At 39.9% G+C, this 144,179-nt stretch overlaps 2 protein-coding genes across 2 annotated transcripts; one reads left to right on the top strand and one right to left on the bottom strand.

The window, feature by feature from the left end:
- Positions 1–50,018: 50,018 nt before the first annotated feature.
- Positions 50,019–118,356, bottom strand: LOC149276769 (selenocysteine-specific elongation factor-like). The gene is made up of 7 exons (XM_089503301.1): positions 118,077–118,356; positions 103,712–103,919; positions 101,807–101,903; positions 100,260–100,424; positions 80,179–80,820; positions 73,555–73,711; positions 50,019–50,203 (listed from the first exon to the last, which is right to left on the bottom strand). Exons 1-7 carry the CDS (start codon positions 118,354–118,356, stop codon positions 50,019–50,021), a joined length of 1,734 nt encoding a protein of 577 aa, XP_089359427.1.
- Positions 118,357–121,977: 3,621 nt separating this feature from the next.
- LOC149276768 (ruvB-like 1) lies at positions 121,978–134,574 on the top strand. Its single transcript, XM_089503288.1, has 11 exons — positions 121,978–122,124; positions 125,013–125,099; positions 125,487–125,619; positions 129,232–129,383; positions 130,156–130,245; positions 130,460–130,609; positions 131,071–131,134; positions 131,527–131,725; positions 132,050–132,152; positions 133,817–133,908; positions 134,415–134,574. Exons 1-11 carry the CDS (start codon positions 121,984–121,986, stop codon positions 134,572–134,574), a joined length of 1,371 nt encoding a protein of 456 aa, XP_089359414.1. The 5' UTR covers positions 121,978–121,983.
- Positions 134,575–144,179: the final 9,605 nt, after the last annotated feature.

Below are 144,179 nucleotides of genomic sequence, written 5' to 3'. Positions count from 1 at the left end.
TATATATATATATATATACCGTGTATATATATATATATATATATATATATTTCAATAAATTCAGACTGGTTATTATTATTTATTGATTTATATGGCGCCATCATATCCCACAGAGCTGTACAATAGACAAACGAGTCCTAACAAGAAATAGCACATCACATTACAACTGGGAAGCAAATTCTTAGAAACAAAAGGTTAAATACACGTAACTTTAAAATTCATTTTACTAACTTTTTTTTAAAAAACTAATAAAAATAAGTATTAACTTGAGAGCTTTAATCTGACATATTTATAAGAAAATTTTTTTTTTGATGGAACAAAATATAGATTTTTTTTTACATATTTTTGCGGCGATGGAAGAATTTTTTTTTAATTACGCCTCAGTTAGAAATAAAGATGAGTTTGGATTAAAAGCAAAGCTTTGAGTTTGGCGAACTGGAGATTTAAATAGAAAATTGAGGTATGCATATCCCAAATTCAGCTGGCAGCCAGCAAAGGAGCTGTCAGATTAAAATCTGAATGAAGGAGATAACCAGCTTATCTTCATAAGAAAAGACTCTTAGGGGCAAACTATTCAAGGCAAATGTTTATGTTTGTTTTAACCTGGGGACTGCGCAGTGCAATATTTCAGATGGCTGCTTTCTCATTAGCCTTTAGAAGAAGACAAGAGTGTCTATTTGCACTGAGTAACAAAGGGAATTGCAATGAAGGGGAAAAAAAATGTCAGCTTGGTTGAGCGGAGAGGGGTGTTTGAAAAAAGTGAGCGAAAGGGGTAGAGAGATCACCCCTCACCTTCTATAGGCTACTAAGCTTGCAGCTGCAGGGAGCGCGCCCAGGGAGTACGGCTAGAAGGACTCCAGGCGTAAATTTATTCCTCTCGCACGTGAGCTCCGGACCCAGACAGATCAGCTGTATTTGGACAGTGAAAAGGCAGAGAAGCTGGAAAAAAAGGCAGTTGCAGGTGTCCGTGACTGCCGAGAGAGGGGCTCAGTGTTAAACCGAGTAGGGGGGGGGGGGTCGCTTGTGCGCTTGACATTACACACGACAATAATTAGCATCCTTGGAACAGCGCCCTTACAAAAAAATTACTGCAGTTTTCTTATTTTTTTTTTATTTTTTTTATGTTTTTGTGCTGGTTGATCCATAATTATCCAACCCCGCCCCTACAAAAAAATTACTGCAGTTTTTCTGAAGTAATACTGCTGTTTTTTGGACATGAAAAAACTGCAATACTGCACTTTTACTGCAGTTTTACTGCACATTTACTGCACTTTTACTACAGTGTTACTGCACATTTACCGCAGTTTTACTGCATTTGTACTTCACTGTACTGCAGTTTTACTGCAGTTATTTTTGTAAGGAAGCACAAATGCAATAAAGCTGCGGTACATTGAATTACAACTGTAGGTTTGCAATATAAAAAAAAAAAGTGCAGTAAATGTGCAGTAAAACTGCAGTACAGTGAAGTACAAATGCAGTAAAACTGCAGTAAATGTGCAGTAAAACTGCAGTAAAAGTGCCGTATTGCAATTTTTTCATGTCCAAAAAACTGCAGTAATTTTTTTGTAAGGGCGGGGTTGGATAATTATGGATCAACCAGCACAAAAATATAAAAAAAATGTAAAAAATGGCTAACAATCCTTGTAGGGACTGTGTAAACAGATTGGACTTTTTACCACGCGTGAGACTTCTGTATTTGTTGTTTGCCGAGGAGATTAAGCCTTCCACTAATGTTTAGAACCCGTAAACCCCTGATGTAGTGAATGTAACCCGGCAGTGTATCGCTAAGACAATTTACCTGCGGTTTCTAGTTAATCTTAAAAAAAAATATTGATCCGACGGACGAAGTCAAAGTTGTGATAGTCGGTTGATGAAATGTAAGCAGCCAAACAATGCCAGGTCCTCATTGTCGTGTAAATTCGGCACGCCGCGTCGGCTCTTAATCTGCACGCAGTCGGCTTCTGTGGAAAACTTTCCGATTTTGTTACTGTTTCAGTAAAGATAGATTGGTGAATGGAGGGAGTGATTTCTAACATAACCAGCAGTCATTTTCTAATAAACACTACCCCTGTTGAAATTTTAATGTAAGGCGATGACATCATATCACAATGCCCCCCATGATTACCAGAATACAGATTAATTATAATCCATAAAATTTTAAAATTATACATTCAAGTGGATTTAGAGAAACACTAGGGTTGAATGAAACTTTACAATGTGATTTCAAAACCATTTCTTGCTCAAAATCAAAAGGTTGAAGAGTACCTAAAAAGAGTCTAGATATATGAAGTGCTTGCGTTGCCAAGTGTCTCCGACATTTTGTAATGCAGGACAAGCAAATAATGTTTCCTGTTCTCCTAAATAATTATACAAGAGAAATAAAGACAAAAGGACCCAAAATGTCTGCCCCAAAAACTGACCATCTCATTATACAGTGCTGCGGGATATGCTAAATCAACCAATAAATAATTATATTTATCACCAAGACTCTAAATGCGTTTTTTGGAAAACTCAGCTGGATCGTTTTCAGGCCGGAGTTCCTGATTTATTGTGCATAAAATCCCATTTTTGAGCCTGAAGCAATGAGAGATGACATGAAAAAGGTAACAAAGAGCAAAGGAATTAAACCATGTTTGCTGGTTAAACTAAAGTTGTATTACTAACTGACCTTCTTCCTAACTCACCCCATATTTTCCACTAGAGGATAAACTGGTTGATTATTTTTCCTGTACTGTATAAGACGAGGCCGAGTTATCTGACGGAGTGATAAATCACCTGGTCCTGTTTTCTCACCAAATGACCTATAAGTGTTGTATACTTAGAGGGGAAGTCTATACCACTTTCTCTTTAACGTTTATTGATGGCCACACTATACGGTCATGTGTGGTCAAGGTCATACCTTTATTGGCTGCCTGACGATTAGAGTGCAAGCCTTCAAGACTTACTTAAGGTTCTTCTTCAGGAATTGAGATCAAACTCCTGTTTATCGAACCCATCTTTACTTTTTTTATCCCCTGCTGGCAAAGAGACACTTCTCTGTTTCTTCGCAGATGTTTGTTAACGAAAAAGCATCCTACTGGAAAAGGCCGTAGAACTCTTACCGTAGATATTCAGAGAAAATAAGTGGTTAACAAGTTAAATAATTTCTGCCGCTTTGCACGGTCTGATACACTAAATACAGATATTATTATTTATTATTTCTAGCCATTAATATTTTATATTTTTTTTAAATCCTTATTTTGTTTTAATATTGTGTACTGTCATCCCCTACTTTGATCATCACAAAAAAACAAAATCCTGATAAAATGATTCATATATTTGCTATTCTTTTATTCTTTCTTTATTTGAATGAAAGACTATTTACTTAGGAAGTAAAAGCTGGTTAAACCCCTTAAATCGGAGCACAGCTCACAAAAATGTTTGTACACATCAGAATGCTAAAAAAAAATACATTTCGGACTTTCTTTTATTTCTGAAGAATGTACTTTTTTAAATAAAACATCCTTTCAAAAAAGTTAAAAAAAAAATAAAAATCTTATACTCCGGAATATACAATACCTTATCTAAAGCGTCTAGTCAACTTAAATAGTAATAATAAAAAAATGAGGGCAAATGACGCTCCCTGGGCATTTAGTGTGGTGTGAATGGGAGAGACTGTAATTTGTTTCGAGCAAAAACAAAGGACGGGTGGCTTAAATCATGTTAGAGGGTGTAATTACACGGAATTATCTAGGTTAAAGCCTATGTAGCGTCTGGGACCAGGAACAACATAGCGAGTAACCAAAGGGACACGTCAGGTGAACAGGAGCCGGGTGGGATCAGGTAGGACCTGCCTTAGGCTCACCCAGGGGTCAGTATGTCCCAATAACTCGATTCAACCTACAGGTCAGAAGGACACTCCGAGACATCCCAGAATCCTCCTTATAAATAAACACAATTCACATGGCCAGAGGGATATAAAGTAGCAGAGAAAAGATTACGCAGAGACTTTCCGGCAACTAACTGTTTTTTGGGGGTTTTTTGCCTTCTTTATACTGTTTTTAGGGACTAGCGAGGTGCTTGCCTAAAGGGAATAGCCAATTTGTGGCCAGGATTTTACAACGTGGCACATCAGCCGGTTTCATTTATAGATATTAGGGCTCCTTTAAGTAAGAATCAATGCCCCAGAGATAAGAAAGGCACAGATAAGAGGGAAAATGGTAACAAACTCCTATGTCCTGGTGGCTGCGGAAGGAAATTAGTCTACTTGTACAGATCTAAAGAGATCTGAGTTTACTTTGATGTAGACTATATATCAGCGACTTCAGCTATAAATGTACACATGTATACGTATGTGTCTGCGTATATATATATATATATATATATCTATATATCTATAGATATATATATATTTATATATCTCAATGTCAAAAAAACCTTGCACTCATCTAGATTAAGGACTGAAACAATGACATAATAAACTGCATTTTGGATCATTAATTCTGTAAAACAGAGGCGACAACTGTTTTTTTTAAAACATATATTATTTATATTTATTTATATATTTATATGTTTATAACGTTTATATATATATTCCAAAATTCTGTTAGTCCAATAAAAAAGGTATTATCACAAGATACTTATTCCATCTGTTTTTTGATATATATATATATATATATATATATATATATATATATATATATAAAACACGTCTAACCATTGCCAGTTAACTATGATTAAAGGTGTGATGTCACATTACTATCAATGAGTTTATAATCACACGCATACGATCAGCCCACAGCAGCAGAGGATTCTGGGTAAAGGAATGCAAATGAGATTTCAAAGCTGGTTAATTCCGAACCAGCCTGCGTTATTGCTTTGTTTGTCAAATGGCTCCAGCTTAATTAGCTTGAACTCATAATAAGACGCAAGAACGAGCCAGAGTCTCAAATAAGAATGGAACCCTTAGGTTCTGATGTAGAATGTTACTAATAAATCAGGTCGCATTCCTTTAAGTAAAGTAAATAAATATACAGGGATTTCTGGTTTTTATAAGGATGTTGTGTGTATACAAACGATGGCAAAAAACCCAAAAAACTTTAAATTTAGATTTTTAAAATGAATTAAAAGTAAAACTGCCACCTATGCAGTTCATTTCATTTGACTTTAATGAACTAAGAATTAAATAAACTATTTTGGGTTTTGGGTTTTGGGAGAAATCAGTCAAATTGTTCAAGACAAATAGCAGGCTAATACAGCGGTAGCTAGGAAAAATATAAAACATATTTATTTGATGTGTTTTGGGGGTTTTTTTTGGGGGGGTGCTGGTTTTTTGGTGCATCTTGATTTGTGATTGTAAGAAAGTAGCATGTTGGTCTGATTATATTACCAACTTGATCTTAATGTTCTCTGATCAAAGGGAATTAACCCCTTCCACGCCAAAGAGGTCAGCGGGGTAACATGCTGCCAAATAATGCCCTTTGACAGTCAAAACATTAAGTAAAAAAAGGGTAGCAATAAAATTGTTTGAGGATATCCTGTTCTGCTAAATTCTGCATCTGTATGTTTTATGCCTGTTCTGTGCTTCTGAAACTATAGGATGAAGTTCACTCATTGATAAGACATTAATAATCTGACCGGACACTTTAATAATGGGGTAAGAATGGTCTAGATTAGACCATAAATAAAAAAATAAAAAATGTCATAAGCAGTTTTTAAATGTATTTCGGCATCAGAATTACAACCAACCTATTCTTCACATTTATTATTATTATTATGTTAGATATTATATTCAATAATAAATATTATTGGATGCTGAACGTGATAAAGAACGGGAGCTCTTATTATATGATGGCATTATACCAATAAATGAAGTACTTTGACGTATACTTTCTCGAAAAGGAGGTATGTAAGCGTATTTTTTGGGAAACTTAGGATCCGGGAGCATGAGATTTTAGCCTAAAATTGGGGACAAATCATAATCAAAGTATAATATTGAAATTTCTGTTTTTACGCCGACAGAGGCTGCTTACTGGTGCCTTGGAACAAAAAAAATGTGAAAGTAAATTTATTCTATGATTAACACCAATATCAGCAAAGAAAGTTTACAGGATAAAGGGGGGGGGGACAAAATGATCGCGAAAAATTCTTAGAATTTTCCCTGGGTATTTCTTACAGAGATGCAGTCTATTCTTCCAGCCAAATGTCAGATGAATGATCACTCCGAGTATCTAGTTTCAAAGAAGTGTGTTTGCTACAAATTTGTTAATTTGATTCAGGGCCTTAACAGATACTACCATAGCACAGCTGATGGATACACTGGGGACTAAAGTGATTTAAACATATGTACCAATTTAATTATACAGTGTCAGACGTGTACGCAGCACTTCCCAAGACTCTGACTCTGATCATCGAAGAAGAAGAAGACACTATCCTATTTAAAAGCTCCAGTTATTTACCCAACTATTCGGGGAATGAAGGTGATTCCGGTGCAACGTTTGAAAAGTGGTCTTCTTGCCATAGCAAACAATGGTATGATCCAGATTGGATCATTTTTAACTCATTTTAGCCATGCCCTTCACACCTATTGTTTCTGTAAGTCAAATTGTTATGTTATATACTATGTGTAATGTCCTGTCTACCCATTGTACAGCGCTACAGAATATAATGGCGCTATATAATAATAAATAATAATAATAATTGCATTTGTTGCTATAGCGATAAGAGCATTTTTAGAACTTTGGACAAGAATCCTTTTTTTCTATACATTACCCCCAATGCCCGATATAATAAAGAACGCTACTGGCAAGGTGTAAGAGTCACTAAGAAAAATAATGTTATCATTATTACATTTTAATGATAGAGCATCGGCAGATTCCCGAACCGAGTAGAGGAGTGCGAAAATGAACAATAATATTAAAATTGACAATATACAAAATTGACCAAAAACAGAACAATCATAAGACATACCGTACAGAAAGAGGAAGGTTCCTGGTGATTTTTCCACATGGGAAAATTGACACAATGGCTGCTTCTTAAACAAAGCAAAGTAAATAAAATGTCAGCGTTTATCTGAGTATCTGGAAAGTAAATCATAATTAAAAAAAACAAGGTTTAAATGTATGGGTTTCAGATTTTAATGACTTATCTCAGCAACGGAATCGCGACAGTTTTGGTTTTAGTACATTACTAATATATGCCTTTATCTGAATTATTAAATATTAATATTTAAAGGTTATTTAAACATCTAGCAGACCAATGGGCACCAATGAGATTTGTCTCTGCTCCACAGAAACCATTTCTCTTTAAATGCGTGACCCGGTACGGCACATGACGTACAAAGTTTCCAGAAGTGAAAACCAAATATTATAAAAAAAGCAGGAAGGAGCCATTGGACTAGGATTCAAACCCATCCTTGTTAGTCCGCCGTCAGCATTTAATGGGTTAACTCCCTATAAGGTTCATTTTCTTTTTTGCTGTTCAATTAAAAAAAACGAGCATGTGTTAAGTATTACTTCAGGAAAAAGAAGGAAAAAAAACCTCAAAAAGATTGTCATCAGCACTGTATGTAACATGAGATGACTTGTAATGTTTGAAATGAAAGATTCTGTTCTCTGGGAGCAAAGGGAACAGCAGTACAGCCTGAGTTACAGCACGGCACAGAAGGGTTAATATGACTGTTAACCCAATCAGGGCCAGAAGGCTCTGTTCTGCTTTGTGCCTAAAGGTCATGTTTTTTTTCAAATAGAATCACTTAATCTTTGCGAACACGCAGTGTTGTTCTACTATGCGGATATAAGATAATGTATTGCTGTGTATTGCTGAGACCTTTCTAAATGAGCTTGATGAGATCCTTGAACTATTAACCCTTTCATAGCCCACCATAAAGATTTTAAGTAATGACATGTCTCTAATACCAGTCCTCATGGAAACCTTGGCTTGGTATTGTTTAAAAATGCACTTAATTGAGTCACCTGCATTCAAGCGGGGACATCAACCATATAATACTGGTTGCAAAAGCATGGATTGGTAATCTTATATATAATCACAAAAGTGTAGAATAATGAGTCAGTTCCAGATTGTGTGACCCTGAGTATCTGCCCCTTCACCCTTAGATTGGAGCAAAAAAGAGACTCAGAGGCAAACCCTGAGAATTCCCAGGTATGTACATGGGGCTTGTGAAACACCATTGCCATTGAGCTATCCAACAAGGCACATTATTTTTATAAGCATGCAACAGGCAGGCAATATGAGACCAATAGAGTCGCACGTACGGACCTTTAACGCCTGATGGCGGAACTTGGCCTGGTAAGACCATTGGTCTCCCTGCTCCAAGAGTTAAAGGTCCGTACGACAACTCTATTGGTCGCCGGCAGGGAGAACGTCTGGGGAGGGAACAGGAGTTAAATATCCATGCGAGCGACTCTATTGGTCGCCGGCAGGGGCCTCCTGTAGCATCAACCAATTGATTGATGCCAGAGGAGGCCCCGATAGAGTTGCTCGTACGGACCTTTAACTCCTCGCTCAATCCCACGGATTTCCGCTCCCTTTAACTCCTGCGATGCTGCTTAGGTAAGGTAGGCTAGATGGGGATAGACTCTAGACTGTAAGCTCGTTTGAGTAGGGCCTTCCTCACCTGTTGTCTCTGTTATTCAATTTGTTATGTTACATACTATTTGTTATGTCTTGCCTACCCATTGTACAGCTCTACAGAATTTGATGGCGCTATATAAAACAATAAATAATAATATTAACAAAGACGAAGGTGAACATGAAGATTCTTAGTGTTGTGTGTCTTCGTATACGTTTTGCCGCCGCCATGTTCGTTTTTTCAGTATTCGGGCTGAACAACGAAAACACACCCTTTGTGTTCGTTTTCATGTTCGTCCAAATACGAATGCACAAGTCTAGTTGCTATATGACAATCTCCACCACCATGGTTGCATGACCATCAGTGAGACAGAAGGGATAGATAAAGATGGTTCTCCGTTACTGCTGGGAAGGAGAGTGAAACGTCCATAATGGCTGAAGGTGTCAGGCTATGATGTCACATCATGACTTCTTGAGTCACCCATCAATGGATAAAGAGAGATGATATCTGTTGGACCCCACAACTCCCCCCAATTTCCCTTCCATCATTATTTACAAAAAAAGAGCCCAATTAATGAACCATAAATAATCCTCAACATCTTCAAACAGAATCACTGGTACAACCATAAGACAAAAAGACTAATTCTAACTTTATTCCTACTTAAAATATGCCAGTCTTTGTAAACAAACAGCCGCAAAGACATATTACAAATAAGCAAACCTTATCTTTCCATTAAAAACAAAGATCTGGAATGAGTATCTACACTGTGCATTGACTTTTCACTTCCATCAGATATCCCCCATGCTCAAACCTTTACTTTCATTCCAGCTGGCGCGCTTCCCATTAATCAACGTCAGTCGCCCGAAGAACCCTCGTCTTCCACTAGGGCCAGTCGGATTCCCTTCACTTACAGAAGAGCCAAATCCATCTGCAGTACTTTAATGAAAATCCACAGCTAATTCCAATTAGAGAGAAGCAGAAAAAAAACACAGTAGTTCAATATTTCACTGGAGAGAACAAAACATCTTAAAAATCTTTCAAAAATCTTTAAAACCTTTAAATAAAAAAGCAAAGCCGATGTGCACTCAAAGTAAACATTTAGACTGGAAACTGATTTACGCCTGACGTCTCTGTTTTAAAACTTCAAATTATAATTTAATTTTGATTTTAAAATATCCAACAATATAATATAGTTTGCAACACCCTTGGAAACTGTTACAAAGTTGCCTGCCATACCTAGAATAAAATATACAATAAAAGTATTTAAAAAAAAATTTTTGTGTGGACATAGTTTGGTGGTTTTTAGAGGTTTTTTTTTTATATTACTACATTTGATGATTCCTGCCATTTAAATTATGATATTTTAGAGTTTTGGGGGCAATTGTTCTCAAAATTTCTGCCATAATTAAAAAAAAAAAAAACTAAGAAAATGTTAAAATACTCAGAATTAGCAGCCATTTAGGAAGGTGTGTCTGAACACTAAAATAATTAACATATGTATAGACGTGTTACTGGAAATAACCGGAATATAGCTGATTGAATTAAAACATTTCACAAAACACAAAGTTTGCTATGTTCCAATATTTCTAATATTTTTATTTTATGTTATTGTTAATATTCTATTACATTCAGCTATGGTCTATTTTAATCAAGTACATTCAAATCTTGGGTATCAAGCCCATTCATGTATAATACACAAGCTTGATATTCCAAGAAATAATTTACATCAAGGTCATATATTTTGTCCTTGTGCTTAAAGCACGTCGGCACATTCCCCAATAATAGGGGGGAATGTTAATATTACATTATATAAATATATATATTATACAGTATTTTCTGGAATATAACAGAAGCTAAACAGGTGTTTATTTAATGATTTAATCATGCATCGTAAAACGAGCTGCTTCTTACATTCCGAAGGTATGTTGTCATGGCTTATTGATACTTTTATTAATTAATTTTTATCATTAATATTATTTTTTTTTTCATATAGCACCAACAATTTACGCAGCGCTTCTTACCATACATTCAAATGGTCTGACAAAACTAGAACTGGCCATATACATCGAACCAATATACAACCTAACAAGACTAAGACCAACTGATACATTAGGTAAAGAGGGTTCGGCTCAGAAGCTTACAATCTAAATTGTCTGATGAATCAACAGAAAACCAACACCTTATAAATACACATAAAGTCTTCTGTTTGGTGACCATGCTATACACTACATGCATTATTCAGTGATTCATACAATTTTTGAAATAAAGAATAGTAGTTTATAATAATTATAGATTATGGCCATAATTGACAATAACTTTGTTGCCTAAACAAAAGAGAAATCGGCAAAAATTCAAACACCCTATTTTCTTGTAATCTTAAAAAAATTTATTCCAAAAATACAATGAGAACAGTTGGCTAATTTCAAAAAGTCAAAACTGTATATTTTATTTAAAATCAAGGTAAGAATTCCCACCGATGTTAGGATTTGCACAGAGAAAATGAATGCTGTACTATTAAGGTCTTGAATATCTCAGGCTAGGAAATCACTATGTTTGTCTCTGTTTAACCATTTACACAACAGCTTAAAGTGTTTGATTTTCCAATCCCTAATACCTCCTGACAATAAACACAAACAGTTCTCTACTGCCCTCTATTGGTCACTGGAAGCAACTGCCTAGCTAATACCGATGCCACCCCATAAGGGTCTCGGTGGACCAAGAAATTTGGTGTGGACATAGTTTGGTGGTTTTAAGCGTTTTTTTTATATTACTACAATTGACGATTCCTACCATTTAAATCATAATATTTTATGGTTTTGGGGGAACTCGGTTAACTCCTCTTCTCAAACTTCTGCACTAATAAAAAAAAAAAAAAACTAAGAAAAAGTAAAAATACTCAAAATTAGCAGCCATTTAGAAAGGTGTGTCAGGTGCATGCCTGAAATTCTTAATACTAAAATAATTAACATATGTGTAGCCGTGTTACTGGGAATAACCGGAAAACAGGAATTTGGCATTTTTAGTAAGAGTATTTCATTTGGGTTAAAAACTGGTAGCACAAAAGCATTGATGATTGGGGTTTTTATATGAAAATGTAAATTGCTGAAAAGCATTTCATGTAACAGAAGCACAGGCATAAAAAGACAGTAACACCCTATAGGTAACCTTGAAATAAACAGCCTTTGTAAGTATGTATATCAGGGGTACGGCTATACACTTGTAATGTGCCGTCCGCACACGGGGTTGAGTTTATAATTATAATGGCTGTTTGTTTCTCGATGACTTTTTTCAAGTACAGCGTCGGTAAACTTTTGATTGTGTGAACTGTTAAACTCCGATGGAATGAATGGATCTTTATGTAAAACAGAGAAAGAGAGAAAGATAAATTCTGCACATTCTGTTCAGTGTCAGACAGAAACAAATGGGACATTGCTGCATCCAGTGAAGGTCTATTCATCTAAACTTCGAGTACCAATACCACTAGAAAAAGATAAAACAAAATTAACTAAAAAGAAATCCCGACCATTTAGTAAACATGTCATTTCAAGTATTCTTAGCTTTTATGTCAGACCTTGCTGTTAATGTTTAGCAGATAAGACCCATTTCTTTGCTTCTGCTCAGGGCCGGACTAGCGATGACGGGGCAACACTGGTACTTTAAGGCCAGCGGCCACCTGATGACGTAAGTGCAGCCGATAGCTTGTGGAGGCGCTTCCAGCCCTGCCTGCTTCTGGGTTGGCCCCACCTGAACACAGGTGTCCCGATTTGGACACCTGAAGTGCTGAGGGGGGGTGGTATGTAATTCAAGAGGTACAGTCATGTTCCAATCCAAACTTATATATTTGTAAAACGCATTGGGTTCTTCCTGCTTGGGCTGACATTTGTAGGATTCCGATGGAATCTTCTCTGATGCATCATGGGAAATATAGGACATTTTGGATAAAGTATACTGGCGTTGATGGATTCCAGTGTTGGAAAATATAAATGTGAAAAAAGCTAAAAAAAAACCCCAGAAGATTAAATAAGTATCATAATTGCAAATTTGTTTTCAGTGCTTTATTTAGTTTCATGGATTTACTAAAGCATGAAATCGGCTCAGGGCTAGAAATTGTTACTGGTCTACTAGCCAATGGCTGTTAAGACGTAAAAATCTGCAGAGAAATAAAACGTACGACTATAATGGCTCGGTCTTTCCCCACCGGCTGGTGGACATTAGTGATATTTCGCCAGCGTTGTGTGGGCTGCTATGCGATGTACGTCTTTGCTCTTCTAGCTGTGCGTGCCATGGAGTATGATGAAGATATGAAGAAATCAATCTTGGCGCTTTGATAAGAATCACCGCTCTGATTGGTCGTCCTACGCGTTATCTGAAAAGGCAGCATAACGGATTAAACAGTGTGTTTTACTTAGAGATCAATGTTACATAGAGATCGGATCTATGCTTATACAAGTGTTTGGATAAAGTCATAGAGTTCGCTTCTTTTTTTAATGGTTTCCACAAACTGCCAAAAGTTCAGGCCATAGAGAAGAAGATAATCGGCCAAATGATCACCGGCGCCTAGCAAAGTGCGAAGGGTGTTTTCTTTAAGGCAGGGGGACAAGACATCACAGATCCGAGAACATCGCAACAGACGGGAAGAATTACAGTGGTTCAGGCCGATCGAAAGTACAGACTAACCCTTTAAGAAATACAATTGGAAAATATAATTAAATTCAATGGCATTTTTTTCCACTTTTTTTCCCCCAAAACATTTTCAAAGTAGCTAGAAAATAGAGATAAAAAAATGTTAAAAAAATGTTTTTGAAATGCAAGCTATTCACTAGTAAATTCAACATATATATATATATATATATATATATATAGTGAGATAAAAAAAAAATATATTTGATATAAGTACCAAAAACTGAACATTAAAATAATCACATGATAAATAAGCACATATAATAATGATAATATTATAATATTATATTTAATCACATTATAACTTTATCATAATAATTATAATAATCACATTTGAATTTTTTGTAGAAAATTGGATATTTTCAGACAGTCTTAAAGCAACAAGGTTATCCAAAAGTCAGCAACAGCCAGGGTTAACACCAAACATTATTAGTCTTAAGTACTTTTCTCTTTCAATGTCATCATGGTATTTGTTTTAATAAAATTTAAAAACTTTCAAAAAAATGCTGTGTACACTGTCAACATTTTAAACTTCGCCGACGGCATAATCTACGACCCCCCCCCGGTACTTACCTTTAAACAGTCCTGCGGCGAGTCTCCCTGCTCTGCCACGGTGCCGGCTTGTAATGCTGAGCGCCGGAAATTGACGTCACTTCCGGCGCTCTGCATTACAAGCCGGGACCGAACAGGGAGACTCGCCGCAGAGGAGAGAGAGAGAGGGGCGCCGAGCGGGTAAGCTAAAACCACTCGGTGCCCCTCTCTCTCTCCTCCGCTTCAAAAAAAAAAAAGCGCTTGGGGCGGCAAAGTGCCGCCCCTTCTAAAGTGCCGCCTGGGGCAATTGCCCCAGTCTGCCCCATTATAGGGCCGGCCCTGGATGTCTCCTATGATCTATAGAAACAACTCTTTGGTACATCTCATAGTAGCCCCTGAGCTATCACTTGTGTCCCTTGACCACTCTGCTAGTGATATGTTGTACGGGGGGGGGGGATACTCATTTGGACTTTAGTCCCACTGGGTGACCCTTAGACCACCATTCCTGCCTGGAATTGAAACAGTAGAGCGCATGCTTTTTTTCTATGAGACTCTCCTGTTAAAATGTGAATATTTCATGGGGAAATAGCTAGACCCTGATCATCTTACTTTCTCAAACCCGCCGGTCCAAGACAAACAGTAAGATTTTCACAACGTAGCAAGTAACCCACACGCTTCACAAACCATTTAAGTTTTAGTCTATGGCATCTGCTTCTTCACCCCGAGGCCTACAGGTCCGACTCTTACCAATCCTCGATAATTTGATGCTACGCTGGGAAGTTTTTATTTGGTTTTTCTTACATAGCACTTTATTTTATCCTGGCAATGACACTAGGTTTAGGGTGTCTCAAAGTGCCCGAGGGTTGAGTAGGACAGTGTACTCCTACCTGACTCCAATGCACAAAGGCCCATGAAATGCAATCTCCAGTCTGTTAAGCAAATATACCTTCTAGATCTGTCATTTTATTCTTTCCTCCGAAAATGTAATCACACAAAAACAGCATTTCTCAGTTTCTATGGAAACAACCTATGGGTGCCTGTTTTTTTGTGTCACATGACGATTCACTGTTCCCAGCAAATAGTATGAAGCAACATTTTTCGGGGCTAGAGAATTACTTCTGGGAAGAATTTGGGCCATACGATCAATGTTTCTAACTATGTTTCTAATGCTACATTTAGTTACAAATGTGTCCGCTTCAGCAGTGTATCACATTATTTAACAAAATTATTATTATGCGAGACACGTTTCCTTCACATTGTCTCACGGACAAGGTAACGTTCCATAAAATGATTTTCTGGGAAATGTAGGTATGTCTTAATAATTTTACTGAGTACAAGGCTACCCCCACGTGAAAAAGAACAGAGGCTCTAAAAGTATGTTTAACCCTCTGAGCACCTGGCATACAAGTGGTTAACGCAATGCCTTTAAAGAGCACTTTGACCATCTATCTAAATAGATAGGTTATCCAATTTTTGTGTTAAAATCCATGTATTTACCTCTTTCTCTGTCAAAGGGGGTGATGTACGCTTCTCGCAAAGCTCTCCCGCTTTATATTCGTGGCTTTAGGAAAGTTTTTTTAAAAGTGGGTTACTTTGGCACCAACCGATGCCAAGCGTCCACTTCTAACATGCGTTCAGTGCCTGCGTGAAAAGGCTCGGCAGCAATAACCTCACTCCTTGCGGAATACATTAGGCTCCGGCTCGTGAAACGCTCTAAAGAGGGAGTTTATTTTTCACTGAACATAATACCGGGTTCTCAACATACGGAGCCACGCAAGATGTGTCGGAGGAGCGAGACCACACGCTAAGGATGCTGCAGGCAGAGTTTGCGAGCCCATGAAATATATGAGCAATGAGACATGACAGGCAGTGGGTTGCAATCCAGCAATGAAATGCCTTTGGGTGACTTGCAAACCGCAAGCAGTCAGATTTCTATAAACCCCCCCCTCCCGTCAATAAAACGCAAATGTAAAGAGTGATGGAGCTGCTACACAGAAACACATTGTGCGAGAGGATGACGCTAATACTGATGCAGTTCCACTAACACATCATAAATTTTAGAGGAGTGATTTTTAGTTGGGTTTTGCCAACTCGACGACCAGGTTTCTTTTAGTTGCGAGTCCGTGGCTGCCAACAGTCCTGAATTCACCAGCGCCGTCCCAACAACTGGGCTTATGTCGTATTGGAGCCGTCAACAGCTTAGCAGGCCCTGTGCCCCGTAGACAGCGCCTGCTGAAAGAACGGAGGAGAAGGAGCTCTTCCCCACACACAATGGCATGGCTTTGCCTGGCGTTTTGTGAGCAGAAAGGCGGGTGGTGTGATAAGCCATAGTGCCCCGGAGTGAGGAATTGAAATCTAGGTAAGTATGCATTTCTGGGAGTAGCTGGAAGACATCAGCGTCTTTACCTATGACACAGATGGAGGTCTCAGACCTCACCTGGCCTACAAAGTAAGAGGGAACCAACAGGAATACCATAAATGCAATCCAAATGCACGGTGCTATAACCATTGTGTATTCCAACAATGAAAAAAGTCGAATAAACGCACAATATAGGATCTTCACAATAGGTGGGTCAGACCTGCCATAAGAAATGTCCGAAGTAAGACGTGTTAAATAACAAGAGTCCGGGGGCTGGTAGGAGCCTCTGTAAGGCTGGCAGGCTGGATGAGTTGCGACGAAGTAAAACGATATCCCCAAAATCGCTTAGCACTTTTTACCAAATCCCACGGCACTCATTCTACAAAATATTATAAAGACCTTTAAAAAAGTCAGATGTAGCAGCTCATCGGGTTTGGGAAGGTTTGGTGAATGCTGGGAATTACTTCCTAAACACCAGAAAGGCATATTCTAGAGTTTTATTAAATCACACTTAAAAATGCCGAGCCGTAAATAAGGGACATTCAGCTTTTATGGGTTATTTTTTTGTTTTGTTTAATCCACAAAAAATTAATAAATTACAGGATTTAGTATTTTACATCCCGAGCACTTGATTAACATACAGGGTTAAACACCCTATGTCTTTCTCTTTTAACCTATAAGGAGTAGTCATTCCTAATTATCATCATGGCATAAAACGTGAGAATTACATTATTTTACTCTCTTCCGCTTAACGGATTAATAAAGAATGATGAACATTTGAAGTTGCGGAGCTGCCACTTTTGTTCTTTCCATCCTAGAAAGACGTCTTTCTCCGGAGAACCATTACCCGACCCCGAGCATGCTGGAGGGGTTAATGTCAGCTTGTCTGCTATGTTCAGTAGCCGGGAGTTTGACTGAAATTGTATCCCGCGTTTTAGTCTGCATGTCTCTGACGCCTTGTCATTCCTTCCCCGGGTAGCAAACCTTCTCTGTGACCCATTTGGAGTTTTTTACTCTGTGGCGATGTCACTCAAAGTTTGAAAAAGTCTTTATGGCTCCCCCCAGACGGCTCAAGCCCTCTTATTCTGCCACTCGAAATACTTACAGTCTCTCCTCACTGAACAGCCATTACAAAGAGGTATATTGAGAGGCATAACAAAAAGCCAATGGTCCATTTACATCGTAACGTAATATAGAGCCTCAATTATCAGAACAGAAGGAAAGATGGAAACTGATTCCATATCTATCATTTTTTTTTTATTGAAGCCCACCTTGGGCTTTCATTTAAGGTAAAGAAAGTGGGGGTGAAAAAAAGTGCCCAAGAAGGGCCACAGTTGATCCAAAATATTCATGTTCTGGGTCTGCACTACATGAAGGTATATGGAATCCCATCCTATCCTCTGCAGCCAAAAGGCCTGTGGAACGACAGGGTCTTCTTGGCCCCCTTCGAAGATTGGAACCACCAGGTAACGGACCGTATACCCCACCAGATCACAAACAGTAGGGCATACCCAAGGTTTGACCTCCATGGGCACTCAGATGTTTCAGCCTGCCTTGACCTTAAGGCCAGAAGATCAAGCTCTTCCCTGCGCTCAGTTACTTGCCCGATTTTAGCCAAATATATCAAAATTATTGTGTTCAGATTAAAAAATGTTGTATGCCAGTGATGACTTTTACAAAATCTATGATTTAAATTAGAATTGAGATAATCTAGAATCCCCCCTGATATAGTTATGCTGCTAGAGTGTAAGCTCCTGCGAACCGCATATAGCGGAGGATCAGGTCCGTCTGCCGTGCGCGCTTGCTATATTTAAATTGCAGTTTCTTATCGCTGATTCCATTCTCCTGCACAATTGTAATGGAAGCATGAAAAGAAAATGCCGCAGGAAAGACGTTCTCATTACCAACAAGTTTCAAAAATGGGAATAATTACATCTTTTTTATGATGGTATTTGTGTGTAAACGGCCAGCTTGTGGAGGTAGGAAAAGAGAGTCACAACTCAGAGGGAGGATGCCTGCTACCCGCGGCTAATTACAGAGCTTTTGATCGGAAATTCATACCTTGGGCAGATTTTACTGTTGGATGCGTGACTGAGGGTTGGATGTGAAGTAGAAACATTAATAAGATACACTTTGATAATTACTTACAATTTTAGGCTTTTATTGTGCCATTTATTTGTGCAAAGGAATAAAAATCAGGGTCTTGGCACATTTAACGCAAATTGTACAGGTTAAAAAAACAGGAAATAATTCACAGTTTCTAGAGAATAACACACCATTCAGCTCGTCTTCTAAGTGACCGTATCAAACTTATTAGTGGACGAGATGGCTATTTGTACACCACGAGCCAATCAGAAGCCAAGGAAGATCCCGAGAATCAAGTCAGACTATTCCATGGTATATGGGAAGACCTTCATAGGGATGCCCCGAAAGATGAACAGAAACACTGATGAGAAAAAGGAGAATTAATTGACTTGGATGTGTTGGCTGTCACAAGTTGAGCCAAGCCAGACCTTTACCTAAAGCCCATGCTAGCTCACCGAGCTTGAATGAAAACGGGCGACTTAAAGCATAATACCTGTCTTCTTGATGACAATACAAGTTCAGTAGGAACCACATCCAACCTGGAGAATGTGTCCTTTAAAGTATTTAATGCTAAAGTCATCAGGATCCTTTACCACCATAGACACTGGGAATTTAAGTTGAAAGTGTTGTCAACATGGGCATAATAATCAATACGGACTGAACTCAGGCTAGCTGGAGAAAACCTGGGGATGCCCATTAAAGTTCAAAATTTGCAGAGGCTTTGAACTTGAAAGCACTCAGGGGACAGATCCTTCAACAAATAGTATAAGTAGAAACCTAAATTGTTCTCTTTGTGAAACTTGTGAATATTATACCTAGGCAGATAACCTGAAAGAAAATATTATTTTTTTATGTAGCAACAATAGATTATTTTATTGTAGAACCCTATTTTGATAGCCTACTTAAATTCAGGAGATGTCACTGTGTGAAGTCTACCTGGGCTGTCCTACCATGCAAAAGTTGAGATGTTCCACCATTAGGACTGGTGTTTTCCTGGGTATATCGGTCATGTTCCTTGATAATGAAGCTGCCATAGAGTGCTAAGGATCCTGGGACTTTGTCTATCATCCCACAGCTGCTTAGCCACGATGGTTCAATTTTAGAAAATAAAATTATTAAGTAGTAAATTGCTTACTGTCCTTCCTCTATTCAGAACCAATAATGAAGGTTCCGTATGCTGTACCCACATCCGCTGCGGTTTCTTTTTTTTCACCATCAGTTCCCCTACCTCTTTTCTTGTTTTCCGGCGCACAAGGGGCTGGCATATTGGAAATTAACCCTTTTATTTCCGATAAATGGGTACCACCTAGCTTTTAACGTGGCCCTATATTCTAAATAGAACTTTGCTTAATTCTTTGGAATGCTACAAAATATTTTCCACCCATCTGCCACGAAAGGCACAGTCTTAGTTTCTTGACAACCTTGTTGTTAAAATACAGATTATTGAAATGTAATCGTTAAATATATATATTTAGTATTAAAACATAAAAAATTTAGGAATATGCTGACAAAGTGAAACTTAGTTTTGCAACCTAGAGAACTCGCTTAAATGTCATAGTTTCTAAATTAATAAGTGATGACATAAATTGGTTACAAAAAGATTCAAGGTCTAAGACGTTTTATGTGATTGGTAGCTATTTATGTTTAGTTAAAAGAAATATGTTATTTTATTTACACTGTTTAACTGGTAAACACTTCCGTTTAGACCTTTAGGACTGTAGAACCCTGAGATACCCTCATACCCAGCAAACATTCCAAGCTCCTAGAAAAGAGGGGCATCAGGGGAGGAAAGAGGGATGGAGGAATTTCAGTCCTAAAGACAGAGCGAACCTTCTAAAGAGAGACACTTGGAGGCTATGGCTATAGGCGCTAACCATATAATGGATATGTTTATAGTCTGGCTCCTAAATCCTCAGCCCTGATGGCCATGAATATAATAATTTATAACTCCAATCCATTTTAAGATTGAGATACGAAACCATTTTAATACAGTAAATGATCGGCCCGGACTGGCCATCTCTCACACTGGGCAAAGGCTAAGTGGGCCGCTGGCCAACAGCCCTAACATATGCTGCTTGAGCAACAGATTGGGTGAATTTGTGTCCCAATCATCAGGTGGCCATTAGCCTTAAAGTGCCAGGGCCATTCCATCTTCACGAGTCAAGCCCTGGAACATGCATGGAATAGGCAAATGGTTCTTGGATCCAAGAGGAGACCAACAACTGATTAAGGGCCATATGTTTTGTATCTGCCGTCAAATTCTGTTTTTTGTGTTTTATTTTGTTCATTTTGGGGTCTTAGAAGAATATGGTTCCAACATTTGATGCTCAGCCAAATTGCTCGATGTAACCTTTGCTGGTGGGCAGAGGCTTTAGGCGACTACCCAGAGAGACAGAAATGACAAATCCACCTTCTACATATAACAAAGGGGTTTGGAAATACCAGAAATCCTCTGATTTACCCTACAATGACTATGAGGTTGTGCAGAAAAGGGGTTAAGAAAACAATCTCCCTTTCCTCCCTCGGCCCCCCACCCCCCCACGACTTAAATTCCAGTAAGACTGATTTTACATTATCATAACGCAGAAAGATTGCCGTATAAATTACATTGCTACAGGAGCAAAATGACACACGGAAAAATGAAAGGTGTCTTCGTGCAAGCGGCTGTGATTAGCTGCGTGTGAAACCTAGAATTTATTACCAGTCATTACCCGTATAATTTCGGCGAAGAAAATTAACGATTTTCTTCACCCCAAGATGGAAATAAAGATTAATTTTTAATTTCCTCGCACAGTGAACATTTAAGAGCGCAGGAGAGCTTCACAAAATGCAGGTCGAAATAGTTTTATGGATGCACAAGAATGTTACTGACGCAGAATAAATTAATTTTCTTTGTGTCTGCTGTCTTATATATATGGATAGATAAATATATGTGCATTTTCAAAGCTATGTAGCAAAAAAAATCCTGCAAAAGACAGTAGAAAATGTTTAGGTCAAAGGAACGTTGGTAAGTATAAAAAATAAACTTTTTTGTTTTATTGTTTTAAACAAATCCTTTGAAATAAATAAATAAATAAAAAACAATGAATCCTAATTATTGACGAACAGAGTGCATCAGTCTCGGCCGAGGGAAAAGAGTGTGCCAGAAAGCAGAGGCATCATAAAGCTTTCCTTCTTGTCATAAACCGCAGTGCTGTAAACAATTACGTAGGTAAAAAAAAAACTGGTTTTATCTTATTTTGGTCCAATAAAAATCCCTTGTCCGCCATTGTTGTCGGTCATGTGATATCTTGGGTAACTTTCCCTGCTCAAACAGCACACTGAGCTGATTCTTTATGGCAATGCTGATGAAGACCTTCCCTCCATATACTTTCATTACATTGAGTGTCATTGAGTGATTAAGACCCGGCCATTCTATTGGTTCTTACAGCCAGTCAGATAAGGACTCAGGGTGTTTGTTTAATAAATTAGACAGCTTACAGAGCAAGAACAAATGGCTACTTATTTCTAATCTGATACTAGTAATAAAAAGTGGTGGAAATTCACCATTACATGGGGAAAGTAGCACTTTGTATCCCGTGGTCATGTATGTCATGACTTCACGTGACCGCACAATGTTTCAGGAAATGTTGAGTACGTTGTGACAGTAGCAGACAGAAGCCGTCAGATTCCACCTGTTTTCAGCTGCGTCTTTGTTCCTGTGGAATTTCCCACAAAAACCATAGGGTTTTTCTGGATATTCCCCATTTTTCACTTTTTCGTCATCCCCTGTAATCAGATGCACCAAAATAACAAAAAAGTTCTCTTTTAAATCCTATTAGTCACGGCTAGACGTGTTTGGATTCTACAATTGACAATTCTAATGTAATAAGGACAACGCAGGACAGACGTAAAAAAATTATATTTCTGTTATGGTCGCAGGAATGTGATTTTTACATTGCAATTATTAATATTATTATTATTATTATTATATGTAGCATCATCGTATTTCACAGCACTGCTCACCTAAATGTGATGTATTTATTACTTCATCATATTTATGCTATTAAGACCATTCGGTTGTGGTCTTCTACTGAGTTTTAGCACTTAGGCACTCAAACTGTTAAAGCCCTTTGGATAGCTCTATGAGGCCGGTGGTTCCAGATGTCTCAGGAGAAGCTTGTCTCTGCCCTTTCGGGGGGATAGAGTAACATAGTGCAGTGTCTGTGTCATGGATTTAAATTCTCACTTCATCTGAGGTTAGGATAAGGCCTTAATCCTTCAGAGCAGGTGAACTTCAGCACCAAAGACTCCACATCTGCCAACCTTCAAACCTATCTTCTGGTGCGACAGACCGGCATGAGAAATGTTGGCTTCACGTCAGGTGTATTGGGTGTCTCTCGCTTCTGATTACTTGCAACTCCCTCAGTTGTTTTTTTTTACCTGGACGAGGAACTACGCTGATAATCTGGATACCAGAAAGTTGCGAAGACAACATCTATTTTTTAATTAATTCTTCAAATATTAAAAGAAACGAAATTCTAAACGTTTCAGTACAATAATTGTGCACTTTATAAGAATATATGCAAACCATAAAAAGTTGTAGTAAAAAAAACTTTTTTTCTGTATCACATGTAATGCAAAATAATACGTTTCTAAAAAATAAGTTTCTAAAAAGAGATACATTTCTAAACCCACCCTTAAACCGCTCTGATCCATTGGGTTACCCATTACTATGTAAAGGACTTTTTCATATCATCAAAGTGTTGTCAATTCTATTTTTTGGTTGGCATGTCTGCTTGAGATAACCAGTCCTCCCGTTTTTTACTTGTGTGGTGAGCATGATCCCTGATATGAAAGACAGTGTTTTGACCACTTGTGGTGGACAAGGATGAAAAGGAAGAACTGATGTGTGGCACAATGCTTATCACAAAGAAGTGTCACTCTCTCCTGTCCAGAAAGACCAAGCCCTCCACCTCAAATATGACAACATGAACTCATATGAAACCGGTGGCTTCCCTAGAACGACTACTGCAGTGCAGCAGATAAAATTCAGTAGTTGTAGATACCATCAGGATTGGGGTGAGCTGCCGCTGATGGAATGGCCGTCAGCGAAGAAATACAAAATTACAAGGTAGAATCTTTGGTGATGGCCAGCTGGTGCCCGTAGAACCTGTGGAAATAAACACAGACCAAAAGATCCCGTTTAGAATGTTCAGAAGTATGATGTTTGTCAATTGTCTTAAGGATATCTTTCCTTGTATAGCAGATGGATACTGACAAGGCGAGTGAAAGAGAAGAAACATTTTGCATCCAATTGTTTCAAAAGTTCCGTCTTCCTAGTTCTTTAACATGATATGACCTGTTCTCTCTGTGCAGCCGCTCTCCACGAATCACGTACCAACCAGGCTTCGGTCTTTCTAATTAAAAGACATCTACAGACTCTTACCATGTAAATTTCAGAAATCAGAAAAACAGAAATTAGCATCACACATTAACTCCTATAAAATGTATTATTTTTTTTTAGGAACTGGTTGAAGCGGACTTGTAATTCATGCCTCACTTCGATAATGCCATATATGCTTACTATTATTTTTTATTATCCCAGGTTATTTCCAGACTGAAATGATGTCGTATCACAACTAAACCCCCATGTATGACACATAGCTGCATCACAAAGTCATGTCATAAACACATTTCTTTTATACAAGACTGAAAACATACATTTGTATATATTGTGCATGTTATTGTCACTTATCTCTTATATTTTCTTTTACACGTTCAACCACTATTAATTTTAATATTTTGTATACTCTTGATAAATTTAATGTTTATTTTTTTCTGTATTGTTTAGACAATATTTTACTAAATTCCAGCTGGCTCCAAAAGTCTCCATAAACGTGTCCATCCCCAGTGGCTTCTGTGATGTCTGGATGCTGACAGCAGAGATAAAGCAGATGTCACTAAAGGTTCCTTTTATGATATTAAAAATAAATAATAAACAATTATCTCTTGTACTTTTAAGACATATAGCCTTTTGCCCCTGTACTCCCCCCACCGCCCAAAAAAAGCCGGACACATATATATAAAAGAGCCCATAGAAAAACTCCCAGTAGCCCTCAGCCATGATTAGTGGATAACAGAGGCTCCAAGCTGTTTTCCTTTGACTTACAAGGCAGCGTGTCGTGAATCAGATTAAAGCTGCTCTATTAGATAAGGAGATGCCCCCTCTCTTAGTTCTGATAATCTCTGGCTTGATTCTCCTGCGCTGAATCTGAAAGGGAGATCATGGTGTTTTCAGAGAGAGACGTAGAACAGAGATAAGAATTAGACCTATTATGGTAACCGTCTATTCCATCAGATTTGTGCCTGAAGAAGATGCTAGTTCTACTGATAAAAAAATAAAATCCGCTGTGATCCGGCGATAGGGCTCTGTGACTGCATACGGTTCAATCCTAATTATTCAGGTCTTAAAAGCTGGCTTCCTAAACAAGTTGCTCCATTTTCAGCTAATGCTGGTCTCCAGAAGAATTATGCCAACTTGGCAAGCAGGTTCCATTTAGGAACAGAATTTTAGGAGAAGCGGCGGAAAAAGGGTTTTCATGAGCCATACAGGATTGTCCTACCTATTGTTATTTTTCACAAGTCCTACTTTCATACGTGGGATCTTCCCAGGCCAGGCTACCTGGAGCTCTGCCTGTTCTGGGGCAGTGGCTTCACATGGTGATGGGGTTTTCCATTAGAGGGATATGGATGGAGATTAGGGAATGAAGGTGGGGAGTAGGGTGGACATGGGTGGGATGTCCATGACCCCATGCCTATCCCCTACTAGAAGAAACTGACCCAGACCACCAGGGAAGCAGGGCTTAATCCAAAGACTCCAGGTCAAAACCAGAGAGTTCCCTGGTATTATTATTACTTACTTACTATTAATTACAGGTCATTACATAAAGTAGTAATAATTAAATATTTTTTTCAAAAATGTAAAATGGCATATATATACATATATTAGTAGCCAACTTCATGTGTATCCCATGGAAGCAGCCAACTTAAAGTCCTGTTCCCAGGATCTGACTGATTATTCCTCTCTATTAAATGATCTCTCCTCTCTTGTAAAATTGCTGATTGTCGCTGGAGGGCTGAGAAGAGAGATTAAATTGGGTTAGTAAATTAATGGATATGCTAATTTTGCCATCTTTTGCCAGTGATATAAGCTTCTTTGGGTTAGTTAATAAATGATTTTAGCTTTGTTGAAAGTTGGGAAGGTGGCCGTTCCCCTTTAATTATATTTTTAAATCAAATTACGTTTTCTTTTAAATCTTCCTTTTTTTCTTGTATGTGGCTACAATTTTAACATATTTATTAGAAAAATCTCCAGCACGAGGCTGAAGTTGTGCGGTTTTTCTTTCCTTTTCAGAACTCCTCAGTAAAACATTATCTCAAATGAAAAATAAATCACTTAATCTCCATTGTGTTATCATTCATTGGGAGATACTCTTTGAACAGGGATTTAAGTAAAAGCAGCTCCCTATCTGTTTATTCAACACTTTACAACAATGTTATCGGAAAAACATTAAATCATTTATTTTTCACTTAAGATAAGTGCTCCATGAAGCACCGCTTAAAAATGGCTGCTGGCATCAGTGATGTTAGGCTGGTTTTGCTATACCTAAAATATGAAATATGGCCCAATATGGCCCAAAAACGACTATTAAAAATAATGCCGCAGAAGCCTCTGTTCATTATGTACTCCTTCTATAGGGTTTCTACGCAGTTGTGTATTCTGGTCTAGGGCTGCAGATCTGGCAGGCAAGCAGCCCCTCTACGGCATAACAAGAAGCCAATTACCCTTTTGGGTGATCAGGCTGGCCGTACCGCCACTCTTGAATGAGCCAATTAAAAGTGAGATCACTGAACTCCTCAACCGCCCTTAAACACTAAGGAGAACTGTGATAAGTAAACATGGCCTCCATAGTTTACTCCTGCCTTGCATGCTTAAATGGAGAAGTGCCAGGATATGACATCATACCCTAGCGCTCACCAGTAAGGGAGATGGTGGGTGAGTGGGCTGGTGGAACTGTCCGAAGTTAAGTACGGAACTTGCCAGCATACCCTCATCGGCTTTCTAAACATAGCTGTCCAGATAAGTATAATATGTTGCATATCCCAACCGTAGGTGCCAAAACCCTGTCAATTCTCTTAAATCCCATTGATGAAAATTCCAGTTTTTGGTTTTGTTTATGCTAATAAAAAGCCTCCTGATTTTTGACAGCTAAAAATTGAAAAGTATGATCCAGGAAAATTAACTCCAGCTGTAAAAATGTACTCCGAAACAGCTTTTTCGGTTGAAAAAGCATATAATATACACACATACAGTATATACAGTATACCAGCTCAAACGAAGACAAAGCAGCGATATGTTAGCGAGAGCCAAGCTCTGTGTCCTAGTGGTGAAATCTTATATTCCTCCACCAATCAGAGTTCTGCATTAATAACATTTAGCCAATGACGTAAAGCTACTAATGGAGGAATGAAAATATACATTAATTACCAACGAATTAGTAACATTTTAAGATGACAGTATCCTAATTTGAATTTAATAAGCACCCTTGTCTCTTTCTCTGTGAGAGATGTAGACGTTATGCTAACCATGAGCTCAATGATCAAGACAAATATTAAATACAAAACAGTGATGGAGTTGACTGGTTGAAGGACGTAGAAAGTTGATTATAGAGAATAGTTGTCCACTGTAACCAACAGATTCAATAAATGGTGTCAGCGATCTCTTTTTTTGTTGGGGAGGATATCAACTAGTAATTGAAGCATGCATGGAGTGCCCATTGCAACTGATCTCGCTAACCCGAATGAGAATATCCGTTAAAGTCGGCTTCCTTCCGCTACTCCAACCGCTGAGCCTCTCGCTTACTATCGGACGCTACCGCCTTCCCCTCAAGAAACATCAGCCGAGACTAGATGCTTGAGGGTAAAATAATAAACTCTGGGGGTCATTTACATACAATAGTCACAGAAAAAAACACAGTTGTCAATCAGGCCCTTCTTTGCACACAGCGCAGAATTTGCACTCGGCCAACCTTAGCCCAGTAGGGGGTGACTATTGTGGCCTGTGGGGAAGTAAACACGGTGGTTCCCTGACTTCTGTCTGAAACTGGCTGGATATCAGATCTTGGTGCAAATACTAGCCATAGAGGTCTCTGTCCTGTGAGTCCTGACCTGATGGTGATTAAAACCACATATAAAACCCCTCCGAAAATGGAGGTGCCCCAAATCTGTGTCCAAACCCCACAGTCTTTAGAGTCTCTGGTAAGTGGGGTAACGTGGCACTCTGTACCATGCACAATGAAGTAGTTCCAACAGACCCCTTGTACACACCTCCCCAAAAATAGGCCAGGGACCATAGTCTGTAGGGAGAAACCTGGCCCTTTGGCCCCTCCAGTAGTCCAGGGCACGGAGGCTTCTAGTTATATATTATACCGCTTCATTCAGGGCCCAAGGTGGTTCTGGGATTTCCTTCATTGTCTCTGGCTGGATCAGACATTCCTACCCCTGTCCCAGGCCGGCTTAGACATCTCCACCTGACCTCCTTCAAACCATTTCCTAGGCCTGTGCACAACCCTGCACTTTTCCAGCCTATAGTGATACAAATCACATAAAAGTCTGCGTTCCTCATGAACTTAGGTCTTTAAAAAGTATGGAATCTCACATTGCCGCCCCTCACCATCACAAATAATGATAATAGAGGGCATCCGGCGATTCATTAACAGAGTGAAACCGGCTTCTTGCTACCTGTAAACATGAAATCACATTTTCCGCGACACAGCTGCTGCTCTCTATATCCTAAGCCTTCTGCTCCGTCGGTGGAAAAAGGCGGGGGGCAAATATAGGCAGGCAAGAGAAGTTTATGCAGTGTTAGGTTTCATTGCCTTTTAATGTGATTACTTTTTATCGTGGCTCAGAGTATAATAATTCTATGTAACAGTAACGTTCTTCCACCCACTTCCTATTAATGGATTCCTGTGTTATTTCTTCTTAGTTGAATCTCTTCCTTTTCTGTTACTTTACTGTTTTTCTGTTGCTTTTTTTCTTTCCGTAGGTGGCTGCGGTTTTCTGTACCGTAAATTCCTGGGTAAACTAAAAATTATGAGCGTTTTCAAGGAAAATTGTTTTATTTTATAGTTGGTTCTGTGCATTTAACGACATCACTAAACTTTGCTACAGCGGTGGGTTTTTATTATATTTTTTTTCTCCTAGAAGGCAGAAAGTTTTTTTTCCCACACTGACCTGGAGGGTAGAATAATTTCGATTAATGTCATTTTTTTTATAATGCTTAATTAAATAAGCAGTTTTGTAAAACTATATTTATTTTGCATGAAATTAATCTAATTTGCAGTCTTTTTAGGATTTGGATAAAGTCCATCCAAGATTGGATCCTATAAAACAATTGCTTGGATAAATGTAAGATATATATATATATATATCTATATATATATATATATATATATATATATATATATATATATATATATGTTTGTCTATTATAATTAGAAAGAAAAATAAGCACATGAAAAAAAAAATAACTGCCATAATAATAATAATAATAATAATAATAATAATAATAAAAATGTATTTGAAAACTTGCAAACTTGACTTAATTATTCACCAGTCTCATGCTTAAAGATCCCTCAGGAACAACATTTTGATACTTGGGTTTATGATGTCATGATCGTGTAGGGCAAAAAGTAGCACAATTAGTTGTGCTCATATAACTCAATTCCCCAAAATTTGACACAATATCAACAAACAGGGTATTCAAGGTGCTCACTTCTTCCATGGGATTAAGTACATTTTACTCGTGTTGGTAGACTTTACTATAGATAATCTATGTACATCAATAACCACCATTCATGTCACACACAGGCACGTCATCCTGTTGTCTTTTAATGCAGCAAAAGTCATTGATTGGACTACTTAGGAAGCAAAAAGGAAGAAACACTTAAAAGATACATGCTCCCTTCCATTCTGTCGCTATGGCACTATACAAGTAATGTTTATTCTCCATTTCTATCAGAAACCTTTCCAAGGTAAACTGGCACTAAACAAGGTCGTCCTCTATCCCCTCTCGTGTACATAATGAGCTTTTCATCTTTTAAATATGACTTATGGAGGGGAACACAAATATTGCAATTTGCCCAGAACACCAATTATCATGGAGCTAAGAGGCGACCACCACACACTCATATCATACGACACGTCAGTAGTCATTATTTTACTTCCATACTGGAGATAAGATGATCCAGCAGGTACAAAAACTTGGGGTTTTATGAAAACATTTACTAACAATGAGAAATATTCAATTACAAAGAGCATCTAGGAATTTTTTTCAGGATAATTTTAGTTATTTTTCATTTGGTGCCGGATTTTCACATAGAACACGGTATATAAATGGAGAGAGACGTCATTTTCTGTGACAGCTGATTGGTCAGAGAAGTGCACCAATGCTTGTGTCCCAACAATCAGACTCAATACAAACCTAGCGGTGCTCTCCCATCGTTCCTGCAGCGAGGAACGTGTCTTTCGGCTTCCTACCAGTAAGGCTACTTTTGATTCCTTCTATCGATCTTGGTCAGAGGCCCAGACTGGCCATATGGTACATGGGGCAAATGCCTAGTGGGTCGCTGGCAAAAAGTGGCGGATTGGGTGATGCAGCGTGCTGTCGCGCATATCCATCGGTTGGGCACACTGATGTCATCAGGTGGCTGTGGCCTTAAAGTGACAGGGCTACCTCACCATCCCCAGTCTAGCCCTGGTGCCACTCACTGTATGAGTGTTGGTGTCGATCGCCATGAGAAAGCAGTTTGTAACTTCTAATGTACAAGCTGCTTTGCCAAAATTTGGGGATGCTGTTAAAATAATGTTGGCTACTTCAAAAGACACCAAAGTTAGTTTTGAAGTATAGTTCCGCTTTAAAACATGAAATGCACTTAGTGGCCTCTCGGCACATCTGTTTCTTCTAGCGAAATATGCAAAAAAAAAATAACTAAAATACTCATCTGCATCGGAGGAGGAGGAGGATTTCAATCATCCTCCATGGGATCTGATAACAACAAATATACCACCCACAACCGCGCAAGTACCTTCCCAAACAAATAATTTAATTGCTTTAGAATTATCTACTCCTAATCGTTCCTAAACTAATTACCATTCATCTCTAGTTTGTATATTGAATGATTCACGGGTTATTGTTTGTAATCTTTTAATTTCTCATTAAAAAAAAAATAAAAAAAACCCGTACTCGCTCTTCGCGGAAAGCCTTAATCCGCTCAATAGAGCCAAAGTAGAACGACTAATATGAAATAAACGTAGACAATATTTTGGTTTATATAATGCTGTCACTCAACGTGTAATTAAAAGTTCCACGCTTGTTGTTTTATCTGTCAACATTTTCATATGAATGCTGTTTAAATTAATTACTAAAAGTAAATACATAATATATCAAAACATTTTCTTGGAACAAATGGGAAGTGGAACAAAAGACTTAATAAAGCTCAGAAAAGATGAACAAATTAACTGCAGTGGGCTTTTTTTTTTTGGATGTGGGGCCTTCTTAGTTTGGTTGTTTTAAGTTATTTTGGTGAATTTTGTGTTTTAATCTTTTTTTTTTCTCGTTAGCGCGAACACAATTCACTGCGAAGCAGAAAGACATCAAGGCAGGTAGAACTGATGCAGAGTCTACGGGAATGGGTTTTCTAAAGCATAATGGGTTGGGGAATAAGAGAATAAAGAGATAAGTCTTCCTTTTCTCTATATCCATTGTAATCCCGTTTGTTTATTGTGCACGCAGGGCCGGACTGGGGAACACGCAGCTGCGTGTTACATTTTCTTTAATACTCGCGTAAAGTGCAGCCTTGCGTGTCCAGATGGGGACGAATGCTGCCGATCTGGAGTGGCCCTATTGGCAACTATGCGGCCCTACCGGCCAGCAGGCATCTGCTTGTTGTGACAGACAGCCAGTCCAGGCTCACATACTTTTTTCACGTGTAAGAAACAGCGTCCACAATCTCACCGGGTTCTAGGTACGTCATACAGTGACTTTCATCCTGACATTTCAAATGGCCAAAGGGGGATATTTTTCTAGGATGGAGTGTGGCTAGAAGTGGACATTTGCCAATAATTTTAATGTGATTTTGTGACCTATCACACAATTACATTTTCTGCTGTTTAAATAGTGGGACTTTGAAGAACGCCATAATAGCCAGCAAAGTGAGATTAGGCCTGTACGACTTCTTGGTGCACTATTGACACATTTTAGTTTAGATCTTCTGTAATTATTTACTAAGGTGGATGCGCAAGGTGTTTTAGGGACCTTAACAAATCTTATGGGGCTTGGAGACCACATTTGGCTCCAGGTCACCAGGCCCTTTCCCATCAGTTCTTAACAATTTACAGTTTTTATGTGATGAAACATGATGATGATGATGGGAGTTTAGCTGCATATCAAGAACAAGGTAATTAGCTACAATGTCTCATCTCAAAAGCATTCCTATTAACATCAAGAAATAACCATTATGGAATATTGTAATGTTTGGTGAATCTTTGATTGAGTCTATGAGGTTTTATTCGGTTTTCTCAATAGTAGGGTATTTAGGGTAATTTTTTTTAGGCAGAATTAACCCTGTGTTGTATCCACCACTAATCACATTAGTTCTGCATTTCAAAACACTGTTAAAACTTGTTTCAAGGTTATGAACTTTTAATTCCAGGGGGAGTCATCTCATAAAATTATTTACGACAACAGCCAAGAAATAAAGTCTCAGAACATTTACCACCCAGGATATGCTGGATTCCAGGGAATATCCCACTCATTTCTGTGAATTCCTCTTTCACTTCACCGTTATCCATGTTTAATTATTGCAACATATAGATTTAACGGGAGAGATGAGCATTTATACGGTTCAGTAATGCAGACTGGTGGGTTGAGCTCAGGAGCCGTTCTGGAACTTCAATGTTCATCAAGAATGACAGTCTTTAGAAGTTTATGTTATCTTTTAAGTGCTCCAACATATTCATTGAATCCAATCCCACAAATCAGGAAATGTTGAATACAAATGGTGGCAAGGTTTCTGCTGGCCTTTTTTTTAGCACAGGTGGCCCTTTGATTTGTTCAGAAAGACTCTGATTGGTCTACCTGTGACAATATTAGATCATACATGTATTCGGTTTTTGGGTCCTAAAGGCCATCTTTCTAGATCCATATTAGTGATTTCAAGAGTTGGGCTAAAGATCCAGTATGTCAAGGGTCAATATTCAGCCAAATGCCCCCTGCAACCTTTCATGTAATTAGGCTGCAAATCTATGATACTGGTCTGCCCAACTTGAGCGTCCCTCATCTTCCTTCACCCTGCTTTGCCCATGCCACCGACTCCATTCTATGATGTCAAGGCTACCCAAGATCAACTATTGCGATTAAGTGAGGTTTTTTTTCCTTTGGTTCCAAAAGTTTATGCCACCCCACATGTTCTATGTTAATAAAATGTATCAATAAAATGTATCACCTTCAACTATAGACTCCTGTTCCTTTCCGGCGGAAAATATAAGTGAACGTCTGTATTCTTTGTTACTTTTTAAGTACTTAATGGAAAGGTGGAATGCAAGAAAAACAAAGTAGTCAATTGACAAAATGTAGCAGGACATTATGTTATCATCGTCAACAATTAGAAGTGCATAAAGCGGCCCTCCCTCTCTTAACTTAATAGAGACCTTCCTGCTTCTGGTGTCCTGGATAAGCGCTGTCTGTTTCTAAACATTATTCGTTCGGAAAACGGTTTCAACAACACCTGGGGAAAGGGGACATGATATTTACGGCACTGTGAGGACAAGATTTGGATTGCTCCAGGCTGTGTACGTTATGTTGCTCTGTAATTAGTTTAGAGAGTATTTACGTCCAACGAACCGGGAGCAAAGGTGCACCTTGTATGCAATACATGTACTTAATTAAGAGAATTAAGCTTAATGGGATTTCTGGCCTGCGCGGACGCAGACAGTCTGCCCGGGACACTCGCCTGAGTGTTTCGCAGATGGTTGCTGCTACGGCCTTTCTGCAAAACATTTATCGCTCGAAACAAAGAAAATTAACTCCTTCCTTGCTGGAGTCAGCTGTGTATCTACTAAAAGAATAGAACTGAAATGCGGAAAAGGCAACCTTAATTGTAAATAATCGGGGAAGGGAAAATATTAATGTCAGTGGATTAAAGTACTGAGGTGTGTTGAGAACTTGTCCTTGGCTGCTCCAAATGAAAGGATTATTTGTGTTCATACCTTCATTTGGCTGAATTTTAATTTACCTGCACGCAAAAACCTCCTACCAGGAGATGTATGCCATTTCAAGGACATGTAAGGTCACCCACTAAGAGAAGAATTGGCCTGACAATCTTGGAAACATAGAATCTTGACGTTAGATTAGACCCGTTCAGCTCCATCTAGTTGCCCATTTTTGCTGATGTAGCCTCTACCATTTCTGCTTGGAAGCTGTTCCACTTATCTATCACCCTCTCAGTAACGAAAAAACCCCGGCAGCTGACCATTGGTAAACTCATCGCGGAGATGGTCAGTAGCTCCAGCTTCACTTTTTTCCTTAGCAATTTACTGTTATCTTCAAATTATTTTATATATTTCTCTCACAGTTCCAGACCTGTAATTTGCAGGATCCCCCAGAAAGGGAATTTCTAGTAAAAATCATCTATCATTATAGCTAATATTTGGCCGTTCCTATACAAACAGGTATACAAAGGGTTAAGCAAGAATCCCCTATTTTTTTATATAGTGTTCAGCCTTTCATTTAAAATCACTTAGCTGAAGGCATTTTTTATTAACATTAAAATTCACATTTTGCATGCAAAAACTACTAAAAGAAAAAAAAAAAATCCCCAAACTTCAAAGAGATGTTTCAGAGACCGAGGCATCTCCGGCTCATAAACGGAATATTTAAAGAGCTTCTTTCAGTTTTAAAAGCATTTCAAATGGACAACCACAAACAATAAAAAGGCGGAATGAACACAGCATAAATTGCCTGTTTTTTGTTCCATTTGGAGCAGCTGATCGTGTTTAGGCTGACACCCCAGGGTCACAGGGCTTTATACAGAAACCACCGGATCAATGGCTCCCTAATTTTCAATTTTCTCAGCCTGTTACAATTACACCTGACATTCAAATGACACTTTTGATAAGCATATCAGTGCCAGAGGGACATTTGCCAAAAATATTGGCTTTCTCTTAAAGGGACAGTAAAGAATGTAGGAAATAATTCACTAAAAAACTTGAGTTTAAAACATGCATTTTTAGGGGGGGGGTAAATTTAAATCATCCACCATTTTTTACTATTCTATATTAACTATTAGAATGGATAATCCTCTCTAGACATTTTAGTTTAGTGGCAAGAATTTTGCCCCAAAAAAAGGTAAATTTCAAATGTCTAAAAAGTAATCGTCAGTCAATCTTGTAAACCAGAGAACTTGGCATGCCTGGAAAAAAAAAACCTGAATAAGTTTGGTCCTCATGGTCATTCTGTTTGTAAAGATGAATTGTTTCTTTTTCTACACATTTTTTTCGCTCTCAGTTTCTCCTAGAATTAACAAAGTGGACTTAATACTGCCGTTATAGAAAGACCAGCTCGGATCATGCAACATGATGGGACGAGCTAACATTAGGTATTTAGTTGAGGGTTCATTAATCCACGTCTAACTCCTAGGGGTTTTATTCAATGACTTGAATGTGTGTTAACGTTACAAGAAACTGTATTACAAAAAAATTCCCTTCTTGAAAGAAATTGTTGTTAGGTATGGCGAGTTAAATATACATTATGCATGGTCAACTTGGTCCTTCTTTCAAGGGTAAACATGCCGAGGTTATATGGCATGGTAAATACAATGGGATCAAATGTCTCCTTCCACCTCAGCTCACTTAAAACTAATCATTAAGAGAATAAACACCATTTGAACTGCATAACAGATAATACAACCGTGAAAGAGCTTTCCAAAGGGTTAATCCTTCCAGAACCCAAAGGCATTGTTGCACAATCCTACGGCACTCTAAGGGTTCGTAAAAAGAAAACGGAGTTAGCTGACCCTGTGCTCATCTGTCATATCCATTCATTAAACTCTCCGAGATGCTAAGTGTTAAGCTCCAGGGCAAAACTGCTTTTAATTCTGCAAACAGTGAGCTACTTCATATATCACAAAACCTTCTTTATGAAATCCCACAAAATGTATATATATATATATATATATGAATGTATATTTATTTACCCCTTTCCCAATTTTTTCTATTTGCTTATTTGTCACATTTAAAATGTTTCTGATCATCCAACTACAGTAATTTTAATACAAGGCGAAGAGGACCCGAATAAACACAGAATGCAGTGATAAATGATCAATTTATTTATCGAAGGTAAAGAGTTAAAAAGTAATTGCCACCCTAACCATAATAACTGGTTGTGCCACCATTAGCTGCCATAACTGCCATCAAATGTTTGCGCCAACTGGCAATGAGTCTTTCACATCGCTGTGGAGGAATTCTGGTCACGCTTCTCAGCAGAATGGTTTTAATTCAGCCACATTGGAGCGTTTTCGAGAACGAACTGCCATAGCATCTCAATCAGATTGAAGTCAGGTCTCCTTCTTATTGCGGAATAGTGAATAATGACCTTAACTAAGGAGGCCTGCAGTTCTTTGTCAGTCTGGGATCTTTTGTGACCCCCTGGATGAGGCGTCATTGCGCTCTCCTCGGAAGGTTTATCACTGTTCCAGGTTTTCTCCATTTGTAGATAATGGCTCTTACCATGGTGCGCCTGAGTTCCAGAGTCTTAGAAGTGGCTTTGTAACCCTTTCCAGACTGATCAATGCTGAAGGGGACATTTTGGACAATGCTATGCTTCTAACTTTGTAGGAACAGTTTGGAGAAGATCCATTTCTATTCCAGCATGGCTGTATCCCAATGCACAAAGCAAGGTCCATAAAGACATGGTTGGATGAGTTTTGTATGGAGCCCCGTACAGAGCCCTGACTTGAACCCCATCGAACACCTTTGGAATGAACTGGAGATTGTGACCTGGGCCTTCTCGTCCAACATCAGTGCCGGACCTCTGCTCTACTGGAAGAAAGGTACTACAGGATCATAAACTTTAAGGTAAGCTAAACTTAAAATAATTTTGCTTACAAGAATGAAGAAAAAAAGTGATTCATTATTTATAATATTCATAGCGATTTATAATATTCATTTATAAAACATTGGGTTGATTCTGGGGCAAAGTACTTAACTTGCAATGATCATCATAGAGCCCAACAGAATGTTTTCAGTGGAAAGTTCTAATTCTGTAATTATAAATATAAACATGGTTTATATATCCCATCAATGTAAGGTTATTAGTATTATTTATTATTATTGAATTATATATATAGCGGCATCATATTCCGCAGCGCTGTACAGCCTAACAAGAAGTGCTTGACGTAACGATTTGGATTTACAGGGAATAAAAGGTAGATCTTACAATATAGAAGACTATGCTCTAAAATAAATTTTGGTCATTTTGTTATATTTACCTGTTTGTCGTTCATTTTTCATATTAAATTAATGGCATCCTAGCATATAATAGTATAACATATAACATATAGGAAATTAAAAGTATCCTGTCTGTATACCCCGACCACTCCATGGTCCTATAGTCGGAGAAACATGGGAAGCGATTGTACCTATCATCAAAAATTCAATCAAGTGACCTTACTTTGTTTATGAACTGAAGTCTACAATTACAACCCCCCCCCAAATCATAAAAAAAAGACGGCAAAAAAATCCAATATAGACAGATCAAAGTCTGAGAAATGGAATGAAGTGCAGGGTTCTCAAAGGATGGGGAAGATCCAGAAAGAGACTGAAGAAAGAGGAGGAGGAGGAAGAAGCAGGCATTCCAGAATGAAGGATTGTCTTCACTTCCAAATGATCAAAGGAATGGATGGGTTTTCATCTTTTATGATGCTGGTGGGAGATATGAGAGGGGAAAATATATCACATTTTTTATTATTCAGATTCGTATCTAAGGCTTTTACCTCATCCCTTGCAGGGGAGTGAGGGTAGGAAATGTCAGGAATATAAAAGGATAAACAGTCTCTAGACAAGTGCTTAATATGCTATGTGGACCTCGGAATGAGGCAAAATCTTGCGTTTTTTGGTTCAGATCCTCTGCAGTCTTTTTATAATAAGATCTCAGGGCGAATGAGAAGGTTTTCTTGTCATAGTGTCTAAAGATTAGAGCTTTTCTTATTATTATTATTGCATTGTTATCAATTGGAGAGGTCTCTAAAGGCAGCAGCCATGTTGAAATTATAGTAGGCCTCGTTGGAGGTGGTGGACAATGAAAAACGGAAGTTTATTGGAAAACAGCAATACCTACTTTACTTTTTGGATTTAATTTCCCTTTTAGTCCCAATCTATATCATATATTCAATGACGAAATTGAAGGAAAGTGCTTAATGGTCAGTAGGAATCGCAGGTGTAGGAGGGTTGCTGTCGGAGTCAATTATATCCCCCAAGTCTCAAGAAATCAAAATAAAGCAAAAAAATCAGGGTTTTAAAGCGACAGTGTCACCCAGTGCCAGACTGGAGATGACAAGGTGGTCCTGGCACTTTAAGGCAAGTGGCCACCAAATGACGTGAGTGCGGCTAGGCACTCGGGCTAGTGCCCCCCCCCCCAAAAAGAATCAGTTTGTACAGCATTGTGCTGTTCCGTTTATTCTGCTAAGAAAGAATAAAATAAGAGATCTAATACGATGTCTCTATATTTAGATGAATCTTCATTGTCCATTTGTTTGGCATTGAAAAGGTTAAATCCACTGGAACAGGATCTCGAGAGGCAGGGGTTCTTGTAAATGTTCACAAAAGTCTGCTTGTAAAAGTTTGTGAATGTTAATATTTAACCTGTTCCTTTTTTTTTTTTTTTTTTAGGTTAAGGCATTTTCGGTTGTAAAATTATAATATCGAGGCCGCTTTCGCAATTAATATTTCGCCGTCCGAAGGGGCAGATGGAAGCATGTTTTATAACCACAGGTAATTACAGAGAGGCAGACCGATATTACAACCCGCAGCAATAAAAGCGGCCATTATAAAAAGCAAAACCAAACATGTTTTCCTTTTCACTTTTATTTACTGTAAATAATTTACAGGCTGTCTAATGGGACATGATACATTGTATCTGTAACTGCTTTATTTTTGTTGGCCCGTTTCACTGTCTGACGGGTGGACACTCCTTTGGCACTAAAACCATCAGTATAAAAGGTGACTGGTGGAAGGTTTCAAAAAAAATAAAATGATCTTATCGCCATAGCAACCAATGGAATGTTCGTGCCAACTGGCAATTCTGATCTTATTATGCCACTAAACATGATACCTGGGAACTTCCTAGGGTTGGCTATCCAGACTTCTCCTACTTCTGGGGGAGTGGCTTTGCAAGGGGGTGGAGTATAGCTGATTGCATGGGTGGGGCTAGCCCTACATGGGGCAGGGCTAGCCTGAGGTAGTCTTCCGTAGAAGGGAAAGTAGTTGGGGGCGTGGCTAAATGCCGCCCCCCCCTGCCTGGAGAAATAGAAAAGTGACCTGGAGACCCAGTGAAGTGGATCTCACTCGGAGACTCTGCGTCAACCTACAGAGTTTGCAGGTATGAATATCACGCAGGTTAATGATGCCTTATCCTAGAAATGTGCGCATAATCCACTGGGAGGCTTTAACTTTAACTTTACTGAGAGGGTGGTAGATAAGTGAAACAGCCTCCCAGCAGAAATGGTAGAGGGTAATACAGTGAATTTACACATGCATTACACCAGGAGAAACGGACGACTAGATGGGGCTGAATGGGTCTGATCTACCAGGAGATTCTCTGTTTTCACATGGGTTCCGGACATTTCAAATCAAATTAAAAACATAAACCTCCAGCTGAATTTACTACGACATCGGACCAGATGACTCCACCATACATGGCATAAAGACACTGATGATCTTGGCAATGGATGACAGTCCAACTGCTTTCACGCCACCCCACGGAGAGCCCCAGTATCGGCTCATTTGTCACCCCCGCTCTGCCCACTGATTTAGTTTCAGAAACGTAGCATACTCAGTAAATCTATATTGTCTTACAATCACCCAGGAAATCTATGATGTGATAGGAATCCCACGGGTTTCTCTCTGGTTTTATCTCTCAAGGCAGCAGGTCCACAAATGATAAGGAGACTGACAGGTTTGTTTTCTTTATTATGTTTTTTGTCTCTTGGGGGTCTCCATCTCTGCCATCTACAGCCCTGGACCTCTCTGATAAACAATATTTACTTCTCTCTTTCTGATCAGCAGCAGTAACTCTTGCCGGCGTCACCCTTGGCATTCCCATTTTGATGCGCCCGTAACAATATAACAATGTGAACATCAACAGGAATGGGTACGCATGACAGCTATTGTATCTGATGTACACAAGCAATATCGAAGCACTTGGCCGGTAACATTTATATACTTATCAAGTGTGTATAAAATCAATGCATTCAAACAATGATTTACAACAAACGTGCACTTCAGTACCAGGGCAGCTTTAAATGTGCTTTTTCACTAATTCTGCTGCATTTAAGGCATCAGTAACTAAATGCAGCTTCAGAAATACATGTTTGTGTGTTTTATGTGATTAAACATTCCGAGCCCCATTAAAGAAGGCGGCATATTAAAATTCTACGTGAGTACTTTAATAGGCATTGTTATGCAGTGGTCTTCCATGGGCTGATGATTCTCTCCACTAATTGGCTGCTAGAGTCAGCCAATCAGTAGCAGCAATTGACCCTCATTGAAATCAATGTTCACCTTAACACATGTCCTGCTTGGCAATAGTTGGGAGTGGGCAAAGGGGCAAATACATATGGGGGGATTCTGCAGAATCTACCAATACAAATGCAAGGGGGACACCATGTAAATTTAAAAGGACCACATTGCTTTCAATGGCCCTTTAACATACTAGGGAATGTAGGTAATCATTAGTTTTGTTTAAGTGGAACATCAGCTTTAAGGTACTCCTGTTCAAATGTTGGTGTGCAACCTATGGAGCCGATTGCTTCTGATGTAGGGACTTCTGAAATCCTAAAAGCTTAACTGATTCTATATGTGACAAGTATGGACACTTTGCCTTTCCCTGATCATCAGCCTCTTACAATCCTTTTGAAAGTCAACGCCAGCGCAGATCAACACTCATTTCACAAGCATTATAATTAGGCGTCTGTCTACACATTTCAACACCTATCTTCATAATCCACACACCGTCATCCGGCCACCATGACGGCTGCCCGGGACTCATATGCTCATTTGCATCTTTATTCCGTTGGCCCATTTCGTTCCGTTGGATGGAGTCCAGAGACTGGATAAAAGATAAGACGGGTTTTTTGTTGACGAGATGCCACTGTGGCTAGTTTTTTTTCTAACATCATATGATTGCTGGTCTTCCAGATACCAGTGATACCCACAGATAAGATTACATTTTTTTCTTTTCTTGTCATATATCTGCATGTAAAAGATAAATAGGGTATGACTCATCACCTTACCAAAAGGTCACAGCCATACTATACATGTGTGACACCCGCGATGTCTTATAATGAGATGATACTTTACTCGCAGAGTCCTGAAATAGGATGCATGACATTTTTCTGTAAAAGTAGAAGTGTGCGTGTCTTCATAAGCCTTCATACTCCAAGTGATCCAGTGGGGTATTCTGGCCTAGGACGACTAGGGCCAGGGCAGCAGGTCCAGGGGTGGCAGCACCTATACTGCATAAAAGGGTGACTGATTACCCCTTTGGGCGATCAGGCTGCCTGTACCCCCATTACTAAATGGTCCGGTTAAAAGTGAGATCCCTTATCTATTCAACTGGCCCATTAACACTATGGAGGGCAGTGTCAAGTGACTCCGTAGTTTCCATCTGTGTTGCGATTCCGTTAGAAGTGACGTGCCGGGATATGATGTCATATTCCAATGCCTAGTAGAAAGGAAAGCAGCGCAGAGAGGGCAGCAGACAGCACTGGCCTGGGTTAGGCCTAGGATAGCGCCAAAGGTAAATACGCCACTTAAGATGTCAGCTTCTTCTTGGGAGACCCTGAGAACTGGAAATGCCTGGGAATGTCTGGTTCCATGACCTATATCTGCCACAATTTTGGGGGTCTTAACGAATAGGCTTCCATGATCCAGATCCATCATTTCCCCCATCAGCTTATCCTACAAGATATCAACCAGAGCAAGTTCATCTGCCAGGTCCTTCTGAAGGATGCTGCCAGCACAAGGGGGGGAACATGAAGAACTTGTAATACACTATACCGGCTGGTCTTCAAGAGAGGGTCTACATGACCTGGATGGGGGAAAGGAGGAAGACACGTGGTAAAGAAATTACTGATATATGTCTATATATCTCTCTCTGTGAGCCAACTGATGAACTATGTGAGAAAAACGCAGATGGGACCTTCAGCTTGAAGCGTTCAAATACTGTTCTTGGGAATCCTGTCTAGTCATTTGCAAGAAATTTATACCGAAAGTAAATAATAAGATTACCTATCCGCCCTGTCGTCTTCAGGTAAATAGGAACAACTGTATAATAAGCAGAAGACGCCTTCCAGTCACCTCAAAGAACATTCTCCACGTTAAACTCTAAGTGAAAAATATGTTCTTAATAAAGTATAACATTTTGTGGCCATTATGTGATACACTCAACTTAAAAATGCTGAAACTGCTGAGAAAGTCATTTCCAATAAAGTTCTCAGATTTCTATACTTGGGTCAAAAGCCCGGGGAGAAAAAAAATGAAAGAAAACACGAACTCATGCACAAATTAATTAAAGATATTTCCACTAATAAATTGGAGCAGTATCCCGAGGCAAGGCCAGCCTTATTGCAGAACGTGGCAGCATTCAAACTTGCGGCTTTCTATTTTATTATTATTATAAACGTAGAGTTCAAAACCGTTTACGATGAAACAGACAGCTTCATGCTATAGAGGGAACTTTGGGTCTGTAGCAAAAATATGCAGAATCGGAAATACCTCAAACGGACCGAAACAAAGAAAAACAAAACAAGAAAAAATCCCATAGGAAAGTTAAACTAGAGTTGTTTCCTCGGAATCCAAATGACATTTAAATACAAATTTTGGAATGAGAATTTTCGGGAGAATTTTCTTTACAGCGTATCTGCCAACAGTCCCAATACTGTATTAGAATTTCTGGTATTAAAGTGGCAAAAAATCTCAAAGAACCCAAGATGTCCCGTTTTGCCAAGTATAAAGATGGTTAGTTTTTACATCATGCCCCAAGACATGTTATGTCCAAATGTATTTTTGGCAGATAGGGGATAAAAACAGTCCTTAAAAATGCCTTTTATACAGGCGAAGAACTGGTCTCCGGCCAAAAGAAGAAAAAGCGTGATTGTGGTTTTTAGAAAGCTCCATCCAAAAAAAAAAAATATCAATTTCAACGCATCGCGAGCTGCAGAATGCAGAAAGAGTCAGTGAAGTTTCTCTGGTTCCTATGTTTTGGCAGTGTTAGGTTGTAAGCACATACCGAAACAGGACAGGGTAATATTAATGTATAGGATTCAGAGCCCCAGGCACTGTATGTTTCATTAATTTCCTCCCCATTAAAGTAAAATGAGGATATCCTGTAGAGAATATCCTGTAGAGCGCAGTGAACCTCTCAGGTCAGAAGAGTTTTTTTGGACTAAGTAAGAGAAAACATGGGGACTCTGCCCAAATAACTCCTCCACTGCCGGAGGAATCACTGCCTACACCCCTCTCAAAATAGGACTTAACCTCAAGACCATCACACTTAAAGGTCTTCACTGAGATACACCTGAGATAAAGTAGCCAGCTGGCGCATCTCACCTGTTGATGAACTAACACCTTCCTGATCCGAGCCAGCTTATTCCATCACATCTTGTGCCCTTTATAATACATTTTCACATGTTTCACGTGTAGCAATCAGGTTTGGGAGGATAGATAATGCATGAAGGGAGTGTTTGTAATTTCCAACCATGGACCCCAAAAGGCTAGACTGGTTATTAGTTAAAAATAAGTCTGTCCCTGATCTTATTCTAGAGTAATGAAGGTGATCTATGGTAAACGTTCTCACCGATGGTCAACGAGTCCACCAAAGGTCTCATATAAGCACAGTTGGGTAAATCATTGGTTTCAGACTAATGTATGGGCAAATTAAGGGAAGATACGGAGACACTCAGTTCTCCTGTAATCCTCCAATGGTTAGTGCCACTTCTGATGGAATTTGTTTTTATCCTCTACATATCTTTAACTGATTTCAGAGTTCTGACCCTTCCAAAGGCATTGTGATGGGTCCGATGGCATCCACAATCCAAAGAAACACATGCCCGTGGAGCGTATAACCTTTGTAGTTCCAGAGTAATGAGTAAGGTTGATCCTTATTCAACCTCTTTACCAAGCCTCCAATTTTAGATACCAGTCGGGATATACATCTCAGCCTTGACGAGGACATCTATACGTATATATATATTTCTGGGAGAAAGGTACCTATAAAGGTAATCTATATAGAAAATCATCAGCTGCCGATCCTAGAACTAAGGTCACCCAATGGGAATGTCAGCCATGTCTTGGAGGTTTAGCTGACCATGAATTAACGTGCACTACTCTAGCAAACACTGGGTTAAATACACAAAAAAAAGCCATCAATCAGAAGAGCTTGCAATCAAAATATTACAATATAATCTAAACAGCTTCTGGGAAAAGGAGGGGGTTAGTCTGATTGGAGATTTCAAAGCTCAGATGGGTAAAGGAATTGTCTTAATTAAAATTCTCCCTTTCATCGTTGTAATTATGTTTTAACAAGAATCTGCTTTCCTCTCTGTCATTACACCAACTTAAAAGGAAAAGGGGGGGGCGGGATTGGACCGTCAAAAACATCATTTTGAATTAAAAGAATTATGATTTTAATTAGGCTTCAACTACTTAGCATAAAGTGAAGTTTAACGCGGTTTTGTATTAAGTGAGTAAGCTGCAAACATGCCGAGGGGGTAAGTGAAGAAGATTTTCAGAGGTTAGTCCAGGTCCTTGACCAGGTTCCATTCAAAGGAGAGGTTTTACAGATAAATCCCAAAGATTCAGTGATGCCTTTCGGTGGACCGTGTTCAAGAACTTATAGGCTCCTTCTTCTCTATTGAGAACTTGAAAGCTTCCACCGATGCCATATTCAAGATTTTTTTTACCCACTCGCCGATATAATAGGAAATAATATATATATTGCTCTATGTGATTGCTAAACAATATGGTTGGAACAATGTAAAGTCCAACAATTTTAATACTTTTGTAAAGTTTTTAATAACTGATCCCCGATAGACTCAAATTGTTGAACTTATAAATTCCTTCTAGTGAAATCATCAGCTTTGGGTATGTTTTATAATGGGAAAAGAAAAAGAGGTTTAATTGCACCTCCCCCAACACATTAATTTGGTTTTGGTAGCAGTATAAACTGCTTTGTGTGCCCACTATGTAGGAGGTGAGAGTAGGTTCTCACCCTATTGAGAGTGTGCCTTGACGTGGCGGGTGAGCTTAATTATGCTTTGGCCAATTCATATAACCAAAACCTCTCATTTATATTATGTTTATATATTTGTTGCCAACTTTATTAGGGTGAGAAGCGCAGACAGTATTTTGTTTTTTGTATGTTTTATAATGTATGATATCACACCTGAGGTATCGCCTGCAACGTCACCAAAACAATCATGTCATTAATTAGGTCTCAGTTTAAAAACCAGAGATCAGAGACATCACATGACAATCTTTTTTATTATTATTATTTTTAACATTAATTTGTAAAACTGTATCTTATGGATGCAAACTTTAATATACATGCAGGTTACTGTGTATATAACACAGATATAGGACAACTCACTCACAGTTTGCCCACCGTTAAAGGCTTTTCGACGAAAACAGCTGATTTGCTGCAAACGCTTCATCGCTTGATAATATATTTTTTTTCATTCTCTATCTCTAAAAAGTACATTAACACCAGACCATGTTCCCATCAAAGTCTCAAGTGTGAGAACATTTGCTGATAAGCCTTATCTAATTTTTTGGTTCATTAACAACTGAAATCTCGTGGTCCGTTCTGTCATGTGATTTGCCAGCAGCTAGAACGGCTAGATGAGGCTTGTCAATCATGTGGCCCCCGGTCCATCTTTATCATTCTCCCGCTTAAACAGCTATGTTGCCAACTCTCAAAGAACCCCGGGATATACTCATTCATTGCTCAAAGCTGGACCCGTGGCTGGACAGCATTGTAACTAGAATACTTTACTGCTTACTCACCAGTTAGGTTGTAAGCTCTTGGGACAAGCATTCTCAAAACTGTTACTTTCAATATCATCCCTCAGAACGGCATAACCTAATGAAACTATGTAAATAAAAATACATTTCTATTTTCTTTTTTAAGGGAGGGAAGTATAACAAGTGATGGAAAAGTGGCACCCACGCACCACAAGGGTTGGGTGGGGGTTTTGTACAACAGATGAGATCTTAGTTTTATTAAATTTTATTTTTTTTTTAAAAAGCCCGATCGTTTAATATTTTTTTAAAATTTGCCATTGGCTGCGAGAAGCTAATTTAAATGTTCGAAGTAACCAAAAAAATATAAATTTGTGGACGTCAGTAATACCCTGAGTCTGAAATTATAAAATGGATATTCTTTTAGGGAATGTGCCTTAATAAGTGTGTCCTGTTGTCTAGATCAATGGATTTTATTTCATAAAAGTGACACTGAGAGGGTGGTAGATAAGTGGAACAGCAGCATTACGTAAACCCGCTCTAATATCATGGCTGCTTGCGCGGTGTGGAGGATGCCAGCCTTTCCCTGGGCACCGACCTAGTGAAAAGTACATGCCATAACGGAATAAATAATGTATTAATAATATAAAAGATGATTGCTTATCCAAAGATCTTTTTTTTTTTAATTCTTTAATATGTTTATGATACAATGTTTCAATTGTAAAAAAAAACAAAAACAAAAAAAAACAATCAAAATAACAAAAAATTGGGATGGGATATTTAGAGATTTTTTTATAGAATAAAAAATACATTACAACAGAACATGGTAGAATCCTTAACCGCTGCCAAGAAGGACTGTTTTAACAGGACAAGCGCAAGACTGCGAGGTTCGGAGCCAAGAATAATACGGTTTCTTTTAAGAGATTTTTTTTTTTTTAAGTCTTTTTATAAACACTGGGCAGGAATCTATCCCGATGGTTATAAATCCTGGATCTTTAAAGGGAGCTGAAAGTAGGAGTAGGCGAGGGTCACTTCTCAGGAGAGGCCAGACACAGCACCGAGGAGAAATAAGGGCTTCATCCAGAAGAAAAAAATCTTTATGAGATCCCGAATTAGATAGTGAAATGAATTTAACCCCTTGTGTTTCTGCAGTCATCCGTGCAGCAATCTAGAGGCCCTGTATTTCTGTAAAACAAGCAATATCTCTTGTTAATTAAGCTCACATGTCCATATCTGCGCATGCACAGACTTCATTAGGCTGTTACTGCTATTTTTCCCTATGAATACATTTCTTGCACACAACAAAAAAATTAAAATATGGAATTTTCTTCTCAATTAATAAAAACCCCAGCTTTCATTTCTCGTTGTGAAATAAAAGTTCCATGTGATCGATTTGCGACTGAAGATAACTGGTCAATTCAAATTCTCCTAAAAGGAAGGTTTTTGGTAATTTTTTACACATTCAATGACTTTTAAAAGTGGTTCCCGAACCAAAATGTTGGAGAACCTGAGGATTAATTCACAAATAGATTAAGCCATTTCATTATTTCTTGTGTCCAATGGAGAGAAACAGAGAATATTTAGTAATGGTCTTTTATAATAAAATATCTTCAAACTCTCAGGAATTGCCCCAAAATTCCTCCCCTCCTAATGTTGTTCCTCTTGAAACCCATACCAAAGAGTTACCTGCACCTGCTGGACTGCTTACAATTTTCACAAAAGAAAATTCATTTTATGACACCCCAAAATATTATTCTGATGGGTTTTACTAATTAAAGCCCCAGTAATGTAAGGCTCGACAGAATCACCGAGAATTATTTAGGACCTGTCTATATTTTTGGTTAACTGTACGGAAAACAGGCCCCTCTCTAGACACAGTGTTCACAAAAAAATATTTAATTGACCACCAAATTGCAGAGAATGTAGAATAATTTAGCTGTTCAGCCAAATGATGGTACCGCACCTTAAATTATCCACTTTGAATACGGTGCTATAGGATTACCCTCAATATATGTGTGTTCGTATACAGTTCATCAATTAATTTCCTTGGTAATGATTTATATTTATATATATTTATTTTTTTATTATTATTTTGTTTTAGTTCTTCTGTCTTCTTGTATTGAAGATTTAAATTCACTGCGTATTAGATTTCGTAAGCATTTTTGATTGGATAGGAGGAGAGGTTTGGCTTTTCTTCTGGATATTATATATATATATGTTTATTTTGGTTTTGTTTCAGCTGTTTTATCGCATAGGTAGCCATCTCCTATGCCTTAGAATCTATAGACACTTGGGTTTCAATGTCGTAACATTGCAAATGAAGTGTAAATGCATAGAGCAAACTGACCCTGCCTCTCCAAAAATTACCCACCCCAAGGTCCCGAGTGCCCACCAGGAACCTCAGGGGTGTATCCAAATAAAAATATACCATTAAGCCATGGATACTTGCCCATCCCAACCAAAGCCTGCCCCATGCTTTGTTGATAATGGAAACCCAAACGGTTACTGATTTTTATCTATTCTTCATTTTTTGTTGAGCTGTACTGATTTCTCCTATTGAGTGGTTTGTCATATTCATTGGAATTACTATTTAATTGCCTTTTTAATAAGTGCTATAATTCTATGATTCCAACATCTTCGTTATAATTCACCCACATTATTACTCAAGGCTTCGTCTGCCAAATATTTTGTAGCTCATTTCTATCGGATTGCTCCAGCTGGTTACCATCTTAGATATCTTATATAAAATGTAGGACGAATAAAACGACATTCGTTAATTTGTGTTCAGAAAACGCCTTTTATTCTCCCGCCACTGAATATGAACTAAGGATGATGGGACAGTGTATGTTACACGTTGGTAGGTTTCATTCCTGACCGAAACCCCCGACCGTTCAGGGCACTAGGAAACCCGCGACCCGGCGTTAATTAAATGCTCAGCAATCCTTTCTGCAGTGCCCAGAAATTGACGGTGCATGAGGAGGCCACGTTGTGTTCTGATAGTTTGCGATCCCTCGTTACCAAACGGCTGAGCTGGTGGATGTGGAATTATTGCAGACAGCTGCAACAAGCCAAGTGTCATAATAGCGACGCTATCTGATTATGGGGGATCTTCAAAGGAACCTGCAGGTCAGAAAACGCATCTTTCGGAGGCTATGATCTTCTGTATGCCATATTTTGTCTCCACAAGATATAACAACACTTGTTTGGGTTGCCTCGATGTTCTGCTGCTGGTTACCTGTGGACAATGCTTCAAGCGGAACTATTACAGCTGGAAAGTTCTAACTTTTTGGAAGGAAAACACTTTCAGAAATGTTTCACATTGCATTATGGTGACATGGAAATTCTAGCCTTACTGCATGGGCTATGGGCTATGCCTTAAAAAGGGCTAAAAAGGGCTAAACATGGTGAGTTCCTCCCCAAAAACGAGCGTGGCTAAATTGATAAAAAATACTAAAAAAGGAGGTACAGCAGTATGGAAACGATGTTTTATTTGAGAAAGAAATCAATGCTCCCTTGGTAAACGCTTTGACATGACTTATCATTTATACTTTCAGTAAAGGAATTGAATCCAGATCCAAAATGTTATGTAGTTTTTAAAAAACTGAGTTTGCCCAAATAAAAATGATTTGTTGTGATGTCACCAAATAGGAAGAGAAATAGGAGCAGTCCAAACATTTTCTTCACAGTTTCGCATTTGAGGTTTAATGTAAAATGTTCATTGATGCTCACATGAAAAGAAATACATATTTTAAGGCATTTAAATCACTTTTCTTCATTTTTATCTTCTAGTTAAAAGTCTGATTTGTCTTAATTATTCGTTTAGGCACTAATTGGCAGTTAATAGGGACTATAGATCATGTACAAATCTGCATATTATTACAGAGCTGAAATGATATGGCCATACCTGGGTGTATCACAGTTATCCAAACCCATAGATCTCTCCATAAGTGCTCCATAAGGGAACTGGGGGTTAGGGTGATAAAACTGGACGTCAATGGGATGGAGAATGGGAAAAACCATTCAGGCGGTGGGGGGAGCCAAATACGCTACCCCCTTCCACAATGAAGGTACACTGCTATGGATGGTAACCAAAGCCTCCATCGCAAATCAGAAGGGTTATCAGATACGCACGTGACTTCTTTTTCAGTACGATGGGGAAAGCAAATTATTCTTGGAATTACAAGATATTTCCGAATGGGAAGTCAAACCTTCAGAAAAATAGCATTACAATTAGAAATGAAGGTAAAGGAAAAAAAACATATATTTTGAACATGGGTTAAATATATATATTTCACCGGGGTTGCCGTTTCACAGATCTGAAGTGTGTCCTCATTTGAATTTATTGGCCTTTAACCTATTACAGTGCATTTCTATACCATAGCAAACTTCACGATAAATGTGCCGGTCCCTGGGCCATCAAGCTACAAATATATTCCAGTATAAGAACCCGTTTATACATTAAGACTGAGTCATTTTCTTCTGTGGGTCGAAGACGTATCTTCTGAAAGTCAGGTTGATTAGAACAGGTTGGGCGTCTTGTTTGATCTCCTCCTCCTTAGGAGTCTCCGAGTCCCCTTTGCTTGCTTTGGACTTCTTCTTCGAAGGGACGGTGAGGATCTGCTTTGTGTCGGGTTTCAGACCATCTACAAGACAGAACGATTGAAAACGGTTAGCGTTTAGGCACCGAGAAAGCGAGTCAAACATTGGAAGGACCCAAAAAATGTAGTTGGCTAGAAATGTCCCGGGAGGTGACTTAATATATGGATACAGATAGAGGATACGGTTCTCCTAATATATGCCTTACCGGAAATAGGCAGCTACGCGTGGCAAGATTAACCATGTTCATCACTGCTGTTTCTCAATATGTTGGCGCTTCTTAAATTATTACTTTTTTATTGATTTATATAGCGCCATTCTATTCTGCGGCGCTGTACAACAGGTAACAACAAAAATATGGTGTAAAAAAGGTATAAACCTTTTACTTGCATATGATGTGAGGTGTATCGATCACTATGATAAAAAAGCTTCCTTTCCTCTCTTTTTTTAAAAGGAAGGAATCATAATTCTTTAGGCTTATAGATCTCCAAGAGACATTCTCAAACTATATTATCAACCGGAAGGCATTTAGACTCCACTAAGGTAAGAAATAAACTATTTTAGTGTTAAGAAGATCAGCGCTTGCTTTTCTTCTGCTAAAACCACCTTCTATCCCCGATGTTGATTGTCACCATGTAAACACATCGGCCCCCTGGATTCATTTTACATCTCCCTTTTCACCATCAATAATCCCCGTCTACCTTGTTACGCAGTCACTTCTTGACTGTATTGTGGAGATATGATAAGGTGCACTGCTTGGATAGGATTGCACTGATACCCCAGAAGCTGGGGGCACCTGGGTCACCACGTGGCTCGGATAGTGCTTCTTTTCTGATAAGGTAAGACTGAACCTAAGGAGCGCACACAGTGCCACCGTCAGCTGAACGCTCCGAAACGGGGCTGCCAGACAGGGGACCGGCTTCTTCTGAAAACCGTGGTGTCACATAACCTTATCTCGAGCACGTATCAGACTCGCTGCCCTCATAGCGAGACTCTGATAGGTATTCCCATTCCAGGACATGACAAAAGATGCCGATGCTCACGATTTAGTGGAGACAGGAGGTCTACGAACCCAGGTGATTTGCTCAATTACAGAGACACGGACGGGGTATCCGAAGCTGCACGCAAAAGGCCGAGACATCCTCCTTCCATGACGGTGGAGTTTGATTCTCAGACTACAATTAACCCCTCAGCACCAGATAATCAGCATCACATAACGCCACCGAACCTTTGCACTTTTTCCTTTTGATGAAACTGTAGCCAATTGAGGAGATACAGCCAAAAAAGAGGAAAAATAAGGACGGACAGGAAATTCATGCGCAATATCATTATTATCAATAAAAAATGGGAAATGTAAATTGCGACAATTACAATTTTTTTTTATTTTTTTTTTAAATCCAAATACTTTTTCTTACAAACTAAAAAAGTCTTACAAAATCCCCAAGCTAATAAGGTTTAGGATACATTTATAATTAAGAACACCGACTAAGAAACTGCGGGCTTTACTAGCCATTAAACCATTATCATTTTAAATATCACAATAATTATAATAATATTTTTTTTGATATTATATTCTATATGAAATAATTTCAATAGACGTCAGTAGCTGTTTAGTGGATAGTTTTTAACGCAGCTCACAAAAGTAAGACTATGGAGATTACGGCTCTCAAAAACATAAATTTGTTACTAAATAGGTTTGGGGGAAAACCTAGTGAAACGAGTAGTTTGATTCGAGGCTACCCAAGTGACTGGCATTGTACACAATGGTGGTGGGCACCTGGTGCCAGGACGTCTGCGCGCTCGCCTGACGGAATTACACCAAGATCTTAAAAGCCAGCGTCCCCGAGTCAGACAGAGCTCCAATCTGGCTTCCATCTCCCCCCGTGGAATTCTCCCGTTACACAATACATGCTTTGCGTTCCTTGAGTGCGAGGAAATGAATGGAAATATATCTGTCACTGAAGAAGACATTGGCTACTCAATAGCTGGGGCCGCGGGGTATTTTTAGATGAAGTTGTGTTTAACTAAACATTACGGTTTAATCTCCGATGAACAAGGACTGCGTGTGCTTGGATACACGGCGAAAAATCTGCTTCCATTAATTAAGCTCCGGCTGTGCCGCTCGCTTAGAGAAAACATTAAGAGCTTTTTGTTTTGTTTTCGGTTTCTGCCGGGCAATTACATTACATTGTTAACGGGTTCACGAAAAATAGGACGTAAGAGAAACATAATAATCTGCGTGTGCGTGGGTTCCAAAAAATAGATTATTGGTTTGATTTTTTGTTCCTAAAACAGCGGAGAGTCTGCCTCTGGTGTTACTGATTCCTTTTACCCAACTACCCCCAACGGCCTCTGCTGGGAGGCGTTTCCATGCATCTGTCATTCCGAAAAAGATATTCACGTACTACTTTTTAATTACAATGTTAACAGATGTCATGTAATGTAAGTAGATTTACCATGGACTCATTATCTGGGTGGGGTTACTGGTGAAAGGCCCTGCCTATTCCCTGCCCACTTTAAAGCTTCTCTCCACCTATTCCAGACCTAAACTCCACCCACTGCTAAATCTACCCTCCGTGAATCTCTACCTGCCCCAGAAAGCGTTTTCCCTGATATTCACCAAGCAATAAGGGCATCATTAAATGTATAGATACAATATATATCTCGGATTAAAGGGGCGCTGAGTAAAATAATAACGGATCTCCAAATAAAATGATAAACGTATTATGTTGTCGTAACATACTGATCGATCTCCGGTGGACCAAAGCGGACCCCAAGCAGCAGCCCAACCGCCTTATGGATGGCCCTAAATTAAGAGGCTGCTGTGGTTGGAATAGGGCCACAGGTAGGTTTTTGGAATGAGGGGCTGCCTGGACAGAGCTACGCGGAGATGAGAGGTATTTAGACACAAAGCACGATTGCTCTTCGCTCCGAGCGGCTCAGAGACACAGGTCTTCAGACTTGGCTCTCGCTGCTAGCAATCAGAGAAGAATGCGAGAAAACAAAACGCTTTTCCCAAGCAGTTTGTTGGTGCCGTAATTAATAGAGTCATCAAACGGTCGTACAAATTGCTTCCAATTGCCGGCATCACTTTCATGTCGGATGCCAGACGAGGAAACACCAACTCTTGTTCACCATTTCTCTGCTAACCTTTTATCTCATGCACTGGGAACCAAGTGCAGCTAAAGGGGGATTCGGATAATTTGCACAGTAATGGGGTCCCAGTGGGCGCACATTACACACTATTTAAAGTTATGGGTTTTTTCTTCTTCTTCAGTTCATATAAAGCAAAGAGAAAAGCTTAAAGAAATTGTCCCTTCCTGAGTTCCCACAGATCCGTCATCTCCGACCCGAGATGATATACGGAAACCCTCTGCGGTTCTTAATTCCTTTTTCTTTCCTATTTCAATCATTACCTAGAACGCTTTTGGAAAATATCTAGATGATCTGAGAAAGGTAATATCTTTAATTGCTGTAATCTGTGGATATAAAGATAAAGCTACGTCCCTTTAATTGCTGACAGGATCTTGGGAGAATGAATAAAGAGATATGGCGTGCCGTGGAGTATAGCACGTACAGAGCTGTGCAGGTCACAACCAGGATTTAAAATGGAATCTCAGAGGATTCAGGAAGTCAGTGTAAAAAAACTTTAAAGGAGAACCTGGAGTCTCCCTGTAAAATGCCCAAATCGTCTATATTGAAATAAAATCAATCTTAATCAATTAATTCATTGTTATACCCAGAGGGGGAGAAATGGAGCAAAGGACCCCTGTGTCGCAAGTATGACAATGAATCAGTAAAGCTCTGGATTCAACAGGAATTTCGCATGGCGGTTTGGTCTTTTCATTGTGGCTCTCGTTCTCCCGTTCAGCGAAATATACCTTTGAACTTTCCAGTGTTTCCTCCGGGGAGTGGCTTTGTGAGATGGCGGGGCTAGTATGCATGGGTGGGGCCAGCCCCAGATAGTCTTAAGTGGGTGGATGTGGTAGGAGAAGTAGGTTGGGAAAAGGTGTGTCCAAACACCACACCCCTGCAAAGAGGTGACCCAGGTGACCGGGGAAGCAGCTCTTCACCCTGGAGACTCTGGGTAACACCTGAGAGTTCCCAAATATGATCGCGAACCTCCTTCAATGGCCCTGAGGATGTCTGTTATCGCTTGTGATGGAAATTACTATTAGTAACATCTGTGAATTAAGATGATTTCTTAGCAGCGTGAACATTAGCATAAAGGATAAGTGCTAGAAAACAATGTACCAGGGAGAGCTGGAGGTGGGATATTGGAAAGTTACTTCAAAGTTGGTTTCAATAATAAATGCAGACGTTATAAATGAACTGATTCTTTACGATTATCAGATAATCAGGTATTCAGAACCAACACACCTGTATTAAAGCTGAGGTTCCAGCTATGATAAGAAAACCAATTGGGATATCATGAGATTAGAATGGGAAAGTATCAGCTTCAGACCGTGTGACCCGGAGAATCTGCCCAGGAGACCCTAAGCCTAAGAGAAGAAACTTTAGTGTTTCTGACATTGTCCAAGGTGGTGCTGAAAGTAGCGTCTGCTTGTGGACGGCTCCCCGCTCTGCGATGCTCTTCACATGAAGTGCCGCAGTTGCTCTTTCATGATAATGCTACATTTTCCCGCGTAAAGCTGCTACTTCACACTGACCCTCCATTTACTCATTGTTCGGCATACACCATGCTGGCGCATAAAGCACATCTCAATCTACGAGAGCGCAACGCGGGACCGAAGAAATGGAGAGGCCTTTCATTTAAACTTTCACGCGGCGGAGCATATTGCGCATAAACAAATATGCAGTTTGCTTTCAAATGATAAGGAGATTACGTTTTTCATTTCTCGAAATAAGGTTTGCTCTCCGTTGTCATCACAACAAAGCAAATTAAGTCGAAGAAAAGAAAAAAAAAATACAGGCGTCTCCTTATTTGTGCCGACGTTCTTCACAGCGCAGCTTGTAAAGATACTTAATATTCTCAAACAAGCCTTTGATTGTCTTTTGATGGAACTAGCTTGTTTTTACAGTAACACAAAAGAGGAAAAATGCTGCATGTTCCGATGTCTTAATGTTGCTTAATACCTTGTTCAACCTCGGCTAAGCTTCTTATACAACAGGGGGAGGAATTTAGGAAAAAGAAGGGAAGGGCGGGGGCTGCAAGAGGAAAATTATTTGCCAACCAGAAAAAAGTTTTGTGCCAACTGTATAGAATATATATGTATATTATTTTATAATATATTTTATAAAAAACATAAATTGTATTATATTATAAAATAATAATAATACTAACAAATTCAATTATTTATTCATTTTTATCACTTAAGGTGAGAGATCTGAACTGGAGCAAATCTCCAATAAAACATCTTCTACATCGTATATATATTATTTATATATATGTTTATATATAATATATATATATATGTAATATATAAAATATATATAATATATATAAATGTTTAAAGTGGAGCTGTCATTTTTTCCCAAATCTGACATTTTATAGTTCGATACACTACATAAATCTATGTAATGGCATTTACAGATTATGCGGCCTCTTTATGCGACATCCGACCCCCACTGGAATAAGCAGAGTGTTGCCAAAATAATGCCGCAATTTGGTAAATAACAATAAAGCTTTAAAAGGACTTAAAGTAAAGTATGAAGTATGTATTGCTTATTTACTAAATAATTGATTTCTAATAATAATAATAATAATGAATGGGCACAATGGTTGGCTTTCCACGACCGCTTTAAGTATACAGTACATAGACAGCATTGTGTAACTAACAGAAGACATCATGGGAAGTGTGTCTGTATTTTTTATTAATATTAATGGATGCAATAGATACTCGCTGGTAAGAGTCCTGTGTCTTTGTTGCAAAGCTGAGCAAAAACATTCTGATTTCATTAGGAACCCGGAGAAGATTTTGGTGGCCATAAAATAAATGTATACATTTTACTTTAAGCTACCCCGCAGAACTGCCATTTGATACTGAAATACAGTGGAAAAAACTGTTTAAATAAGGTGTCGTGGGAATTGGAAATGTTTTTTCTTCTATGTGTCCCTATTTAGGGGGGCAGCCCCTTTTTCAACCCAAAACCCCTCTGTTGCTCCCCCCCCCTAATATCCCTCTTTTCTAGGAGCTCGGAATATTTGCTGGGTATGAGGGTATCTACAGCCCAAAAAACCCCACGATATTGTGTGTAGAAACAGCCAGAAATTGGTGAAGTACATTCAACAATATCTCAGTAAAGCCCAGGCGATGTCCCTAAATGCACCCCCCCAGCGGAAAATTAATTCTTTACCCATTTGAAACGTTAAGGGAGGGGTGCAATCCCGGCAGGGAAGAAAATGAAAACCCTTCTCTTGATGAATTCATATTCCGGCATTTATGACCACGTTATATTCAGTGGACTACGACCATTTTAGTAAATACTAAAAAGAATCAAATCCTTTCTTAAACCCGAGGAGTGTAGAGGAATGCACTTCCTTACACGCCGGCAGCGAAGGTGTTAAATGATCGCCGGCAGCATTGTGCTGACAGAATACATCGGCAGCTAGCGCTGGTTCTGTTCCAGGCTGCCTGGTGAGCGCGGGTCTCGTTCCTGTGTTTTCCTTCCCTGAACATTATCCCCCCCGTGCGTGGAAACCAATGTAAATACGTTCCATGGAAGCACTTTGTCTCTTGGCGCCCCATGTTACTTCCTACACTCCGGTGCCTAGAAAAACTACAAATACATTTCCTTAAAACAGGGAGGAGTGCCTTTTACACCAATGACTTCCAGGCCGAGAGGACATCCACTGAAATATTATTTCCCTGTGTTTCTCTTTGCCTCCAAGTCTTATTCTACATCTCTGTGATGTCTGCTTCCGAAGGAGGCCTTAAGAAAACCAGTAAGATGTCCTCTGGGATCCAGTCCTGCTCATGTTGCTACTGGTACAGGATACTAGACCCCACTCTCGGGCGCAGAGGTCCTTGCTATGCATCTGCCACTTTTCCCCCCCTCGCATATTTTAGTAATTTTAAACGGAAGCCCCGCAGACAAACCGGAATCTGGCCTGTTAACCAAGTAACTTCGTACAGAGAGGAACAGAACGTGTTCTCCGACTAGGTCGGACTAGGTGTCTTCTCCTTTCCCCCTGGGTCAAATAAAAACAGTAGCCAAAAAAAAAATCAACAAAGCAAGTCACATTTCTAATATACAGGGTATAGATTTGAATCCGAATACACAGGTGGGAAATAAAGAAGAGCGCTTCGAGGGCAGCCAACTCTTTATATAAGTGTCCAAAAATTCCGGATATGTTGGCTGAACATGACAAGGGTTTAGAGATTGTAGAATTATTTACCAAGAATGACCTAAAAGAATAGTTATGACCAGCTGACAAGCCTCCAAGCTCTTTGAATGTCCTCCATACTATGTGAAGTACCCTTATGTTCTTCTAAACGGTGTCTGCACCGTGGGCTATGTCCTGAGCTTCCTGATTTTGAAATGCGGACAAGGTTTCTCCAGATGAAAACCAAGGTGAAGGACATATCCCACAGACAAGGGCGACCGTTATTAAGTTTCTAATGTCATATAGAAGGAGCCTATGTGTTCAGACCTGTACAGTCAGAGAGCCTGAATGTCCACATCTAATGGTCTTCAGCCTCAACCTGCCATCCTAGAAATTTAAATTCAGACTGGTCTGTGGGCGCCTCTGACCAAAAGAGACCTTTCCATGGAATGTTTGCTACAAAATCAACCGTACGAGAAGCCCACAAGGAGTTCCATCCAACATACCAAGAACTAAACAAAAATATCTGGGATATTTGGCTCGCTGCCTTCCCCTGGAACTATGCTACTGTCCCAAAAATTCTGCTACCCCTGCTTGTGGCCTTCAAGGGAAGCCAATAGTCATCATTCATTGATTTATAAATACAAAGTATCTGAATGCAGAGAGGGGATCCTAAGCAAACGGTCAGGTACTCTATTGTATTTTGGTCTGACTCTAGGACTAGTGGTTTTAGTTACCACATCCCAAAATGATCGAATTGCACTTATAATCACTTTGTTGTGCTCATGGACTGAATGGGAGGGGAGGCGGAGGGAGCTTCTTAGGAAGTCAGGAAATTAGATTAGCGTGGTATAATGTAACCAGTCGAAAATACATATAAACAAGTTAAAAAATAAATTAAGCTCTTTAGCGAAACCACAAGGCGGACTTATGTTTGGAACACAAATAGAGAGACTGTCAGAAGAAAAAACAACAACAAAAAAAAAAAAGATGAGGATGGCGTTTATTAAAATACTCAGAAGATAAACTGATCAACGGAACGGTTACAAAAGCACCTTGATAATATGCCGGCTCTGCGCATGTTGAATATTACCAGGCAGCAGTAAATGTCTGTTATGTTAAACTGAATTTTTTTTAAAAATTACAAAAATGTTTCAAAAGGGCCCTTCGTATATTCTGTCTTGTCTAAATGTCATTAATGCCTATAATTCACAGCAACTGAAGCTGTGTAAATAAATTAGATAGAATAATAAATCCGTTACCCCAGCATTAGTACTGAGCCCTGCCATGCTCTCTATGAAAAAAGGAAATTCCGATGGGAGGTTCTTCTAAACGCAAAAACAAACCTTACGTGGCGCAAAGTTAGGAAAAGCCTAATTTACCGGGTTTTCAGAGTAATATAATATACAACGCCTTCGTAATTACTTGGGATTTTATTTATCCTAAAAAAGTTATATGTTAAGTTTTTAAACCTCTTTAAATCTTTGACATTTTTACATTTAGCTTTTTATGGTTTTTAACCATTGAATTGCTTTCTTTGATTGCGTCCGCCAATTTTCAGGATTATGTATTCTGTCTTTTTTTATTTTTTTTCTCTCATTTTAATATTCATACGTTTTCAAGGCTCTTTTTACAAAATGTTTGTTTTCTTGCGTTTTGGCCATTTAGCTTCTTTTTAAAGGTCTATCCTGGTAATTGATGCAGAAGAGAATACTGGTCTGGAGTACAGTTTCTTAGATTAAGCAGATCTTTTTAGCGTATGGTTGAATCATGGCAGGGATTGATGGTTACGGTATAGGCCATCATATTATAGCACCCTCCAATGACTAGAGATAGGGTGACCTGAGACACTGTGGGGTACAGAGCTCCACGATCCTCCGAAGCTGTACCGTCTCTGACTTGCTGTGGTTAGATCACTGGCAAAATTCTTGCTATACCACATAACCCTATTCTAAAAAAAAATGAATTGCCAAATAGTCCCCAGTGACTTCTTGGTGGCCTCCATATTGAACGGGTCTGGTTTGCCTTCATCCACAACCAGTCATGAATCACATTTATTGAATTCCTAGCCCATCTGTAGATGTGTCTAGCTGGCATCCCTCATGGCGACTCCTAAAATGGCCCAAAAATCCATAGAAAAGGCTCTGTGCCGAGAAATGGGGGTACCAAAGTTGAGTTTATTTGTGAGTTCCTCTACAATCGTATGGTAACAGAATAAAGGTCAGCAAAGATTTTCTTTTTTCCTGCGGAACCCTCATTATTCTAAAGCTCAAATCAGAGGATTCTGGGTCCAGTGAGCCTTAATGAAGAGGTTAATTTAAATTAAACGTGTGACGGTATTAACAAAAGAAAAAAATTACAGTACAAGCATTCCATTCGGAACCTTTTATTAAGTTCCACTTTAAATACTACCTAAATTTGTACATACACTTTAACTGTATTTAATCTTCAATTAAAATACTTAGAGCAGAAAACTCAGATAACAGGCTACATAAAAAGGCTTATTGACCAAGTACAGTCTTTTACCTTTTTGCTTTTTATTTCTGCATATTAAAAAATGCCATCTTTATGCTTTGCAAGAAAGAAAAAAAAAAAAACCTCCCTCGGAAAATAATGGAGGTGAACAAAAGAATCGGAAGGCAGCAATTTAATGAGAAGAGCTGGCTGCGTCCTGATTGCTGTATCAGTTCGCAGTTCGGAAAATACACAAAAAGTGACCTAAGGGTCCCAGCCCTTCATATTAATGGAGTAGGGAGTAAGACACCGAGATACGTGACGCCTATGGACAGAGTTGTGAGACAGGAACCTCTGGATTAAAAATTAGATGCATAGAAATCCATACTTTTGGATATGATGAATGTAGCCAGAGCTCACCTATATACTCCTGGCTGACCAAAGTTTCGATGTCTTTCTCCAGTTAATGGAACTTTTTTGTGGATTTCCTCCATTTTCCAATGACCCTTGCTTTCGGAAAATAATATTGGAATGTAAAAAAAAAATGGGGGGGGGAATTAAAACGCAGAACGAACCTTCTAGATAGGAACTCTGTGGGTCATCAAGAGTTGAAGACTTGAATTAAAAAAACAAAACTGTTTGGGACTAAAAATAAAAGAGATCCTATACAGACTGCGTGGACAAAGGCAGACCCAACGGAGTATAAAAAACGGAAGGAGGAAGTTTTACTTAACAAAAAAGTTTTTACATTTGTGATTAAGAATGTGAACCAAGTTTGTGCCCCGGGGAGAGGCGCCTACAAAGAAAGTACAGATGGCCCGTCGAGAAGGAGATGACTTGGCCACGGGAAGAAAAGGCCCTGCATAGATGACAAGTAACGTTTATTGATCACAGAACATATTTTGTACCCACGGAGTAAATCAAGTATGGGCCAGGGATCCGGCTGGCCGTCCCAGATCTCTAAATCTAGATCTGGTTGATCTGCACCCACCAGATAAATGGGAATACATTGGCTTTAATACATTATAAAGCATTTTTAGGGCGTTTTTTAAAATAATGTCGGCATGAGATTAAAAGTGTGACGTTACCGGTCAATGCCCTAAATACCATTGTGCACCAAAATACCGTTACTGGTTTCAACTTAAAAATTTAAATATTAAAAATAGAAGCATTTTAATTAAAAATAATATATACATCGTATATATATAAAAAAAAAAAGACTTTTTTTCTTTACGTTAAATGCATCAAGTGAAAGGTACGTTGAGATCTTAATTAGAAAGTAAAGGGTTAAAGTCTGCTAATATATTCCCAATGCAGGGGCAGCTCGGGCTCTTTGGAAGGGGCTTATAGGAGAGGGTTCACAGAAATCAAATTAAGCGCTGTCCCTTTTAGCACAGAAGGCCAATTATTTGCTTGTCAGATGTAAGAAGTCCACTTTCTACCCTCGAGCCAAGACTCCCTTGTTCCTTCACTTCCTCTGGTGAGTCTACGGCGTGAACTCATGTCTACAAATCCACTTATTCCCATCAAAAAGTGGCAATGACGACTACGGCCTCCGCAGCACTCCTTCGGCCGGGGCAGACATCAGCTTCTTGCCACATTTAGACTTGGCTGTCAGAAAAGGGCAGTTTTTAGATAAAGAAAGGTCAAGCGCCAAATGCCTGCTAATTAGTGTCTCAGACCTCAACAATTTTCCCACTACCTCTAAGGAGCGCCGAAAACTCCCATTCCCACACGATGCTCCCGCGTGCTTATTTTTGATGTCCAGAAAAAGCAAATACGCGGAACGAAGAAATGCTATAGAAACGGATGAAAACGTGGAAGTTGGGAGAACTGCTTGTTTTCTCTCGGAAAAGCCATAACAGATCGGGGATGCCCTTCGGCTGCCCTTGTATAAGCAAACGTATAGCTCGCAAGAATTGACCCTCGGCTCGGTGTTTGGGAAGCAGAAACGCGCAGAGGTGAAATGTAGTATCAAGAAAAGGTTAAAGAGAGGGATTTACTTATATCGTGGAAAATGATTTTACAACTGCGTTTGATTTAAAGCTCCGGGGAAATCGGGGAAAATAGAACTAAACAGACAACTTATTGTATATTGTGCTAGGGCATCCCTTTAACTCTACGGCGTACTGTAGGCACACATTCATGAAAACTGCCGGATAAGAAAAGGCTAATTTATTTAAGGGTTTTATTCGGCTTCTGTTCGTAATAAAATAATAAGTAATATTGCGACTGTTTTGATTGACATACCTGGGTATATTTATAATATAAATTTAAAAAGTGTGGAGGACCGTGGAGGCCAAGACAACCTTTTGGCCAACACATTTCACAGGGAGATATTATATTATATTTATATATATATATATATATATAAATCTTACACCAAATGTACCAATTCTACAAATGCAAATACAGATACATTATTTCCTTGCATATGGCAAACTTAATAATAATAATACCAAAAACAAATAAAATTTGATGGCGCTATATAAAACAATAAATAATAAAATACAAGCTATAGGCAGTTTAATAAATTTAGCTAAGTGAAAGGTTTAGTAACCGACAATACTCCTTGGGAGGAAAGAAAATTAGAAAAAAATAGACACAAAAGAATCGGTGCTAGATAGTTTTAATCTTTTCTCTTTTTTTAAAGTGCTTTTAAATATGTATATCTTATAAATTACGCAATTTAAAGAATAATAATAATAAACGTTAAACTACACTACTGTTCAAAATTTTGGGGTCACTTAGACATTTTTGTTTTAGAAAGAAGAACAAATTTTCCCCTATAAAATAAAATGGATCTGAAATCCAGCGCAGACGGGGTTAATGATGTAAATGACTATTGTAGCTGGAAACCGCTGATTTTAATAGAATCTCTTCATGGGTGTACAGAGGCCCTTTATCACTCCCATCACTCGTGTTCCAATGGCCCTTTATCACTCCCATCACTCCTGTGTTCCAATGGCCCTTTATCACTCCCATCACTCCTGTGTTCCAAGGGCCCTTTATCACTCCCATTACTTCTGTGTTCCAATGGCCCTTTATCACTCCCATCACTCCTGTGTTCCATCGGCCCTTTATCACTCTCAACACTCCTGTGTTCCAAGGGCCCTTTATCACTCCCATCACTCCTGTGTTCCAATGGCCCTTTATCACTCCCATCACTCCTGTGTTCCATCGGCCCTTTATCACTCTCAACACTCCTGTGTTCCAAGGGCCCTTTATCACTCCCATCACTCCTGTGTTCCAATGGCCGTTTATCACTCCCATCACTCCTGTGTTCCGATGGCGCGTTGTGTTCGCTGATCCAAGTTTAAGTTTAAAAGGCTAATTGAAGGTTAGAAAACCCTTTTTGTAATTATGTTACAGCCAGAAATATCTTTGTTTTCCATGAAAACAGCTCAGTGACCCCAAACTTTTGAACGGTAGTGTATATATTTTATTTATTGTTGGGTATTTATATGTAACAAATCTCTAGATTCTGCGGTTGATATGAAGTTAGAAAACTAAAGCTGATGGGTTTTTTTCTCCCAGTTTTTCTGTAATTTCTGGTTTGTTAGCATCTGGATTTGACATTAGAAACCTGTACCAGATGAAAAACATTCAGTATAGGAAACGAGTACCACTGAAAAGGACATGATTACGGTTTGGTGGCCCTCAAACACCTATTCTTTCAAATTTCCCATTTACTTAAAAAAGTATGGGGCCGGAGCTGCTTGTACTTGTGGCATCGGGTGTCTGGTCTATAAATATGTCCCTTCTGTGTTTGAAAGGCGACATAGACAAAAAATTAACTAACCGCAAATAAACCTCAGCAGAACTGTCACTTTAGTCTTTCCTCTAAAGGTTTAACCACACAAAAACAATACAAATGTTTCACATTTTTTTGGTCTCAACGGCAACAACCAATCAGTGACTGTCATTGTCTCATGTGGCAATTATGCGTTCCCTACAAAAAAAAAAATAGAGGAAAAATTCTACATGATGAGTTACTTCTAATTTTCAAGATCAAGAGAACGTTTACATATATTGCTCATAACGAGTGAGCAGGTTGCCATCGGGCGGTTGCGTTTTTAGTGGAGAGATGGTCCATCTGGCCCCATCTCCTTGCAGAAGTTGCGCCACCATGGAGAGATGACGTCCTGGCAGAGCCTTCCGAATACGGATTTATCAAGATGGAAAATAAAATATGGAATTCTTCTTATCCCTATTCAGTGAATACTTGCCCAGCTTTCTCTTCTCGTTTTTGATTTGTCACGTGTAGCGAGATGATGCCCCCATTTTTGTTTTCTCTTTCACTGAACTGGTCAGTGAGCAAGACGCCCCATGGGCACCCGTCTGACAGGTTAACAGTCAACGGGAGTCACCCATGTGTTGAATGTGTTACTCAAGGTCTCTATTAAGCAGAACCACATGTTTGCATGGCCCTTACCTTGCCCCTTATCTCAAGCTTCTATACGCTTCTTCCAAGCAGCTTTTCCTTCTTTCTCCCAATATTGATTATATTTTTGTGTTTTTGCTTTATGTTCTGTACAAAAAAAAGTCAGTTCCGCAATCTCCGAACCTTGCAGGACTACACTATATGACACTTTTAAAACAGGATTACCGTCCATTTAGAAAGGTTATGTATTTTGGTCTCTGAAAGGCACCCGAAGGTCAGGGGTTTGCTGTTCTATAATTCCACTTTACTTAATGCATTTCAAGCAGAAATTCCTTTTTATAACTCGTCATAGAGCTACATGAAAGAAAATAAACATACACATCCATAAGGATAAAGGCTAATAACATAAAAACATTCGTTTTTAGCTTTATTCCAGGGAATCTATAAATTATGTCTTATTATTCCTGGGGAATAACGAGGGGATATTATAATAATAATAATAATAATAATATGTTCAAAGTGGCAAAGTGGACCTTAAAAATGTCAGCAGTCCACATCTAATGGGCAAGAGAAAATCTCTAACCCGTCGTGTGATGGTCCAAGGTTTGTTTTTATATTATTTCCATCAGGCAGCTAGATACAGCGAAACTTTAAAACCCAATGAAACACTGAAGGCACGATGGGCGCTTTCTTTAACATTTTACAGCCAAAAAAGTTTTTGATCTCATAATAAAAAATGTTATTTTGGTTTATTTTGTTCTTCGACTGCATTAGAATTTTCAAATTAGATTTTTTGAACAACAATAATCTGATACTAGGTAAGAATGAGCAAAGGAGACCTAGCATTATATACGTTAGTTACAAGTACATAGCATTTTAATGTAGATAATATTGTTTTGGATAAATTGTATGAATACTTGTTAAAAATAAATATATTAAAAGTAAAAAAAAACGATACAAATGTTAAATAACAGACAAATGTAAAAAAAAACAAACAGACAAAGCTGCATTTTAACATATACCTGATAATTTTCTTTTGTACCCAAAACAACAGTAGCCTTTAATCTACATATTTACGGTTTAAACGTATAATATATACTAGAAAAGCAATTAAACTCTGTGAAAACATGTCTTTATATTCTATTGTCGAACATCCATATATTTTTTGGGCCGGTTTGTTCAAATATAGTTTGGCGTTGAGAATATCTTCTATTAATGGATCTCGGAATGCCCAGTGATCTCCGTGCAGATATTCCGCAATGTATTTCATCGTCTTTAAATCTCTCTAAGAAATCAAATTAAAGTAACTCTATTTAGAATAATATTTTGTTTAATTTGTTTTTATATCTTCACAGTGCCTCCGAAATGAATATTTAAAAAAAAAAAAAAACACAAAAAAAACCCAGAAGTATAAAGTGAAAAAAAATATAAAAAAAAATATAAAAAATAAATAAAACTTTTTCTACTGCTATCAGCAACTGCCACGAATGGCAGTTTAGAAGCGAGGTTTAATATTCCGTTTTGTTTCACGAGATGATACTCGCAGATACAGCATTCACAGGAAACCGCAAAAGAAAGAAAGAAAAAAAAAAAACGCTTCTTTTTAAGATTCCCCCCATCCCTAAGACAAGAAAATATTTAGGAAATATTATATGTGCTCTCTTCTGAGAACAACTTGCTCCTTTTGTTCCATGTTATCAGTATTCACGCGATAGCATGAACAAGGAGAGGAAAGGGAATAGGGAGGCCTTATCTTTACGGATAAGTGATTGCATTAGCTTACAAATATAAGTTTCTATTAAGTGCAGGGCTGCTTTGAAAGGTCGGGGAATTTTTTTTTATATTTTATATCTATTATTTTTTCTTTTTTTTCTTCTTTTTTTTTTTAATCCACAGCAGATGCTTTGGTGTTTAAAAACGCGGTTATAATTTTTTTATTTTGCAAAAGTATTCATGCGGCGTTGTTCAATAAGGTAGAGATTGCGATGTCCGTAAGAGGTGCCTCCAATCTACATTTAATAAGGGATTATTCCGCAGGCAGAAATAATATTAAAAAAAATTAAATTTTGTCGGCAGAGAGATGGGACACCGAAATGAATATTCCACCTTTGTTGGGAAAGTGGTACCAACAAATCGGTGGTCTAGAAGGGGAGAGGAAGGTTATAGCCTGGTCAGGAACCCTCCCTGGAGATGTCAGGGAGACTACCCTAACCTTTTTAGATCCATATAAATAAACAGCCAAGCATGGAGAGCCTTGAACCCTACGCCTGCTGTTTACCTAACCCTTGAACTGTGAAAGACATCAATCCCACACTTATTAAAGAAAGACCCAAAGCTATCCAGGACGCTTTCCCTTAGACCTCTCCTCTGTATATTTACAACCGAGCAGGGGTCAGAGAAAGTTCTGATGTACCGTATTCTATAAATAAGGACCGAACAAGACCTCTCTCCGACTGCAGCAAAATTGCAGTTTTCGGATTAAGTCAGACAGCTTTAATTAGAGAGGCTCGCTAGACTAAAGTATCAACATACAGGTCATGGTATTCAGCCTGCCAGAGGAGACACTTTGCTGAGGAGTGGCAGAGATGAGAGCGCTCATGTTGTGAAGTTATTGTAACCTGTATGGATCTCGCTGTTTGCACTGCAGTCTGATACTCTCGAGTGAAATCATAATACAATGGAGGCTACGTGGGGTGCCAAGCGAGCTCTTATCGCTCGGCATTACATACAGAAGTGCTATTGTCACTCGAGAACCAAAGAAACACTTAATGCTGTAATCTAAATAGGGGCTGTCATGTATTCTGGCCACGAGGACCAAAGAGTTAACTCTTCCGGGGATGGAAAGTTGTGCCAAGATGTAGAACGCAAGGATACTTGTTACAAACTTACAAGACCTAAAATGAAAGCGGATCTGCGCAGTTCTATACACTAAATAGTTATATTGTTGAGCGCTGCAGATGATGATGATGATTATATAAATCAATAAATAATAATGATAATTGTACCTATGTCATTGCTTTTTACAGCATATATATGTAATAGAAATACAAATGATAATTATACCATTGGGAAAGTTATATAAACTTTTTTTCAGGATCTGCGCCATTATTATTCACTCTTTTTGAGTATTTCGTCTTTATTCAACCAATAGAAACAGATCATTTTATATTAGATTTTGTGACCTTGAAATGAATGTCTCTTCATACAGAATTATCACGTGTTTGGCCCAATAAATGGTATCAATTACTAAATTTTCCTCCCCGTTGTGTTATCTGTTACCTATCGTTGGGTTGCTGGATGTTGCTGATTGGCTCAGGCAGCCTTTTTGAGGGTACGGGGGGGGTGAGAAGAGAGTGGTGAAATTGATCACATAATGCTGGCCCTGCCACCAACTGCTTCCGGTCACAGCTCAAGTAAGTTGAACTTTCAAACTATATATCTTCAAAACGATCACACTGATTGACAACCAAGATGTATGTAGTTTATATTAATGAATTTATTTATGCTAAAAGCTGCAACAAAAATTGTATATAAAATACAAAGAAATCTTAATGAAATACCTTCATTTTTGTAGCAGCATTATTACATAATGTTAAATACGGTTGATATTATAATGGGTTAAATATTTTGAAAATAAGAAAAAAAAAAGGCATTTTCTGAATTATAACCTAAATAAGCGAGTGCGGTCCAAGATTTTATGTTTTTTTGGTTTGTTTTTTTGTCATACGATAAAAAATGGAAAGCATTAGAACACAAGGTAGTTGGAATGTTTTCTTCTTACGGCAGTTATTGCCATCAGGAAACAATTAAACATAACTTAAGTAATATACTATCTGGTTTGCAAATGTTGCTAAAGAAACTCCTGGAATTTTCAGCACAACGTATTATTTTTTTTGTTTTTTTAAAGCCAAATGTTTGCTGTTGAGAGAATGCTGCAGGACACAGTCTACCCAAAGAATTGCAAGAACCATTTCCTGAAATTATCTCAATTGGTGCTATTAACACCACCAACCAATATTGATGTTTTTCAAATGCTTGGCTAGTGACTCGATGACAAAGGTGAACAGGAACCGGGAGGGCAGAGGAGGGCAAGGACTTTGGTCTGAAGATGGCAGGTGCAGGACAACATCTGCTGGAGTCTATGGGGAAACCAGGAAGGGCCACACCTGGCAAATGATGTTCTAGAGCCAAGCAACCTCAGCTGCTAGACCATGCAAGAAAATAGTCCTCCCGCGGGACCGGCCTGCTGGCTGACTTCATGCACCGGCCTCTTCTAAACAATTATACGATCGTTTGTCAACAGCAGCCATGGGATGTCTAGCACTGCCAACTGCCGTTATGAAGATTAGCGTAAGACAAGTGTTTTAGCTCTCCTCTCGCACTTAAATAAATAGCATCATAGATGTGCGGATTTGGCTACATTTAAAGAAGAAATTGATGTCTAGTCTGCTCTTTTTATTGTTTGGAGCTAGAATTATTGGGTCTATATGAAGGCATATAACAGGTGTGGTTTTTTATTTGTCATGACTTCACAATGTGATCTAAAAAGTCTAATTTATATATATATATATATATATACATAAATTAGGGTATAATTTCTGTGGTTAGTTTTTATCTCACTGGGTAGTGTGTCAATAAACCACCTTGTATGAGATGTTTTACTAGTTTAATTTGTTTTCTTTTGCAGGCTTTATAAACTGCACAGGTTGAAATGGGAGGAGCTTGGCCATGAGTGGGAATGGGTGGAGTTGTGGTTACATTGGGTGGAGCTACCGATAGGGCACCTTCCTTTTTATCTCCAGCTGCTCCTGCAAAAACCTGACGCCCGAGGGACAAACCTGGCCTGGAGAATCCAGCCTTGGAAGCCAATCTTTGATAGAAACATCGACTGGTTCCTCCTATATTCAGTACTGAAAATATGGTCCCTTTACACAGCCTGATGGAATATGTTGGAGGTTCTTCAGTAGACAATAACAATGTAACAATAGACTACAGGTATGCCTGTCAGAAAGAGATCTCTTTGTTGTCGTCTGTAGACCACTATCTGGATAGTCTAATGGTTACAAAAAGCCAAAGAGGAAGATGAAGAAGGTTTTCTTGTTCCATTTTTTTGGGGGGGAGTGAGCTCTTATGCACTTATGCTTATTGAGATCCAATAGATTTTCTTAAAGGGTAATATGATGGTTTGGTATTAAATTGATAAGGAAGGTTAGAGCTGACAGTTTGCTTGAGCTTCCCCTCTTAACTCTGGAGCAGAGGGAATATCTATTTGGTTTCGCAATCAATAACGTTAAATTACTGCAGTCAGAAAGTGGTTTCAGAACACTGAGGGATGATGTCCATAAAGTGGTTCAACAGCCCTCTAATGAAGTTATCTGCTTTTGTGTCATACTATCTTAACTCTGCGGCGGAGACAATTTGTACAACCAGATTCTGCTTGAGAAGTGTTTGATCCTGTGCAGGGCAATCATATCCATCTTACTTATCCATGGGCAAGTTACAATAGGGCTTTTCCGCACGAGAGGCCAAAAGCCTTCATGTTACAACAAAGAGCATTCCGCCCATATATTCAGTCCACCACCATACCTTTGGGCTTTAATTATTTGAGTCCTTGCATTCTCCATTTACACTACTTTGAAACCTGGATTATAGGAGTTATAAAACTTAATTATTATTACCCAGATGATTTTATGATTAGTATGAATCGTCACAAAGCTGAGATAAAATCTGATCCTGACAAAATGGTATAACATTATTGAAAGAGAAAAAAAATATTGCTATTTGTTCATAAGAAGAGGACAGGTAATATTTAGCCCATGAGGCCACTTCAGCAGGACACCCATCAACAAAGCAGCCAAAAGCACATTTAGAAGACAGCATGCCCAAAGCTTAGTATCCAGTCTTATTAAATAATAGACTAAAAGAAACAGAATGTATAAAAACCACATAAAAGGAACACAGGAAGGATTTAGTCGCCGACTAAATATTTCTTAAAGTCTTTATTACTCCCTGGTGGCTCTATGTTGAATTGCAGGTTAAACGCACAATAACGACTGAGGGAAAGGTTCAAAAACTTCTGCAAATCAGGGCAACTCAGAGGGCATTTACACCCCCGTGCCCTCATTGCCAGCCCTCCAGTCTAGTTTATTCAACTGTATTAACAAGCTTAGCTTGAGACGTTGTTAAAACAAATTACATTATATTGGTAAAGAGACAATCGTTGGAACTGAGAACCAGCAGTCAGTAAAGAGTTCATTGATTGAAGGTTGCTAAGACATCAGACGTAATAAAAAAATGTTTAACATTGTATGCTGATGACTTATTGTACACAGGGTATGTTGGGTATCGAGAGTAACTTTAACATGGAAAAAAAAAAAATACCTACACTTCCCTTCCAGAAGCACGATTATCTTTACATTCATTATATTAAAGTGTAATGCACATAGAGCAGCGCTGGACACATTCATGCATAATTTAAGCGCCAGACAGACAATCTTTGGAGCCATCTTCATTTTTCAATAGCCCAGAAATGAGTTTATCTGCTGAGACTGGTATTAAATATCCCCCCCACTCACCGAAAAAAGGTTCCGGCGGCAGGATTTTAGGAGCTTTCTTGTTCTATGGAATTGTCCAAACCCCACGTAATACTTTACTTACACTTTTTTTTTTTTGCAATTCACAGTCCACAGCATGGAAAAAGCACATCACGGGCCAACTGTATATAAACCTTTATTTGAATCTTGTATTAAACCAGCTAAACAAACTTTGCAGCATAAATGAAATAAGATTTACTGTCTAATATTGTAAGGGTGGGTGGAATACCAGCTCATTTACTCTGGCTTGCAAACAAGACTTAAAGTCATTACTCCAGGGCTTTATATGTTTTCTTATTGACCTACACTTCAATGTTATTTCAATAAAATGTTTTATTTAGATACTTTATAATCTGGAAAGATATTTCGAAACACCCTGTCCTAGCTCATCATGAAGTTCCAAGTCAGTTCTGGAGACCTAAAGTCCCTTATAGACAATCCTTGTTACTTTGTAAAGCGCCAGATGTAATGGACAGCGATGTTAAAGGGACGCTCCGATATTCTAGGGAGCCCCCCGAGCAATGAATGTGTATGGAAGTATACTGTAAGTACTTTCTTATACATTGTTTAAAGCTGCAAAGACAAAAAGATAAAGTTTATTAACCTAAAGCAGCCAATCAGTGGCAAGGGATGTGCACAGGGGTCTCGTTAAGACCCCCGTCTGGGGTGTTCAATGAGCCAGAGCTGTAGTCCACTGACATTAAGTATATCATGTGCAAGGAGATGATTATTATTATTAATATTATTATTATTATTGTTATTATTATTATTAAGTGCATATGATGGCTGGAATGCCCCTTTAACTATAACAAATCAGAGAGCAAATAGGCACTAACTGGGATTGTTATCCATTATCAGTATGAACAAAACGATTTGTTAAGCATTTATGGCTCAGAATATGGCCAGGTTTGGTTGGTATTTTAATGAAATTTAGTCATCGATTGAGACTCCCTAAAATGATTTTTTTTTTTTGTTTTTTACTCTTTGTTGTGCGACTGAATCTGATAACGCCCAATAAATAAAATGTAATGTAAGATATTATGTTAATTACTCCTATAGGAAATGTAAGTTTCGCGCAAGAAGAAATCGGACTTAATGTGGAAACGAAAACCATTTCCAGATCAGAATGAAGTTCAAAATTTGTTGCATTAGAAGAAAAAAAAACAAAACAAAAAATCACATCCTCTGACAGTCTGCAGAGCCGTATTCCGAATTCACAGGGTCACGAATCATACATAACGGTTAGCGAGAGAGGAAATGCCTGTTCACTAATGTTCTGGTAGGACCGCAAACATACTCAGCGTGTGTAGATTAAGCCTTCTATGGCATCCCCAGCGATCAAAGGGAGCCAGGAGGGGGAAAAAAAAAAAAGTTTACTTAAATTCTTTATGGAAGTGATCTGAAGGGTAAGACGCTGAAAGTTTGTGGGATAAAGGAATCTGATCAGTTGCTTTTAATGAAATTAAACAAAAAAAAAAAAGAGAGAGAGAGAAAAACCACGAACAGGATGCAGGCACATTAAGAAAGCAACGCTGACCTGGCAAAGGAATGTGAACTATAGTTCACATGAGCTGTGTCATTGTGAATCTTACCCCCCCTTTAACCTCCCATCTTGTTTTAAATGTTAAAACAGCATTGAAAATAAACACAGGCCACGAAAGTCAAAACAGAGTCGAAGTAAAACCCCCCTCTAATAGTCTAAACTTCCCCTCCGTGACCCCCAACATTAAGTGGTACCTCGTTCGATTAAAACAGCAGATCCCTCTTCTTCTGCATCGAGCCAGGAGCCCCCCCCCCCCCCCGATGCTTGGAAGGATACCAAGCAAGAGACGTTTTCACGTAACCTTTTTTGTTATTATGTATCAAATGGTTATGATAAAATTATGATATTTTGGATTTATGTGTAAGATGAGCTAGGCTCAAAGCCGAGCCGAGGAGGTTTACCGGGTGATTCCTTCCCAACTATGTATAGGACTAGGACAAGGAATCAGAACAAATTCAAAACTATGTAAAAAAAAAATAAAAAAATAAAAAAGTACTAATTGTACCGATGACAATAAAAAAAAATATTTAAGAAGTTAACAAAACAAAACAGTATAATAAGAAATAAAGATTTTATAAAGATTAGATTGTAAGCTTGCAGGCCGAGCCCTTTTTACCTAATGTACTGGTTTGTCTTAGTCTGTCAGTTCTAGTTTTGTCAGACCCTTTGAATGTATGGAGTGTGAGAAGCTCTGCCGGAATTGTTGGTAATATATAAAAAAAAATAAAAAAAAAAATAGAAAAAATATATATATCTATATATATATATACACACACACAATTATACTCATTTATTTTTGATTTTTTTTTTTAACTTTGAGGATTTTGTTTAAAGTTAACAATAAATTAAATGATCCAGGTAAAAGGGGAATTGCACTGGTCAGGTACTGTTGGTTAGCAGTCAATACAAAAAATTGTTGTCCCTAAGAATGATTCTAAGGACCGGTTAAGAGCCGTATCATTAATGCGATGTTTTAGGTAGAAAATTCATATTAAAGTATTAGAATTACCATTGCAGGATTGGTTCGTTTTGATAACCTCTATTAAAACGAATGCAATGACACTGAGGGTGCCAATACCCAAAATTCACATAACGCTTGATTATTGTAAAAAGAGACCAAAGGAAATGTTACTCACTGGGAATTCGGATTTTAAACTTGCCGCTCTGCCCGAAGCTTCCTTCGATCACCCCGTCCTCTCCGGTAGACAGTCTCACCTTCAGTCCAACAAACAGCTGGATATTCGTCTCCTTTTTAAATAAGGAACGTCCAATCACGCTATAATCGTCATTTATCTGCAAGACAGGTGATCTGGTTAACATGCAATGATTAAATACCACGAAGTGCTGCACATTTTTCCAGTAGACCATAAAAAAAAAGCTTCTTTTGGACCTTCCACTTTACAGAATCCTAATTCTACTGCCCGCTACCCTGGATAAACCTATGTAATATGTAGCAGTTTATGTGCATAACCAGGAACTCGCTGGGTTGGACCTGGAGTCTCCGGGGGAAGCCCTGCTTCCCTGGGTCAACTTATTCTTTCTCTGGGCACGGAAGCGGTGGTCAATGCCATTGTCCTCTGACACCTACCCACTTTCCTTTCCCCAATGGGCACTCTGGGCACAGCCCGGCACCACATATCGCTAGCCCCTCCCCCTCATAAAGCCACTCCCACAGAAAAGGGAGCGCTACAAGTAACCTGTCCAGGTGCGTTCCCTGGCATGCTTATGTGTAGACCACAGGAGCAGTCCTTAAGGTCCTATATGGGTATGGTGGCGGGTATTCCCACAATGCTTTGTGCTGCTCGCAAAGTGCTGTATATGGATGTATTTTTTTTACAGAGTCTTTATTTTTTCTATTTCGGTTTCTTTTAATAGGGGTTCCTGCCAGACAAAACATTGAGAAGAATTAGTTATTTAACCCATTGACCTGCAAGGTACAAGACACCAGCGTGACGATGGACAGCCAAGTATTGAGATGAAAGGGCCCCCTTAAATATAACAGGTGTTCCTTATTTGAAGATTTGGCTCTATTCAGAGTCAGTATTTTGATAGAAATAATTTTTTTTTTAGATTTGGCAGAAATCATTTTTCCCCAGTGTTTATTTTAAGCGTTTTTAGGCGATTTTGTTCTTACATTCGTACATTTGTGTGAAATTATGTTTAAAATAGAAATGCATCTAAAAATTCCAAAATGCCCTGATGTAGGAATGGGGAATACTTTAATAAGTCAGTCTTGGAAGGCTTTACGGTACAAAGGAATGCTTGCAAACAAAAGTTAACCTAGAAAAAGGGGACACAATTTAAAAAGGGCATATGACACATGTGAACGAATTCCAAAATTATCTATACAAGTCTATATTAGGGTATTTTTTTGATTAAAATGATAAAATATAATACACTATGTGCTCTGCGTCTCCATTAAGAAAATGGTCCGGTAATGGGTTTGCTCTATAAACTGGTAAGTGGCAAAAGCAGAATGTCCCTTTTACAGAATGGGTGATAGACACACTTGGGAACTTCTCAGGTTACCTGGAGCGCTCCTTTTTCTGGGGGGAGTGGCTTTGTGAGGGGCTGGGCTAGCCTTTGTATAGGTGGGGCTAACAGCCAGTGTAGGCAAGGCTAGCTGCATATGGGGCGGGGTCAGGTACACATAGGGGCAGGGCTTGACTAAAAAAGCAAAATATTTGGGGATCGGGCATGGAGAAAGAGGAAAGCAACCCGGAGACCCAGGGAGATCAGCGATTCCCCCCGAGAATCTGGGTCAAACCCAGAGAAATCCCAGGTATGGGGATCATTTCTTAGTATGTGGCTTCAGTAAACCCTGTTAGTCAAACTGAGCAAGTTATCTAGCCTTGCTTTCTATTGACACAATATGTGTGTAAGTATGGTTGGGAGTGTTAGTATGTCATTGCGTGTGTGTTAGTGTGTGTAAGTATGTTAAAGCATGTAAGTGTGTTAGTATGTGTGTGTGCGTGTGTGAAGGTGGAGTTAGGGTCCCCCACCCTAAGTCTTCCAGGGGAGCCCCAGCATTTTTTGTTACGCCAATGACACGAAACCTTTAAAAATATTGACCAAGAATGTAAGCTATTTTAAACTAATTCAATCATGCTACAAGCTGTCATGTGTAAACACGATTTGCTGCCTTACAAAAACCCGGAAATTATTGCCTCTGCATAAAAAGCAAAAAATATATTAAGGTTTTGCTGCTAAATTAAAGAGGATGATATTCTTAATGAAAACCAATAATAAAAATAAACCCGTGCACCAATGCTATTGGGGAGACAATATTATATAGGATCTAGTCTATGGGTGCAATAGAATAAGTTAATATGAAACATATGCACTAGGAGATATAAGTCAGAGCAGCGTTATCTATCAATCAAACCCCGGCCTGTGTTTTCCTTTGCTAAAGCCCGTTTTAAAAATGGATACCCTGCCTATGAAATTCTAACCGACGCGATTACTTTTCCAGCAATTTAGCTAAAATCTTTTTCTTTTTTTTTTATCTCTACGCTTTATAATTGAATTCTAAACTCTGAGAATCTACAAGAACAATTGTAGTGTCCCCGAGCTTAACTATGGAAGAAGAAAAAAGAAAAAAAGAGAGCTTATGACAAATCATATTCATTATCTCAAGTCAAGTACTAAAAATAACATTGAACACGTTAACAGGCCAGGGGGTTGGAAGGGAATCAGAGAACATGGCTGGAGTGGAGAACTCAACGGTTAGGACAGCCCCGCTTTATTAACTTGGAGAGAAAACTTCAAAAAGCTGCCGGCGTTAATAGCAGACAGGCTGACCCCCGACGCCTGTTCGAGTGCTCGGCAAACAGTGCAGCGGAGAAAAGGTTCAGAGAGCTCGGCCTCTTGCCGACATCGGTGACCTAACGGAAAAAGGCCTGGTCTTGTATTACAGTATTCGAGTCAATGAAATATAAAATGTATCTTATTTCAAGTACTATAGACACATTATCTCAGATTATATATATATATATATATATATATATATATATATTGTATATACCGTATATAGTATCTTTAAACCGCTTATTATGATTTTATCACTTTATAGGAATCTCTAGAAGTTGGCTGGAAGGGTGCTTTCTGTTTTTGGTGTTTTTTGTTACATTGAAATGGCTTTGCCTGCCGAACAAGTAATATTTGGGCAAATCCTGAGGCTTATAAAGCACAACAACCCAAAAAAACAAGATTTACTTGGCATAACAAAAAAACTGTTTTTGTAAGTTTTTGAATATATTAGTTGCTAAGTTACCCTTTTTTTTTTTTTTTTTTAAAAGGGACACTACAGCAATCATAAGTATTTTTTTTTTTACCATGCACACGAAAGCCGCATGTTCCCTTGGGGGGTTTCTCCACCTCAATGTACTTGAATATGCATTAAAAACACAGAATATGCTGGCAGATCCGTCCCATTCGGCCCCCGTCTATTCTGTCCATTTCTCCTGCTGTAAAGACTCAGACCTTAATCAGTCGTTGGTCTCGTCTTAGATTCAGGAGCCGTATGCCTATCCCATGCATGTTTAATACCCTCACTGTATTACCCTCTACCACCTCTGCTCGGAGGCTGTTCAGTATTGTATTGTCTGAAACACAAACCTGTACTTTGGACCTGCATCTAGTTGACCCATATTTCTCAGCCGGCATCTAAAGCTAACAAAGCGTTATGGGAGTTGCGCAGGAGACTCAAACTCAGTAAGTCAACATGTCTCGCTCTCCTAACAGACGAAGGACGGGGGCTGGTATTCCGCATATTAATTGAATGAATTTCGCGTGCTGATGCCACTCAGCCATAACCAAACAAAGGCAGGGGTAGACATCAAAGAAGGGAAGGGATTTATGCCGGCGTCTCTGCGTTTGTCCACAGGTAACCAGGGGTATAAAAATTATTCTGAGGGGGTGTCCGGGAGGGCACGTAAAAGGACGGGCACTATTGCCAATGCTAAATTTGATTATTTTATTTAAATGTCGACAAGATACACTTTGGGATTTTAATCAAGAAATTCTAGACCACAATATGAGCAAAGGATTTTAATAAAGAAGCCCCTCTGCTTTGTTCCCACCACACTCGGATTAATACACCAAAAATTTATTTTTAGCTCGAATAATAAAAAAATCTATTATTAAAACATGCATTATGGGGTAGTGCATCCCTCCGGCTGGTACATAGATGGCAACCCACGCCATCATCCCCCAAAAAATAGCTTCTGATGGTAGCCACAGGGACAAAACGCATATAAAAAAACAAGCTGAAAGTTATTGAACAAAAATATATTTTAATGATGAGGTCGTTCTAGGTCTGCCGAAGCCTGTCCTCTTGTTGCATCCTGCGGCTTTGCTGGTTTTAATCTCCGAGGCCTTTTGGCGTCTATCGGTATCAGTTACTGTTTGTTTTCACAAAAAAAAATGATGGCCGCAAAGGTGAGAAACCCAAATAAACGGCAATTATGAAACATTCCATCACAAGCTCCGGCAGAATGAACGCGTCGCACAAACACACGGAGTTTCAAAGAAGCGTCCTACCCTCTCGTTGTTAGAACTTCACAAACAGTTATCGTTCTGCATCTCTAAATACCCCCCAGCTTTTAGGTTCAGGAAAGTGCTGTGTACTCGTCCATCCTATCGCTAGATGCGCATGAGGGATACAGTTAACTATTTAAAGCATAAAAATAAAAAAAAAAGACGCATTGGAAGAATGGATTTTGGGATCCACTCCTTACTGGAACTGGATTTAAACTATCTTTTTTGGGAAGTTTTATAACGGTTTCTGCAGCAATTTTCTTCACTTCACTATTTTATTAGGCGTTGTACAAATTGAATGGAGCAAAGAGAACGGAACTGACCCCGTTGTATATGTGCAATGGATGTAGAGTATTATTTACCAACATTGACCACCTTTGCACAATGCTTTTACTGCTGCCGTAAAGTAGACTACATGCTGTTTTATAGGAGAGTTTTACGCTTTGGGTCCTGCTGGCCAATTTGTTCCCCAAACCCAATTTAGAAGGACGAGAATACTAGGGTCTGAAATGGGAAATAACGTGACTTTGTAATTTTAAATTGCATATTTAGTAAAGCATCATAAAATGATCAATTCCTGCCCAGCCGGTACTTTGCCAATATGTGGCCATTGGAATTTTTCAACATGGTGACCCTATAGACCAAAGGTAACAGACGTTTTAATATGTAGGGGTGTCAATGAGAGGCACAATGCTATTTATAAAGTGATTAAATAAAATCTACAGGCATTTTAGACGAGATAACCGCATACAAAGTGCCCAGATTCCCAAACCAGGCAAGCGGGCTTCAAGCAGGACAACAGTGACATTCTCATAATTGTCCACCCAGCTCTATTTTCATGTTACGTGCAAGTCGGAGCCAACTGTGCATGACTTCAACATTCACTTAACATGAAAAACGGCCGTCTGAACATTAAATAATTTGCTTATTAATGCAATTAATAACTAATAGAAAGTATTAATAGAAAGTTTCAAAAACATGCAAAAACTTTTGATGTTCTACCATGACCAACACTGGGGCAAAATAAACTTCTCTAGAAACCTTCCTATAAATATATAAACATTTATAAATTCAAAAACAGCTTGACAAATCCCATGAAACCAGGTATCCATGGAATCTTATTGTATATTGATCTTGTTCAGCTCACCATTTTGTTTTTAAATTGGTGGAGCGCCCAACGCGTTGGTCAGGAGACAATTTGGAGGAACGATCTCAGGACATTAGTGTCCCTGAACTGACCCTGCCCAGGTTGGGGTCTCATCAGCTTGGTATATTGTGAATAGATTCCTCTAGCATGCATGACATGGCAGATTAAGTAGGGAGTCTGAATATTAAAATGCCATAAGAACCTTGATACTCAGCCAAGAGCCACCAAAACAGACAATACAAATACGTGGGGATTTGGCACACCTTGTTTCTGTTCTAATAAGACATTGTGCGCCAGTCTCTGCTTGTAAAGTGCTTGCTATGAAAAAGAAAAAAACAAGGAAAACATGCTTTAATCTTTTGTAGGAAACTTTGTAGACACCGTTTGCCCTCTCAGTGACTGCCAATAAATAATATATTATCTCCACAAAAGCATGAAGGTATTTGGCTTACCCTCAGCACATATTAATGGAGCCAGGAATGGTAAGAGGTTTGAAATATGTAGCAAGAATATCAAGAATTAAAATAATAATAATAATAATTCTAGACCTATTGTACAATTCTAAAGCTATAAAAGATAATATATAATAAAAAAATATATCTAAAATAAATATATTGTGAAAATTGGATTGTATTTAAGTTACAATAATCTCCTATAGATTTAGTGGGTCTGTTATAGAAAATATATTTATGTATATATTGTTTATTTTAAAACCAGTATTTTTTATGTGCATTTCTATATCTTGCCAGCTACTATTATATAGAATTTTAAAAATAGTAAATACAATTAGGTTTTTATTTTTATACCGGCAAGTGCATTCGTTCTAGCATGTTTCCTAAAAGAACTCTCTTCGGAGCAGAGCTGCGCCATTCAATAAGCTTCTTACTGTAGATGTCAAGAAGACTGAAGAAGGACTTTTCTAATGACTACTAAGATGTCACTTGTCCACGGACGTCCAGTGGAAATATTTATACTGACGCTAAGCTTAGTTTTAAAGGTTTATCTGCTACCTTTTTGTCTGATCGCATACAATGAAAGAATTAGGAGTCGCGGTTAGAATTTGAGTTGGTCTTACCCTTTCTACCTGCCCTTCCTTGTGCTTCAGTTTGAAGACTTTCAACTTGGGAAGGAAAGTCTCGGCGTACGATTTATCTTCCACTCCTTCCAGCAAAACCCCGTGAAATGCTAGTCGGCAGGTGTTGGAATGGATGTCAGTGTCGAGTCTGGACCCAATGACAAGGCACATCTTAGGACAGGTCACCGGTTTCTCAAACTCCAATAAGGCCCATTGTTGGGTAGGCAGTGCTTCCTCCCCTTGTTGCCCACCCGCCTTGTCTTGCTCCAGAACTTTAGTGTCTTTAGTGACATAACAATCTTGGTAAAAATACTCTTTCCCAAAATTAAAACCCTTCTCGGATTCCATTTGTTTGGAGTGGGGAGGAGGAAGACTGAAGAACATGACTTTCCCCATGACGGTTTCATGGCCAACAGTGATATGGAACTTGGCTTTGGTGTTAAGAGATCCTTTAAAGTATGGGATCTTATTCACAGATATTATAGCTGCGTGAATAGTTTGCAAAGAATCTGGAGTACAGACAAGTCCTCGCTCCAGTAATTTAGGATCAAACTGGGTGACACAGATACCGAGGCGGTCTCCTTGAATTGCACCGTTTACAGGTTTGTGGAACATCTGCATACTTTTCACTTTCTTGGTGACCTGTGTGTAAGAGGGCAAAATAAAGCCACATTAGACATTTTCTTTAAATACATGGAAACTTTTACACATGAACCTTAAGTTCTATATACAGTAAAATATTTTTTGGTCCATTTTAGGGTTCTGCACACCCTATGGACTGGGTCATATATGATATTGTATAATCAAGCATAACAGAAATGTAAAACCTTTAAGGTCAACCGTTGGCTCTTTCATGGTGATTTTTGATACATGTTTTACGAGGGAGTGCGTTGAAAAGGTTTCTATAGGTTAACATTTGTATAATTATAACCATTGTTAATTTATTTACATCATAGGTTACCTTGCACAACTGTGGGTACTTTGGGAAGAGACCAAGAACAGTAATACTTAAAAATAAAGTGGATGACTAGGATTAGAATCTTGCGTGACAATCATAGTAAAAATGAATATTTTGGAAATGTTAGATAGATGTTGGCGAAAAGGGGTCGGTGGATTTAGAGTACCTGAGTATTAATGTCTGCCTCTAGCCAAGAAAGAACTGGCTAGGTCATGTTAGCAATAGCTTTCCTATTAAGAAATGAACCTGCCGTCCTGTCTGGGAGGCTTTAATCCGTGAGAAGAGACTATGAATGATTTATTCTGTTTATCGGTCATTGGAGTGTAACACGAAGGGAGAGACACTTTTACTGTCTTGTGTTGTGGTTACAATTACAAGGCGATCTTCATCAGGCAAAGCGGATAAACAGCTTCACGCCAGGGAAAGCCATTGACGATAACTTCCCATGGGCCGGACCACAATATAAGATGCTGGTGCCCTTAAAGAGTCCGTCCAGCCAGACAGATCAGCTACTTATCCAGACAAAAGTTGCTACAGACGGAGGCTGAGACTAGTTTAAAGTCGTCTCTCCAAGGAACAGCAAGGAGAAAGCTGAATCAATAAAGACTAATGTTAAGTGGTGTTATTATAAAGCACTTGGTTTAAAATACCGGCTTGAAACATTATCATGTTGTATATGGACAGTGGGAATTCACAGCGTGTCTGTCCATTCTATTTGAAAAAATCAAGCAAACGGTAGAGACCACCAGTATAAGTAACCGGCAAACGGCGTTAGACTCAGCACTGCATTGGCAGAGAGTTAGGGAAATGCTTTGAACGTGGAATTCTATTAATCACTTTATTTCCTTTACCAAAAACATCGGGATATTTAAAATTGTACTCTACCCATTCTGCTGTGAATTTACATGGAATTGGCTCAATCGGGATTTCTACAGATGTTTCTAAAGAAATGTGGCCCTGTAGAGACAGATGAATGACCACGGCTGGATTCCCCATTAGGAAGTCTACTCGTGTCCATTGTTTTAAAGGGCCATGGAATGCTAAAGACAGTGACGTGATTTTTTTTTTTTACATTTTCTATTTTTACTTATTTGTCACATTTACCTGTTTCAGATTCAAAGACAATGTGATTGAGCACAAAATGCAGCTTTTAAATGATCATTTCATTTATTGAAGGTAAAGCGTTAATCAAGCCCTATATCACCCACGTGAAAAAGTAATTGCCCCCTTAAAGCTAATAACTGGTTGTGCCACCCTTGGCAGCAGTAACTACAATCAAACATCTGCAATAACTGGCAATGAGTCTTTTAACATCGCTGCGTTGGAATCTTGGCCACTCTTTTTGGCAGAGCTGGAGCGTTTGAGAGCATAAAGTGCCTTTTTAAGGTTATGCCACAGAATCTCAATCGGATTCGAGCCAGGACTTTGAGTCGGCCACTCCAAAACCTTCATTTGGCTTCATTTTGAGCCATTGAGAGGTGGACTTGCGTGTGTGCTTCTGGATCATTGTCCTGCCGCAAAACCCAATGGCGCTTGAGCTTTAGGAGACGAACTGGCGGACGGATATTCTCATTCAGTGATTTCTGGTAGAGAGCAGAATTCATGGTACCATCGGTTATGGCCAGTCGTCCAGATGTTGAAGCAGCAGATCAGCCCCAGACTATCTCCACCGTTGGCATGATGTTCTTATTGTAGAATGCTGTGCTGGCTTAACGCCAGATGTAACGGGCCCCATGTCTCCCCAAAAATTCCACTTTGGACTAATCAGTCCACAGAATATTATCCCAAAAGAATTAGAGGTCATCAAGATGTTTTTTGGCAAATGTGAAACAAGCTTTTATGTTCTTTATGGTCAGCAGTGGTGTCATTTTTACACGGTCTCTTTCTTATTGTGGAATAGTGAACCTGACCTTAACCTGAGGCAAGTGAAGCCTGCAGTTCTTTATATGTTATTCTGGGTTCTTTTGTGACCTTCTGGATGAGTTTTCAATGACCACTTGGAGGAATTTTGGTTGGTTGGACACTCCTGGGAAGGTTCACCACTGTTTTCTCCATTTGTAGATAATGGCTTTGTAGGTCTTGCCAGACTGATAGATGTCCCCAACTTCTTTCTTATTCAACATCATCTGCTGCTTTTCTGGGACCTTTTAGCCGACTTCACTTTGCACATCAGGTTCTTTTTAATTGATATTTAGATTAAACAGGACTGGCAGTAATCATGCCTGGGCGTGTACAATAAAACTGAACCCAATTATCAATGGTTTGGTTAATTGGTTTATTTAGTAACTAAGGGGGCAAATTGAAAAGGAAATTGTTGTATATTTATATGCATGGAATAATTTAAATGTCTGGTTATTCAGCAGCCGCTAAATGCTATCTCAAGTTATCCCTCACTGGCTTTGTGGCGAGACCAGACTCACACCTTCTGTACCTATGGCCCACTTTTCATCTACATTACAGGTTACCTATTCTGCGGGAATTTAGACCTAAAACTTGATGTTATTAAAATAATGTAACATGATAAACCCTATGGGGTCTTCCGGATGAGGCTGTACAAAAACCACTTATGGAGCACATCTGGACAACAGGGCAACAGATCTGCAGACTAGTATGTAAACTATAGAAAATAATCCCCATTTAAAAGAAGTAATACACATATATTACTTTTTTATGATTTGTCTAATGTTTTGTACAGAACATTGAAACTGATTCATGCTTTAAAAACACAAAACACACTACTGCCCACCAAATGCTCACCCCGTAGGGCGGCTCGGCCATTCAATTGAACTTCCAACAATTATTTGGGATAATGTTTTTTTTTTTGTTTTTTTTTTAAATAAATAAAACTGTTAGGGTAACTTGATTAAAAAAAAAAAAAAAAAAAAGGAAGGTACGACCAGCACACGATTTTGATAGATGTGAAAAATCATCGTTGATAATCAGTTGTTACAAATGCCCTTTCAGCTCCGGCGGGCTTTGTGGGTGATAACAAAACCCACAAATTTGTCATTTTCATAACTACAATATATACCATCCTTACATCAGAATCCCTTTCTTTTAAACCCGTCGCACGTTACTGCGTTTAGCTCCATTTTCATTAACAAAGTGGTGTATGACAGATCACCGTTGGTTTCCATTCAAAGCACAATTAATAACGGTAATTGCAAATGTCTGTACACCTCTCGGTGCTAACGCGGCACGCTAATAGGATGGCTGGACAGCAACGAAATATCTTATTCAGTAGAATTATATGACGGAAAAGGGGGAAACAACATTAATTCAATGTATCACCTTTCAAGGTCATGGAAAAATGAGAGAGTCAGCGAAAAGAAAGAAAGGAAGCTGAATAAAAAACGGTAACATTCCTTAGGAAATTCCAGAACCTAGAACAGTGGGATGTCATTTTCGCCCGGATGTGAAAATCTTGGCGGAATTAACTCCTTACACGCCAGATGGGCCATGCTGCTTCTGCCATCATGGTGTCCTACCGTCCACTAACAGTATAACAGAGGTATGAGCGAGGGATTACTGTCAGTCTGATGTAATTATGACCACGTGGCTTGCATCTACTTACTTTCATCCTGTGTGTTGCCAGAGGCTGGTATGGAATTATACAAAGTCAACTTAAAGGGGAATAATATAATGTCTTTGACAGCCTCGCCAAATAAGAATGCACATTAAAGCACTTAAGTATTTTAATATGCATTCTTTAAAAATTGAAGAAGCAAAAAAAACATAAGATATCTAACTTAGAGAGAAGCTGCAGCTACAGAGCTGGCATCCTCCTCCATAATCTGAAGATTGTTCTAACTGATTGGCTATTTAAACAATTATTGGCAGCAAAATGTTGCATGGCGGTTCTTGAAGACATCTCCTGCACAGAAAATAGTGCTCGGGGGGTGTAAAAAGAATATGCTTTGGCAAGAGGGACACCATGAAAAATATTATTCCACTCATGAATGGAGCAAATAAGTATTTGCAGATCTGTCATTTTTTTTTTCCTCTAAAGGTTTAATCATCTTTTCATATAGCATATAACATGGAAACATCGCCATTAAGTGCTAACTGAAAAATGTTGAATGGCGCAAATTCATTAAGTCTCACAGAATAATTATATACATGCCAAATAATGGCGCAATAGCTACGTAATGATTAACAACATGAAAATAATTAAAATAATTTGCATTATATGTATTAATATACAGTGTGTGTGTGTGTGTATATATATATATATATATATATATATATATATATATATATATATATACATACATACATACATACATATACACACATATACACATGCTAACACAATGGCTATGCTTTCAAACATAATACAGCCAGAATAGAAAGTGACCACACTTCTCAGTGCCACCAAAATGGTTAAAGTCAGCCATGTCTAAGGCAGGCCAGGGTGCCGAGTTGTAAATTTACAAATTAATTTGGAAAAAGTGTCCAGGATCCTAAAACGTATAGTAGCACGGCCAGCGTGTTGGTTTAATTAATAAGCAAAATTATTAACCAAACAGCAGCTCTAATAACAGCATGCAGACAAATACCCCGGCCGCCAGGCTCTGTGCCGTTTCTGCCCTTCGGGTCCGAAAAAGCCTTTCTAAAAATACATGTTGTGTTTGCTTTGTGTCACGTCGGGGAGAGCGAGCAGCCACTTATCTCAAATAGGGATCAGCCGGTGAGCGTACGCCATCCAGGAAGGTAATTCTCCCAATCTCAGAAATGAAATGGAGACCTGTTAGATCAGCGGTGCATGAATATTTACCCAACCCAGGCTTTACTGCACTAGGACCTGGGTTCAATTTTGCAAATTAAAATGAGTACCGTGTGGATGGAGAGATTAAAGTACAGAGTCCTAGAGGCTGCCGGCTCGCTCGGCGAGGTATTAAGTGATCTCAGCTTCCGTATGTTGCTCTGTTTCAGGTTCTTGTTTGGGATGAGGTCAAAAGTGACATGAAAAGCCAGAGGTTGCCGGGAGGTCGTGACCTCCCACCTTGACCACAAATATGAGGCCAGAGATGACCAATTTTATTGTGAATGCTGTTTATTTTCACTGGGAACATGGAGACACCGTAAACATAGACGATTACTCAACAGCAATTTTGTTTTTTAATCTCACAGATTGCCAGCTTTACAATCCTATGATTTATAAGAAGATAATAAGAAGAATACAGATAAGTTAGAAGAAATAAGAGAAGGCTACATCAGCCTGTTGATACAGCCCAGTAGGTATATAGGTTTATATCATTCTGCTCATATAGAATCATAGGACAAACAGCACAATGCAGTAGACTACAAGTCCGGCTATCCTTACCATTGGCCAAAACGGCCAGTAGCTCCGTGTCCTGCAATCCCCCATAGACTGCGTTAATTGTCATAAAGGGCTCTTCTCATCAAACCCATCCAGCACTCACTTAGGGTCTGCCCTGAATACACGGATTCATCTGTCGCAACTAAATACATTGTGAATAATCCCCAATATTACTGGAATTTGATGTCAGATACGAACCAGTGGACCCATCTAACCTGACCATTCTGGCAAAGCCAAAGCCTTACTTGGTCTTATGCTCTCTAATACACACTGGAGACCCCGCATAGGGGATGCTTGTAATTTAATTGTAGAGTCTCTTGGAGGCAGTAAATCACCTCCTAGCTCATTGCGCATGGGGGAGCGCTCTTCCATGATGTGTGTGCATTTGTTTCTTTTCTCTTTTTTTTTTCCCCAAACATCCCAGATGTGCTCGCAATGATCAAAAAGAGACCAAGGGCTCAAATTTAGAGAAGGAGAACTGAGGCTTTTGTTCTCGGGCATTGTAGCTGAACTAATTATTACTGTATGGAGGATAATAAAATACTATTGCTGCAGGGAAGGAACAGTCTAAGGGGATGAGTTACACAACGTACAGTGAAAGGTCTGCACAAGGACTGTAAATATTACAGAACATGGACAATAATGAAGTGAAGCATGGAGGTTCTGGAAGGAGAAAGAAAAAAGATTTCACACTTGAAGTAACAATCGGCAAATACCTGAACTGCTTAGAACTACAATATGGCACAACGAGAACTTGGTAAAATGTACATTTCTTCACTTTCCTTTAATAGAAATGGACCCAAAAAAGGTCTTAGTATATTAGAAGTTTAACACATACATATTTCAGAGAGTCTCTCTTTTTTCTAGGAGCTCTGAATGTTTGCTAGGTACGAGAGTATCATAGGGCTCTATAGATAAGAAAGAAAAAAAAACAAAACAGGTTTTATCTTATTTTGTTCCAATAAACCCCCTTTATCTGCAGACCTGGAGGCCGCCATTGTTGTCAGTCATGTGATATTGTGAAAGGCTTTCCCCGCTCAACACCACACTGCGCTGATGCTTTATGGCAATGCTAATGAAGTCCGTTCCGCCATAGATTGTCATTAGTCAGAATGTCTGACTGGGTGATTAAAACTCAGCCATTCTATTATTTACCACAGGCAGTTTGATAAGGAGTCAGGATGTGTGTTGAGTAGATTGGGCTCAGATGACAGAGTGAATACTCATACAAATGGCTGATATGCAGCTATGTGAAAACATTGTACCATTTGTTTCTAAATTATGCAAGCCAGGCCTGTTTAAAAAAAAAAATATTGCAGAATACTTTTGAAAACCTGTTTTTAGCTTTGTTTTGGTCTGAGTTCTCCTTTAAGCAATTGTTACCCTAGAACTCATATACCAAATAAAAGCGCCACAGGAAAGTTAAATTAAGAATTATGTTTGACCCCCCTTACTGACTAATACGGTCCATAATTCCTAAATGGGACCACCGGAATAATTAGATAAACTTCCCTGTGCTTAAAAAGTTTCACGATAGTTGACTTATTATTACAGCCCTGGAACTGAAGGGGTTCAGAGAGACCGAGTCAGGAAGCAACATTGTAACCGTATGTGCATAATAACTTCCATATTCTTCCAATAAACACGTCATTCCACCTTGTTATTGTCTTCTGCATGCTTAAATTTTATGGACTAACATGCATTGACCTTGCACTTAACACCTTATTAAGGCTGGGGGGTCCCTTGCTGATCACGGCATAAGGGATTAACCCGATTAAAGGGACACACTGTTGAGTGGGGGTCTTGGCTGGACTTCAACCGCCTCATAAAAGCCTCTGTAACTGCTATCACGCAGGCATACTGGGCTTTTATGATGCTGCAAATAGGAAAATGGATAGATGTTCCTGGTGACCGCGAAGAATTCCCTAACAGCCTCACGAACTGAAGCTGAGGCAACGTAGTGCCTGAGAAGATGAGGTCTCTCATGGAATAAGGATGATACATTGCTTGCAGACCAAGAATTCTTCCTCATACCAGTCCTGGAAGTCCTCCTATGTCACATGAAGCAAAACTGGATCTTAGGGTTTTATCAAATTACAAACGCTACGATGCTCAGTCATATTTAACTTTATGAATATTGTGGGCCACTGTGGTATCGACCAGCCTCAAAAAGTTCTCCTCCATCCGGTCAGTTTATCTACCCTTACATACTGATGTGTTACAGAAGATAAAGGTTAACAATAATCGTCTGTCTCGCTGCAAAGCATCTAGAGCTCTGCTGGCAAATTTTAATATAAAAAACTAATTTCTTAAGACTATCTACTGTTCAATTTAGTAATTTAGGTTTGAAAAGGGTCCACTACGTTCAACCTTTCTTCCTGATTTTGATTCAAAAGAAAGCAAAAAAAACAAAACACAAATAAGCTATTTTTTATTTTATTTTGCCACTTAGGAGGGGGAAAAAAAAAAAAATATATATATATATATACACACCGGTATATATATATATAAATGCAAATAACTTGGGATTTTTGTTTCACACTCTTTTTTATTGGACTGAACAGCCTTCTGAAACTCAAGAGGTTAATGCCAGAGATCTCTGAAAATTATGCCATGAGGAGTGTGACAATTTCACCAAGCTGAGAATGTTACATATAATAAGCGACGTAGGAGGACATCCATAGCTGGGTGATCCAGCATCCCCCTGGCCGTGTTGATGAGATACATTTACTTGAGCACTGGGGCCTGTCCTACGATATCTTGGCATAGCAGCAGAATCCACCCAGGAACACATCTCATCTCTCAACTGTTCCTTATTAACCGGGGCCATTTTCTCTGATGAGCGGCGCTAGCTTGCCCTCCTATTTAGGTCTTGTTCCGTACCGAAGAGCAAAGCCAAAATATTCAGACACAGGCTGCTCATGTTACTCCAGGAGCTGGTCGGACAGTGACAAGTATAATCATTAACCGATTATCTTTGTGAAGACACAAGTCGGACAGGACAGAAGCTAGAAGGTCTAGTGTCTACACTCTCCACAATGGCTGCCCCTCAAAAGCAGGAAACAATGAATAAATGAGACCGAAAGGGATCGAAATAGGGGGGGACATATTTTGTTTTCTTAGGTAACCATGGCATTAGAATAAGTGTAAATTTACATGAACCATGTCTCCCTCTTCAATGTGACACTATAGTATATGCATGCGATAACTTATTTCATCTGTAATTGTGCCCGTTTTTCCTGCGGAAGACTCAAACCTTAATCAGTCGTTGGCCTCTAGATTGAGGAGCCAGATATTCAGATTGCTGCCCGGAACTAAAGAACCTACAGTTTTATATACAGGTTGGTAACGCACGGTCATACCACGGTCATGGCCAATGTCTCCAGCTCCTCAACCCTACAATTTACATCCTACTCCTAACTCTTCTCCATTGTACTCTCTACTTGGACTCCCCAACAAATCTCTCTTACCCCACCTCTGTATCAGTCTCATCCCTTTGAAGACTCTTCCCTTCCTCTTTACTACAGCTTTCCTTTGTAATCTCGCTGCCTCTCCTTCATCAGTTCTTTCTAAGTCTCCTATTTATTCCTCCTGCCCCTCCAACAACCTTCTCTTGTCCTCCAATATAGAGTCATGCAAACGTGAAACACAATAACCCAAAAGAGTCCCTACAATCAGTAGCCACGAAAAAAAATCCTAATATTTGTGTATTCTTGTGTAGTTTTATTAATCCGCTTTTTCTTAACACTCGCCTTGACTAGTATTGCACGGGAGCAGTAAGTGTGAGTTTCTCTATCAAGCAAATGATTAATGTAACGTAAGTAAAGGATGTATGCGAACATTCTAAAATGTACGTTCCTCTATTTCCTTTGTCATCGAAGTCCTCCGGCTGAAACTCTAAGACTAGAGCGCCATCTGCTGGCAAATCCTCCTTTATATGCCAATTCCTTAAGAGGGTTATTCACTAAACGAATGTTGCACGTTCTGCAGACTTTAATGTATGCCGCATAATGCACATGATTTATAAGAATGTTTAAGTAAAAATAATATATATTTTTTCCTTTTTTCTGTGTTAATACCGTATTTGCTCGATTATAAGACGAGGTTTTTTTCAGAGCAAATGCTCTGAAAAATACCCCTCGTCTTCTAATCGGGGTCGTCTTCTAATCAGACCTCAAATAGAGGTCTGATTAGGAGACTAAGATCCAGATCCCCCGCACCGCTGCAGGGGACCTGGATCCCCTTGTCTCCCCCCCCCCACCCCACACACTTACCGGTGCTTCCTGCTGTATTGCCGGGGCAGCGGGTTGACGTCTACGCGATTCGCGTAGACAACGTCCGCTGCAGCCGGAAGGAGGCGTGGCTAGCAGCGGGGGTTGTCTGCGTCCGTCGCGTAGACCTTCCCCGACTGTCAGAGATCAGAGTTCCCCGCACCGGTGCGGGGAACTCTGATCTCTGACAGCCGGGGAAAGTATACGCGACGGACGCATACAAACCCCCGCTGCCAACTCCACCTCCTTCCGGCTGCAGCGGAAGGCGACGTCAACCCGCTGCCCCGGCTGGAAGCACCGGTAAGAGAGGGGAGGGAGGGGGGAGAGAGTGTGTGTGTGTGTATTAGTTAAATGGGGGTATAGGGTGTGTGTGTGTGTGTGTTAAATGGGGGCATAGGGCATTTCTGGAGTGGCGTTAAGGGGGCATTTAATAGAGCACTCTGCCTCCTGAAATGCCTTATACCTCCCTATATGCCACCCTGCCCCATAATATGCCTTTTAACCCCCTAAATGCCAGAGTGGCATATAGGGGTATAAGGCATTTCTGGAGGCAGAGTGCTCTATACAATGCCTTTTAACTCCCTTAATGCCACTCTGCCTCCTGGAATGCCTTATACCTCCCTATATGCCACTCTGCCCCACAATATGCATTTTAACCCCCTAAATGCCAGAATGGGATATAGGGGTATAAGGCATTTCTGGAGGCAGAGTGGCATATAGGGGGTCAAAAGGCATACCATGGGGCACAGTGGCATATAGAGAGTTAAAAGGCATATCATGAGCCACAGTGCCATATTGGTGTGGCAAGCCTGGGGGCAGATGTGCGTAACTGGGGGACAGGTTGGAAAATACAAGGAAATAAAAACAAAAAAAATATTTTTCTCAATCATAGCTTTTATTTAAAAAAAATAGTTTACATGAATTAACATTTACTGGTAAAACTTTTTTCCTTTGGGGTCGTCTTATATTCAGGCTTTTTCTTTTTTTCCTAAGTTAATATTCAGATTTTGGGGGGTCGTCTTATAATCAGGGTCGTCTTATAATCGAGCAAATACGGTAATACCCACCCATACAGGATTTTTATATGAACCATATATCGCTTATAAATATCTTTTTTTCTCTATTTCCAGTATTATTTATTCTTTTTGTTTTGAGAATTTATTTTTTTCTCATATCGTTTGAAATCGAGACACTTCACTAAAAACAATGGATGTAAAACAAAGATTTGCAGCCTTTTGCAGGCTTTGCAGCCTCAGATAAATTGTGAAAAAATGGCAGATTTTGGTTTTCACGCTAGTTTTCATAAATACTGAACTGATCAAGTGCAGAGACCATAAAATGCTGACAAACAACCCAAAACTTCCCACTAGCTCGGACAGAGAGCAACGCAGGAAGATAAGCAAAGCTCTATGATTTTCGATGTTGGACGTCGCCGATCATCTCTGATCTTTTGCAGATCCTTTTATCGAAAGAGCAAATATTTAGAATGTAAAAAAGACAGGAGCATGCACTCCCCGTGCAAACATATATATGCCAGGCCTGGTGCATTGTGGGAAACGGATAAACAGTTCATATAAACTTAATGGAGCGGTCTGGAGCGGTTTATTCTGTAAACAAACTGAAAGGACTAAAATCGTTTGAAGTTTGATGGTTCTTAGTGCAACGTCTGCGGTTTAGTGAAGATTATTCAACGTAGACGCATAACAAAAGGTCGCGACTAAAAAAATTAAGGGACTACTGCTACATTAAAAAAAATAATAATAATAATCAATAATAATAATGGGAGACGGGGCACAATTATAGACACAATCCATTAAAGTGGATCGGTCATACAATAGGAAAGTTCACATGAAAAAGATGTACTAATATTTTTCTTTTGACACAATGGGGCCTGGTGGCGATGGGCACCATATTGCCCTGGTGCTAATTAGTTAATTTATCAGCTGAAACGTCAGCTTGGAGCTAAAAGAAATTTCTCACAGTGTCCAACAAACCCCCAAAAAACGTTTTCAGCGAGCAAGTATCTGAGCCTTGGGTTATAGAGCAGTGGTTGTTGAATACCCCGGGACGCCGTTGCTACACAAAGTCTGAACCTCCCTTTATTCGTACAATTCTCAGCAGTCAACCGAAAAGCCCTCTAATGTGACTCCCAAGAAAAATAAAAGCCCGTTGATATTCCAGACCACTTTTCCATATTGTATGGGGAGCTTTCATTAGAAATGTAAAGTAATATTTCCAGGTGCTTTGGCTGGTAACGTGCCAATATTTAGAAAACATGGCGGACACATTTTTTTTCCAGTCTATTTAAAGCAATTGTATGTAGCAGGAAAGGTGTTTAATGGGTAATGATGTTCAGAAATCAACTAAGGTAGAGCATGAAGCCTATCGATCCTGCCTACCAATAGGGGGGTTGATGCGGACTTTGGCGTGACACGCGGAGCATGTCAAGGAGCTAAGACAGCTCACGCTTAGGACACACGAATCCTCAAGTGCATCCTTCTGGACGCATGAAGGACCTGATGACAGAAGGGGAGCCACTCATTTTAGTTGGATCTGCTTCCAGAGCCAACTCCTTCTCACACTCCTCTCCTCCATACATGTCAAGCCGTGGCAGGTATTATGCGCCTGCTTTACTGGCAAATAAACAAAACACAAGTATGAGCAATCAGGCACTCAACCGGGTATCTAGATGTTTGGGGGATCAAAATAATGTTTCCTAGCTAGCACATATTTATAATAAGCTGGTATTGTGCTAGAGCGGGAGGGGTTAAATTAACACTGCGTCCGGACAACCACCCCGAAACTTCACAATGCAAGTTATAACACACAGCTTTCGGCATTGTTTCGCCCCTTATTTAAAACAGCAGCAAGCAAGTCCAAGTCCCTGTAAGTTCACTAACCCATCAAAACCACACGGGCTGAAGAGCCGGAGCGTATGGTTTGTATTAGTGTTCCTCTGTTTGACTTTTTCGCCTCTGGCTCTCTCTCTCTACGCTCTCCTGGTTACCTTTTCATCCTGTGTTCCGACAACCACCCAAATTCTATGTTGGCTCTGTCCTATCCTCTCTGTGGTCCTGGAGCTTGTAAAACCCGTGACCCTCCATCCTGTGTTAATGCAGCAACATGCCTAAACACACACATGCAAGAAAGGCTTGAATTATGAGAGGTGGAGTGGTGTACGAGCAAAACTGGAGAGCCGGGTCCTAACACGCGCTCCGAGGGACACGAGTCCCAACCGTACGGCGACCTGGAACTCACTAAAAGATTTACTTGCTGCCGTCACCATCAGATTAATTTTTTTTAAATGATTTATATTAATAAGAGGGTGCAATTATCATTCAATAACCTGATTGCATCCGAAGAAGGGACCTCAGAGTCCCTCCAGGCCCAACAAAAGGTATTGTGTTCAACTAAAGGTTTGTTCTCCTTTTGAAGCCAATATGGCAATATCCATTTTCCTGGTTAAGAAAACCTTACAGAGGATCTGTCACCTATAAATGTATCCTTTTTTTAAAAAAATATATTTTTTTTTATAATAATTAACTGTTCTGGAGCCCATTACAAAAACTCAATTCTCTCCCCCATTCAAATGTCAAAACAGTTAGAAAATATGTTACATGTATTTACAAATACATCAGATAAGATAATACTTTTGGAGGTTGGGGGTATGCTAGTAAAAAAAAACAAAACAGAAATCATTTTAAAAATATATATTGTAAAAAAATATTATATATATATATATATATATATATACACACACATTTTTTAAAAAAATATTTAAAAAACACCCACATGCTTCTATAAGCTGTAATCATTAAAAGCATTAAAATCATGTAAAATTCACATGGGAAATTCTTTAAATAATGGAATTTGCGAACGTTCACTACTTGCAAAGCCCAAAACCATCCTGGTTTTCTAACCGCTAAGACGTTTTTATGACCATTTTAAAGTTCTTTTTACAAACCTGCACTTCTTTAAGAGGCAGGTATAAATATATTGCTTTTAACATATGCGGTTGGCTTAAGTGGCACTTTAGAGGCTGCATAACCCCTTCATTGGCGCGCCAGTCACTGCTCGGCCATTCCATTTTAAGCCAAATGTTGGGCCAATTTCAACCAAATTGGCTCCGTGCCCACTCTAACATAATACATTTGTTTTCTCCTTTCCCAAACGTAACTTTGTTCATTAAAAGGGGTAAAGGTCAAGCGGGAACTTGGGAGACACAAGCAGGGTTCTTATCACAGCTTCATTTCCCGAAAGAAAATGATCCCCCTATTACAAGGTTTGTTAATTAAATACAGCATGGTCAGAAAACAAGCCTTACTGCTTGCAGGCAAACTAGGATATTGTAAGCAATTGCACGCGTTTGTGGTTAAAGCTTTTTTTCCAAGCCGACAAGGTTGAAGTACCGTTCTCTCTCGCTGTGGCAAAAGCAGACAGCTGTCTGCACAGCCTACACAGAAACAAAGAATTTAATGGCAGATAAAAGTATTCGGCCCCCGTCTAGTCTGCCCTTCTTTCTTCTCGTAAAGACGCAAGCCTTAATCAGTCGTTGGTCTCGTCTTAGATTCAGGAGCCATATGCCTATCCCATGCATGTTTAAATTCCCTGTAATAGCCTCTACCACTTCTGCTGGGCAGCTGTTTCACTCATCTACCACCCTCTCAGTAAAAAATAAACTTGAGGATGAGTTCTGCGTTCTAAACTTTTCCATAGCAGAAGAAGATAAAGAGTTTTAAAAATGGTTAAAGAAGTGATTAACGGCACGGAGAATAAACAGACTAACTAAAGACACGCACATTGCTCTGTACGATATGACAAATCTAACCTCCTAGCCGGCGAGGGGGCTACATAAATCAGTATAAAGGCCAGCCATGAAAGGATGTTCTTAAACACTTAGCGGACCACACAAAACTCCACGGAAGACACACAGCCGACGAGACAGTGCGAAGGCAGCTGGGAGACAAAGCAGCAGACGTACTTTGAAGCGGTCATCCAGAATTCCGGCTCCTATTAATGAATAGGAAAACGTATCCAAAAAGTATGAAAAATCACTAAGAAAGCAAAGTATCAGGTTATATAAGTTTCCCCGCTGATCAGTCCCCATATATTCAGCCCATTTTTTCCTGCTGTTAAGCCTTAATCAGTCATTGGTCTCGTCTTAAATTCAGGAGCCATATGCCGATCCCAAGCATGTTTAAATTCCCTTACTGCTGGGAGGCGGTTCCACTTATCTACCACCCTCACAGTAAAGTCAAAGATGAGAACGAGTTATGAGTTCTAACCGATTCCATTTACAGATAAGAAATGGTATCTGAATAAGAGACAAAATAAAGAGAGTTAGTATAAAAATGGTTAGAAATTAAGGATTTAGAGGATTAACGGCATGGAGAATAAACAGGAGCCATTTGTATATGCCATGCAAGTTTAAATTCACTTCTGTTGGGCGGCTGTTTCATGTATATACCATCCTCACCTTCTGCAGGTGTTTCATCTGGAACTTTCTTTACCATGATTTAAAAGAATTATCTAAAAATATTTGTGATATTATTATTATCTTTTATTTATGTAGCGCCAACAATTTATGCAGAGCTTCTTATGGTCTATCCATTCAAAGACTAAAGATGATTTCTCCTTTCTCATAAGAAAGGAAGGAAAAGGAGGAGACGGAAAGGAAGGAAAAGGAGGAGACGGAAAGAAAGGAAAAGGAGGAGACGGAAAGAAAGGAAAAGGAGGAGGAGAATAGAAAGGAAAAGGGGAAGGAAAGAAAGGAAAAGGAAGAGAAGAATAGAAAGGAAAAGGAGGAGAATGGAAAGGAAAAGGGGAAGGAAAAGGAGAAGGAAAGAAAGGAAAAGGAGAAGGAGAAGGAAAAGTAGGAGAAGGAAAGAAAGGAAAAGGAGAAGGAAAGAAAGGAAAAGGAGAAGGAGAAGGAAAAGTAGGAGAAGGAAAGAAAGAACGAAAGACCGGTCTCTCTCTCCAATGCATCGTGGGAAGATATAACATGGAAACCAGTGGCCATTCTTTTAAAGTGAAACAAGTAAATTTCATCAATAAGATCTCAGTTTCAAGAAATGGAGTAATAGCATGTGCGGAGATACCGCCAAGAAGAAGGGCAAATAGCACCTTTCTTGTGGAATGATCTGGTGCTACAATTATATCGAGATAAAAAAAAAAGTCTTCTGGAATCTAAAGCACAGAACACAAAGACGAGAGTTAGTCTGAACCACCTCCTCTGCATCCTCTCCCATAGACAGACAATCAATCTTTCAAAACGCTCCTATCATTTCTGATTGTATCTGATTGTATCTGCCTTTCATGTCCGGAATAGCTCCACAATACTCCATTCTTTGGCTGGATTTATTTTAATTTCTGCAGAATGCCGCAGCCTCTTGCTTATTTGTGAATGGGATAGGGGTTGAGAGCTGGAGGGGTGGGGGGGGCAGGATTTGGATCGTTCACATGAGTTCATCCCTCAAAATAATCCTCAAACACGGAGCAGACAAAGATGTGACGGCTGACGGCAGTTGTTCTGAGTAATGGCTCCAATTTGCAGGTCACTGGTCCTTTAATCTCCACCAACAAGAGTTTTTTCACGACATTCTGAAATATAACCCGCCGCGTAATTAAAATGATTCTTCAAAGGGCTAGATAGGAATCTGGTAAAAGAGTTTTCCGCCTTGGAGTATCCTCGTAAATATTAAAAAATGAAGAAAATATTATTAGATCATTAAAGTACAAGGTTCATCACGTATAAAACGCCAGGGAAAATCTCCCAATCGACGTAGATGTGAGATGACGCGCCTCTGTGTTTTTTTTCTTAAATAGATCCAGGTTTTCATGTATCTCTTTCCATCATATTTTAGAAAAATAATAAAAGCTATTTTTGAAGCATTCCGAGCTGTCACAGCTCTAATAATGAACGTATATATTTTTTTGTCCTTTTCTTCAAAAAAGGGTTTATTAAGGGCATAAACCGCCCATCATTTTTTAATGGTTTCCCCCCCTTGCGAATAATTGGGGGGCTGCAGAACCCCCTCTGTGTACATTTGCCCCTTTTCTCACCCCGTTTGGTCAAACGCATGATATACGTTCCAGCGCCAGCTAACGCTGCAGGCGGGGGTCTACTCCAATAGCGCATGGAGCAAGCGTTCCCATTGATTTCAATGAGAGTGATTTGCTACCACTGATTGGCTGCTTCAAGTAGCCAATTAGAAGCGAGAATCACCAGAGCAGCTACAGCGTCTACTTCTGGTTGAAGATGAGAAGTACGATAGTTCTCAGCAACGTCTTGGCTTTAAGAGAGCTGGCACATCCTTATGCTAAGCTATGCGGCTGTCCAGGGGGCCTTCTTAAAGACTCTTGGGTCGAGACGGTCTTTATAAGTCACCAACACACCTGCCAAACTTGCCGTAACATAATTGGGATTATTTTGTAGGTGGCCAAGCAATGGAGTTGCAAAGAATGGATTCTCCAGCAGAACAATACGTGCCGTGTCTGAGGGAGGACACACAAAGGATTTAAGTTTTAAATCTGCCACGCACGGTCGTCTTCTTAAAAATCAATAAAACCTATCCCTGCGCAGGCTTTTCAGAGGCAAGATTACTCCTTACCTCCCACCCGGCTCCTACAAACACAGTGATAGCATCAAGAAGCCATCCCTGTCCGGCCGCATGAAGAATAATAAATGAATAGCAGCTGCCTTGTTCATATATATATTTTTTTTGTTACATTTTTTTTTTTTTTTAATAAATTTATATATATATAATTTTTTTTAAAATATATATATATTTTTTATTATTATTATTATATATATTTTTTTTTTTTTACTGCGCTTGCACTTTATGTAAAACATTTGCCCTGGTCCAATTTACTTAATAAGATCAATGTTTCAGTCCCGGATTAGAACTTTTATCAAGATGATCTTAAAGTTAATGAAGTTATATTTTCCTAAAAATAAAGTTATATTCTCCTAAAAATGACATCGTTAGCAAAAAACGTAGGGACGTCTGTTACCTGCCACTGAAAGGGTTAAGTCTGTGATCAGCCCCTCTCGTGGGTTAAACTATGCGGGAGAAACGCTTGCCCGCGTGGCTCCTATCTGCTTATGATTTGAGATATGTTGTGATTGGGAGGGTGACTTCCAGTTTAAAAGCGCACTGACCCTTCCTTAAGCTGGTTCATTCAGTCAAGGATGTCAAACTCGATTAAAAAGAAGCTGGGGAGAAAAAAAACAAATAACTTTCTTTGGCTAATGTGCTTTTTTTTTTCCCTGTAGTTTCTTTATTTTGAAAGGTTCTGTCTTAATGCCCGCTGGGCACGGCCTGTCACTCACGGCTTCCTAAGTGCCGGGTAAGTGAGTCGGTCAGACTGAGTCAGGAACTTTGGTAGTAACAAGTCCTCTTCTAAGGCTTCCAAGTGTTAGGGGCTTCACTGCCTGTTTGGTGGTCCTTAAAAGAGCTCACAGTGAGAGTCAAAATATCCGCTAGAACCTCAAGAACTAAAATAACGAGACATGATTTTTATTTCAGAGAAACAGACAATTGATAAAGGAATGAGGCAAATCAATGCAAGATTTTACTGCATCTGGGCATTGGTTTGGGGTCATTTAACTGTTTCCATGGAAAACAAGGACATTTCTGGCAGTAACATAATTACAAAAGGGTTTTTTGATGCTCAATTAGCCTTTTAAACTTAAACTTGGATCAGAGAACACAACGTGCCATTGGAACCCAGGAGTGATGGGAGTGCTAAAGGGCCATTGGAACACAGGAGCGATGGGAGTGATAAAGGGCCATTGGAACCCAGGAGTGATGGGAGTGCTAAAGGGCCATTGGAACCCAGGAGTGATGGGAGTGATAAAGGGCCATTTGAACCCAGGAGTGATGGGAGTGATAAAAGGCCATTGGAACCCAGGAGTGATGGGAGTGATAAAGGGCCCTTGGAACACAGGAGTGATGGGAGTGATAAAGGGCCATTGGAACACAGGAGTGATGGGTGAGAGAAAGGGCCTCTGTAGGCCTATGAAGAGTTTCCATTAAAAACCAGCAGTTTCCAGTTACAATAGCCATTTACAACATTAACCCCATCTGCGCTGGATTTTTGATGCATTTCATGTTATTTTAATAGACAAAATGTACCTTTCTTTCAAAAACATGGACATTTCTTAGTGACCCCAAACTTTGAAACAGTAGTGTGTGTGGTTGTAAATATATATATAAATACATTTATATCTTTTCAAATAATGAAACAATTCAATTGTAAATCATATTGAAGAATAAATGTTACTATGTCACCTTGATTACATCATATGTACCGCATCCATGTATACTCTGGTAAAGTAACATGATTACTAGAACATTTTATTGGTACCAAATGAAGAATTACATTTCAAATGACAGGTTTACGCATCACAATCTTACCATAATCAGGATTATTATACCGTGTAGTACGTGCATTGTGTCTTTACGTTGAGGTTGGAGCTCTGTGCTTTATGTGCACGCTAAACTTATCGAGGAGGACGAGTTCTTACCTTCAGTGCTGGGATCTCCACGTTGTCATTGACGTTGACGGATCCAGATAAGATGGTCCCTGTCATCACCGTGCCCTGACCTTTGATTGAGAAACAGTGGTCAACAGCCATGAGAAAGGGCCCCGAGGGGTCTCTCTGGGGAAGGTAGGCTTGAGACTTCAAGACCTGACATAGAAGGAGGGGGAAAAAATACACAGGAGAGGTCATTTAAAGTGCAAGGAAGCAAAGAGAGGCCACGGATTAGCGAGAATTTTCCAATAATATAGATTATTCATTTCAATTAAAAGCCATGGGGAAAAAAAACCCAGAAAAGTATTTTGTTAATTGTCAAAAATCACTTAAACACAAAATGTTAAAACAAAGACTTTACGCAGCTTAATACCCCTAAAATTTGAGGTTCCATGTGAAGTAGTAAAAGTGAAAAAACTCCATCTTCTGGGATCCCCAATGTACACATCCATCCATTTACCTATCGACTTTTTTTAATAAATAAATAAGAATAATTCCCATTAATATAGTTATATATATTATATACATTAATATATATATATATATAGTTATATATATTAATGTATATAAATATATATACATTGGAACGGAGAAAAATATTTTCCATGGTACCCCCACGCGACCATCACTACTATCTTACAAGACATAAATAAAACACAACAGCTTGTCGCATTAACTACAAGTGGTTTGTGTAAAAGCTCTACAAAGAAAATGTTTCTTTAACCCATTCCGCTCTAGGCGGGTGAGAAATGTATTACCACGGATACCGAAGTGTAATCAGCAACCCAACTAGAGACTGCGGCCCTCCGGCATATCTCGACCTCTATGGAAAAACTCCGCCATAAACAGAGCCCTCGCTTTATTTTCGTTAGCAGGGAGGAAGCAGACAGAGGGTCACGTGATTCGCCACCAAACCAGAAATGATAGAATGGTATAATTTTAACAAAATAAACTAAAAAATGGGAGGGTTTTGTTCAACACTACAGAGCATTTATCCTCTGGTTGGTTACAAGAAGTAAAATTGTATTTTCTTGAGGTTTTTATATGGACATTATGGTGACATATCAGCCGCTTTTACATTAAGTACATTTAAAATAACTTCAGACTAAGAGCGCTAGGTTTTATTCTTAGCTCTCAATCTCTTTCAAGATACTAAGCCATTCGGTTTGTCCATTAGTGTAAATAGCAGGAATACTGGGTTGACATCTTTGTAAAAGCTGAGCAGAAGTAAACCCATAAGACAGCTCTATTTATTTATTAGCAAATATGGGTTATATAAAGACAGGGAATAAAGAAGTATAAAAAATAGATAATTTAGAATTATATAAAATTAGATAGGACTCAAACTTGGGGTGCTTTGATGTAGTGCCGGGCGAAGCAATCTATGGCCATATTCCCTCTTTGGTACGTGGCCAGCCCGCCAGCGTCCGAGCACGTGGCCAGCCCGCCAGCGTCCGAGCACGTGGCCAGCCCGCCAGCGTCCGAGCACGTGGCCAGCCCGCCAGCGTCCGAGCACGTGGCCCTAATCTCTCACTCACCTCTATAAGTCCGGATATCCCCTGAGCCTGCACAGACTCGGAAGCCTCTGGTCCCCCGGGCTTCGCTGCCACAGGAATGATCAAAGACCCCTCAAACCTGAAACCAAGAATAATGCAGGATGAGACAAGACTGCAAATATTCTAATAGTTCTATTTTTTTTTAATTGTATTTCTCTTTAAATTAGCTCGAGCTACCCAAAAATGCTCAGATCAGAATTAAAACTGCAAAGTAGATCAGTAAAAGCGCACAGAAAGGGTTAACACAGAAAACTGTGGATATTTACCGAGACCCGCAAAACCAGACAAGATGGAGGCCCCTTTTATTGTTCATGGATTGGTTGTCTCTTTATTGGCCCCACATGTGGAGACATTTGGGAGCCCATTCCGCTGTGAGGTAGTCTCAGGCCCAGCATGGCGAATATCGCCAGCTACGATGGTCAAGAAACACAAAGTACCCCCTGATGTGCACAGAGACGCTCTTATTACACATATGTAAACCCCGACACGGAAGCTAAAGGGAGAAAGGAGATCAAAAAAGCAGTGAAACGTTTTAAAAAAACTTGTTGCCCTTTCCTAAACAATGACACGTGTTTTAACCTTTCAGGACTCCTCCAAAGGTGAATAACCCATTGGTCGTAGGGGCGTTTAAACGCAGTTTACCCATTGACAGAGGCATCCAAAAAAACTAGCCATTCCAGAAAGCTGCGGCCCATCAGCCACGAATCAGAATAATGCAGCTTGTTATTCAGATACACATAAATATATTGCATACCACCTAACTGTCCATGATTAGGAGAAAAAGTCCCACTTCGGGACCAAAATCTAAAAATCTATTTTTTCATATGGAAAAAAAAAAAAAAAATAATAATAATTTCAATTTTTCGCAGACGGTGATCAGATGCAAATCCCCTGTTCAGTGCTTTTTTTTTATTAAAACTTTAGGCCATGAAGCATTGAACATTTTTTTCTTACACCGTAAGGGTCATTGGCCACAGACTCTGGCACAGGGGGTTTGCATGTAAGTGTTTGGGGGGTTACAGGAAGGTCTATAAGGTATCCGGAGGGGGGGTTCTGTCTTATTTCATTTGAAGTGGGATACGGAGAAGCCGCGCCGGAACCGTCTGCAGGTATGAAAGGGATCGGTTAAGAACAATAGAGGAAAGAAGTTAGGCTTGCGTCGGAGCGGGAGACGCAGAACCCGGGTGGATTAGTAAGGAATCTCGACATGCCTCTCTGATACATATTGAATTTTACAACGGTGACTTCCAATGAGAGTAATCCGTTTGCCTGCGGCCCTGATTGGGAACATTCGTTCAGAGAGTCCCAGAGATTAACAACAAAGCTTGGGGAAATTCAATTACATTTAATCCAAACAGCCGAAAAACGAACATTGCATGGAAGAAGAAGAATAAATGTTGAAACAGGTGTCTTCGTTTTAACAAATAATAATAAACCGCCCAACGGACTGGGGAACAGAAAAATGCGAGGGGTTCCTTCCTTACGGGCCGAGAAGGCTGTATATTTCCTAGAAGTCCGATGGGAAACTTAACGAGACAACTTAATGTCCCAGGAAGCTTCCTCCATAGAATAGAGTGTTTAAACCCTGTAATATGCATTCTTCATAAAGATAAAAAAGCACTTATCTTAGGGAGAAGCTGCTGCTTCTCTCCTGGTCTGACGATCTGCGCCACTGATTGGTTGCTCGAAGCAGCCAATCAGCGTCAGGGTAATGCTCCCACTGAAATCAATGAGGGCACCTACGGCATAAGCCAAGGGGGGGGTCTTGTTTGATCAGTCCACAGCTGGAGCTAACCCAGTGGCTGATGACATTGTTTGTCGAGGGCAGAAAAGAATACCCCCCCCACACACACACACACACATCTTCCCTTTTGGCCTATATCTTACTTTGTGTTCTCCAGAGTTTTCTGCATCTTTTTGGTCATCTTCTCAATAGCCGGCTGCCTCTTGTTCTCCGGGAGCAAGTCGATTTTGTTGAGGACCACGACCATTTTGTGGCAGGCTATTTGACCGATAACCAGGCATTCGGCGGACTGGGTCTGCATCCCCTTTGTCACGTCGATTACCAGCATCATCAGATCGATGATCTGAGCACCTGTTTAACAACAAGAAACATCTCACAGGGTCAGCTTTAACTGTAGATCCACACCAACGTCTTAGAAATGTTGGAAGTAGTCAGACACGCGGACAGTGGTGGCCCATGCATTGGAAATCCCAAATGAAGCCTCCCCCATCTGTGGTCACGTTGCCAAATTGTCTATGTTGGAGTGTCTTAAGGAAAAAGCTTACCTGGCCCTGGATAACATATAGATGAACATGTGAGAACTCTTCAAAGTCTCCTTACACTTTGACTTCATGCTGGAGAAACTTGGTCATTCATAACGGACAGTGGAGTGGTTTTGTTGAAACCATATTGTGTTGAAATCACAATGTATTGTGAGCTAGGAAAGCAGTTTTAATACCAGATTCTAGACTCTGATCCAAGTTAGTTCCAATGTTCCTGATTACCCTCAATGTACAACACCTTGGAACTTATCATACAGGGATGGGATTCTAGGCAAAAAATGTGAAGTTCTATAGACATCCCGATCCCCCAAATCAAAGCAGCGATTTCTTGGCCCCCTATGGCTGGACATCTAGCAATACATTGGTTGTCTATCACCAGTTCTGAAACCCCTCACAAGAATACCACACGCGCTCCTTCTACCCACCACAACGTCATCAATTTCTAGATCCGATAAACCAAGGGCAAAAAAAGAAAAGTATATTTAGTGATTTAATACGGGTTTATTTATTTTTAATTTTGGAAATCTCCCCCCCCCCCAAGCTCCAATTTAGGTGAATAAATCATAAAGAAGAAGAAGAAGAATAGAAAAGCCCAAGTCATCAGGAGATAAGGTGAATTGGATAGTCTTGGGCATTAGGTCAGCATTTTGCTGCTGACCAAACAGATAACCTATAATACAGATAGCGTACTCTGACCCGCTTAGAGCAATCCAAACAGCTTTCTTTAAGAGCTGACACCGGCATTTTGGGGATTAAAGAAAATGAAACCTTTCTAGAAAAAAAAAAAACAGTAATATCGGTCAACACCACGGAGTCCTGGTTTTTGTTTCACAAAAAAAAAAAAAAAAGGGACGACTTAAGGTGAATCAATTAAAAATCTCTTAAATCTCATCAAAACATAAACCGCCTGGTGTAAGTCTCCCGTTAATTCTAAATGTTACTTTAACACCAAACCTTCCTGGACTCTGTTTGACCGACGCTTCATTTTTAATGTAACGCGAGCCTGTGCAGGTTTGTTGGTAAACTAGCAAATTGTAGATAAAGGAACCCAAACCTAAAATATGACTTTATATTGTTATCTTTTATTTATAGAGCGCCAACAATATTTGGGGATAGGATGAGACTAGAATGGACAGACTGAGACAACCCGAGGTTGGAGTTATTATGGAGGACACTGATCCCAAATGGTCTTCTTCTATTTTTTGTGTGGCATATCTGGCAAAAAAGCCTCCAGGGAACGAGTCCAAACCCACAGCACATGTTAAAAGTCACTATTTATTGAGGGATATCAGGAATTAAATCTGTGTTGTTGGCTCGCGTCTCTAATAACAGATGATGGTGGGGCGTTTGTCTGACCTGCGCAAAGGTTTTTTTTTTTAGGTGCGGTTATTTTCCATAATTTATATGACATCATTATACCTGCCGTCAAGTCCTTCTTGGCTTTTTAATCCGTAGTCTTTTTAACTTTTAAAGGACTGCTGCGGGCCGCTGACCTCATGCTGTCTGTTGGAAGCCAGTCCGAAAAGATATGTTGCTTATTGCTTTGTGTTGCAAGCTAATCTCCGCAGATGGACACAGAGACGGGGAACGCTCCAAAGAATCGTTCAAGACGATTGCCCCAAGTCCCCCTTGATATAATTTCTATTTCATCTTATTTTATCCAAAAGAATGGCTTTATCCAATAAACATAATTAATGAGTCCAACCATTAACACATAATGAATATTAAGTTCACAATACATAAGGACTATACCATGGAGGACAGTACGAGTCAATCATCCTTGAATAAACTCGCCAATAAACAATTTGGGCAAAAACGTAAGGATCAAGGATAAATCCAGTCAACGGAACTCAAGGCTAGTGAAGTCTTTAGGTGAAGTTGATACATTTTATTGGGCTAACAGAACAATATGTAAAGTTGCATTGGCTTTTAAGGCCCTAAGAGGTCCCTTCTTCAGATGAAGCTTTATAGAAGCTTTCTGGCACTTAGAGGTCTCTTCTTCATATTCCATCTGAAGAAGGAACCTCTAAGGTCCTAAAAGCGTTTGTAACGTTCCATTTTTTCTAGGTTTGTTTAAACAGAACACCGACACAAATCCCAAAACCTGTAAGTCATCTTAAGCACCCAACACCACCAACATCCTTGTCCTTGGAGAAGCCCCTTGATCAAAAACGTCAACACATCATGTTGTAACATTATTGTGAATACAACGTTGCAGTTTGTCATCTCGACTCCCCAAGCCTTGCACTCTCTTGCACCACCTTCAAGCGTCACACTGAAGAACAGAACACGTGGCTTTAAACCTCTGTCACGGCTGCTACCAATCTTTTAGCAGCACGATCCCGTTAATCTGAACAGCTAAACAGAAATTCCAAACTGGAGAAAACCTCTACTGATTGAAAGCAGAGGCTTCATCAAACACAGTTGTTGCGTTGTTATTCCTCCCCAATCATCCATGACTGCCAGCCTTGAAATAAGATAATCCTCAGAAATCAAGGGGAATTGGGAACAGACTATGCTCAGTAAATGATGCTCCACCAAGACACTCGATGTAATACCACAAGAGGGAAAAAATGGAAACAAAATAATATCCCGCAATAATGCTAATTTCATTTTATAATTTTCTAAGCCACTGTGGAGCTTCCTTACAAACCACAACATGCAAAATGACTTGTAAGGTTTAGACATGCTTCGTAGGAGCACAAGCTGCAACATTAGTATCAGACCTAGTGTGGATCCGAACACTAAGGAAACAAATGTAAAATCTTCTACACCTACCACTGGCCATATGGGGGGTATTAAAATATACAGCTACCAGGATGGCCCCAACACATCATCCATAGCGAGCTGGTGAGAGGGCTAGCCTAGGTTCTAGATATGAAAACATAAGTAAATAAAAATAGTAAATATTTTTTTTTATTATTCTTTGTCATTTTTCTTTCTTTTCTCTTCTGCATTGAGGCAAATATTAACCTTTAAGGACTTACGTATACATCCTATGTTAAAATGTAGCTTCTGAGAGCAATGCTACTTGGCCGGGAGCATCCCGACCCTCACCTGCTGCACAATCACCCCAAAAGCGCGATCGTGCAGCGTTAGCCCCTTCAATTCAATACTCTGTTTTATGGGTTAATGCTCTGTCTTCACTCCCCACTAGCCTGCGGAGACCAAATCACAGGGCATGTTGTGCTCCTATGGAGTACCAGCATTCAAAGAGTGAAATAAATGTCTTCAGCAGCAAGTCAAAGGTGCTTCAGGTGAATAGCTGTCAGACTCTGCAGCAGCTCAAACTGCTGCAGGGCCAGTCAGGAGTGCGTGGATGATCATCAGATCACTCCTGGCCAATAGGAGTGATCTAAACATTACGCAACCTATCTGAATAATAAATAAACTCAAACATGTTATTCTCATCGATCATGTCTGCAGCCTAATCATGCCGCTTACAAGCGATTACATTTTTTTTTTATTTTACAATTTTATTATACACCATGCATATAAATAATACTACATATTGTTGCGGCGTTTGGGCCATATTTTCTTTAAATTACAAATGAATGCACGCATTTCTGATGAAGTGGCCCACTGCAGAAAAAACTTGGACATTCCTTTTCTAATGAGAACAATTGTTGCAACTGGTGATTCAAATGCGTAGCCACATTTTTTAGCTCATATGTAGCTTTTATACTATACAAAAAATAAAATGTATTCATTCTCTAATCGCCATAATTCTTATATTTATAATTTTAGACTTGATTTTTTGGATTATGCAATGATTAGTCTACAGAGACAATATTGCCAATATACAAAAATTATAATAATAATAACAATATAGATAAATATATGCATGCGTGTTTTAAGTGTAACAGATAATAGAAACATATAAAAATTGTTGAATATCCACAGATTGGCCTACGTTCTGCGGGGAAGCCAGTGATGATTTAAAGCATCAAATGTATTTATATGAACCTCAATTAAGACTTCACAGGCAGCATGCCAAACCAGAAAACATAACTCCGTGTGCAGAAATAAACACGGGTAGCGACAGATAACCTCTTTAGCCTTTCAATGTAATTTGATTTTATGCTTTTGGAAGAAATGAAAAACACATCCTAACATTTATCCTCTGTGTGATTTTCTCCGTGGCCAGAGTTTATTTTAATAGTAACGTTATTAGTGTGTTAAATTGGGTTTAGGGTATATTAACCTATATAAATGTTTCTATATCTATAATACAGATTGTAGTATCGCTCTGTAAAGGTTACAATTCAAACTTTTAAATGGCCAAAAGAGGGACACTTCCCCTTTAAGGGTGTGGTTGGAGGCGTGGCCAGGGGTGGGGTTTTCCCCGATACTTTTTAAATGGCTGTGACCAGTTGATAGGATATTCATGTAACCAAATAAGGCATTTAGAAAATAATATAATTAATGTATATAGCCAATTTTCCTGCTGCCTATACACCTTATTGAGGCTTTTAGGGTTGTAGGACCCTGTGATAACCTAATACCCAGCAAAACTTCCGAGCTCATGGAAAAGAGGGACATCAGGGGAGGAAAAAGGGGATTTGGACCCAAAAGAGGGACCGTCTCTCCTAAAAGGAGACACTACGTGTAAGCCATAACGCAATAAGGTAACTATTTAATACGTTGGACGCCCTCTGCGTTTGGGCTTGTATATGTATCTTTGCATATAATTACATGCATATGAGTGAGGTGTGGGATGGAGACGGGGTATCTGAACAATCAGGAATAAAGATTCCTAAAGATTAAAGTCACCGAGCAGAGACGGTGTTTTCTTAATAACTGAAAACACTGGTTAGGTCTGAATGGGCTCATTGTTTGACGGGAGGGGGTTTCGGCTGGGAGACAGGACAGGCTGGCGACAGAGTGGCCTTCTGCTTCAACACAATCTGCTCTACTTCTCCGTGCAAGAACATTAGGGACCAAAGAGAGGTTTACTGCCTTCCACACGCTGCAGACCCCAAACTGCTAAACCGCGGGCCAATTAACACCAGCTCAGGAGCGGCCTGAGGGCTACTGCAGGCTTACAAATCCCACTGTTCTCAGCCGCAACACTGAGGGCAACAGGAGGACCACGGCTGCCCAACCACAGGTCCAGCATTGTCTATAATGTCAGCAAAGATAGACGCAGGTTACTAATAATCTTATATGGCCATTCAGTTAACACATAGGGATCAATTTGGTTTACACCAGAAGTGCACTTTAAGGATTAAAATAAGACATGTCCATATCTTTGATTTTGGTGCAATTTTATAGCCTCCCAACAATGCGATAACAAGAACTGGAACACCATCACGTAATACACTAACTGTTCCTGGAAAATAAACCTTTTATACAAACCACAGTTTGTTCCAGATGTGTATGCTAAGCACAATCTCACCACTAGGTGGCAACACCACTGCCAGCATGTTAATATGGACTGAGGACATTAGAATAATATAAAGACCAGGGCCAGCTGGTTATATTTATTATAAGCCAAAACTGCAGAAATTCTGGCACCAAGGAGATAATTTCAATCAAATCAAGCAAGATTATTGACTTCTGTGTGAACAATGCAATTGGAATAAGCACGTTACCCCCGCTTTGATCCAGTTTCATCTTAATAAAATATTCCCTAATGCTTTTACCAGGCCATACATTGCACTTCTTCCACCGCTACTAACACTCAGCATACCAAGAGTCCCTCTTTAGGACAAAAATCCTTCTTTTCCTCCCCTGATATCCCTCTTTTCTAGGAACTCAGAGAATGTTTGCTGGGTATGTGGATATCCCAGTGATCTACACAATGATAACAATAATGATAACAATAAGAAGTAAGAAAACAAATAAATATTAAAGTACACAAAATATATGCCCTACTCAATTCCATAAACAGGTTGCAAAGCCTGTCTGACCTCGGATTCACTCTGCTGGGATTTGTCACTTCCACACTGGCCTTTGATGGCGTCACGTATGTCAATAGAGGAAACAATTACTGTCCGTTGCGTTTCATCGCTGGGGGGTCCAGGAGGGTCAGGTTTAAGGTAAATTTGCTCTGACGCCGACATGGCAACGGCTGCCCAAACCATGGAGCCATTGTGCTCACGACTGAATGTTAGCCTCAGGGGCACACCTGCCAACTGTCCAGAGTTTTGGAATTAAGGGGCAACAAGTTGTGCTATTGTGGTATAAAAACAGGTTGTGGCTCTAATGGACATTACAAAAAGAACCTTAATTACTTATTAGGGAATTAGAAGGATTTGTAATATAATATATATATATATATATATATATATATATATATATATATATAAATATATAAAATAAATGCTTCACATTTCAAGGTTTTAATATGTAAAGAGTAGGCATACAATCTTTACATATGTTTTAAATTGCACAATAAGCATGGCTCGCAGTGATGGGAATCAAAATTGTCCCTCGATTCAGTTATAGTTACCTATTCTTGCCACTCAGCCAATCAGTGGCAGGAAAGCCCTCCGACACGAGTTCATCGTACAAGCGCTGGAGCTGATTGGCTGCAAGTATGTATATATATATATATATATATATATATATATATATATATATAGTATAAAACCAAACTTCCTGCTATTTCTATATACATCTTTAAGGGATGTAGAACCCTGCGATACCCTCATACCCAGCAAACATTCCGACCTCCCAGAAAAGAGGAGCATCAGGAGAGGAAAGAGGGGCTTCAGGGGAGGTAAGAGGGGCTGTCCCTCCTGAAAAGAGACTTGTGAGAGTTTTGCTACATAAGCATTATTACGTTTTCCAGCAGATTAGATATTACTGCCCAAAAGCAGATTATTGAAATTGTAACATTCTTTCATAATATGATTTGTTTACAAATAAATAAATCCTGCTTGTGTTTGCTTGCAGGACTTCTCATCACAAAAACAGATGTTGAGACTTTGATGAAACGGACCCAACTTACCTTCTTGATCTGGAAGCTAACCGGTGGCAGGCTTCAGATGTCGGTAGGAAGAAAGGTTTGCGTAAAACGTACTTTGAATTAAGCTGAACGAGGATTGAGGTCAAGTCTCTGTCCAGGTAAATGGTACACAGCTAGAGCACACTGCCCCCTGGTGCCCAGATCCGTGACGCACAACAATACCGTTATGCTTCTCCAATGCGAGGATAATCTCCAATGTCTTAACTCTGCCAAGGGGCACTCATACAATGGGGGGGGGGCATAATAGTGTAGAATGTCTAGTAACGGACATGATGTACTTTTTCCAGTTATCCGCCTTTTTGATATCACGTATCATCGGGACCACTTGGGGCCACTTCTATAGAGCAGAGCGAACGTATCAATGGGAAGAGAATAACCTATATAAAAAGTGAGAAGGCTATACAGCAATAAAAAAATTTTACAGACTAGAAACATCTTTATAAGTAATTATTATTATTATCCTTTATTTATATAGCGCCAACAGTTTACGCAGCGCTTAATACAATACATAAATTCAAGGGGTATGACAAGACAAGAATTGACAGACTAAGACAAACCGATACATTTGGTGGAGAGAGCCCGGCTCGCAAGCTTACAATCTAGAGGGAGATGGGGTGACAAACATAAGGCATAGAGAAAGGGTGAGAGGTATTGTGGGGGTTGTATCGATGACAAGGAAGTTCTAGCAGCTAAGATGGTGCGGCTTCTCTGAAGAAGTGGGTTTTTAGATGTTTCTTGAAAGTTGGGAGGGAATCGTATGAATCACATCCCCCATAATGTTATCATTTGAGTCCCAATCCCAACATGCAGATAAAATGAATATTCTATTTCCCAATATTTTTTTCTACTGATAAAGACACGTATAGTATTAGTTTGTGTTTCTAAAATGATACAAATATACAAAAGGCAGTCCTTACGAGCCTCTTCCTATAGTTCATTTTAATTAATATATATATATATATATATATATACACACACGCATACATACACACACACAATTTACTAAGCAAGGTGTTTTACTGGAGGCACAGTGTGCCATATTTGCTGGCTCCACACATAGTATTGCCTAGCTATGCCCTTGTGGCAGGGATAGGGTTAATGGTTCATTGGTCGCTGACCGGTACTATACAGTTAAGACGGCACGGCTGCTTGTATGACCCTTCCAGTATCACTGTATGTACACAGCTACGCCTCCTGCCTGACCCCGAAAGAAAATATAACTTCACCGGGGGACTCTGCCGGTAATCCTCTCCCTAAACTGCCCCCGTCCTGAACTCCACTGACGAAGCTACGCATCCCTTGATCTGAAGGCTCTGTCTGCTGATCATTGCATCACCGTGCGTCTTACCTACACTACATACAGATGCCTCCACGGCTTTCGTTCCCTTTAATCTCGTCCCCTCAGGCACTTATATGAGTTCAAAAAACACAGACGTATTAACCTCTACCACTTCTGCTGGGAAGCCGTTCCACTTATCTACCACCCTTTCAGTACCTCTAAGACTCTAGCCTTCTTGTTCTATCATTTCTCCTCCTTTGAAATAAACTTTCTCTTCCGTACTTTGTTAAATCCCTTTCAGTGCCACATTGTCCGCACCATAGAAGGGTGAGAGTTAACCATTTGAGATCCAGACAGATCAGAAGCACTTAAGGGGCTAAAAGTTCAAAAATCAATCCTTAAGAGAAAAAAAATAGTTATTAGAAAAACAAAACCTCTATTGTTTTGGCACCTGCCGCGCCGGATAAGGATCTGAAGGGTCCAGATGCAGACGAAACGCTCTAATAAGTGACAGGGCCCCCCAAGGATATTAACTAACGGCAATCGCAATGCGGTTCAACGTCGATGATTGACACTATAAATAAAATAGAATTCACATAATGTTTTCTTACGCTTATGCAACGTTACAGCATTCTTAATATATTTATCTTATCTCTCCCGCCTAACGATTTCCACCGAATCGTGAACCAGGTTTCAAACAAAATAATACAAATAATTTAAATTTAGGGAGATATGATAAGAAAGAAAAGTGTCTTTTTTATTTTACTTGCTCAGGGTATTTTTTTTATCATATGATAAAATAATATAATTAACAAACATAGAAAAAAAAACTGCAACATAGGAGCCGTGTGCCTATCCCCTGAATGTTTAAATTCCCTCACTGTGTTAGCCTCTACCACTTCTGCTGGGAGGCAGAGCTCGAAACTCTACAGGTGGAATATAGAAAATTAAATGTTGCTTTACGCTGGAGGTGATTTAATGATTAATATGACTTATTTTGTAGAACTTCATAGGATCGTTTATATACATCGCTATATAGTATTGCTCCCCCATATATTGATAATTTAAAAAAATGTAAAGGAAGAGAAAAGAAAGAAATAGAGAGCAAGGAAAAAGGATAGAAAATAATGACAAATTATTATTTCTTTTTAATAAAATGTATGTCAGCTGCTTTATTTTTAATCTTTAGGATTTGCCCCTTTTTCTCTTTAATGGATGTGAATCAGGACACATTTAAAATAGAACATTTTTAATTATTTTTTTTGTTCTTATGTTTCTTTGTAATAGAAAAAGAATCTCATATATAGAAACAAGATTAACAACGAAAAAAGAAATAAATAAAAAAAAAAACGAAAAACCAAAACAAAAAAAAAAAAAACTTAACTGAAAGGGCGAGTTATTGATTAGAAAAATAAATGATAAATAAAAGGCAGCTCAGACATCCGGGCTATAGGCTAACATGACCTATGAACAACAAATGTTCGTATAAATTGAGTTACCCCACGACGTTTGCCCTAATCAAGGGCCTTCTCTGATCCCAAGCCAAGAAGTAGCTGCAGCGATGAATATACAGACTACGAATATTGTAGATTAGATCACCGTACGCATTGATTTAGTCTCCCTTTATTCCATTTAAATCTTAATTTGTTACAGGCAGCCGCTCCGGAGACACCGTGTCATTTTAGGAGCAGAAATCACCGAGACACGGAAAGGAGCCAAGAGAATTGTTCGTTAGATTGTCAAATCACTTTGGGGGGTGACTGGCCATGCTTGGACTGGGTGGCAATCGACTCTGCCCTACGCCACCAGGAGCCTTCATGCCCCATATCAACAAGGACAGGAGACGTAGACAGACTGAAAGACAGACGAGAGTGACGGAAGTAAAATATTGCCAAGACGTTACAATGACATTCGACAGCACAAGCATCATGGGATTCTGGGGTCCTACATGCTTAAACAAGAATGGGTTTGATCTGTTTCAAACATTTTGTTTGAGACAACTGTGCTCAAGTAGAGATATCCAGTGTGCAGACCTCACGTTCTAAAGTAGGACACAACTGAAGTATCACTTCTTACTGGTCGACATTGTTAAGTTTACGGGACACATAGGAGACGTTCATGGTGTGAAAGCCTCACTGTGAACGTAACCGTGTTTGTCTTAGCTAATCTAGGGGGTGTTCGGTTTTACTGTTGGGAAACCCCCCGTCCTCGCCTGCTTATTCATCTTTCTCCTTTTTGAATATTATTATGAGGTTATTGATATAGTCCCAAGTGCTGCCTTCTTTACGTTTCATATAAATGGTTTGAAACAAAGCAACAGACTTTTCCAATTACTGATTGTTTCAGCATTTGCTCATGTCTTTACGATCCTGATCCACTACTAGGAGTCTAATATGTACCATGAGGCCTGTATCTTGCAGGACTGGGCTCTAAGAAATGAGAAGGGAATATATATATATTTTTTTTATTACTACTATTATTATTATTTTGTTATTATAATTTTTATATCATTTTTATTAATATTATTTATTATTATTATTATAAACAGAATTATCCTTCCATACTCACCACCCCAGAAAGGTAAAAAAAAAAAAAAAAAAAGCTTCAATAATAATCAAAAAGTAGAAATAAACCAAAATAAATGACTGTTCCTTGGTCAGTCAGATGTTTTGAGTAGCATCGGGTGCCAAGTAGGGGGTGTCAGTAAAATGTGCACGCTCTCTATTGAGTCTCAGTCCTCTGCCATATTTAAGGGTTGTTGGCAGAAAGTACAAGCCGAGAATAATTATAAAACATGATGGTTGAGACTGATTACATTTTTATCCATGCAAGGAAACAAAAGAATGAACAAGCGGGCAAGAAGGAGCCATTGATTTGTCATTGTGACCTGCACCCACTCGGGAGAGGCCCGTTCCTGCTGAGAGTCGGCCATTGTCTCTCCAGAAGTTTTGTTAAATGTTCCGTGGGAAACCGGACCAACTCAAAGCAAATCCGTGGTCATTCTATTAAATTGCAACGAGAACAAGAACTGTATCCGTGAAACTCTGAAACAAGGGCTACAAAACGTCTCGTTACAAAAGAATAAAATAGTAAATCAAATGAACGTTCAACACGTCACATAAGGCATTGTTCGTAACGCAAGACAGACCTGCATTGTTTGAGCTAGAATTTGAGGACAATTAAAGATAGATTTGAATGAAGAAGCTTTGAGACATCATGGGTTCTGTGCTTTCTGAAATAATCAGGGATCACTCATGAACAGAACTGGGAACTCTCTGGTTTTCTCTGGCGCTTCTCCGGGTCACCAGAGGAGAATCTCTGCTACATTCCCCACTCACCACTCCTGCCACGTTAACCACCAATGTTAGTAGACCTACCCGCTACCCAAAGAGGAAGGGATCTGGGTAGCCGGAGCCCGGTCCCAGGTCGCCGGAGGCCGGTCCCAGGTGTGCTCATGAACAAGTCAATATGGTTTTTTTAAAAAGCCATAAAAGTTTATTTTTTTTTAATCCTAAAGTTTCACTCTGGAAATCCTCTGAATTCATTTGTTTTTTACCTAATTAATTTTATAATTTTTCCCAAAACTGGGGCTTAACATATAGGAGAGTCATTCTACTGACTGATTTAATTCAATAGGAAATTTTATTTATCTCTTGGGTGGCAATGGGTTAAAGGGGAACTCCCACAATACTTTTATATTTAAGTATTGGTTGTAAAGAATCTATATGTAATATTTGGTACAAAAACTCCTATAAATAATAACTTTATCGCTTGTTTCAATGTTTCACTCGCCTACCTGTGATCCTCTGCTACTCGATGCCTGGAGGCATCTTGGAAAATGTTGTTGCTTCAAGTAACAAACACATGCTTAGCTCACATTATGTATATAAATATGTGAAAGCACAACAAACACAATCCGATAATCGCTTCTTGTTGATCCACCTGCCTGGTGTGCATCACAATGGATGTAGCCATAGGCAAACTCATGAATACCTGCAACAGTAGCCCAAAGGCCTATTGCATTCTTAGCTACAACATAAAAATTGGGATTTTTTGGGGGGGTGGGGGGGTTAGTTTCTGAGAACTTACTTTAAGAAGAACTCTTAAGAGGCTCTCTGGTAAAACGAAATCTCCCTTTGTAAGACTATACCCATAATGTGAAAAGGCAGCCGGCAGATGGTCTATCTCATGTCGGATCACAGAGGTCCCGGGAGACAACTACTGGAAAACCAATCTTGGTGCGGCTTGATGATCAGGTGTCATAGAATATTAGAGTAGACGACACTGTGCAGCTCCATCCATGAACCGACTGCTAAATTGGAAACGGTTAACAGTCATCAATTACTGTACATGATAGACGGACAAGGCTGGAGCCGAAATAACTCATTTCCGGATGGAACATGAACGCAATAGCCCGGTTTAACTTAAGGACAAACCTGGGAAAATAATTTACTTTTTTTTAGATTTCTATTACACCTTTAATAAAAAAAATCTTTCTACATGTCAAAGGTTATTCACTTCTTCTCACCACTAGTCAAGTATGTTATTATGGCTTCTCTCTCGTATTTACCGCCATCCCATAAACATTTAGCAACTCCTAGAGAGTTATTCCATAAGAATGTATACGGGGATACAGTACCTTCAATTTTGCGTTGCTTCTAGAGCAGGGCCGGCCGAAGACTTAACGCCGCCTGGGGCGAAGTTTAAAACGCCGCCCCCCCCCCGCCGACGCCGGGGGGGGGGGGGGGGCGGCATTTTAAACTTCGCCGACGCCATAATCTACGATCCCCCCCCGGTACTTACCTTTAAACAGTCCTGCGGCGAGTCTCCCTGCTCTGCCACGGTGCCGGCTTGTAATGCTGAGCGCCGGAAATTGACGTCACTTCCGGCGCTCTGCATTACAAGCCGGCACCGGGACCGAACAGGGAGACTCGCCGCAGAGGAGAGAGAGAGAGAGGGGCGCCGAGAGGGTAAGCGAAAACCACTCGGTGCCCCTCTCTCTCTCCTCCGCTTCAAAAAAAAAAAGCGCTTTGGCCGGCAAAGTGCCGCCCCTTCTAAAGTGCCGCCTGGGGCAATTGCCCCAGTCTGCCCCATTATAGGGCCGGCCCTGTTCTAGAGTATACGCAAGTTGAAACCGAGCTCTCACATCCAAACGTGTTATGTCTAAGGAAAGCTGCGGGGTTCGGCCGCACTCTAAAGAGCGTTATTTTAATTTGCTGTGGGGTTAAAGGGCATCCTGCTCTCAGTGCAAGGTGATGAGCTGTAACCACAGAGTTTCTTTTTAAATTTAGTCCCGTTTCCTGGGTCTTATCAAGCAGGAGAACCTTTGAACTTACAAAAATGTTGGAAGGTGTTTAATACAAATCTGCCGGGGAAGGTATAACGTGTGATGGGTATAAGGACAGCAATAACAAAAGAGTAATAAAAGGGGATTACACAAGGGTCTGATAACTGTCATAGATATACAAGGAAGGGGGGGGGTGACAGCTGTCAGGCTCATCAAGACAGGGGTAAGCTGCACATGGATAGGAGGATAAACTGTCACAGGGATAAAGAAAAGGTCATCAGAAGCATTAAACACAACATTAAAAATGCACCATAACAGACCTGAGATGTGATCATGCAGCAAATTCTAGTGACATGGCTAAATGACATGTATGAATGGGAACATGCGTTTCCACGCTGCACCAAGGCACCGTTCAGGGCACACTTACCCCCTATGATCGTCCTGATGAGGGATGCATGGCCCGGGCAATCTACCAGAGTGAACTGCAGCTGCCTGTATCCAGTGCCGGTTAAATGCTCCGGGATGGGCACGGAAAAGGAAGAGAAGCCAAGGTCCAGGGTGATTCCCCTCTCCCGACTCTGAGGATTCTTATCAAAGGCCGCGGTGGAAGCTGTGGTGCTCAGCGCCTTGGCCAGGGACGTCTTCCCGCTGTCAATGTGGCCCAAAACACCCACGTTAAAGTTTAACGTTTCCCCTGCAGGAGCCATGGGTACAGCCGTGCGTTCCAGCCTGGACTACACCACTTCCGGGTTCACCTACCCTGTTCAGCGTCGGGTAGGAACAGAGAGCAGGAGCTCCTTGTTCCGCCTGTCTGTAGCTGCCCCTGCATGATAATATTGCAAGGGTGTCTAAAAGTGGATTTTACCTGCAAATATATTTCCTTTTCTTACGAGACAAAATAGTAATAGTTACTTTTAAATAGTAATGGACATGTAATTTTGAATATATATGGACACATTGTATATGGGACTGGCTTATGAATTGAAACATTAAATCATTACAGAGTAACAAATAATAATTACATTTATCTTTGATAATAAATTAAAATAAAAAGACGGATATTGCCAACTTCTTTTTTACAATAGCTAAAGCCTCTGACCTATTTCGCTTATGGAAACTCTTCATTCATTTCTAATGTTACTTTGAAATTTAGTCGCTGAGTTTAGAAATAGAATTTGTCGGCCGATCAGACCCGTTCGCCCCGTCTAGTCTGACCATTTTTTCTTTCTCTAAAGACTCGAACCATATTCCTTGGTCTCGTCTTAAATTCAGCATAGCCATATGACCATGCTGTGCCTAAAAGTGATAGCCATATGCCTACCCGTGCCTATGAAATGATAGCCAAATGCCTATCCCATGCCTATGAAATGATAGCCGTATACCTATCCAGTGCCTAACAAATGATAGCCATATGCCTATCCCATGACTATAAAATGATAGCCAAATGCCTATCCCATGCCTATAAAATGATAGCCAAATGACTTTAAAATGAATAGCAAACTAAAATATGTTGATTACAACTCTGTGAAAAATAACATTAGATTTTTAAATATATATATACTTTTACATCACATTTCTACGTAACCTGACATATATTTGAAGCAGAGGTGCAAATGTATTAGTGATTTCCAAGTTAAGTACTTTCTTGCCTAAACAAGCTATTCATTACTCTGGAGTACTATGTAAACACCTCGGTTCATGTTCAGAAAACATACCTTTTCCTTCCTTGAAACGAGATACTTCAAGGACGCAAATAAGTTCTTAATGTTCAGAGGGTGAAACGTTTGCCCGAGAGAAACATAAAACTGACCTGCATAATACATTTTTCTTATCATCAAGACTTTGTTTTCATTCCAACAGCAATTGTTTAAAAAGATCACTTTTGGGAGTAGGAAGTGATCCTGCCAGGAAAATCGGGGTTAAATGTTCAGGTCTCACACATACACTTTCATATTTATATTCAAGAGCCTCGACTCCAAAAACAACACAATTCTTGACAGTTTAAATCCATCATGCTTCAATGATATTTCAATTGTTGAGTGGAACTTGATCATACGCTCCAAATCCAGATATTTCTACTTAAAAAAAGCAACTCGGCCCCTAATCCCCTTTTGGGTATCATATGACGTGAAGGGGCTCAGTAATACTAGTTAAGAAACGTTTTCTAAGGACAGATTAATAAAACTTTCTAAAAGACCCCCACTTCGGTCAGATTAAATTACTTTTTATCAATGAATCAGTGGCGCTATCTGCACGTTGTCCCGTAGACCATCATATCATAGCTGCCAACAATCTGTCCTGGGTCACGGAGATAGAATGTAGGGGTGAAGTCACACACTACATGTGTCTTCATGTTCCACGGATGTCACATGATGGTGGCGTGTATTGTTTTACCAAGAAATATGCCGAAACCAAGTGTTCTAGCAGAAATTATGGCTTTTCAGGCATTAGGTGGGACAGCCAAACCGAGCCAGTTGGCAGCTATGTTAGTTTTTCAAACAAAATTGAGCCAGTAGAGCTGAGCTAAAAATCTATCTGTCCTCCAACTTGTGATAAGCTAGAAATTCTAGCTTAAAAAAGGCAAAAAAACCCTGATTTTCGTTGTTGATAAAATAGACTAGTAACATTTCTTTCCTGGCTAGTAAATTCAACCAGACCTGCGTTGATACCTTTGTGCTTTACTTCACTTACAAGAATATCTTATTTATTTAACTTCTACCCACGGGAATCAGGATTCCAAGGGGGCGGAGCTTGGGAGGTAGAGTGTCACTCAAACTGGCAGCGCTACTGTCCATGCGTACTGCATGCATTCTCCGCGTCGGAGAATTACATAGAGACTGCGATATTATGTTCCCGAATCCCACTGAGCGCCGCAACTCCGGGTCGACACCTGAATCCCCCAGATTGTGAGGTCCTGACACGCCCTACTCCCGCCCATTTCACCTTTAAATGGGGGTGTTTCCTGCGACATAAAGCGGAAACGCCCACCAGCGTCCTGGCCGCCTCCCACAAGGGGAGGCTCCAGGTGGCACAAGTTCCCAGGTATGAACACATCACCTCCGTGTATCCATGTTCTATGCTGATTTTAATTATAAAGTAAAAAAAAGTCCCTGTTCATCTTAATTTCAGGTAACAATTTCAACAGAAATGCTTCCCCTGAATAGCGGAAAATCTTTATTAATTTGTCTCACACCAAGTTTTAAGTAATTCTAAGTATTCTAAATAAACTGCTGGCTATCTCAGGGTTTGCCCCCAAGTCTCAGAGTCTCTGCTCTAGTCAGAGGGTCTCCGGGTGAAGGGGCAGATTCTCAGGGCCACAAAGTCTGGAACTGACTCCTTCCCATTCAACACCGCTGTGACCATATTCCATTTGGTGCTTTTGCTACCAGAATGTTATGGTTGATATCCCTGCTTGAATGCAGGTGGCTCAAATAAGTGTAATCTTTAAACAATGACAAGCCAACGCTTCCATGATGACGGGATTGGAGCTATTTGGTTAATAGCGCTTATTAACGTAAGATCTTTTCCGTATGTCATTTTGTTATGTTATATACTAATTGTTATGTCCTGTCTACCCTTTGTACAGTGCTGCGGAATCTGATGGCGCTATATAAAACCGTAACAATATAGTGCGTTTTTATTTTTTTTATTTTAGTGAATGTTGTTTTAATATTGAGATATGAGAATCTTGAAAGTATTTAAAAACAATTTAAAAGTGGAAACAAATCATTTTCAGGTTAGACTTTTTACCTAACAACTTAGAGATTTAATAATGGAATAAATAACAGGTCATTATTGATTTGGAGATTTTATTAGTTCATTATAAGGATGTTTTGTAAAAGGATGCAAATCATTGTAAACATTAACAGTCCTGACAGTTTTTCCCTGTTTCGTTGTCCTCCGTAGCAGCACATGTATAGGGTGAGCGTCTATACGAGCCGTTTCCGCCCCCAGGCTGGTTGCTAAGGTCTAAGGAAACCGCTGTAGCAACGCAAGCGGAAATCCCTGCGCAACATGAGATGGACTTATTTGCTACCCAATCAGAAAGCAGAGCTGGTTCATCGCTTTCCAATCGGATGAGTCGATGTGGGATTCGAAGGCTGTGCTTCTTGAGGCCTTGGTAACCGCATGGTAACGCGCCTGCTAGACAGGGATTCCCGCTCACTCGTGGGGGAAACCGAAACAGCCTCGGGGTCGCTAAGATACCTCACCCTGTCATCTGCACTTCACAATTCACCCTCATCGATATCCAGTGGGTTTTTACCCTGGTCTCTAGGCTTCAGTAGGCCGCAAACCCCGTTCTTTCTTATTGCAGACGTCCCATAAGTGCCGCTATGAAGATCGAAGAGGTGAAGAGCACTACCAAGACCCAGCGCATTGCTGCCCACAGCCACGTGAAGGGGCTCGGCCTGGATGAGAGTGGCCTCGCTAAGCAGGCAGCAGCCGGGCTGGTGGGGCAGGAGAATGCCAGAGAGGTGAGGAGAGAGGCGGCGTGCTGGGGGGACAGACCTCCGTCCATCCAGGAGGGTTTTACATGAAAGCTATATAATTTGGTGGCAGATAAGAACAGTTCGGACCATGTAGTCTCAATGCTTAATCAGCTCACATGCCAATCCCATACATGTTTAACCTCCCTCGCTGCATTCTACCACTTCTGCTGGGAGGCTGTTCCACTTATCTACCACTCCGTCAGTAAAGTAAAAAAATAAGCTTTTCACTCCCTGTTTGCTAAAACCAAGCTGGTGCCTCTCCAGCTTTAATAGTGATTTAGAAGGAGCTGATATAAGGGGACAAATTAAGAAAACCCCTATATTATTATAGTTCTTTTTTCTGTCCTGAATCTTTTCTCTTTGTATTTTGTTCTGATGAAGACCTTTTTGTTTAGAACGCTGACAGATATGTAAATAGCGAGCATTTTATTTTCCCTGAGCTGCTTTATTGTGCCCTCGTAGGAAATTCTAGCTCAGTCCTCCACCCGGGGTATTTATTTCTCACACTGCTGATGGTTTTCCCCCTTTTGCTGAGGTCAGCACCGTAGCCGCTCACCGGCAGCCGTGTGGATAGGAATCTGCTGGGGGTTCCTTGCTGGACCGAGCCGTGGGGTACAAGGATTGCCTCCCGGCAACAAACGAAAAAAACACAGGGCCAAGCCAGACTATACTAGGACCGGCTTTACTTTTTTATAAAGTCTAATCTGATGAAAAAACAAAAATGCAGACCTGGAGGCGGCCATTGCCATCAGTCGTGTGATATTTTGGGTGACTTCCTCCGCTCAAACACCACACTGAGCTGATGCTTTATGGCAATGCTAATGAAGTCCGTTCCTCCGTAGACTCATTAGTCGCAGAGGCCAGATGGGTGATTAAGACTGAGGCGTTCTATTGTCTCCCACAGGCAGTATGATAAGGAGTTGGGGTGTTTGTCTAGTAGATTGGGGCTCAGATAACAGAGTAAGAACTGCATGGCTGATATGCAGGTGTTTAGAAACATTTTGTGAAAGTTAGAATGTTTTTAAACAGAGAAGCCCACAATGTTTTTGTACCCCCATATTTACTTTGATACAAGTAGTAACGCATCGTCGAGGGTCCCTTATAGAAGGGATTAGGTGTAACAGACGTTTGTCGTTCTCAGCTGTTATCTTGGCAGATAGATCCAGATCTATGGAAGAGGCATGCAGTGACGTACCCTGGCCTAGGGTCGCAGGTCCAGGGGGTCTTTATGCCCCCATTCACAGCGGGTGAGCAGTTTAGACACTTGGTGACAGTAAATCCGTTGGAGAAACAATGAGGTGGGCACTGCAGGGTTAAAAATGGCTATTTGGTTATCATTGTGATTTAAACCAAGCAATTCTACTTTAAAATCTTCAGTTATCAGTAGGGACTCTTCAGTGGACTCGTGGACTCTTTAATGACTGTTTCTGCCGCATTTCCTCTGAAACGCTGTATGTGGCCAAATTTATCGAAGTCGCTTTTTTAATTTCTCTCTCCGTCTGTGAGGCCCGTGCTTGCGGAATGGTTTTCATTTGATGTGCTGTTCAAGTCCCGGCTGCTATATGTCGGGGGGCTGGCAGTGAAGCGGGGCGAAGTTTGGAAGTCCCTCAAACAATGGGAATGTTGGCAGTGAAACGGTAGACGCTTGGAACGTCCTCTGACGAGGCTCGTCCATGTGGACTGTGTTGAGGTTATCTGATGGCAGCAGAAAACTTGCTGTGAACCAGGGACAGGAATGTTCGGGGAGAAGAGAGATCAAAGGTGCGCTAACCAGTACCATCGCTGGTCGTACCCGCCACGCTGTACTGCTGCTCCGCGTGCGTCATGTTGGGTCAACCAAGGCGAAATGAAACCGATTTTATTATACGGGCGCGTGAAGCCGCCGGGTGTCTGAACCAAATCTCGTTGTATAGATGCGTCCAGAAAATTAGCGTCGAGCTAATAGATTATTTTGCCTTTGTCCTTTCCTTGGTCGGTGAATATGGGGTACATTCGCACAACGTTCTCCTTTCCATTCCCATAGTGCCCCATTCATACATGAATGTTTATATTAATATCTGTGTCTGTAATTATGTATTTGTTAGGCTGGTACAAGCGTTGCATAATCTACTGCTGGGGTCAATTAGAAATGTATGTGTTTTTGAAAGAAAAGCAGATTTTGTCCATTAAAATAACATGAAATGGATCAGAAATCCAGTGCAGACGGGGTTAATGCTGCAAATGACTATTGGAGCTGGCAATGGCTGATTTTGTAATAGAATCTCTTCCTAGATGTACAGAGAGACCCTTTATCACTCCCATCACTCCCGTGTTTCTCCCATCACTCCCGTGTTTCTCCCATCACTCCCGTGTTTCTCCCATCACTCCCGTGTTTCTCCCATCACTCCCGTGTTTCTCCCATCACTCCCGTGTTTCTCCCATCACTCCCGTGTTTCTCCCATCACTCCCGTGTTTCTCCCATCACTCCCGTGTTCGCTGATCCAAGTTTAAGTTTAAAAGGCTAATTGATCGTCGGAAAACCCTTTTGCAATTATGTTACAGCCAGAAATGTCCTTGCTTTCCGTAAAGACAGCTGAGTGACCCCAAACTTTTGAGCGGTAGTGTTTGTGTTCTCTTCCCAGAAAAAAATTATAATGTAATTATTGTATATTACTTTATTCCTAATATTGAGGAAAAATGGATCAAACTATTGCATTTTAATACATTATATTTTCAAGAGATCGGTATTCCTGCTCCCAGTTTGTCGAAATTCCCCTCTTTCCTTTTTTAATTAAATTGTACGTTCTCTTGGACAAGGGCTTTGGTTCATTTGGTTAATGTGAACCCTCTTATGTTTTTTACCGTTTCAATCTGTCTTTCCCTTTAATTTTCAGGCATGTGGCATAATCGTGGAGCTAATTAAAAGCAAGAAAATGGCCGGGAGAGCGGTGCTGCTGGCCGGACCCCCTGGAACTGGCAAGGTATCTCGTTTTCAGCATGTTTGTCACCTGCATCCTATTTTCCGTGAACATGTGAAGCACGATAGGCTGTTTTGCTCCCCACGCTGCTGGGTCTGATTATTGCTGATGCCACCTAGTGGTGAAACGTCTGAAATTCCACAATTCTCCTCAATCATGCACCTATAAAAAAATGTTAATGTAAAGTTTTGTGGATAATATGTATATACCCCTCAGAATAAATGACACTAGGTGCATATTCCACGTGTGGGGTAAAATCTGTACAATGCAGGGTTAATATGATCTTTACTGATAATATTGGTAAATAAGGACACCGTTCAATATTTTGTGAGAGTTGTTTAAGATTGAGTTCGTAAAGTGATAACTGCGACGTGTTCTCTTGGTTTATAGACTGCTTTGGCCCTAGCGATCGCCCAAGAATTGGGCAGCAAAGTCCCTTTCTGCCCCATGGTTGGAAGTGAAGTCTACTCCACCGAGATCAAGAAAACCGAAGTTCTGATGGAGAATTTCCGTCGGGCCATCGGTAAGTTGTGGACGGACGGTATTGCCATTGAACATTATTAATAGTGGATTGCAAATGTGTTTAGTTTAATATTTAAGCACCGGACCTAGTGGAGCGTTAAATGTGAATTGGGCAATGGAAATGTGTTACTCCAGCAGGAGACTTAGAAGGCCGGACAAATAATCAACGCTTAAAAGGTAGGATTGCATCAGAGAGTAAAATGGTTTAAACTTCAGCTTTTAATGCAAAGAACATTGTGTGTTTTTTTTTGTTTTTTTTATTGCTCTGACGCACAAAAACGCCTGGGTTGGGTCCGCTTGAGGTAGGCTATGAAACCCCATCTGTACATTCTGGCCACCAGGCAACAGGCCTGTACCTACCAGAAAAATAAAATGGAATCTATATATTGTCTAGAAATCTGGCTAAATCACAATTTATTTGTGAACTTTTTTTGCAGCCGGTCCGGTGCTATTCTTTTTTTAATACTTGTTTTCTTATCTTTATATCGACATATAAACGCTATTTAAATCAAACGCAGCCTTTGTGTGACTAGTATAAATGACTCCACTTCTGAGAAGAGATCCCATTTGCTGAGTCTGCCCTTTAAACCTTTAAAACCTTTAAAACCTCCAGCGATGCAGCAGGTAAAATAAATATAATAATAAAAGCAAATGGACTGTGAAAGAGGGGCAGCGCGGCCCCACCGATCGAAGAGGATCACCGGGCAATCTTTCTTATTGAAATGGCCGGTGATGGTTCTCTGAGCCATGCGTCTACCAGCGTAAGAGAGAACAAGGACAAATCTCCCCTGCTTAATCCAGGAGGCAAATAAAGCTTGACCCGCTATTGATTTTTCTGCAAAGAAAAGGGGACAAGTCCGCATTATCTAGTGTTTAAATTCCTGTCAAGTCAGTCGCAGAGGGAGGGGAGGGGGAAAAAAAAATCCCTTCCTGCAGAAATGAAAAGAGGAACGTATACAATATTTCCTCGACGTGATGAAGTTGCCTGTCAGGGATTTGGAAATTTGAACCTACGGATGAAACTTGTGTCATCCCTGTTGTCATTCCCGCAGATAAGAGTCGGAGTTAAATCATCAGACACAGGCAGCGGCATTGTTACCGCCGAACATTCGGCTCGGGGGAAAAGGTTCGAAATAAATATTGGATTTAGTGAAAGAGCGGGGGATTCTTTTGTGGAATTTTTCAATTTCATACATGGAGTGGGATTAGGAGTGAGCAGCTAATAATAACCAGATTCATTCCCCTTTCTGTAATTTCCGAATCTAACCCTAGAACTGACATCAATGCGCGGGGAATCGGGACGCACGTTTAATTGCCGAAATATTTTTTTATTTTTTTTTTAAAGGCTTTTGGAAACACCGTAGCTTTAAACTTGGTGAAATCACTACAAATAAGCAATGTTCGTATGGTAATCTTCCCCGCGTTTGCATCTACAGCGAAAGGACATTTAAATTTATAATAGAAGCCACACACGGCATAAAGGATAAAGAGAGGCACCGGGCAGGGGTTTTATCCGTCGCCTGTGAAATAATCGGGTGAAAAGGGCCTTTTTTGAAGACTTAATTGAAAGGCCTCAATAAACCTTATAACGGCGTCGTAGTTCACCAGGGTTTGAAGCATTTATTAGGCAGATATTACTAATATTTTCAAACAATTCTTTTGAGGTCCTAAATTAAGGACAAATGAGTAAAAATGCTAATTTCCTGATGACCGCTTCATATCAAGGAATATATTTCAGTAAATTATATCCCTTCTGTGTATTGTGACCACAATGATGACCAAATGATGCTCTTGCACATATACATTTCATCATGTAAGTCCATAAAAGTTCATCAGATCACTTGATCCAAATGTTGGTCAAGTGAAAGTGGTGGCGATAAATCTAGTTTTGGGTTCCTTGTTTGTGGAAGACTGATGTAAGCAGGGGTTATTATATAACACGGATCAGATCCTCATACGGGACCTCTGTGTAAGTGGCCCTGGAACGGGTTGGCGTAATCCTGCAAGTTTGACTCCTTGATTTGTATTTTATTTTTTTTCCTCCGTCCTTAAGAACGACCTATTTTATACACTAGATAATATTTATATCCTATATTAAAATATTTACTCTTCTGCACCAAAAACAAGAGATCCCAACGTGTATCTTTATTGGCAGCGTGCTCATTTACTAGCTGCTCCTAACCTAGTAACCTATTTTTATTTAATTGCTACAGAAAACAGGTAGTGGAGGAGTTTTAGTCGGGTACTAATAATGCTCAAAGCAAAGTGCTTTTGGTCGTAGGGGTTAAGCTGTTTATTCAGACGTGTGTCTTAAAATGTTAACCCAACACGCACGCGGCTCTGTTGTGCTCTGATTAATGTCGGACATATTTTTGCTGACATGTCGGCTTTAACAGGCTTTTAAAGGGAACCTAATCCTGCGTGTTTTATTTTGGGTGGGCTGCGTTTCCTGTTACACGGTACGGTAAGCTTTATGGTTTATGTTCTACCTTTCTATTCATTTCCTATCGGTGAGCATGGCTATACTACGGCACATTGTTCTATTAATAATGCGTCTAACCTACTCCCCCTTCAATTATTCCTCCATCTGTTCCACTTTATGGCTGCCCATTAACGTTCATTTTCCTTACTGGAGCCTTTCCCTAATCTGATCTAACTTTGGCCCGTGCGCCCTCCAAGAGTTTGCCCCGGAGGATGCATAATAAAAGCGAGAAACAAAAATGACTCTTGTGATATTTCAGCAGTGTCGGTTTAGGTACGAAGCGGGGGATCGCAAAAGGAAAATGGCTTTTAATGTTGAACAAATCTAAATTTTTATACTTCATGCATGGATTATTTTTTTTCTTCTTTACATTTTTTTTCCTTCTCTGCAAGGGCAAATGAAAATAGTTTCTGCCCGTGATTTAAGCGGCTTTCATGTTCTTGTAATGAATTGTTTATTGGAGGCCAGACTGTGGTCTTTTTTAGCCTCAGAAATTTTTACTGCAGTCGTAACTCAGATGGTTTTCCGTCGGTTTCTTGTTATCACGTTTGTCTAAACGCTTGGAGTAAGCAGGCTTTTTGACTAGACATAAAAGTGGCCGTGTCAAAATCATCGGAGTAGAGACTGCTCCGTCTTAAATAAATATGCAACTTGAAAAAACAAATGTAATATTATCTTTATAACGTGGTATAAACTGTAAATGGTGTGCTCTTTTGAGTGTTTTGGGGGTAGGATCTATGTTTTGTACAGAGTTATGTTTTTTGTGGGGGGGGGTTTGCTTGCATAAAAAAAAAAATTAGACTTCTGTCTTATTGAAATTTCTCCATTGGCTTCCAAAAGTGTAAACAGGAAGCATACTAAAGTACACTTCCTGTACATGTTCCATAGCATCCCCCAACGCAAGGAAACCAGTTAAAAGGAGGCTGAATTAACAAACCCTTAGATTGTCTGCAGGAGGACCTTGTGGTCCCTCTGTAGTGTAAATAGGTTTAATCGCAGTTTTCTTCCGATTAATTACGCCGGTCTGTGCGTTCCAAGTCTTCCATAAACTTTTCTTACTCTGTTGTTCGGTAAGTAGCGTTATAATTTTGTACTGAAAGATTTCTATGTCCCCCTTTTGCTCTACCGTAGGTCTGAGAATCCGAGAAACTAAAGAGGTGTATGAAGGGGAGGTGACCGAGCTGACTCCTTGTGAGACCGAGAACCCAATGGGAGGTTATGGAAAGACCATCAGCCATGTCGTTATCGGCTTGAAAACTGCAAAAGGAACCAAACAGCTCAAGGTGCGTTTTACATGTTTACACATAGTGGGTTGTTCTACCAAATAAGTAGATCCCTAGAAGCGTTAAAATTGGCGCTTCTTCTGTAGATCGTTTAGTGTTGTGTTCGGTCGAGGTTAAAATGCCCCTTGTATGTGTCTTGCTATCTGTTTATCTTTTAGTAGAATTGCCCCTAGCAGGGCAGAATCCTTTTATTGGAAATGACAGCAGACATTCTGCCCTCGTATGCCCAGGCCGGGTGCGGAAAGGATTGGCATATCCTTCACAGTTACTCTTATGATTTATTTTTTTCCCTGCCATTTGTTTGTTTGTCTTTTCCATTTCTCAGAACAAATATTAATCGGTTACAACAATTAGCTGTACAAGCTTGGAATGCATGAAATCCGTTGCAGAATACTAACTAATGTCCAAGAACTGTTCAATACCTTAGCAGCTGGAAAGGATTGCCATGAGAAAATAAACCCAAAAGCCGTAGCACTTATTATAGTGGAAATAGTCTTGGTTTGCTTTAAAACCCCCGTTATAAACCATGCTCGTGAGTTTTGGGGTAAAAGTGGGGCTCCTGTTACTTGCTTGATACATTATTCAGTAGAGCTTGGTGTGTGTTTCTTCTTTTATGTTGCAATCACAACATTTATAATATCTGAATTCATTAATTAAAGCTGCTATAGCTTGTGCAATTATTGTAATTGTTTAGGAAATATTACGTTTAAACATGACTTTTGATAATACTGTTAGTTAAACCATGTTGTGTTTTTTTTGTTTGCTTTTTTAGCTTGACCCCAGCATCTACGAGAGTTTGCAGAAGGAACGCGTGGAAGTTGGAGATGTGATTTACATTGAAGCGAACAGTGGGGCTGTAAAGGTAATTTATTTCATGTATGTCCCTTGGTGAATGGAGACACTGTGAGGAGTTTTATTAAGGGGCGATACAGGTCCGTCTGGTCCCATTTTCAAAGGTATTTCAGAGCTGTCAGCGTTCCTGTAATTAGGAAGTCGCCCCTTTTACCTGTCAGGGACTTGGCAGCCGTTCTCGCTATACACCTGTCCCTTCAAACCCTCCCTCTCTCCCTCTGCAGAGACAGGGAAGATGTGACACCTATGCGACCGAATTCGACCTTGAAGCTGAAGAGTACGTCCCCTTGCCCAAGGGAGATGTCCACAAGAAGAAAGAAGTGATCCAAGATGTCACACTCCATGACCTGGACGTTGCCAACGCAAGGCCACAGGTACTGAACGGGCAAAACACGGCTCGTATGAACGTGGGATCTCGGGGTTAAAGGAGCGTTAAACAGGAACAAAAGAAGCAAAGGAGATGGTGATCATTGTGCCGTTGTTTTTGTCATGTTGGCTGCTGGGTTCAATCTGCATAGGTGTTGCTTGGGGAGATGTCGCTGTTACTGCTTAATCAGAATGACGATTGTTATTGATTTGTATAGAGCTGTCTATTCTGCTGTTACAACGTGGGCTCGCCAAATTTGACCAGCAGCAGCAAAAAAAAAAAAATATATAGATGACAAGTCGGACTTGCCAGTTTCTAAAGATGTTTTTGCTTCTAGGACCATCTCTGCTGTATTTTTTCTTTTCTTAATAAATGATCCTGTATTCAGTTTCAAATTAATCTTATAATTCCTTGCTTTGATTTTGAAAGCATTCTGTAAACTCAGATTTTTGTTTTGTTCTGTTCTAGGGAGGTCAAGATATTCTTTCTATGATGGGACAACTAATGAAGCCGAAAAAGACAGAAATAACAGGTATTTATCAGTTTTAAGATGTTTGCTTTAAAGACCTGGCAGAATCTATTACGAAACAACTGTGGATATTGTGCAGTTCCCCACATTCATTATATTAATGCCAATAGATCTGTTAGACATGAACATGAATTGGACGTAAATTGTCCATTGCCGAGCTGCGGATTAAATATACTTTGTCCCATGACTAAATTATTTGCAGCTGACAAAAAAGAAATTAAAATCCACTGGGCAGTTGAGTGGCGTTTGACCAATCCAGACCTATTGGTGGGGTTCTCTTGATCGGGGCAATTGACAAACTCTGGGGTAGTTATGTGGAGATGGATGTGATCTGCTGGATTGAGTTGATACTGCAGCAATTTACTGATGTCTTTATTTTCATATTTTTTTTTTAGACAAGCTGAGAGCAGAGATTAATAAAGTTGTGAACAAATACATTGACCAAGGTATCGCTGAGCTCGTGCCGGGTGTACTGTTCATAGACGAGGTGCACATGCTGGACATTGAATGTTTCACCTATTTGCACCGGGCCTTGGAGTCCTCCCTCGCACCCATCGTCATATTTGCTACAAACCGGGGCAGCTGCATCATCAGGTACAGAGTTCAGGCTCATCGGCTTATGCCCTTTCTGTGGCTTAATACTGTGATTTGTGTAAAACCGCCTGGCCTTGGGGTTAAGCATTCTGTTGGCTTTTAATTTGGTTTAATTTAAGTGATAAACTTTCCAGAAATCAAGGCCAGTCCCTGCTTTTGTTTGTCTGGAGCCATCTAGTGGCCTGACTGTGTTCCCTTAATGCGTGTTTTAACTTAATAAGTGTTTTAATTTCGTTTTTAAGCCCTAACTTTAGGATTATTGTTAAACAGCTTCCCCCTTTGATTAAATTGTCTTAATTGTCTCTCTCCTGTTGATGGATTTAGGGGGACAGAAGATGTTGTGTCGCCTCATGGGATTCCCCTCGATCTTCTGGACAGGGTGATGATTATACGTACCATGCTATACACACCGCTGGAAATGAAACAGGTAAGCTCATGCAAGATGGAGATACTTGAGCCTATGGCAAACTTTAGTCAGCTTTATTACAATTTATTATTGCATGCCTCAATCCCAGATATATTGGATCTGCTACCAGCAATGCGATATGGGCTGATCTACATTATTAGGCCTTCCCTATTATACTCCTTGGAATATCCAAAATAGGAAATCTGTCTGCGTGTTCAGAATATGGCAATTAATTGAATGCGACTACACTGCCTGCTAATATATGGTATTCTTACTACCATTTAAGTGTATTGTCAATAGTACGCAGCTGTTAGATATACAGTAAAACATCCCTGCCCAGAGGCATAAAGAAAAAAGTGGTCTTAATGTAGCTTTTAGGACATTAGGTCGGTAGCATTTAAAAATATAAATCCGCTATGATCATGTGTTTATTTTTAAAAGTAGGCTTTACCAAAGCATCTCTTAGAATCATTGGGGTTCTAGTCAGAAAACCTGTTGGCTACAATGCAGTGAACGTGGCAATGCCGTCTCATTCAGATGGCTGTCTGTGCAGAGCTTCAGCGCTCTAACGCTCACTAGCAGCACATTCCCAGCCTTAATGTAAGCAGGCGCCTCCTGCTATCTTGTTTACGGAGCTGCCAAAGTGAAAAATACCTGTATTATATGAGACTTGCTATCTCAGCAGTACAACACGCAACATCATTATCGTGGATGCCCCTTATCACTCAGCTGAGAACACTGGCTTCTAGGAGCCTCGCGCTACCTTCCTGACAACTTCCCAAACTGCGTTCAGCGCACCAAGAGGGGCTGGAGCAGCTAAACGGTTCCGAATTTTGCTCAAACTACCCCCTGTAACAGGACAGACCCTTTGGTCTATAAGCACAGAGTTTTTAAGAACTAATGCTAATAATTTCTACCAGCTGCTGGATCTCTCCCTGATGTCGCTGTGTTTATAAAATATTCCTCAAGGGCACAAAGTTATCCATCCATTAAATACTTTTAGTGTTAATGCACTGTTTTACATCCTGTATATGTACAAACCATGCACGGAGTTCTGTACAGCGGCAGTGAATAATTCCATGTGTCTTCTATATGGATCTCTTGCCAAAAGTAAACTCAATGCTAATTAACAATGAATGAAAAAAAGCTAACTTTATGTTGTGTTGAAAGTTTTTAACACCGTCAATGGTATATTTTTGTAAGATTTCAATCTGCTTATTGGGAATCTTCATTTACTGCAGGCACTAAAGCTCCTGTTTTTCTGCATTTCTTGTAAAATGCGTTTATAAATACGGTTAAACGAGCAGCCATTAAGCTAGGATGCATCTCTACAGAAGAGATGGAATGCAAATCTCATACTACAGACTGCTGTAGGATGTGTTTCACATGTTGATTACTTTTAGACAGTTGTTTTAATGGTAGGTTGATGTTGAGCTTTTTCCTACAGTCTGCGGGTACCTGGAAGTAGAGTCTTAATCCCGCTCCCGCTGAATTTCTGACCGTTACCTCCCGCTCCCGCAACGTGTATGTTCCGCTCCCACAGCATATGTGTCCAATCCTGCCCGCTCCCGCAACATTCTGTCACAGCTTTTAGAGAGAGTAAAGAATTTTAATTCCCTCATTCACAGATACTCATTCATTCCCTCATTTACAGATACTCATTCATTTTTTTTTCTCTCATTCAGATCATAAAGATCAGAGCACAGACAGAGGGAATAAATATTAGTGAAGAAGCTCTGAATCACTTGGGAGACATCGGCACCAAGACAACTTTAAGGTAAGTGCTGAGGACCGCAACCTGTCTCCGTTCCTCTCATGCTTGGTATCACCCGGACTTTCTGAGAAAACACATCTCGGGGAGACGGATGGCAGGTGTCTGCTTTCTGAACAGCACAGGTGCATTAACCTCACGGCGTGCTCAATATTACTGTCACAGCTCATGGATTCTTGTGCCCAAGAAAAGAGGCGTTTATACTGTAACTTTTTTTTCGCTTATCCAATCAGCAAACCTATTATATTGTCCCCTGTTTAACATTTTTAAGTTTTAACCCCTACAGGCAAAAAAGCCAAACTGTGAGAGTAAAACTTTGATCACATAATGTGTAACACTATGGCGGGGGCTTAATGCCTTGAGGAAAATAACCCATAAAATGCTAGAGATTAGAGATTTCAAGTTGTAGGGCTCTCAAGGGACTCGAGCCGGTGTACAAGATACAGCAGTTACACTTGTTTTCCGTAGAGCTTGTGTCCTAACATTCCTCCTTCTCTCCTTTCTCCTGGCAGATACGCCGTGCAGCTGCTGACCCCAGCTAACCTCCTTGCCAAAATCAGTGGCAAGGACGGCATAGAAAAGGAACATGTGGAAGAAATCAACGAACTGTTTTATGACGCCAAGTCGTCGGCCAAAATCCTGGCTGAGCAGCAAGAAAAATACATGAAATAAACTTGGTGGCATCTCTTCCCCAGTGCCAGCGCCATCATAGATGATGTAATGACCTTGTGTCCTACGAGGCTCTAAGAGGCGTATTATTGGGGTTCCACCACTCTTAGAAGATCGATCAACCCCAAAGACCACGTAACGCCTCTGCAGCGCCTGTTCTGATCTGGGAACCCAATAAAATGGACTTGGATGTTTATTTGTTGAAATAGGAACATTTAAATTACCATCAAAATCTGTATCTATTAGTTTTTGGGTTGTTTTTTTTTATTATAAAGCCTTTTACGGTCGTGTTCCACATAAACCATTAACAGATTGCTCTTACGTGTTAAGTAAACAGACATGTAAGCACTTCTATTCTCGCCTTTCATTTGTCCTTCGATAAAACTTTCCAACTTTTGTTCGGCCTCTCTGTCTGCAAAGTGAGAAACATTTATTTCTAGTGAATGAATGGTGCAAACATTTACACAAAAGCAAATTTATATGAATGGGTTTAAGTATAACTTAACGAGATATTTATTTTCCTACATTAGCTCGTTAGATTGCCTATAGGCAGGCTCTCGTTGGCTGTTGTCATTACTTGGGTTGTTACCATGTGTCCGTCCTGCTGCCTCCGAGGATGATGATAACGTTGGAATATTTATCTTGTATAATATATATTCATGTGTTAGTCGTGTTGAATGGTTTATAATAGTGTACTGGTGACCAGGGTATATGACATCATAAATATGATGTGGTTTGAGGCACTCCTAGCGCCCCCCAACCCCCCCCCCCCCCCCCCCGGTCAAATCATGTGTCTCACCGCTCCAGTCTCATGGTATTCCTGGACCCCTCCACCTTCCACTATTTCCTTGGATCCTAAGCTGAGACGCTTTGAAGTTAATGGGGAGTTGGTTCAGAGAAGTAGAAGCCATCGGGTTGAGATTTTGAAGGGATGTTATTTCCCTCCACATGATGCTGAACATAATTAAGAAGTTTCTTTTGTAATTGAAGCTTGTAATTCTAAAAATAGTAAGAGGTTAAGTCTTATGAGAAACACGTATGTCTGTCCTTGTATTTCTTTACAAATATAAGAATATACAAATTAGAAAAAATTAAAAATGTATTACTTGAGGGGCAGTGTTGTAAATTAAGATTTCTGCCCTAAAAACGTCTTGCGCCCATCTCTGGCCGTGATTAAAACCTGACTTTCAATAATTCTATAACCCGACCTCCTAGTCGAGCCACCAAGGGCATACAACTGGTACCTGCGTACAGGACCCCAGCCTCTCTGATCTGCCACAGGTAACTTTGATGCCTACTACCCAGGACTGGGCACTCAGGGCCCAAATTGCCCCTGTGCTGGGATTAGGTTTTACAATGCAGTGACATTAATTAATATTACAAATATCTGCCAAAAATACATAAATGAGTAAAAACCTCTTCTGCATCTTCACTGCTCTACCACCCATACACCAAAAAAGCGTGTACAAGAATACGTAAATATTTAAATATGCAGCGTAAAATAGTCTTCGCGATAGTAACAAAGTCCGTCAATTAGGGTCCTCGTGTGGTTCTGAGCACAGGGGAAGAGGTCTTCCCCACCAAAAAAAAAAATCCGTAAGGCAGGTACCAGCTTTGCTGACCAGCTTGAACCGCACATTCACAGTGCCTGCTTATAAGAAAAGGGGGTGCCGACCTTGCACAGTTCTACTTATTTTATTGAAAAAATAATAAAAAAAATAAAAAAATAGGCAAACTGACAAGAAAAATAGCTTATTAGTGCTATTTTTTTTTTCCAAGGTTAGTCTACTCCACAAAGGAGCTGTCCTGATCAGGCTCTAAGATTTCTGATGTTGGCCCCTGCTAAGACCAAATTCCATTAAATATTTGATATTTGGTTTTGTAAGCTGAAAAAACAAATTATTATAATGTACATCTAATAAGTTATATTGATCATTTCCTCCTATGTATTGTATGGATGGTTTGCTTTTCTTCCTTATTCCTTTACACGACCAGGAGGTAGCTGTGATTTCATATTATATTTATGTAACTTTAACTCATTTGCTGCGGAACTATTAATGCCCCTTTTCCTTGGATGTAAAATCTGTATAAAATGACACACCTGCCCCTTTTTTAAATGTGAATAAAAAAAATGGGGCGAAGGGACTCTGTTATTCTCCTGTATCTCCGCAATTATCGAATCCATCTCCGCGTTGAAGTTTTAACAACCAAATCGCCTGGATGGGTGAGAAGCTTTCCCTATTCATTATGTGCTGGAAGCAGGGCCGTACCGAAAAGCGACATATTAGTTATATCTTATCAGCCTGACACCTAATCTAGCAACAATTACTACAGACGCATATATCCTGAAATTTCAATTTCACAGAGGAGGAAAAAACATTTAATGTTAAGTCGGGTGGGGGGGGGGGTCAGCTTGCGGAAATGCCTGCGAATTTTGCATACGGCAAATGAGAGCTTGAAAGGGGCTAGCAAAAAGCTTGCTGCGCAAAAGATATTTCTGATTTTAATGTTTTAATTATATCGCTGCCGGAATAAAAAAAAAAAAGCATTCTGACTTGGCAGCTAACAGGTTAATTCGTACTAAGCTACAATTTATTTTGTGGCATGTAGGTGGATGGAGGGTGACGTTTTCTGAATATTTTTTCCCCCCCCTTTGAGATATTTAACCAGGACTGGCGGGTGAAGGCTGGTAGCTCCTGGTTCTGGAGTGGCAAGTTAAGCCAAGGGGCTAATCTTAGTAACTAGCGTACGCACCAGAACACACGCTCGCAGGGGGGTAACTAGAAACTACAGGGACCTGGAGGAAAAACTGTTCTATGGCCCCCAACGTCAACAGATGATCTGTGCCATCATTGCCCCCAAACAGCATACTCTGGAACACATATGTAAACACACTTACACGAATTACACACACTCATTCTAACACACACACATTCATTCCAACACACTCCATCTCAAACGTACAATTACACATTCATGCTCTCACACACACACACCCAAGTACACATCCATACTTGCATACATACATATGCTCATATACATATGTCCCACCTACCTCCTGCCCCCCACTTATCTCTCTCCGCTCCCGCAGCTTAATCTCTGGATGCTCGCTTAGTGTCAGCCAGGAGGGGTCACAGAAGGCAAAACCAACGTATCCCGAGCCTGAGCGAAAACCACACAGCCTACCACCAGGGGCCCTCCATGCTACCAGTAGTGGGATATTTAATAGCCCTGCTTCCCTGGACTCCGGCTCACAAAGTTCCACTTCCCGGAGGTCTTGGAAAACCTCATAGCTCCCCTAACTCGGAGGAAGCCATCGGTTCACCATCATTTGAGTTACCAACTCACATTGGACCCCAGCGGTTAAAACATCTCTCCGCTCATCAAAGGAGCAAATATTAACCAAACCATAACCTCCTCAACTCTGAAACAACAGAACCATTCCTGGGTTTTGGACGATGAGGACCTTTATGGAATGAATACATTAAAGATCTTAATATCCGGGCCAATGGAAATAAAACTGGTGCAGACGATACCAACAATCTCTCTGTGATGTCTTTTTGCAGACGATGCAAAGGTCCCTGGTGGGACAAGCCAAACGGCTAATGGTGGAAATAAATTAGAAGAACGGCTGAAAGCATGGCAGGTCCAAGGCTGGTAAACGTAAAATAACACAGATGAAAATCCAAACCCAAAATATAGTACGGGGCCACCGAGCTGTCAGCAACACCAGAAGAGAGGGACTCGGGAGGGATTTAAGGTGGGCCGACACGCAATACAACATAAGAGCGACAAACACAAGTAGGGTGCTGAGATGTGTAGCTGCAGGCAGGAGGAGGCAGTTGCAGAATATGATGGCTCAATATAGAAAAAAAAAAAAAATAATAGTTATACCACTTTTAAGGTTTGAGTCTTAATAGCAGAATAAATCCTCCTCCTTCTCGTATATGATTCCATTTCCCTCTTTTGGCCACTTCTGTTTGTTGGAGAGACCTATCATGGAATAAAGTCTGCATACTTACACCTGGAAGGCTTTTTGCAATATTTAGGAGTAAAAGGGCTGGTGTTCAAATCATGCGTTTCACGCCTGTCTGGTGCACCATTAAGTCCCAGTCCCAACCCATTATTTGGCCATGCTTTTCCTAATTTCCAATATGGCTGACCTCGTCATACTAATGGCCACACATGGCTTGTACCTTGTTTATTTTGCAGTTTAGTGCCTATGGGTGCCTGATGAGTAGTAATTAGGGGTGGAAGAAAATGCCCCTTCCCAGCAGAGAGGTGAGACGCAGGATAAAGGAGCTCGGGCATTAGAGTCATTAAATATGGGTCTAAATGGTGTTTTTCTTAAACCTGGCGCAACGTGCTAAATATTCCAGTTGTCCCCATTTTTTTGCTAGAAGGAATCTCTATGTATATATATATACTCTCTATGTATATATAATTATGAGATTACCCCTTAAACCCCCCCACCAGCACCCACTAATGTTGTTGCAGTATCCCTGCGTGGGCAGCAAACCCTACAATAACAACTAAATTAAATTTTTTTTAGTCATTTATATTTGATATTTTCATACATTAAAAGAAAAAAAGCTGAGGGCTTTGTTTTCCCAATTGTGCAGTCCTGGGGGTCCCGAAGTCACATCCGACCTCTTCAATTACTCTCCCCTATCTAATCCTTGCACCCGGTTTTTCACGCACGCTACAGATCACAGGTGGGGCGCTAAAAATGAACCCATAAATAAATATAATAAAGCAGCTTTCTCCAGCCGTCAGGCTGAGCCGGCGGGGGGATCGGCGGTATTGATGGTCCTGTCACTTGGCCGGTTTTAACTTTTTGATTAATGGTCTTCAAAAACTTTTCCGCGGCTCCGGTTCCCATTGGTTTCCTTATTACCTATGTATCTTTTCATCAGCTGGAAAGCGGGAAGGAGAAAAAGATAGGTGGGGGGAGGGGGCAGATTCTTTTTGAGCTGACAGGCCTGTATTATAAAAGGTAATAATTGCAGGTGGAAAAGACTGCTTTTATATAAATTTCCTTTTTACTTCTTGCATCTTTCTTTAACACATTAACCGCCGAGGCCCCTCGCCGTTGAATGCGTCCCTCTCCTCTTGGTCTCTTGGTATTCACTGAGCAGTAAAAGGGACATGAATTTGGCAATGCACTTAACCCTTCATCTTCAATACCTGTCTTCGGGTTTCTAAAGAGTTAAGTAACCCTGGCACGGAAATGCGTTCATTCTGTTGCCGCTGCTGTGAGCTTCCTACTAGCACCCAAGGGGTTATATACAACAAGCAGGTTGCCTCGAGCCGCTGTCACTCAGTGGGTTAATTTTGTACGTCGCACGCCCCTCTGCCACTCAAATCAGAAAACCTTATATTGGTGACAATAGTGTTGCGGTCTCTGCTGGCATGTGAACAGTTAATACCATTGGCATAAGGGGTTAACGCCGCAAAAGCCTGCATTGCTTGGCGACGCGCTGCTCTAACTATTACCCCCGCTACCCCAACCCTGCACTTTAAATAGTTAATCCCGCTAGCTTCGCAGCTCCCGTTAGCTTTGCTTTTATTTATTTATTTTTTTGGCGGACCCTTCTTGCCTTTCAAAGAGTTAATATGGCGTCTGCCTTGATTTGAACTTGAAGCCCCCGAGTGGGTACAATTTCTCAGGGCTCGACAAGACGATTAATTCGCGCTGCCCTCCAGGGGTCCTGCTGGAGCACTGGAAGTCCAGCTGGCCCGGCGCTGATAAGATGTACCTTTTGATTGCTCTTTCTGTCACCCACAATAGCCTCCTCCGTACGGGACCTCTCCACCCGCCTGCCTGATCTATCACTGTTGGCTTCTCTTCTCCATTGACAACCCCCTCTATCCCAGTTCTTACCCCCTCCCTTCTCTTCTGGCCTTTGCCCCCTATCTCCTTTTTTCACCACCTCACTTTCCCGAGCGCACCTTGCCCATCTAAAAATGGACTGCCTCTTCGCTGTCCTCTTCTCTCCCTCCTTTCCTCTCCCCCCCTCCTTTCCTCTACTTGGCTCTCCCTCTGTGCCCCCATCTAATAGAAATCCACCGAAGTCTCGTTTGTAATAAAATACATCTGCCAGGCGCTTCTCTCCGGCAGATAAAGGCCCTGTCAGTGTTATTTTGCAATCCCTGGGCAGTTTGATTAATGGTGAAAAGCCAACGAAAGATCGACTACTGTTTTTTTTACAAGGGCTGTCAGCGTGGTCAGGGCCTTCACAAAACACCACGGGCTCTACAACAATACAGCGCGAGGGAAAGGTTGGAGGGGGCGCGAAGAGAGGAGGGGGTTCTGTGTACCCGGATCATATTAGTCTCAGGACTAAATAGAATTGACTCCGAGGCTATCAAGCGACTGTCAGGGGCGCTGGGGGTGGGGGGGGGTGGTTGGGGAAGTATGGCGGGGAGGCACGCTCGCTGGCATATTGTAATAACGGAATGCATATAATAAATCATCGCTGAAGGGACACGGGTGATAATATTTTTGTCGCCTTGGTCTCCTGCCACGCTTCTAAAGAGAGGGTGCGGGGAATTCGGGGGAGGTGGTGGGTTTTGATAGCAAGGGAAGCAATTGGAGCAGGTTATTAATCTGTCAGTCACCTCCTTCAAGCCTGTCTCTCTCTCTCTCCCTCTCCCTCTCCCAGCGGAGATGGACGCAAAGAGTACGGCTTCCGTGACGCTCGTAGCGATCGGGTAGAACGCTCAGCCTCCGACTAACCAAATGGAGCTTCAGAACAATATCAAGTAAATGGTGCACTGGTGACAAAAAATCCCAAATAACTTGTAAATCGTATTTCCATGAAAAGAAAGAATATGTTTTTTCCTCGACAATCGGCAAACGAAACAAAATTGTTCCCCATCTACTTTTAGGGAAAAATGAAACATATCAGATCACGTTCACTCCATGTCTACAGAATATGGCGGTTACCCGGAGATATTTACACGTGGCCTTTTGTAGAGATTCAGTTATTTTAATTAATTGTAAGTTTGGAGGTAATAGTTTTCTAGGGACCAATGAACTCAACCGGATCAAGTCTGCTGCGAGTTTTGGAGACGTTCATTAAAGAGACGCTCGGAGGAACGTACTGGTGCATAAGAGCCCAACTGGTTACCGAGCCGGAAACCCTTCAGCATTCAAGAGAATCATGCAAGCAGATCCCACAACAGCTGGTGGATCAGAAAGTGTCTTCAGCATGAGGATGGACCCACATGTTCTAACGAGGGTTCCGGCTTGTTTGTTAGAAGACACCGATTTATTAACCAATGTTACATCTGGGGGCTTGAAAAGGGGCTAAGAAGCACACTGAGGCCAATGGAGTTCTATGGGTCATCGGCAGACCCCCAGAGACTATAATAAAGCATGTGATCTTTAGAGCTGAGAATGGATTGAGGAACGTCCTACATGAATCCAGGGCTTGACCCTGCTCATTAAAAGGAGAAAAGAGCGAGCCGGGTATGACCTCCTACTCGTCTTTGGTATTTTTCTCCTTGTGGACATTGACTTTATTCTGTGGTTGCTTCTCCCACCTTTAATTAAATGGGTTAAATATCCAAGACTCGCTAAACCAGTTTATTCATATCAGGGAACGCCATCAAAGAAGATCATTACTTATCATCAGTAGTCGATCAATAACTTGGCATATGGAATACAAAGATACAGAGTGGACGCAAAGCATGTCGAGTAAAGGGGTTCTATCGGAAGTGTGTATCAATAAACAGTTTACGATGGAACATGGAAGAGCTTGTGGCTCCAGTTGGCCCTTATCGGCTGTCAAAATCTACGTTCCTAAATGTAATTATGCCCTCGGATCAATTTCATTTCTCCTTGCTACCCGCCAGGGCATCTGATCTTTTTTTCACCTGTTTTAGGGTTCTTCTCCTTCTTGTGAATAAGCTTCATACAATGCCTTCTTTGACCTCCATCCATCAACTGCTGTTGGCCCGTAAAGTTAGAGAGAGAAGTCTTTAACTGGGCGATAACAGTAAAGATGATTTAAGAGAGCTTTGGCGGAGGGAGGGAGGCTGTCAGAGCCCGTGCATCATGTCCCAGCTGTAAATATATTCTGTAATAGAAAACATCAGCGGAGAACGTGGAGGTCACAAGGATTCCGAGAGACTGATATATCCTCAGCCCTGAGATATCTGAACTCTGTATTAACTGCCCTTATTTCAGAACCATGGCGCAATGCGTGCCGGAGGTGCAAAGACGCATGGATACTTTTCACTTAGAAAGAGTGACATCAACGGAGAATTTAAGCTTAAACGTAAATATTTAAAGCACGTTTTTATGTGTAAAATAAAGACATTTAACGGAAAGTATGGGGAAGTATGTGCGGCTCCTCTAGGCTTTTAGTGTTCTAATATTTAATTGTTTAGTTACTACAATAGCACAGAAACAACCAAATAGAAAAAAAAGTGCAAAAAAAAAAAAAAACCCCAAAAAACCAACCAAATAATTTTATAAGTATTTAAGAAGACGGAGCCGTCTTCATAACCCCGGGATCTTTTGGGGTTCATTATAAATATAAATCATGCAGGACAGCGAGGACTACATTTTCTATGATTGCGTAAATATACATATAGTGTAGTTGGTACAACTCCCAAGATGCTCAACCATCTGTTTGGACTGCTGACTATTGCTAACAGCATTTATAATCTGTGTAATAGAGGATTTATTTGCAAGAATAACATTTCTTAACAAGTCAATAAAACAGATTTCGGTACTTAAGGCTGTTATTAAAGGTAAAAGGGATTATATTTTGAAATGTTAAAACCTATTTAATAGCCTTCTAATAATTTATCAGTTTGTGTGTGTGTTGGGCATAAAGACAGCGATTATCCTTATGCTTCAGCGCCTTCTAGTGGCTATATATATATATGAAAAATATATGAATATACACATTTCCTATACACAGTATATATAAATATATATATATATATATATGAAAAATATAGGAAGAACATATACATTTCCTGTATACAGTATATATAAATATATATATATGAAAAATATATGAACATACATTTCCTATATACAGTATATATATATATATATATTTATGAATATAAGAACATACACATTAACTATATACACTATATATACATATATATATACCACTGTATATGCTGACTGACATGTTATTCATTGATTCATCCCATACAAACCAAGCAGACCATGTTTCCTGGGTTATCCAGGACAGTCCCTGAATTCTATGAGCTGTCCCATAGGGGCAACCCTAACTCCAGGATTATATTGTGTCCCAAAATTATATAAATGTATAACAGGCCGCCATTTACAACCGGCCTCTGCAACCAACAAGCGGAGGGCAGGCAGGTGACACCAGTAAATTCTACCTGTGACTACCCATTGTGAGCTCCGAGGGCAACTAGGACCCCGGGAAGCGTGTGGGTACGTTAAATTTACCATAACTAAAAATCATTCGTTCAAATGATCTTTTGTTCAGAGTTTTCCTTTTCCTAACTCCCAGACTATCTGGTCCAGAGAAGTTGGAATCTCGCCAGCGGAGTAGATCTCATCAGAAAGGAAAAAAAAATACACAAAAAGAATACAACCATAATCATTCATT

Source organism: Sceloporus occidentalis, unplaced genomic scaffold, assembly GCF_023333645.1.
Source record: "Sceloporus occidentalis isolate IW3139 unplaced genomic scaffold, rSceOcc1.0.p SCAF_225, whole genome shotgun sequence".
In the NCBI taxonomy this organism is placed as follows: Eukaryota; Metazoa; Chordata; class Lepidosauria; order Squamata; family Phrynosomatidae; genus Sceloporus; species Sceloporus occidentalis.
This window is presented reverse-complemented; position numbering and strand designations above follow the sequence as displayed.

Coding starts and splice junctions, on each gene's coding strand:
- LOC149276769 (XM_089503301.1), bottom strand. CDS start 118,356: ATGGCTCCTGCAGGGGAAACGTTAAACTTTAACGTGGGTGTTTTGGGC. Junction 103,920..118,076: donor CATCAGGACGATCATAGGGG/GTAAGTGTGCCC, acceptor GTTGTTAAACAG/GTGCTCAGATCATCGATCTG. Junction 50,204..73,554: donor GTTTAAAATCCGAATTCCCA/GTGAGTAACATT, acceptor TCTGTCTTGTAG/ATGGTCTGAAACCCGACACA.
- LOC149276768 (XM_089503288.1), top strand. CDS start 121,984: ATGAAGATCGAAGAGGTGAAGAGCACTACCAAGACCCAGCGCATTGCT. Junction 125,100..125,486: donor GACCCCCTGGAACTGGCAAG/GTATCTCGTTTT, acceptor CTTGGTTTATAG/ACTGCTTTGGCCCTAGCGAT. Junction 132,153..133,816: donor CACCGCTGGAAATGAAACAG/GTAAGCTCATGC, acceptor TCTCTCATTCAG/ATCATAAAGATCAGAGCACA.